This window comes from Narcine bancroftii, chromosome 2 (genome assembly GCF_036971445.1).
Source record: "Narcine bancroftii isolate sNarBan1 chromosome 2, sNarBan1.hap1, whole genome shotgun sequence".
Classification (NCBI taxonomy): domain Eukaryota; kingdom Metazoa; phylum Chordata; class Chondrichthyes; order Torpediniformes; family Narcinidae; genus Narcine; species Narcine bancroftii.
Genome location: NC_091470.1, coordinates 176,002,926 through 176,147,104, shown reverse-complemented (window position 1 = coordinate 176,147,104; position 144,179 = coordinate 176,002,926). Strand labels below are relative to the sequence as shown.

Below are 144,179 nucleotides of genomic sequence, written 5' to 3'. Positions count from 1 at the left end.
TTACAATTCGGTTATTGACCAGCTGGGTAAAACTACACCTTACACTTGAAAGATCAGTGTTACTGATCTAAAAGAAAAGTGAGGAGAGGGGGGGGGGGGGGATCAGTCACACTGACACTAGTAACCAAAGATCAGTAACACTGATCATGGTGAAAGATCAGTATTACTGATCTAAAAGAAAAGTGAGGATTGTGAGAGATGGGAAAATTGACCTAAAATTATGAACATGGAAGAAACTAAAGTTCATCAGTAAAATGGCTGAAACCAGTTCAAACAGGATAAGTTTGGGGCTTAGGATGCAGGAAAGCAGAGTCAGCACGATTAACATAAGAATCTTCTATCCTTTGTGACAAGACCATAGGACTAAGATAAGGAATGGTAAGGTACAATAGAATGTAGGAAGTTGAGGTAGTCTGGATCAGATAAGGGTCTCCTAGCCCTGGACAGAAGTACCAAGTCATACATTTCTAATTAGCTAACCATACACAGATTTATACATATGAAATTAGCCAACCCTAGATAGAATGAGTCAACTCTGCATATTAAGAGACTGTAGCCCAGAGAATCAGGAAGGTGTGAATAAGGACAATGACATGATGGGGCACCCACAGGATACCCCCTGGTCCTCCAAGTGTACTGAAACTGCACGTAGGCAGGAAGAATTACCTATGCCAAACCCATCCAGGGGACAGAAGAATGTAAGGGGGAGGGCATTCTGATACTGAAATTGACTGTATAAAAGTTGGGTGAGCCCCAGTATGTGTGTGTATTCCCAGGGTAAGGGGAAGCACCCAACTTTGCATTGTTGTAGTAATAAATGTTCTTTGTTCTCAATTTTTGTCTCGAGCAATTTCTTTAAAGGTACTTTAATTCCTAACAATTGTAATCATAACCCAAAATTTGTCAGACGTTCCAAAAATGTGAGAGAGAGCTGCAGGTTAGACCATAGGATATACAGAGGGCCATTCGACCCATTAAGTCTGTTCCTCCAATCATCCACTCAGCCCCACTCCTTTGCCTTCTCCCCATAACCCAGACTATTCAGTTACCTATCAATCTCTGCCTTAAATATACCCAATGACCTGGTGTGCACAGCAACCCCAGTAGCAAATTCCAGAGACTCACCACTCACTGGCAAAAGAAATTCCTCCCCATCTCTATTTTAAATGGGTGCCCTACAATCTTGAAGTTGTGCCCTCTTGTAGCAGACTCCCACAATGTGGGAAATAGCTTTGCCACATCTACTCTGTCCAGGCTTTCAAGAATTAAAATGCTTCTATGAGGTCCCACCAATTCTTTTGAACTCCAAGGAGTACAGTCTAAGAGCTGTCAAATGTTCCTCAGACGCATTGTTCTCTCAAAGTTCTGCAAGCGAGTGCGTGTACACACATTTTGCAACCAACGCACCAAGGAAATGAACCAGTGCACAAAAGGTGAATGACCTAAAATAATGTAGTAATTAATAATTATACTTACTGAAAATAATCTCTTAGCCAACTGTTTCTGTTAACTAGTTAGTCGGTTTTTCAAATACCACATTTGCAAATCACTAAATTATGTCACCTCACCTTTCCTGTTCTGGTTTGTACAAGCTGCAACACGGCTGCAGCCATGTTTGGTGGATAGTGTTCATATCGTAAAGTTTACGAAAATCTGTTTCATATTCTGTAGCTAACTAACTGAGTTTTTTTTTGGAAACAATATTGATTCATTATGTTGAATTCAAAAGAAGCAAAAGGTGTGAAGCGTAAATGAACTGCACGTTTGTTTAAAGTTGAATGGCTTAACAAAAACGCCGAAAGGTCATGAGGTCAACAAATTGAACAAAGTAGTTCAAAGAATAGAATAAAATCTTAACTAAATACAATTCTTCATAGAATATTTGTATCATATTCAAACATGCCAATTTGTTTTATTAGCCATGAGAGATAGGCTGGGGCAAAATTATCTCAAAACAATTTCAAGTTTACATTTTCATTCAATGCGCACAGACTTTAGTCACAGGTAAAACTTTGAATAACAGATTTTTGTGCACCCCAACTACTCAAAATTAGAGGGAACATTGCTCATTCTCTAGTCCCTCCATTCCAAGAATCATTCGTGTAAATCTTTTCTGAATCCTCTCCAATCTCAGCACATGCTTTCTAAACAAGGAGCTCAAAAGTGTACCATGTATTCCAAATGAGGCCTCACCAGTGCCTTATAAATCCTCAACATCACATCCCTGCTCTTGTAGCCTACTTCAAAAAAATAGTTTATTCATAAAAATATAAGAAATTAAAATGTCACATGGTTTTATATTCATAGTGTCAAAGCACAATCTCACTGATGTGGGCCTCTGAAATACTCACACCCTTTCAGTGTTTGTGGGCAATTAAACATGTCCTTTAGTGTATAATGGCAGTTAGACTGTCCACCTTCCCCGCAGCGTCCTCGCATTTGCTGTGCCAAGCCTCAGTGTCTCTCTACACACACTCCTGCAAGCCCAGAATGTGCCAGCATCCCTCACCAACAGAGAACATGGAACATTCCAACACAGGCCTTTCAGTCCAAGATATTGTGCTGGCCCATATAAACCTACTCAACAAACTAAACCTTTCCTATCTCGCACACATAACCTTCTATATTTCTTGCATCCATGTGCCTGTCTAAGAGTCTTTGAAATGCCCCAATTGTGCCAGCCTCCACCACCACCCCCAGCAATGTATTCCAGGCACCCACTACTCTGTAAAAAATCCTCACACCTGATGTCTCCCTAACCTTTCCCCCGCTCACCTTGTACAGATGGCCTCCGATGTTTGCTACTCTCACCACGGGAAAAAGATGCTGACTGTCCTGACCGCCTCTCATAAACTTTTAGACTTCTGTTGTCACCTTTCATCTGTCTTTGCTCCAAAGAGAAAAGCCTATTGCCCAAACAGACAAATTCTCCAAACCCAGGCAACATCCTGATAAATCTCCTCCGCCACCACTCCACAGCTTCCACTTCCTTCCTGTAAAGAGGTGACCAGAACTGAACACAAGTGAGATCTAACCTGAGTTTTATACAGCTGCAACATTCCCACACAGTTCTCCAACTCAATCCTCTGACGAGTGAAGGCCAGCATACCGTCTAAACAACCTAAACTTGGATTTGGATCCTGTGATCCCTCTGTTCTTGCAATTAACCATGTATTCTGCCTTCACATTTGACTTTCTAAGGAGGAAAAGTGGGAGATGCTGCCCTTCTCCTCAGCTTCCCTATCTCACTTACAACCAAAGAAGTGGGTGAACAGCATCATCCCAGATACTGTGACAATGGGCAGATCAATTATTGCCTCAGAGACAATACTGACAGAAGCTTTCCCGTTCATTGTGGATGTCACTATGGGGGTTCAGGGGGTGCAGACCACACCGGGTGACACATCAGAGGGGTTGACACCAAAATGACTGTCTATAAAATTTTTGTGCAGTGTTTCAGCAGAAATTTATTATGTTTTATAAAAAAAAATCCCTTTAGTTAGTTATAACAGCAAAAACATTTTTCAGAAGCACTGCTTGCATATATCAATATACCTACAAGGCAAAAACTCGATGCTAATTTACTTTTTGAACCTTCAGAGCTGTCATTATTACCCAATTACAATGACACTTCAAATCACGTGGTTTCGTCTGCAAGCACGTGTTGTTGTTTTCATTGCTGATGTGCGTATGATACTGTAATTTAAAGGTGTAATTTTAATTTTCCTAGTTGTTTACCTCACTACTATTGCCGTTACATTTAAAGATATATGGGAATTACATGTTAGCGAGTCATATTAGTGCAAAAAACATTACTAAGGATTCTGTATGGACTGGTATGGATGGTGGTCCATGGTACGGGGGGTGGGGGGGGATATGACACCATGAGTTACTGAACTGGGTGACGCTGATCCCTAGCGGTGCCACTGGGAGTACAATCAGAATGGAAAATGACAGTGGACCAGATACTTAGCAGCTTCTTGCCGAAGCTCTGCTTCCACCAATCATCAGCGAGCACAGGGCAAAGCCCTTCCTCCACCCAGCTTGATCTTCCTGTAATGTTGACAGGAAGTGAAGTCTTGTGTCTGAGCTCATGATAGGCTTTGCAGCTTGACTGGAAATGGGAGGAAGCAGAAGGTTGCTGATCATTGGTGGTTAACTCACCATGCTCAACGCCGAGGTAGAGGGAGGAGTTGGTGTCCAAGGTCCTTCATACGTTGTGATGGGGCTTGTGTTTCACTCTCACTCGAAGAAAATAAAAATATTTGGCAGTTTAACTCCCCCACAACTTGTACACATGTAATTGGGGATTTGAAATAACTCCATTCAGGGGACTGGCTGGAGGGGTACCAGGTTTGGGAACTTGGATTCGAGGAGGAGCTCTGATGCTGAGGGTTGGACCTGGAGCTCGGGTTGCCAATGGTTTGGAATGAAGTCCGTGCAGCCTCAAGAGGCTGCGAGAATGTTGGACACTATCCACGGACACTCAGTGGCTCTGAAGGGGCTCTCCTTGCTTCTCTTTCTCTGACTGTAAGGGGTGCCGTCAATTTCTGCTGAGGGCAAATCTTTGTCTCCCTGTGGTGATATGACCACTAGTCAACTGCAGGGGGTGATCCCTGTAACTGCAGAAGGACCACCTGGGAGCTGACCCCACTGGCCGGCTGTCAATCAGCCAACCCAAATATAAGCCTGAGCTGCCCCCCCCCCACCCTGCCCGAGCCATTCACTTGGGAGCCACCACAGCTGAAAAGGGTGTGTACAGACTTTTAGCAGAATAAAGCCTGTAGTGCAGTCTTTTGTGTTTTGTATCTGCTTGCTGCTACCACAGCACAGCACCCTGCCTGACCGCAGGCTAAATGAAATTTTATATAATATTACATCTGACAATAAAAGAATCTTGAATATTAATCTTGAAAGCTTCCTGATCATATCGGAGGTTTGCATCTGGAGATCAGGTTGTCGATGGTTTGAACTGACTCCTTACGGCTGCAAATTCTGCGGAAGCGCTGGAGGTGAATCCACTGACGCTGTGTTTCTGAAAGGACACTCTTTTGCTTCTCTTTCTCCTATTGTTAGGAGCACCGGGCAAAGCTTCCGGCAGACCAAAGTCGGGGTTCATCAAGTATATTATTATGTGACAATAAACGGAATCTTGAGATCACTTGCCACAAGGAATCAAGGTCAACAAGACATCTGCAGACACTGGGAAGCTGCAGCAGCACACAAGGTGTTCGAGGGACTCATCGGGTCTGGCAGTAATCCTGAGGGAGAGACGGTCAGTCAACAGGCCAGGAGCCCCACGTAAAAACTGATCTGAAAAAGTGTTCCTCCATCGATATGACTAAATAGATTTGGTCCAATGACATAGTTCTGCTCCCAGCAGCTTGCTGTGTACAGGTATATGATCCTTTATCTGGACATCTAAAATCCGGAAAGCTCCAAAATCTGGAAACTGGGGAGAGAGATGGCAGCGCGAGTTGGGCGGGTGAGAGGGAGAGACTGGCAGCGTGAGTTGGGCAGGCGAGGGTCCGGCAGTGCGGTCGGGCGGGCAAGGTGGGAGAGATCGGCAGTGCGAGTTGGGTGGGCAAGGGGTGGGGGAGAGACCGGAAACGCGAGTTGGATGGGTGACGGACCAGCAGCACGAGTTGGGTGGTCGAGGTGGGGGAGAGACTGGCAGCATGAGTTGGGTGGGCGAGGGGGTAAGAGACCGGCAGAGCGAGTCAGGGAGGAGACCAGCAGCGTGAATAGGGCAGTCGGGGGGGGGGTCAGCGCAAGTTTGGCGGGTGGGGGGGTAGACTGACAGCGCGAGTTGGGCGATCGAGGGGCGGGGAGACGAGAGCGCAATTGGAAGGGGATGGGGGTGGATACGGCAGCAGAATTCGGGTGGGTTTATATCTGGCTTTCCAAAATCTGGAAAAGTCCAAAATTCAGAACACACTGTCCCCCAATGGGGTTCCGGATAAAGGATTGTGTACCTGTACATTTTAATGGAGACCACACTTCATTGGACCACCAGGTTCAAGAACAGCTGCTAACTGTCCACGATCAGACTTCTCAACAACAAACTCAGTCAGGGACTCATTTAAGGACTCTTAATTTTCACTCCTAAATATTTATATTTTCTGTATTTGCATAGTCTGTTGTAAACATATTTTTCTTCTTGAGTACAGTTTACAGTTACCAATCATTAGTGATTGTGCTTGGCCTACAGGTGAAAGAATCTCAGAGTGCAGGTGATATGACAATAAATCTGAACTTTGAATGGAAATCCCAAGGATCTGAAGGTGAGACAGGGAGGGAGAGGAAAAGGATGTGGAGCCATCTTGTGGTCATTTCCAGCAAGGAAACATCATGACGGAAAGCAGTTAAAGGATGGGTAAAAGCACACAGAAGCGCTGGAGGAACTCAGCTGGTCTTGAAGCCTCCATAGAAGTAAAGATATATTATTGATGTTTCAGGCCGGAGCCCTTCTTCAAGATATTAAAAAGTGTCAGAATAAAGACTGAAGACTGGCAGTTGAAGAATGGGAACAGTGAGAAAACTGAAAATAAATGCCTTTGTGAAAAGACCCTCAAGGTTACTGTGTAGATTGAAAGGATAAACCCCCTCATGTAATTTTAGACTGGGGTTTGGCCAATTTCACATTTCGATTTGTGACGAGCCCTATTTCCTATTCCTAACACATCGAGAGTAAAGTCCCACCCACCGCTCATGTGCATTTTGTCATTCAAAGTAAACTGCCGCCTGGCGTAGAATAGTGGGCAGTGGATCCGCCAAGAGTTTGGCCTGGGTTCCCAAGAGGAAATTAGAACGCTGAACTTTCCTTCATGAGATCCATTGTGTTTAATGAAGTCCCAGTCTGGGTAGATGATGGGAGGTCCGCGGAAGGGGCAAGGCAGATTAATGAAATAACCATTTCCTGTCTGTGCTTACTTAAACTAAAAATACACTCTGCCTGATCTCAATGGCTGACACATCACATTCTCGTGAACAGATGTTACGCATTTTCTTACAATCTCATGCACTCTGCATCCCACAGTGCCATTGTTTCAAGTCACCACACTGTTTTAGGACTTGCAGCACAGAAAAAAAGCATTTTAAAGCAATTCTTACATCTCAGCAAGATGACATATTACACTCAATACTTGTGAATAGAGCAGTTTCGAATGGCCTTCATTGGTCATGGGATTGAGTTCAAGAACCGTAAGGTCATGTTCCAACTCTACAAATGTCTAGTGAGATCCCATTTGAAAAATTATGTCAGTTCTTTTCACTTCTTTTACAGGAAGGACATGTGTTGGGCACTACCAGTTGCCCCAATAATGACGGAGACAAAGACTGAGGGGAACGATAGGCTTTATTATACAAGAGACTGCTGGCCTGGGTCCAGGCTAGGGAAAATGAGGAGAGGGAGAGAGTGCTCGACCTTTATGGCCTGGGTCACATGCGGGAGACCAGGGAGGAGTCAAGGACAGATGTCACCAGAACGGCGAGCAAGCCAGTACACACAACCATAGCAGCACATTCACTCCCTCTTTTTAAAATAGAACCCACCAGGAACACACAGAGAACCGGGCGGGGTAGTGGGCAACAATAACAATAAAGGTTGATGGAAAACGGATGCTCCCTCCGACTAGAGGTTTAGTCGCAGGGGCGACCTCCTCTTTCTGCCGGACCGCTGAGGGGTCCATGCGACGCTCCTCCAAGATGGGGTTGTCGGGAGAGAGTCTGTGGTGCTGGCGGGGGTCTCCCTGGGCAATGGTGGGGGGAGGTCCGCTGCCTCGTGGGGGTAGATTCCTGGACATCTGGCAGCGAGGCAGGCGGCTCAGACTCCAGGGTGATGCTCTGGTGCAGCACAATCAGATCCACGGTGTGATCAGTGGCTGGCAAGGCAGTTTCAGGGTTTCCGGCCCTCGCCAGGTCTCATATCGGCACCGTGTCCTCGTGGCCATGCGGGTACCTCACAAATGCGTATTTGGGGTTGGCTTGTATGAGGTGCACCGCCTCAACCAGTGGGTCCATCGTATGGCCCCTCGTGTGCTTCTGAAGCAGAACCGGCCCTGGGGTTGCCAGCCAGGGAGGGATGGATGAACCATTCACTGATCTAGGGAAAGCAAATAGGTGCTCATGCGGGGTGGTGTTAGTAGCGGTGCATAGCAATGACCAGTTGGCATGGAGACCCTTGGGCAGAATGTCCTGCCAGTGGGACACTGGCATGTTTTTGAACCTGAGGGCCAGGAGCACTGCCTTCCAGGCTGTGCCATTCTCCCTTTCCAACTGGCCATTACCCCTCAGGTTATAGCTGGTGGTCCTGCTGGTGGATATGCCTCTGGCCAGGAAGTACTGTCACAGCTCCTCACTCATGAATGAGGTCCCCCAGTCACTATGAATATAGTCGGGGTACCCGAACAGGGTGAAGATGCTACACAGCGCCTTAATAGCCATTGCCAAGGTCATATCAGGGCAGGGGATAGCAAAGGGGAACCTGGTCCACTACCGTCAGGAAATAGGCGCTCCTATTTGAAGTTGGGAGGAGGCCCTTGAAGTCGACACTGAGTCGTTCAAAGGGGTGTGTGGCCTTAATGAGGTGTGCCTTTTCTGGCCGGAAGAACTGTGGCTTATACTCAGCGCAGATCTGGCATCGTTTGGTCATGGACCGGACATCTTCTATGGAGTACGGGAGGTTCCAAGTCTTAACAAAGTGGTACAGCCTCATGACTCCGGGATGGCACAGATTATTGTGCAGGGTCTGGAGACGGTCGAGATGCACACTGGCGCACGTCCCTCGGGATAGGGCGTCCGGGGGTTCATTGAGTTTATCCAGCTGATACAAGATATTATAATTATAGGTGGACAACTCAATCCTCCACCTCAGAATCTTGTCGTTTTTGATCTTACCCCGCTGTTTAGCACTGAACATGAAGGCCACTGCCCTCTGGTCAGTCAGCGGGGTAAACCTCTTACCGGTCAGGTAGTGCCACCAGTGGCACACTGCCTCAAAGTTCGGGACCGTGCAGGTGTTGGGAGAAAAATGTTACCAGCCTGTCTCCTTGGTTAAGTGTTGTGGCCAGTGCGAAGTCAGAGGCATCGCTCTCCACCTGGAAGGGGACAGATTCATCCATCGTGGCCTTAGCGATGTCTCCTAGGATCTGGTGAAATGCAGCCTGAGCTTTTGCTGCTAATGGAAAAGTAGTGGATTTAATTAGAGGGTGGGCCTCATTGGCGTAGTTGGGCACCCATTGTGCGCAGTAAGAAAACAGCCCCAGGCACCTCTTCAGCGCCTTCAGGGTGTTTGGGATTGGGAGCACCATGAGTGGACGCATGCGGTCAGGGTCTGGGATAATGACACCATGCGCCATGACACATCTGAGGAGGGCCAGGTGCTCTGCATTAAACACGCACTTGTCCTTGTTGAACGTCAAATTGAGGGACTTGGCCGAACGCAAGAAATTGGCGAGATTACCGTTGTGGTCCTGCTGGTCATGGTGACATTATCGAGATATGGGAACATTGCCGTCAGCTTGTGCTCCTCCACCATCCACTCCATTACCCTCTGAAAAGCAGAGACACCATTAGTTACACCAAAAGGCACCCACAGGTAGTGGAATAGTTTTTCGTCAGCCTCGAATCCCATGTAGATTTGATCACTCGTACGGAGGGGAAGTTGATGGTAAGCCGACTTGAGGTCAGTGGTCAAAAAAACTCTGTATTGCGCGACCTTATTGACCAAATCAGCTATCCAGGGGATAGTTGGGTGAAGCAGTTGATGGTTTAACTGTAGTCGATTACCATCTGGGACTTGCGCACCCCTCTAACCATGAGGACCTGCGCCCTCCAGGGACTGGCTATGATCCCCTCCACCAGGAATCGCTGAACCTCAGCCCGGATTAACTGCATATCCTCCGTGCTGTCACGTCTACTCTTTGTGGCAATCGGTTTTCAGTCTGGGGTGAGGTTTGCGAATAGTGACGGAGGAGCCACCAGTAAGGTATTGAGACCACAGGACGATGCCAGAAACCGGGTGCTTAGTTGGGGGTGGGCGTCCAAGAGCTGGGGGTTATGGATGATCAGCGATGGTTGGGGGCCTCCAAAAGCCATCATCACGCTCCTGAACTGACTCTGAAAGTCGAGGCCCAGGAGGATCGGTGCGCAGAGCTGGGGCAAATTCAACAGTACAAAGTCATTGTAACACTCCCCCCCAACCAACAGAGTCACCGCACAATACCCTCGGATATGTCTGGCATGACAGGAAGGGACATTCTGTGGGCCACGTCATGGTGAACAAAACTTTCAGTACTGCCGCTATCGAAAAGGCAGTTCGTCTTATGCCCATTCACCTCGATATGCATCATGGACTAAGATTGGGTGAGGGCTATCTTGGTTCAGTATTACCGATGCCAGGACAGGCATTTCTCCAACGTCGTCATCGGTGGGGAGGCCCGCCCAAAATGGCGACCTCCATGTTGACCACGCAGCACTCATTGGAGAAGAGAGAGGAAGTAGACTCGTGGTGGGTGGAAGTGACGTCATTGGCGCGATAGGCCGTGGTGTAGAGTTTGGGAGCGGTAGCTGATAAGATGGCGCCCCCCCTCACCACGTACGTGGTCAGCACTGGAAGCTCTCTGACACACATGCCGCAGTGCTCCCAGACAGGGGTCGGGACCTGCAGACCTTTTGGTAATGGCCCTTCTTCCCGCAGCCTGAGCACGTGGCTCCTCTCGCAGGGCAGAGGCATCTCGCGTGCCTAGCCTGAATTTGCATCTCGATGACGCAGATGGCATTATCGCAGCTGCGGTCGGGTCAGTAAACCCCGATGCTGGTTCCCAGGATGACGGCACTCATGGCGGAACGTACATGGGAGGCCCGCTTCTGCCCGCGATCGACACCACGTGGATCTGAGCCGAGTTTAAAGTCATGATCAGATTGATCACCTTTTTAAGCGGGAGTTGGTCCTCCTCAAGGAGTCATTGTCAGATATAATCCGACATCAATCCTGTTAGGAATTAAAGTACCTTTAAAGAAATTGCTCGAGACAAAAATTGAGAACAAAGAACATTTATTACTACAACAATGCAAAGTTGGGTGCTTCCCCTTACCCTGGGAATACACACACATACTGGGGCTCACCCAACTTTTATACAGTCAATTTCAGTATCAGAATGCCCTCCCCCTTACATTCTTCTGCCCCCTGGATGGGTTTGGCATAGGTAATTCTTCCTGCCTACGTGCAGTTTCAGTACACTTGGAGGACCAGGGGGTATCCTGTGGGTGCCCCATCATGTCATTGTCCTTATTCACACCTTCCTGATTCTCTGGGCTACAGTCTCTTAATATGCAGAGTTGACTCATTCTATCTAGGGTTGGCTAATTTCATATGTATAAATCTGTGTATGGTTAGCTAATTAGAAATGTATGACTTGGTACTTCTGTCCAGGGCTAGGAGACCCTTATCTGATCCAGACTACCTCAACTTCCTACATTCTATTGTACCTTACCATTCCTTATCTTAGTCCTATGGTCTTGTCACAAAGGATAGAAGATTCTTATGTTAATCGTGCTGACTCTGCTTTCCTGCATCCTAAGCCCCAAACTTATCCTGTTTGAACTGGTTTCAGCCATTTTACTGATGAACTTTAGTTTCTTCCATGTTCATAATTTTAGGTCAATTTTCCCATCTCTCACAATCCTCACTTTTCTTTTAGATCAGTAATACTGATCTTTCACCATGATCAGTGTTACTGATCTTTGGTTACTAGTGTCAGTGTGACTGATCCCCCCCCCCCTCTCCTCACTTTTCTTTTAGATCAGTAACACTGATCTTTCAAGTGTAAGGTGTAGTTTTACCCAGCTGGTCAATAACCGAATTGTAATGTCTGTGTAAAGTCTTTAGGTAGGGGAGCACCATGAAGGTCAGGGGAGTGAGTCCAGCTGCTTATTAGGGTTTGGAGTATCAGGCTCCAGTTCTCAGTAAAGAGTCTAGTCCATCCCATACGTTGAAATATTGAAGCAGTGTCTTTGAAGCACACGACCTTTGTAAGTGTTGTCCCGACGAAGTCTGTGAGAGGCGCTGCCTTCAGCAGCGAACGAGTAGCAGTCTATGAGAAGCGCTGCCTTCAGCAGCGAACGAGTAGCAGTCTATGAGAAGCGCTGCCTTCAGCAGCGAACGAGTAGCAGTAGTCAGGCGGTTCCGTTTGATTGTGGCTCGTATCTGATGTCCTCTTCAGCCCCGAACCCTAGGGCCACCGATCTCCGAAGGCTGTTTGGAGCCTGATATTAAAGTGTCAAGCAGCTCACGTTGTTGGAAACTGGTGCTCCCTTTCATGGGGTGATGAAAAGTGACCAAGCAGGGGGGGGATTGTTTCTTGTGATTTAACTGTGTGTTGCAGCTTGTCTGCTAACATTAGCATATATATCATTGAACTTGTGAGTTGCAGCCTGTCTGTGTACATTAGCATATGTATTAACTCTCTCTCTCTCTGTTACATGTACAATGCTGACTACCATTCTGTCTGTCTTTGTCCCACCATGTCCTTTGTGCTATCGCTTCAAAACTCCTGTCTTTAATACCTGTGTAGGCTATGATACAAATTAGATGTACTCCACTAAAGCTGTTTAATTCCCCTGGTCCGTATTGGGATCCCTTATATCCCATTATGATTATACATTAAATCTATGCCCTGTCTACATTCTAAAGGAGCTGAATTGTAACCTCTGCTGCCCCTATTCCAGGGGGGCTTAAAACATTAACGAACAATATTCCAAAGAAATTAGTAAACAACAATGAACAATACATGTAAAGCTCATTAAAAACAGCATTAAAATACAATAAGAACTGAATAAAGCACAATAAATGTAAAGCTCATTGAAAACTGCAATAAAATACAATAAGAACTGAATAAAACACAATAAATGTAAAGCTCATTGAAAACTGCAATAAAATACAATAAGAACTGAATAAAACACAATAAATGTAAAGCTCATTGAAAACTGCAATAAAATACAACAATAACTGAATAATCAAAAGACAAGTAAAATACAACAATAACTGAATAAACCATTAAAGAAACGAAAAAAAATGTTAAATTACGGCACTTTGTAACAATCTGACTTTCCCTTGTGTTAGTGTAAAAATTGTAAAATGAAACACAAACCATATTTGCATGGGTTTTGAATATGTTAGACCTTATTAAAATGCAGTTGGAGCTGCTTGTCTGTATGGGGCACAACCCTCCAATTTGTTAGAGTGAGTACATAACAGACATTGCAGCACAAGAGCCCCTGCAAGAGAACTTGAAACATATTCAACCTTTAGTTCTGCCTTAAGTAAAATGCCTTGTGCCACAGCTCACAGGAGCTGGCCTTATTTAAAACAGTCTGTAAAACAGGCACCAAAAAAAAGTTAAAAGATGTTCTTATGAAGATTGCACACACAATAATTTAAGTACAGGCTAGTTTCTATTATATTCCACTTAAAAGTTCTGCTGCATGAATCCTGGAGCTTGTGGAGTCATTATTGAATCAAGAAATATTGGTACCATGCCAATCTCATTCTAACATGCCAATTTCTCCAGTCCTTAAGTCAAGATGTACTGAATAGCATCTGGTACAAGATCTGTGAGTTCTTAATGATATTATTATTCTTATGCACCCAATTGTTCTGAACTATGCCACCAATTTAAATCATATTCCACCTATTGCAGTACTCACACACCACCATAGACCAGTTCGCAGGTTTATTTCTCCATTAAGCTGAATCCAGTTGCGCAGGATTTACCTCCGTGATTATTTACAATGTAACTTCCGCACTACCGGATTTAAATATAAACCTGATGAATGGGGGAAAATTATCATGAATTAAATAACAGCGGCAATACAGAGAAATTGTGCTGAGGCATTAATTTCACTCCGGAGGAAAATGCACCAGAGAAATGAATGATTAAACTTATAGGAATCCCCATAGGAATCCCCAGAGGTATCTTTATTCTCCAGAGGTGGGTGATCTTTAAACTCACGGACCTTGACTGCTGAATGTGTAGAAGAAATGTATTAAATGTGTTGATAGGGCTCCATACCTCTAACTGCAAGACAAGAGCCTGAAGCCTCAATTTCAAGTGCCACAGTGCACTTAAAGGGACATGCACACTCCCCCTTCAACTGGCTGATCCAGCCACTTTACACATCAGATCCTTTCTTTATCTCACATACACTTAAAGTTAAGATGTATAGAACTCACCCTATTTGCGCAAACATTTCTCCCTGCAAATGTTATAACATCACTATTCTCAGGTAGTCCCTGTGCAAAATCACATTTGAATACAATTTATTTCATAAATTGGAATTAACTGGTAGTTAAATTCGCTAATTCTTCAGTATTGAAAAATGATCCTTTATGACATTTAAATTTTAGCATGAATTTTAATCAATATTGGTCAGTGACTGAAGTGGGAAGTCGTGATTTATGAAATTATCTCTGGTCTCTACTCTCCCACTCCCTGCACTTCTCCCAACATTCAGGAGCTGGCACACAGTCCCTGCCTTTTCCATGTTACTCATCTACTATTACTTTAACTGCTTGCATCAAAATGTTAGCCTTTGCTTTCTGCTTATCCTCAGATGTCTGGACAAATGCTTTTTGTGTGATCTGTAGAAGCTGGGTTATTCCCTGCTCATGCCAATTTTCTGTCTTTTGTAATTTTCTCTTAATGTCTGGGGCTGAGTTGGTAACAAAACCTGTTAGTACCAATTGTTCCCCTGCTGGGGATTCTATGTCGAGACCCCCATATTGTATATATATATGGTCCCAAAAATTGGTCTAACTGTTCAGCACATCCCTGGGGATCTTCTATCAGGGAGGTCAGTTCTTTCTTAAAGTTACACACTTCAGTACTGGTCAGGGGCACATTTATGAAACCGAGACCCTCTCCCATGGGAACTTCCCACAGTGGTCTCATCCAATTGGTTTCTAGCTTATTAGGTCTGGGTTCCTGCTCCCTGGGAAATGAATCAAAGGGTTCTGCCCTTTCTTCCTGAAGAGTCTCACGCTGTTCTGAATTAAAGTTACCTCTCTCTCCTGCCAACAGAGGTGGTAATCGAGTGCTTTGTGAGCAAGTTATCATACCACTCCTGCTCTCTTCTCTCTTCTCTAGTGGTGGGGGAGGTGGGGAAGGTGCAGAAGGGTAGGTCATAGGAGGGGAAGGAAAGATAGGAGCCGGCATAGGAGGAACATAGGGTGCAGGGAGGGAATGTAACACATCCCAACCCTGTGATTCAGGGACAAGAGGTTCCTCCTCTCTCTTATCCCTGGATTCTTTCTCATTCAAAACCAGCTGTTCAATGGATCCCTTGAGCCAGCAGGCTGCATATTCCCTGCTCTCAACATTGTCTGGCTGGTTTTGATAGAGCCATAAGTTCAAAGCTTCACACATCCATTCATCCTCGGATCCGAATTTTGGCCAGTACACGGAGCTCCCTTTAACCGGGTATCCCACCCATTCATTACAACAATACCTGACCGTCGTCAGTTTGTCTTTACCGCGGGTCTTTCCTGTGCCCCACTCAGATAACATCATCCCAAGCGGGCTGTACGTAGCTATCTGGTGGTCACGTCCTGTGTCAGGACTCTCATCTCTACTGCCCGCTATTCCCATACTTAGGAACAAGTAAAATACTCTTACCGAGTTCTGGCAGTACTGCTCTAGCGCGCGTCCTTCCGCCGTTTGTTCTCAATGCCTCTTCTCGGATATCACTCGCTTCTTCCACTGACCAGCCACCCGTCGCCCGTGAGTCCAGCTGAATCAGCCGGGGTGCACCTACTCTCGTCGTCGGGGTACTCTGTCAGTGGAGGGAGTGTGATCCCGGACGAGCCCCCATTTGTTAGGAATTAAAGTACCTTTAAAGAAATTGCTCGAGACAAAAATTGAGAACAAAGAACATTTATTACTACAACAATGCAAAGTTGGGTGCTTCCCCTTACCCTGGGAATACACACACATACTGGGGCTCACCCAACTTTTATACAGTCAATTTCAGTATCAGAATGCCCTCCCCCTTACATTCTTCTGCCCCCTGGATGGGTTTGGCATAGGTAATTCTTCCTGCCTACGTGCAGTTTCAGTACACTTGGAGGACCAGGGGGTATCCTGTGGGTGCCCCATCATGTCATTGTCCTTATTCACACCTTCCTGATTCTCTGGGCTACAGTCTCTTAATATGCAGAGTTGACTCATTCTATCTAGGGTTGGCTAATTTCATATGTATAAATCTGTGTATGGTTAGCTAATTAGAAATGTATGACTTGGTACTTCTGTCCAGGGCTAGGAGACCCTTATCTGATCCAGACTACCTCAACTTCCTACATTCTATTGTACCTTACCATTCCTTATCTTAGTCCTATGGTCTTGTCACAAAGGATAGAAGATTCTTATGTTAATCGTGCTGACTCTGCTTTCCTGCATCCTAAGCCCCAAACTTATCCTGTTTGAACTGGTTTCAGCCATTTTACTGATGAACTTTAGTTTCTTCCATGTTCATAATTTTAGGTCAATTTTCCCATCTCTCACAATCCCGACACACAGGTGTCTCAGATCAGATCTTCCACGCACTAGATCAACAATATCATGGCCGTGGGGTCCCCCAGACAGTCTTTTCCCAGTGTGTCCAAGGAACGGACGAACGCTTCAACGGACTCACCAGGCTGTTGTTTTCAGGACGCCAGCAGGTAATGGGAGTAGACCTCGTTCACTTTCGGCTTGTGCAGCGCCCGCAGCTCAGCCTTCACCTTTTCATAGGTCACACTGCTTTGGATGGCCAGGAAGGCCCTCTGGCCTACTTGTGCCTGAGGGACTTTCAACTTCTTTTCATCTGAGTCGACCACCTCAGCGGTGGCGTCGAGGGAATTATTAAAGCAGTTCACCCACTGTTTGAAGAGTATCTATTCACCCGGGACTTGGGGATCTACCTCTAGCCGTTCGGGGCACAGCAACTTCTCCATTACCGGAGCCCTTCAAATTCTTGTATAATGATTTGTTGGGCACTACCAGTTGCCCCAATAATTATGGAGACAAAGACTGAGGGGAACGATAGGCTTTATTATACAAGAGACTGCTGGCCCGGGTCCAGGCTATGGAAAATGAGGAGAGGGAGAGAGGGCTCGACCTTTATGGCCTGAGTCACATGGGAGAGAGGGAGGAGTCAAGGACAGGATGTCACCAGGAGGGCGGGCCAGCCAGTACACACAACCATAGCACCAAAATGTGGAAGCTGAGTGCAGAGGAGGTTTACAAGGATGTTACCTGGAATGGAGAACATGTCCTATGAGGCAAAGTTAACAGAACTAGGGCTTTTCTTTTTGGAGCTAAGAAGGATTCCTTTATTGTCATGTAATAACACAAAACGTAGTATTACATGAAATTGCCTTCTGCTTGCTGGAACAGACAAAAAAGTTACCATTAGTGTTGTCTCTCACTCCTTACAGTACAAGAGAAAGGGAAGCAAAAGAGTGTCCCTTCAGAGTCACCCAGTGTCCATGGATTCACCTCCAGCATTCGCACAGCCTCCACAGCTGCAGTCTCCTCTTTGATCCATCGGCAACCCGAGCTCAAGACCTAAGTCTCTGGTATGATCAGAAACTCCTCAGCACAGGGGGGCGTGGCAAGATGGCGTAGAGGGCAGGCGTGCGGTCCCACCCTCCCTCAGCTAGTTTTTTAAGCATCTGTTTTTAAAGTTTATAAAGTTGTATTTTTACTTCTGGGAACATTAGTGGGTTATTATGGCTACTAATGAAAAATAAAACGAAAACTCAACTGCAGAAGAAACTACCTTTTAAAAGTGCTGAAGAATCGAGGCCTACCTGTTTAAATGAAGCCATGGACCTGACGTTTGGAACCTCCAAGGCGCAGAGGACTCCTGCCTGGCTAAGTATGATGCCGGCGCCGACCTTGCCTCCGCAAGATGTCGCCAGCTTGACGATGAGTTCAGCCGGTGCCAAACCACGCGTCTGAGATGTCAGACGTGCGGCCGACTCGGCTGAGAGAAGAGCATGGGCAGCCATCGGGTACGCTGGGGACGCGCAGAATAGTGTTGAAAGTTGCACCTGTGCAGTCTCTGGCCTTACCGGGCATGTGCAGTGCTTTAAGTGTCTGGGAACCGTTGGACTGCGTTTTTGCTGTGGTGGTGGGGGGTGGTGGAGGGGGCCCAAGCAGCGGCGTTCTGATGTGGTCAGGATGGCGTCATCAGGTGTACAGACCTGCAGCCGCCCCGGGAGGGGGCCAACAATGCTGGAAAAAGAAGCAGACTTACCTTTACTGAACAGCTTACAGGAACAATTGGAGGTGGAGACCAGTGAAGGTAGGCCTCAAAAAGTGGAACTGGAATCTGGAATGGAGTCTGTTTGTACAGCCCTAGAAGGGTTTGCTTATCAAATGGACAATATGTTTAAACAAATGACTCAAGGATTTTTAGAAGTGACAACCAAAATGATTACTATGTCTGAAGATGTGTCTGCAGTGAAGAGTGATGTTAATAAGTGTATTCAATCAGTGGATACAGTGCAAGAAAATTTAAAAAAATTGAAACTGGTTTTCTTGAATGTAAAAATCAAGTTGATCGTAACAGAGAAAGAATGGAAAAATGGAAGATTCCTTTGTGGATTGGGGAATTCAGAAGAAAGACATTGAAAAAAATGATTCATTGGAAAATCAAAGTCGGAGAAATAATGTGAAAATTGTTGGTCTCCCAGAAGATATTGAAGGGTCTGATCCAATAAAAAATGTTAATAACTGGATTCCCAAGGAGTTGGGCAAGGAGATTTTTTCAGAAGGCCTAGGATTGGAATGGGCACATGGAGCGTTACAAAAGAAACTGTTACTGGGACAACCACCACGGGCGATTTTAATTCGTTGTTTGAAATACCAGGACAGAGAAATGATATTACAGTTGGCAGTGCAGAAGGCACGACAAAGTCAATCTCCAATGATGGTCCAAAATAACAGAGTATTTTTCTATGCAGATTTGAGTCAGGAGATTATTAGGTGACATCGGGAATTTAACTCAGCTAAAGGAATATTGTGGCAGAAGGGTTACAAATTTGCTTTTCGTTACCCTGCAGTATTAAAAGCCTTTTATGGTCATTTTCAATCTCATTTTTTTGAAAATGAACACAATGCATTAATTTTTGCTAATTCACTCCAAGATTTGTGAGGATATGGAAGATCTTCGCCGCCGTCAACTAAAAAGAAGGAAAATGGAAATGGAAATGGAAATGGGAATGGGAAGAATGTAAAAAATGGGAAGAATGGAAAGAAATAAGTTTTAACACAAAGTCTTATTGGCATTGAAGATCTGGAACAATTATTGGGAATGGAGTCATTGGGTTGAATATACTTACAGTATTTGATTGTGTTGATGTGAATAATGTATTTCTGGTTTGGGGGGTGGTGGATAGCACTGAATCTTTGATAGCCATCCACCACTAATGGGGTTTACTACGCCCAGTTTTTTAGGGCGTTACTACCTTTGGGTAGTTTTTTTGGGGATAATTAATATTTCCTTTTTTTACATTTTCTTTAAATATCTAGGGGAGGGATAGTGATTTAAGTTATTATAAGGGGAGTGATATTTTGTAGTGAGAGATTATATTGTTAATTTGTAAGGATGTCTAATTTTAAATTTGCAACTTTTAATATTCAGGGGTTAAATAATCTGATTAAGCGAAAGAGAGTTTTGGCTTATATTAAGAAAATGAAAATTGACATTACCTTTTTCCAAGAAACTCATTTGACTGAAAAAGAACACTTGAAATTGAAGAGAGATTGGGTATTTTCTCCTTCATTCAATTCTAAAGCAAGAGGGGTTTAATTCATAATAATTTGCCTTTTGAATTACAAAATATGGAAGGAAATGTTGGATGGGTCTTAAGGGTGAGTTGTAAAGTTTTTGCTCTTTGCTCAATGTTTACGCACCTAATGTGGATGATGAGCATTTTATTTCTGATGCTTTTTTGTTGTTAAATCAAGTTAATGAAAATATCATAGTTGGCGGAGATTTTAATTGTGTTTTAGATCCTTTACTGGATAGATCTCCATAAAGTATAAAGAAATCAAAGATGGCGACACAAATTGGGGCTTTGATGAAGGACTTAAATTTGGTGGATATTTGGAGAAGGGTCAATCCTACGGAGAAGGATTTATCTTTTTATTCGTCCTGACATGATTCATTTTCCAGAATAGATTTTTTTTTAGTATTGGCACATTTACAAGGAAGAGTATTACAGGCGGAATATAAAAGTAGGATCTTTATTATTTTTCTCTTGCATAAGTTCAGAAGTGGTACGTTCATCTCATAGATGGAAATTTAATACAATGTTGTTGAAAAAAACCAGAATTTGTAACTTTTGTTAAGGGACAGATTACTTTGTTTTTGACTGAGAATGCTAATTCTGTATATAGTCGCTTTGTATTATGGGATGCATTAAAAGCTTGTTTAAGAGGGCAGATTATTAGTTATACTACTAAAGTTAAGAAACAGTATATGGCAGAGAGTTTGGAACTGGAGAAGCAAATTGCTGAATTGGAGAAGGAATTTCAGAAAGCTGTAACAGAAGATAAAAAAGTGGCTTTGGCTAATTTGAAATTACATAATAATACATTGCAAACTTATCAATTCGAGCATTTAATTAAGCAACGTTATTATGAGTTGGGTGAGAGGGCACATAAGGTAGTAGTGTGGCAGTTAAAGACAGAACAGGTATAATGCTGTTAAAAATAATTCAACAGCTACTTATAAACCTCAGGAAATCAATGACCAGTTTTATTCATTTTATAAAAAATTGTATACTTCTGAAGGGAAACAGGATATTGAATCTTACTTATCTAAATTAACGTTACCAGCATTGGAAGAGGAAAATGTTATGGAATTGGAAGCTCCGTTTACAGAATTTGAGATTAAGGAAGCTACATTGGAGATGCCAAATGGGAAGTTACAAGGGAATGACAGATTTTCTGTGGAATTTTATAAGATTTTTTAATGAAGATTTATTCTCTGTGTTTGAGGAGGTATTACAACAAGTAATTGAAGAGCATGAGTTGCCGGAATCTTGTTCTAGTGCTTTAATTACTGTGATTCCGAAAAAAGATAGACACTTGTTGAAAGTGTCTTCGTAGAGACCTATTTCTTTACTGAATGTAGATTATAAAATCATAGCAAATCGACTTGCCAAGTATTTACCTAAATTAATACATATTGATCAAACAGGTTTTATTAAGAATAGAAATGCTTCAGATAATATTCTTTGATTAATTACTTTGGTCAATGCATATCAACAGCAGCCCAACCATATCAATGCCGAAAAAGCTTTTGACAGGGTTAACCATATAACCATATACAGCACAGAACAGGCCAGTTTGGCCCTACTAGTCCATTCCAGAAAAAATCCCCATCCTCTTAGTCCCACTGACCAGCACCTGGTCCATACCCCTCCAATCCTCTCCCCTCCATGTAATTATCCAGTCTTTCCTTAAATGTAAATAACGGTCCTTGCTACAATCACCTCTGCCGGAAGCTTATTCCACATCCCAACCACCCTTTGGGTGAAGAAATTTCCCCTCATGTTCCCCTTATAATTTTCCCCTTTCATTCTCAAACCATGGCCTTTGGTTTGAATATCCCCCACTCTTAATTGAAAAAGCCTATCCATGTTGACTCTCTCTGTCCATTTTAAAATCTTGAACATCTGCATCAAATCCCCCCTCAATCTTCTATGCTCCAGAGAAAAAATCCCCAGGCTACTCAACCTTTCTCTGTAACTCAAACCCTGACATTCTGTCAACATTCTCGTGAACCTTCTCTGTACTCTCTCTATTTTGTTTATATCCTTCCTATAATTTGGTAACCAAAACGGCACACAGTATTCCAAATTTGGCCTCACCAATGCTTTGTACAATTTCATCATAACATCCCAACTCTTGAATTCAATACTCCAATTTATGAAGGCCAACATTCCAAATGCCTTCTTCACCACTCTTTCTACCTGAGTACCAAGTTTGAGGGTACTATTTACCATAACTTCTAAATCCCTTTGTTGCTCTGCACTCCTCAATTGTCTACCATTCAATGTATATGACCTATTTAAATTTGCCTTTCCAAAATGTAGCACTTCACATTTATCCGTATTAAATTCCATCAGCCATTTCTCAGCCCACTTCTCTAGCTTTCCTATATTTCTTTTTATGCTACGGTAATCTTCCTCACTGTCCACAATACCACCAATCTTTGTATCATCTGCAAACTTACTTATCCAATTCACCACCCTTTCTTCCAGATCGTTAATATATATAACAAACAATAGTGGACCCAGGACCAATCCCTGAGTAACTCCACTAGTCACCAGCCTCCAATTTGACAAACAATTTTCTACCACTACTCTCTAAATAGACAATATCCACAGCCTTCCCTTCATCAACCTTTTTTGTAACCCCCTCGAAAAACTCTATAAGGTTTGTTAAGCATGATCTACCCCTGACAAAACCATGCTGACTACTACCTATCAATCCCTGTTCTTCCAAATATTTGTAAATGCCATCCTTCAGAACACTTTCCATCAACTTACCCACCACAGACGTCAGACTCACAGGTCTATACTTTCCAAGCTTACATTTGGACCCTTTCTTAAACAGCAGGACAAAATGAGCCACTCTCCAATCCTCTGGCACTACCCCCGTGACCAGTGACATCCTAAATATCTCTGTTAATGGCCCCACTATCTGTACACTAGTCTCCCTGAGTATCCTTGGGAATACATTGTCCGGACCCGGAGATTTGTCCACCTTTATCTTTTTTAACATTGCCATCACTACTTCCTCAGTTATCCTTATATGATTCATAATCTCCCCATTATTTTTCTTTACTTCAACTGGTACAATATTTTTTTCCCTAGTGAATACCGAGGAAAATAAATCATTTTAAATTTCCCCCATCTCCTCTGATTTTTCACATAGCCTACCCTCCCTATCTACAAGGGGTCCAATTCTATCCCTCACTAATCTTTTACTTTTAATGTATCTATAGAAACCCTTTGGATTTATTCTTACTCTGCCTGCCAAAGCCTCTTTGTGCCTCTTTTTGGCCTTTCTAATTTCTTTCTTAAGGTTTTTTCTACACTCCTTGTAGTCCTCTTTCAATTTCTCAGCTCCCTGCTGTTTATACCTCTTGTACACCTCCCTCTTTCTCCTAACCAAATTACTAATATTCCTCGAAAACCAAGACTCCCTATGACTTCCAGCCTTTCCTTTGATCCTCACTGGGACATATCTACTCTGTATTCTCAAAATTTCTTCTTTGAATATTTTCCATTTTTCATTTACATCTTTTCCTGAAAAAATCATGTCCCACTCAATACTCCCCAAATCCATTTTTATTCCATTGCAATTTGTTTTTCTCCAATCCAGAACCTCAACTTTAGGCCCTTCTTTGCTCTTCCCTAAAACTACCCTAAAACTAATAGAGTTGTGATCACTAGACCCAATTTGTTCTCCAACATTAACCTCAGACACCTGACCTATCTCGTTCCCTAACAGGAGATCCAGTATTGCACCGTCCCAAGTTGGTTCCTCTACATCTTGATTAAGAAAACTATCTTGCACACATTTGACAAACTCTAGCCCATCCAGCCCTCTAACTGTATGGGTATCCCAATCAATGTGAGGGAAGTTAAAATCTCCCATGATCACTACCTTATGTTTATTACACATCTCCTTACAAATTTATTCTTCCAATTTTCTTGGCCCATTTGGTGGTCTATAATACACTCCTATTAGTGCCCTCATGCCTCCTCCACCCCTCAATTCCACCCAAACAGCCTCACTGGACAATCCCTCCAAACCATCCTGCCACCTCACGGTAATAGGAGAGCAGAGCAACTCCTCCCCCTTTTTTATCCCCTGTTCTATCACATCTAAAACATTTGTATTCTGGAATATTTAGTTGCCAGTCCTGACCTTCCTGTAACCAGGTCTCACTAATTGCCACAACATCATGATTCCAAGTGCCAATCCATTCTCTAAGCTCATCTACCTTGATCACTATGCTTCTTGCATTAAAGTACATGCATTTCAGAGAATGACCCTCACATATATTCCCTTTTCTACTTTTTACCTTAACCTCCAACCTCCATCCTTCCTTTGTTATGGGATTTTTTATTTAAGGTGTTGGAAAAGTTTAAATTTGGCCCGTTTTTTATTGGTTGGGTTAAAGCTTTATATATGAACCCGATTGCCAGGGTGGTGACAAATGGTCAAGTTTCATTACATTTTAAATTGACATGTTCAGCCCGAAAAGGGTGTTCATTGTCACCAGCCCTGTTTGCATTGGCTATTGAACCATTAGGGATGAAAGTTATGGATGAAGAGTATAAGATTAATCTATTTGCAGATGATGTCTTGATATATTTGACAAATCCAAGAGGGATGAAAGTTATGGATGAAGAGTATAAGATTAATCTATTTGCAGATGATGTCTTGATATATTTGACAAATCCAGAACAATCATTGCTGCATTTGCAGGAATGTTTATTACAATATGGAACATTATCTGGATACAAGGTTAATTGGGATAAGAGTGAAATTTTGCCAGTTGGAGAAGGAGATTATTCAAAATATATCATTACATTGAAAAGATCTGATAAAATTAAATATTTAGGAATAATCGTCAATGTTGATCATCAATCTTTATATAAGTTTAATTACATTCCTTTATTAAAAAAGATTAAAGCAGATTTAATTAAGTGGAAAGATCTCCCATTAACTTTAATTGGCTGAAATAATTGTATTAAGATGAATATTTTTCCTCAAATTCAAAATTTATTTCAGTGAATACCATATTCTCTTTCAAAAGGATTTTTCAGAATTTAAATAAAGCTAGGAGAGAATTTTTATGGAAAGGTAAATTATCGTGGGTAGTATTATATAAACTTACTTGAAAGTATGCGTTAGGTGGGCTTCAATTACCCCATTTTCAAAATTATTATGAAGCAGCCCAGTTGAAATTTATTAGTAGACTGATGGATTTGGACCAACCCCCGAGTTGGTCTAAAGTTGATATGGCTTGTATTTCTGAAGTTGAGGTGCATCAATTTATATTTTGATGGAATGTAAATTTGTTGCGGGAATATAATGTGCTGATATTAAAACATCTATTAAAGGTATGGTGCGCGCAGTACTGGCCCCACCCTTTACACCCATGGTTCGTGTGCCATGGCCAAGCAAGCTGGGACGTGGCAGTGAGGTCCTTGGGTCGTAGGTTTTATATCGGAGTGTCCTTCTCCTATGCAGGTTGCTTAACTGGGCTGAAGAGGCCTGCCTCCCCTTTTAGGTCAAACCATTTCTGGAGATCTACGACCGCTGTCCACAGTTATGGAGTGGTGCGCCCTGGAATCGAGCTGCATGCGTTTACTCCTGCTGCGGCCGAGTAAATGGGATGCAGCATTGGTTGAGGATCAGAAAAAAAAGTTCTAGTAGAAAATTTTTTAAGACTGGAGAGAACTCTGCAATGGAGTTCACAGTTGTTAGTGTTTAGACTATTGGTTTTTGAGGTGTGAAATACACTAAACAGTTCTCATTGAACACTCCTGGCCCAGGGCTTGGCTCCGAATCATGGGTCCTCTACTGGCATCACCTACGGCTCCTAGAATGCTTCCATCAGCGCTGTCTCTGCTCCATCCACAACATTCATTGGAATGACTTCATCACCAACATCGAAGTACTCGAGCTGGCAGAGTCCACAGGCATCGAATCCATGCTGCTGAAGACCCAACTGCGCTGGGTGGGTCACGTCTCCAGAATGGAGGACCATCGCCTTCCCAAGATTGTGTTATATGACGAGCTCTCCACTGGCCACCGAGACAGAGGTGCACCAAAGAAGAGGTACAAGGACTGCTTAAAGAAATCTCTTGGTGCCTGCCACATTGACCACCGCCAGTGAGCTGATATCGCCTCCAACCATGCATCTTGGCACCTCACAGTTCGGTGGGCAGCAACCTCCTTTGAAGAAGACCGCAGATCCCATCTCACTGACAAAAGACAAAGGAGGAAAAACCCAACACCCAACCCCAACCAACCAATTTTCCCTTGCCACCGCTGCAACCGTGCCTGCCTATCCCGCATCGGACTTGTCAGTCACCAACGAGACTGCAGCAGACGTGGACATACCCCTCCATAAATCTTTGTCCACGAAGCCAAGCCAAAGAAAGAAAGAAAGAAGAAAAGGTATGGATGAAAAAAAATAAGATTTTAGGATCAAAAGGTAAATTGTCAATTTTAACTCCATTATATAACAATCAGCTTATTCCTTTTGCAATGTTTAATAATCATTTAAAGAGTTGGGACTCTAAGGGTATAAAGATGTTACAGGATTGTTTTGTAGAAAGACAGTTTCTTTCTTTTAATCAATTGAAAGAGTGTTTTGATATTCCTGAAAATTCTTTGTTTGTTTATTATCAACTTTGAGCTTTGGTGAAAGATATGTATGGTAGAGAGATGATTTTACCTGTATTGACAGAATTCGAGTCTTTGATTTCTTCAATTTCTTCTATTTCTTATAAAGGGTTATATTTCTGTTATGTACCAAGTGTTACAGGACAATATAGATAAACCGGAATGGGAGAGTCTAAGCTTAAATGGGAAAATGATTTAGCTTTTGTTTTTCCTGAAGACTATTGGGTAGAAACGTGTCACGATAGTGTTACTAAATTGATGAATGTGCAGTCTGGAATGGTTAATTATAACTTTTTACATCAGTTGTATTTAACCCCAGAGAAATTGAAAAAATATGGTTTTAGTAACTCAGGCTTTTGTTTTAGATCTGGTGTAATGTACTGGTATTTTTTTACATGCTGTTTGGTCTTGTGTTCATGTACAAACATTTTGGCAAGGAATTAGGTTAACTTCGGAAAAACTATATGACATTAAGGTACCACTGAATCCATCTATTTTTTTAATGGGTTATATGATTCCTTTAAAGTGATTAGGGTTGGATAAATGTCAAATTGCATTTGTACACTTAGCATTGTCTGTAGCTTGAAAATGTGTAGCAAGTACATGGAAAGATAACAGTGATTAATATGATGGCAGAATGAATTGAAAGCTTGTATTGTTATGGAAAAAAAATTATATATAATCTGCATGAGAATTATTCCTTTTTGTTAATAAGTGGCTACCATATTTGGAATATATACATTTAGATGTATTTTGATTTATTATATATTCTTAGTTTCTGTTTATATATTTTTGGCTCTCCTTAAGAGAGCTGACTGATGGGGTGGGAGGATGGGTGGGGATTCTTAATTTTTTAATATTTTTTTTTCTCTTTTTTTAATATATGTACACTAATATAAAATTATCTTTATGGTATGTATGCTCTATTATTACTAATGACCTTTCAAATAAATAAAGTTTAAAAAAAAAGAAACTCCTCAGCACCTGAAGCCCTTCAGAAGCCCTTCTTGCCCTCAAGCTCCCTCTTAAATCCTGGTTCCCATGAGCCAGTATCCAGCAGCCCACAGCCCATACGGATCCCTGACCACGTTGCCCGCAGCCTTTAGGGTCCCTCAGCCACTGAGGCCCTCATTGGTCCACTATCGCGGTCAGCCTCCTATAGGGTTGTCTTCTCCGTTTCTCCTTCTCATTGGGTGGGGGTGTTCTCCCCATTTCTGGTGCCCATCCCAAATTCTTCAACCTTCATTGGCTGCTGCCCAGCACAGCGGCCAGCCTCTTGGGGCTCAGACATGTGGTTGCAGAACTTTTATTAAAAAACACCACCAGCTCCTCTAACAGACTATTTACCATATTTACAGAGCCACTGGACCAATTAATGAACCCTTCTATGCAGCACTGTGTCCTCCACGTCCTGCTCTCCTGCTCCACACAAAGAGCAGTGATGCCGTTACAACAGCCCCAGCAATTTTCCAAACCTGCAGACCTAATAGACGCATAGGTAGGGTGGACAGCCAGTACCTTCTTTCCCTAGGCAGAGAGAAGTCAACACCACATGACATGTATATAAAGTGAGGGGAGGAAAGTTTAGGAGAGATATCAGGGGTAGGTTTTTTTGCACAGAATAGTGGGTGTCTGGAATGCCTGGGGAGGTGGAGTTGGATCAATGGGGACATCTAAAAAAAATCTGAGGCAGCACACAGACGAATGTAAAATAATGGGTGTATATGGGTCAGCACCACATCATGGGCTGAAGGGACTGTAGTGTGATAGAATGTTCTTTGCCTTATCTACCCAAGGTGCGTCTGTCTTGATTTTATGCACTTCTAGAAAGTTCCCTATCAGCCTCCAACCTTTCAGTGAAAACAACTTAAGGGTATCATAGAAACATAGAAGATACGAGCAGGAGTAGGTCATTCGGCCCTTCAAGCCTGCTCCACCATTCAATGAGATCATGGCTGATCTTAAAGTTCAGTACCCTGTCCCCACCTTCTCTCCATAACCCCTAATTCCCTTATAATGAAGAAATATATCTAATTCCCTCTTAAATATATTTAATGAACCTGCCTCTACTGCCTTCTGTGGCAATGAATTCCACAGATTCACCACCCTCTGGGTAAAGAAATTCCTCCTCATCTCGGTCCTAAATGGTTTGCCTATTATCCTCGAACCATGGCCCTGGGTTCTGGACTCCCCCACCATTGGAAACATCCCTTCCGCATCCATTCTGTCCGGTCCTGCCAGAATTTTATATGTCTCTATGAGATCCCCTCTCAATCTTCTAAACTCCAGCGAGTACAATCCCAAATTATGCAATCTTTCCTCATAAGTTATTCCTGCCATTCCAGGTATCAGCCTGGTGAATCGCCTTTGCAAGAACATCCTTCCTTAGATAAGGCGACCAAAACTGCACACAATACTCCAGGTGTGGCCTCACCAAGGCTCTGTACAGCTGCAGTAAGGTATCCTTATTCCTATACTCAAACCCTCTTGATATGAAGGCCAACATACCATTTGCCTTTTTAACCGCCTGCTGTACCTGCATGCTCGCCTTCAGTGATTGGTGCACAAGAACGCCTAGATCTCTCTGCACTTCCCCATCTCCCAATCTATTGCCATTCAAATAGTAATCTGCCCTCTGGTTTGTATTAGCAAAGTGGATAACCTCACATTTATCCACATTGTAGTGCATTTGCCATGTATCTGCCCAGTCCCCCAATTTATCCAAATCACATTGGAGTTTCCTGACCCCCTCTTCAATGCACGCAACCCCTCCTAGCTTAGTGTCGTCTGCAAATTTGGAGATATTACATCCAATCCCCTCATCTAGATCATTAATGTAAATTGTGAACAGCTGGGGTCCCAGTACAGATCCCTATGGCACCCCACTGGTCACCACCTGCCACTCAGAAAATGAGCCATTTATCCCAACTCTCTGTCTTCTATCTGCCAGTCAGTTCTCAATCCACATCAATACCTTGCCCACAATCCCATGAGCCTTGATTTTGCATGCCAGTCGTCAATGTGGGACCTTATCGAAGGCCTTTTGGAAATCCAGGCACACCACATCCACTGGCTCTCCCCCATCTATTTTACCTGTCACCATCTCAAAGAATTCCAATAGATTTGTCAAGCATGATTTACCTTTGGTAAATCCATGTTGACTCTGTTCGATCCCTTCTCTGCTAGTCATATACTCTGCTATTATATCCTTAATAATGGATTCCATCATTTTGCCCACTACTGATGTAAGGCTCACCAGCCTATAATTCCCCACCTTTTCTCTACCCCCCTTTTTAAATAGTGGGGTAACATTAGCTACCCTCCAATTCATGGGTACTGATCCTGAGTCTATCGAGTTCTGGAAAATAATTCTTAAAGCATCTGCTATCTGAATGTCCACTTCTTTAAGTACCCTAGGATGTAGATCCCTTGGGATCTATCGGCCTTCAATCCCTTCAATTTCCCCAAGACCATGTCCTTAGAGTTACTGATTTCTTTCAGCTCCTCCCTTGCATTAGTCTCTATCTTTCCCAACATCCTTGGGAGATTATTTGTATCCTCTCTTGTGAAAATAGAACTAAAGTAAGAATTTAATTGGTCTGCCATTTCCTTTTTCCCCATTATATATTCCCCTGATTCTGACTGCAAGGGACCTACTCTGGATTTCACCAATCTTTTCCTCTTGACATATCTATAAAAGCTCTTGCAGTTGGTTTTTATGTTTGCCGCAAGCTTACTTTCGTAATTTATTTTTGCCCTCTTGATTAATCCCTTTGTTCTCCTTTGTTGCATCTTGGACTGTTCCCAGTCTTCGGATTTGGTACTTTTTTTGGCCAATTGATATGCTCTCACTTTGGACCTAATGCTGTCTCTAATTTCCTGTTATCCATGGTTGAGTCACCTTTTTTGGTTTATTTTTATGCCAAACCAGCATAAATGATTTCTGCAATTCTTCCATTAGATCTGTGAATGCTTTCCATTGTCTATCCACTGTCAACCGCCCCCCCCCCCACCCCCCCCATAAACACCACCAAATCAATCTTACTCAACTCCCGTCTCATACCATCATAATTCCCTTTATTTAAATTCAGGACCTTAGTCTTGGTTTTAATTTCTTCACTCTCCATGTCGAGTGAGAATTCGATCATATTGTGATCGCTCCTACCCAAAGGGCCTCGCACAACAAGATTGCTGATTATCCCCTTTTCATTGCATAATACACAGTCTAAAATGGCCTGCTCCCGAGTTGGTTCCGCGACATATTGGACTAGATAACCGTCCCGTAAACATTCAAGGAATTCCTCCTCCTCAGTATTTTTACTAATTTGGCTAGTCCAATCTATATGTAAATTAAAGTCTCCCATGATGACAGCTGTTCCCTTATTGCACGCTTCTCTAATTTCTCTTTTTATGCCTTCCCTCACCTCTACATTACTATTTGGAGGCCTATATACCACCCCCACTAACGTTTTACGCCCCTTGCTATTTCCTCAGTTCTCCCCATATAGATTCCACATCTTCCGAGTTCATATCCTTCCTGTCAATCATGTCAGTCCCTTCTTTCACCATCAATGCTACTCCACCACCTTTTCCTTCTTGCCGATCCCTCCTAAATATTGTATACCGTGGGATGTTGTTCCCAGGCTTGCCATCCTTGCAGCCATGTTTCTGTAATCCCAATCAAATTGTATTTGTTTGTCTCAATTTCCACAGCCAATTCATCTACCTTGTTCCGAATGCTTCTTGCATTAAGGTTTGCTTTTTTCACCCTCCTTGCTCTTTCTGATTTTTTTTAACTTTCGCTGCCTAATCTAACTTTTCCTATTTTATCTTTCCTGTCCTTTGCCCTATCATACAGGTTCCATCCAGGACTCGTACCCTCTAATCCAGGCAGCTTCCTGGCAAATCTCTTGGAATGCCAGAGTACTGCAGCGTGGAGACAGTCTTCCAAGCCAAGATCATCCACACACAACACCATCCCACCTGCTTCAGCCACACATGCCCTCGTTGGGCCCAGACCCCTCCAGTCTCCAACCTCCAAATGTTTCCCACAGGAAGCTGACATCCTTGCTCCCACCGCTGTGTCTGGCAGCTCGTTCCCTATGTCTACCACCCTCTGGGTAAAGAGCTGTCCCCTCATGCCACTTCAGAACCAAACTCCTTTTACCACTTGAATTGAATTGATTTGTTTTGCACCAAGATAGAATAAAAATGCCATTTTGTGTGCTATCCAGACAAGTCAGCTCATCCAATGTAGCAAAATGATAACAAATACTTGTTCCACAGTGTAGGGAACAGTGCTACAGTAGGTCAGATGGTGCAGGGGTAGAGGAAAGAACAATTAAAGACAGCACAAGGGCATCATCTTGTACCTACAAGAGGCCCAACCAAGCTCCAGATCACAGCAGGAAATAAACTGCACTTGAATCTGGAGGTGGGCATTTTCAAGCTCATGTATTTCCCCTCCAGTCCCTCCCCTACCCCCATTCCCACAACAAGAAGGAGGGAGTATTATGTGTGACTGGGGTGGGAAGGGTCTCTTAATATGTTCATTGCTTTCCTGAGACAGTGGTCGAAATTTGCCCAAGTTCCCGATGTCATCCCGAACTTTTGCAAACTCCTAACAAAGTAGATGCGCTGATGTGCTTTCTTCACGATGACATCAGTGTGTCAGCTCCAGGAAAGATCTTCTTGATGGTGACTCCCAGGAATTTATAGTTTTTCACCCTCTCCACCTCTGATTCCCCCAATTGTAAACCTCTGGTTTTCCTAAATTCCACAATTAACTCCTTGTTTTGGGTGACATTGAACGCAAGATTGTAGTTGGTGCACTGTTCAGCAATGTTTTCAAGACCCCTCTCATACAGCCCACTACTGTGATGTCATCAGCAAATTGTAAATGGTGTTGTTATACAGAAGTGCAATGTCCATTTGCACCATAATCCTTCCTTGCTACAGCTACACATGTACAACATATAAGACAGATAGCAACAAAAGAACACATTAACTCACCACAACAGGGGAAAACAGACAAAAAGAGAAATGTGCCGGGCCACTGAAATTCCACGCACATACACAAAGCCCCCTGACAATATTTAAAATTTAATCACACCCAAGTTGACACAAGGAATGTAAAAGGAAGAGGGAAAATGTAAATAATAATTATTCTTAGTTGGGTGGAGGTGTTAAAATGTGCTGAGTCAGTAGTGCAGACAGATCTATGGAGGACCTGGAGAAGTTCATAGTCAGGGTTAGTGTAGTTCAGGGAGGTTCAAGAGCTGTTGGATAAAAACTGTTCTTAAACATAGAGGTGCTGCTTCGACTTCTGTACCTTCTGCCTAAAGGTAATAGTGAGAAGGGGGTTGTGACCAGGGTAATTGGGGATGGTTTTTTATTATGTTGGGGGGCCTCCTTGGGGCAGCATCTCACATGGTTATGTTCAATGGATGAGAGGTTGGAGCCCATGATGGACCTGCCTGGGTTTGCTACCTTCTGCATTCCTGGACACTCCAATTCCCAAACAGAACAAAACACAACTCGTCAATACACTTTCTCCAGGGCAGCTGTAGGGATTTCACCAGGTATTCAATGACATGCTGGATCTCTTCAAACTCCTTAGAAAGTAGAATTACAGAGAAAGGTTAAACAGGTTAGGATTTATTCCTTGGAGCGCAGAAGAATGAGTGGAGATTTGATTGAGACAGCTCTCCACGAGAAGGCAGGGTGAGCCTGGAGAGTGCTTTTTCAACCAGTGGACATACAGGCCTAAAGGTAGGTTTTTGCTGATTGTGGTAAGCACTGTAAACCAATTCATCGGTTTCATAAAGGCAAAACATACTCCCCATATTACTTAAAACATTTATTTCCCACTTGTCCATGTTTGACTGCCATTGGCTTCTGAGTTCCCAGTTTGTTTGGCCTTGTGCTTGTGTGCAACACAATCTTTGTTATATTTTATGTAACTGACAGAGAGGAGATCGAAGGCAGTATGACCTGGTCAGGATCCTCTCAACTTTCTCACCCCAGTGCATCCAAGCCAAGGTCATCATACATCTAATTATCCTCAGACAGTGTTGAAAAAGTGGCCAGTAGTACTTTAATAAAGCATTTACTCAACCATGGAGGTCCATGCCCAAGACGTCAGTCCCTGTACTGGGCCTTGAGGTTCAGGGCTCCAGGAACCAGTGCAGGGAACCAGAGTGGGAGAACAACCCTGTGCTTCCCCCCCAATGAGAAGGAGAAGCTTGGAGACCATGACAGTGGTCTCCCATATGTCCACGAGTTGTCGCTGACTTGTAGGTGAAAGACTCACATGGCCTGCAGACGGTGACTTGTGGTCAAAGGACCCACACAGGTGGCAGACTGCAGGAGACTGGCTCATTGGAAACAAACATCGGAACCAGGATTCAAGAGTAAGCTGACGTCAAGAGGGGCTCCCGAAGGACCTCGGGCACTGAAGGGCCTCGGGCTCCGAAGGCTTCTTGATCGTGTTGGAAGTTTGGATCTGGAGCTCAGGTGGTCGAAGTTTTGAAGTGGAGAAGCTGTGAGAGAGCTGGAGGCAAATCCATGGAACTCAGTGACTCTGAAGGGACTCTCTTTTGCTTCACTTTCTCCTATTGTTTGAAAGGCGGGCCATGCTCAGGGCAACCCTTTGTCTTTAAAAGTTGATGAATTTTATTACATAACAATAAATGAATCTTGTTCAGTTTGTGCATTAACTCTGCCATGAGAATGGCTCCACTTGAGTGCTTGGACTGGATTGCAATCTGATGAAAAAAGCACTCTAGAAATAGATGTTCTTTCACAGCACCAGGAATTTACTGCATTAGCTGCCAGGAACAGATTTCTATAGATCTAACTTTCTGTTCCAGCAAGCTGTGAAAAGTTAAGATTCTTTAACATATATAGATCATGGAACATTCCAGCACAGTACAGTCCCTTCTGCTCATGATATGCTGACCCATAGAATCTAAACTTCCCATACCTCAAACCTCATAACCTTCTATTTTTCTGCATCCACGTGCCAGTCTAAGTGTATTTTAGATGTCCCCATTGTACCAATCTCTTCCACCACCCCGAGCAATGCATTCCAGGCACCCACAACTCTATGTAAAAACTTACCTTGGTGTCTCCCATAGAACATAGAAACATAGAATATCACAATACCACAAACAGGATCTTTGGCCCTTCTAGTCAGCGCTGAACTATTATTCTGCCTCATCCCTCTGATCTGCTCTCAGTCCATATCCCTCCAGACCCCTCCCATCAATGTACTTGCCCAAATTTTTCTGAAATGTTAAAATTGAGCCTGCATTCACCACTTCAGCTGGCAGCTCGTTCCACTCTCCCACCACTCTCTGTGTGAAAAGGTTCCCTCTAACGTTCCCACTAAAATTTTCCCCTTTCATCTTTAAGCCATGTCCTCTGGTTTGTGTATCACCTAATCTCAGTGGAAAAACATCACTTGCATTTACTCTATCTTCATAATTTTGTATACCTCTATCAAATCTCCCCTCATTCTTCTACACTCTAACCAATAAGTTCCTCACCTGTTTAACCTTTCTCTGTAACTCAGTTCCTGAAGTCCTGGCAACCTTCTAGTAAATCTTATCAACACTCTTTTCTATCTTATTGATATCTTTCCTGTAGTTAGGTGACCAAAACTGCACAAAATACTCCAGATTTGGCCTCACCAATGTCTTTTACAACACCATCCTGCTCTACCACTCTCCTCAGTGCCCTACTGTTTACTATATATGTTTTTACCTTGGTTTACCCTTCCAAAATGAAACACCTCACACTTGTCTGCATTAAATTCCATCTGCCATTTTTCAGCCCTTTTTTTCAGCTGGTCCAGATCCCTCTGCAACCTTTGAAAACCTTCTTCACTGTCCACAATCCCTCCAATCTTAGTGTCATATGCAAACTTGCTGATCCAATTCACCACATCTCATTGATACAGATGACAAACAACAATGGACCCCAGCACTGATCCTTGAGGCACACCACTAGTCACAGGCCTCCAGTCTGAGAGATAATCATACACTACCTCTCTGTGGCTTTTCCCATAAAGCTAATATCAAATCCAATTTGCTACCTCACCATTAATACCAAGCATCTGAACCTTCCAGACTAACATCCCATGTGAGACCTTGTAAAATGCCTTACTAGGGTCCATGAACGCAAAATCCATAGCCTTTCCTTCATCAACTTTCCTGGTAACCTCCTTGAAAAACTCTACAAGATTGGTTAAACATGACTTACCACGTACAAAGCCATGTTGACTATTCCCAATGAGTTCCTGGCTTTCCCAATAATTGTATATCTGATCTCTTAGAACACCTTCAAATAACTTCAATGGAAAAACATTAGCTACCCTCCAATCCTAATATCTCATTGCTTGTTTTCCTTCCTTCCCATGGCTCTGTGCCCATTTTCTGAGTAGATACTGATGCAAGAAAGCCCCATGTAAGATCAATCCCATCTCCTCTGGTTCCATACATTGTTGACCACACTGAGCTCCAAGGGGACCAATTTTGTCCCTTACTATCCTTCTGCTCTTATTATAATGAAGATACCCTCAGGATTTCCCTTTACATTGGGGGCAAAAGCAAACTCATGTCTTCTTTTAGCCTTCCTGACTTCCTTCTTGTCTTTTCCTTGCATGGTTTATCCTCCTCAAGTACCTCATTTGCTCCTTGTTTTTAGATCCACACTTTTTAGATCCTTTCCTATTTCTTTAAAATTGCTCTTTCTCCAGTTTAGAAGGACCTAGACCTATCCTTCTCCATAATTAACTTGAAACTAATGGGATTATGATCGCTGGACCCAAAATGTTCCCTTATACATACTTGTCCTGTCTCATTCCCCAATATGAAATCCAGTATTGCACTCTCTCCAATTAGTTTAGAAAACTTTTCTAAACACATTTGACAAACTCCAAGCTGTCCAGCCCTCTTACAGTATGAGAATCCCAATCAATATATGGAAAGTTAAAATCTCCTATGGTTGCATCCTTTCTTGCAGCTGTCCACTATCTCTCTACAGATTTGCTTTTCCAATTCTCATTGACTATTGGGTGGTCTATAATACAACCCCATGAGTGTGGTCATACCCTTCCTGTTCCTCAGCTCCACCCATATACCCTCAGTAGATGAGCCCTCTGGTCTATCCTGCCTGAACTCAGCTGTGATACTTTCCCTAATGAGCAATGTCACTTCATCCCTCCCGCTCAATTGTGTCTAAAACAAGAAAAACCCTTCCTACAACCGTTTCACTAATGGTCACCATGTCTTAATTCCATGTGCTAATCCACGCTCACAGCTCATCAGCTTTTCCTACAGTACTCCTTGCATTGAAGTAGATGCATCTACATACAACCCTTTCATTTCTGACTTTACATGTCATTATCACATCATCTTTTCCCTCCTCCACTCCTCTACCTTCTCTGGCATTATGGTTCTCATCCCCCTGCATATCTAGTTTAAACCCACCATAACAGCACAGGGAAACCTTCCCACAAGGATATTAGTCTCCCTCCAGTTCAGATGCAGAGGAACATGTTCCTTTCCTGGCTTCCATTCTCACTATCTATAAAATAGAAACTAAACTTTCCTCTACTCATCTTGTACAGATGACCTCTGGTGTTTGCTATTCTTGCCCTGGGAAAAAGGAGATAGCTGTCCACCCTATCTATGCCTCTCCTAATCTTGTAGACCTCTATTAAAGGTGCCTATCATCTTTTTTCACTCCAATAAAAAAAGCCTCAGCTCTGCTAACCTTGCATCATTAGACTCGTTCTCCAATCCAAGCAACATCCTGGTAAATCTCCTCTGCACTCTCTCCACAGCTTCCATATCCATCCTGTAATGAGGTGTCCAGAACTGAGCACAATATTCCAAGTGTGATCACAACAGAGTTTTATAGAGCTGTAACATTACCTTTTGACTCTTGAACTCAGATCCTGATGAATAAAGACCAGCATCCCAGAGGCCCCTGTCAACATGCACAGAAACCTTGAGAGATTTATGGATTTGGACCCCAAGGTCCTACACTGTTAAGAATCCCAAATTGTTAAGCATCCCAAGATCCTCCAACACTGTTAAGAATTATGCCATTAATCCTGCAGTCTTCCTTCACGTTTGACCCTCCAAAATGTATATCTTCTCATTTATCCAAATTGAACTCCATCTGCCTCTTTTCTGCCCAAATTTGTATCCAGTCTACATCCAGTTTTTCTAAGGTAGTTATTTCTCTTGACATATAAAAAGCTCAATACTATAAAACCAGCCAACATAAATAACGCTTTGGTGGATAATAACTGAGGAAACCCAATGCCTTTTAATCCACACATGTTGTGTTCTGGATTGACCATCTGAAAAGATGCTCAAACAAACTTCAATGTTTTCAACTCAAACTTCTAGAAACCAATGTTCCAGGCACTTTCCAAATGTGAAACCCTTTCCAGTCCCACAATATCTGGAGAAATTATTTGTGTCTTCAAACGTAGACACCGAAATGCACACATGATCAATGACCTCATGCTTTGTCATTCATTCATTTACCAGAATTAACATAGCAAATATGACACTCATTTATTTTCAGACAACAAAGTCATTCAGCACATTGGCCACTCACTTCAGTTCCGCTTCCCATTCCCACAGTGACATGTCCATCCATATGCTACTGTACTGCCAGAGGGCACATGCAACTTGGAGGAACGGCATCTGGTATCCCACCTGTGCTCTCTCCAACTCGATGATATCAATATCAGCTCCTTCAATTTCTGGTAACCACCCCCCCAATGCCCCCCCCCCCCCAGCTTTCTCCTATCTCTCTGGCACAATTCATCCTTCTCTCCATTATTTCCCCCTCGCTGGCCCATCACTCCCACCCTTCCTCTACCACTTCCTCTTATCACCTCGTACATTCTTTTATTCCCATTTTCTTCCACCTGCCAGCTGTATTCACCTATTCCAAAATACTTATTTCAAAATATTCATGTGTGCTTATTTTAAATTGTCTCATTGTGTATGTCCGTGATGACTAGGTGCTGTGTAATGTATGCGTCTGTGTGTGCACCATGGTCCAGTGAAACACTGTTTTGTAGGGATGGATATGTACATTCAAGTTTAAATTTAGACATACAGCACAGTAGCAGGTCCTTCCAGCCCATGGCCAGTGACCTCACAACCCCCCCCCCCCCATACAAAATACACCAATTAACCTCCAAACCTACTTTCTGGGAGGAAGCCAGAGCACCCAGATATCCAGACACAGGGAGAATTTCCAAACTCCTCACAGGAGCTCCGGGTTCGAACCCAGGTAGTTGACACTGCAACAGTGTTGCACTAACCGCTACGTTAACTGTGTCATCCTTAAACTTGATAAACATGATTCAGATGATAAGGAACTTGAACGATCACCTACCAGCCTGTTCCCTTCCTCCTCCCCCTCCCCACCATTTTATTCAGACCTGCCTGTTTCCTGCCATTCACTGCCTGAGCTGTTAAATATCGCTCACCTTCCATAGATGCTGCCTGACCTGCTGAGTTCCTCCAGCACCTTGTGTGTTGCCCCAGCACCCAGTTTCTGCAGTCTCCCTTGTAAACCAAACCAATTCAACAGACCCTCTGATAGAATTGCCCTGTCACTCTTCTGTGATCAAGTTTGGAGCATCGTATTCTCTATCCAATTAATAACCAATGAATCGTAGAACATTACAGCACAGAAACAGGCCTTTTGTCCCTTCTAATCTGCCTAGTTCCACTGACCTGCACCCAGTCCATATTCATCCATACCCTTCCCATCCATGTAACTGTCCAAATTTTTCTCAAATGTATAAATTTGAGCCCATATTCATCACTTCAGCTGTTCATTCTATATCCTGAGCACTGAGTGAAGAAATTCCCCCTGGTGTTCCCCATAAACTTCTCAATTTTCACCCTCCCAACACTCTCTGCTTGAAGAAGTTTCCCCTAATGTTCACTTTAAACATCTCACTTTAATCTGTGTCTTCTGGTTATATCTCACCTAACCTCACTGGAAAAAGCCTGCTTGTATTTTGTCCATCTGTACCCCTCTCTCAAATCTTCCCTCTTTCTTCTACACTCCAGGAAATAAAGTTCAAACCTGTTTAACCTTTCCCAATAACTCAGTTCCTCAATTTCTAGCAACATCCTAGGAAATCTTCTCTGCACTCTTTCAGAAAGACAGGTGACCAAAACTACACACAACACTCAAATTAGGCCTCGCCAATGTCATACACAATTTTACCATAACATCTCAACTCCTATACTCAATACAGGAAAATCCCCGCTACCAGAATTCAAGCAACTGGCAGCCTTATGCAACCAGCAAAAGATTAGCGGAAAATAAATAGGTAAAAAATACAAAAGTTTAAAACTGACACTCCATAGTAGTTAGTTTGCCAATCATACAACAACTCATACAACAACCAATTTCAAACAACTGGCAAATACACTTATCGGGTATTTAATAATCCCCATAGCTGACGGATACTGGGTTTTTTTTCTGCACTTTGATTTACAAAGGCCAATGTGTCAAAAGCTCTCTTTACCACCCTACCTTCCTGTGAACAAATTCTGGGGATCGTATTCTGAATGTTCCCTTTGGTTCCTTGTCATCATCTTCCAATAAAATAAATCATACATCTCTCTGCCATCATTGCCCAGAATGATGAGCTGAGAACTCGAACCCGAGAGCACCAAATGACATGATCTGATTGGTAGGGAACAGCCTTTCCCTTCGTCTTTGTGAAAGCAGTCAGAAAATCTTCCAAAACACACTCTGCTGGAGAACTCAGTGGGTCGAGCAATGTCAATGGGAGAAAAGAACAGTCCATGCGTCAGGCTAAAGGCCTTCATCAAGACAAGTGTAGCAGTCAGTTTGATGCTATTACAGCACCAGCGGCAAGGTTTTGAATCTTGCACTGTCTGTAAGGAGGTGGCACATTCTCCTCCTGTCTGCGTGAGTTTCCCCGAGGGCTCTGGTTTCATCCACACTCCAAAGGTATGGGGTTTGTAGGTTAATTAGTCACATGGGTGGAATTGGATGGCATGGGCTCATGGGCCAGAAGGTCCTGTAACCATGCTGCATTTCTAAGTGAAATGAAATGATTTTGAAAATGAGGCACAAAGCCTGAGTAAAGAGGACACTTTAAAGGACTTTTCTCATGCTTCTCTACTATATCCTTCAGTCTCTCCGTGGATGTTGCTTGACTCACCGAGTTCCTCCTCCAGAGTGTGTGCTTTGCTTCAGTTCTGCATCTGCTGTCTCCTGAAGCTGGACGAAAATGTATATTCCTCAAAGCTGTACAAAAATGATAAAAATTGTTCTTGCCATCCCCAAGCTGAGAAATTCATCCAACGAGGCCCCATCCCCAGTCTTTTAACCTCTTCCCCCCTTTGCCGCTGCCCTTCAAATGTAACTACCCAGTGAGGATTGGGATGTTAATCTTTGATCTGCAGATCCCCGTCAGATTGGTAGCTCTAAATATCCGAGGCTGGTTGTCTCCCATCTCTCCAAACTCCCTGTTGGAGAGGAGGTACCTATAACATCTGACCTTGTGCATGGGTTCATCAATACTTTTACCACCCCCTTCCTTGCTGACACTGTGCCAATCTCCCTTTGTTGTCAGAGATTCAACCAACTTGCCCTGAAGCGAGTCTCTATTTTTTAGACATACAGCACGGTAACAGACCATTTTGGCCCAGAAGTCCGGGCCACTCAATTTACACCCAATTAACCTATCCCCCAGCTATGTTTCAACTGCTGGGAGGATATCAGAGCCCCTGGGGAAAATGCACACAGACACAGGGAGATGGTACCATCTCCTTACAGACAGTGCGGAATTCAAACTCTGGTCCTGATCGCTGGTGCTGTAAAGACGTTGCGCTAACCACTAAGCCAACTGTCTCTTGTCCCTTCCTGTCCTGCTACTACCTATGCAAGGATGGACATTTAAAGATATTATGGGGACTCCAACTCATGATTAAACTTTGTCTGTTGTACGGTTGAAGGTCAATAATCCATTTTTCATTTGTGGGCCACAGTGCTGTTAAAAATGAGATAACGTTCAAATTTATTGTCAGAGAACATACATGACATCACACACAACCCTGAGATTCTTTTCCCTGTGGGCCAGGTAGAATTTCTACCTGTCAGTAGTGCAAAAAAAAAACTGTCCTCAAGAAAAGATACATATACAAAAAAGAGAAATGCAATACACAAGATAAATCTTAAATAACAAATAATGTACAAGGTAAGAGTCCTTAAATGAGTCCTTGATCGAGTTTGTCATTGAGGAGTCTGATGGTGGAGGGGTAGCAGCTGTTTCTGAACCTGGTGGTGTGGGTCATGTGGCACCGATACTCTTTCCTGATGGCAGCAGTGAGAACAGAGCATGTGCAGGGTGGTGTGGATCCTTGATGGTTACTGTTGCTCTCTGACAGCCGCGCAGGGGTGGCCAACCTTTCCATTTCTAATTTTCTATTTAGACATACAGCATGGTAATTGGTCATTTTTGCCCATGAGTACATACCGGGATGTAGGTTAATTGGGCAGCAGGGATTCGTGGGCCGAAATGGCCTGTTATCATCCTCTATGCCAAAATTAAAAGGTTGGCCATCCCTGACAGGTGGGGAGTTTTGCCTGTGGACTGTGTCCACTACCTTTTGAAATTCTTTGAGCCCCTATGATCCCAGTCAATGTCATCAATAGAGGAAAGGGAAACCCCAGTGATCTTCTCATTTCTTTTGTTGATCCCACACAATGATGCTCTGGATTCCTCCCACACCGCAGAAGTATGGAGTTGATGGGTGGATTGGTCACACGGGTGTATCTGGGTGGCACTGCCAACAGTAACAAGACTCATGGGGTTCAGTTTGACAATTCCAAGGACATCTGACAGAGTGGGGTTCTGTCGCTACCTCACTGGAAGCCTTGAGGAGAAGCCTTAATCTAGTAGCAATCTCTCCCACAAAACAAAGGAGCTGATTATCGATTTCAGGAACCAAAGAGGAATGCACGTCCATGTGTGTGCGAACAGTGCTGAGGTGGAGATGGAGATGACCATCAGGCCCTGAGGAGTTAACATCTCTGACATCTGTCCTGACCCAACCATGTCATTTACAACCATGAAAGCATACCACTCTACTTCCCAGAAACCTGAGGACATTCAATATTTCCCTAAAGTCTCTCACCGAACTTTATGAATACATCACAGAAAGTGTCTTTGATAACAAGCAAGTCTGCATGCTGTGCAATTTTAGTTCAAAACACAAATTTGCTGGAGAAACTGAGCAGGTCACGCACGTTCTTTATGGCAACATCTTGGGTCTGAGCCCTTCACTGGGGTATGGGGAGGTGGGAGAAGACCAGCTCTGCTAACCTTACTTCATAAGACTTGTTTCCCAATCCAGGCAACATCCTGGTAGATCTTCTCTGTACCCTCTCCAGAGTTTCTACATCCTTCCTATAAAGTGATGACCAGAACTGAACACAATATTCTTAGTGTGGTTCCACCAGAGATTTGTGGTTTTAACATGACCTCTCGACTCCTGAACTCAATCCCCATATTATTGAAGCCTAACATCCTACAGGCCTTCTTAACTATCCTATTAACCTGTGTGGTGACCTTGAGAGATGCATGAATTTGGACCCAAAGTTCCCTCTGTTCTTCCACAGTTAAATATCTGACTATTAACCCTGTACTCAGCCTTCAGATTTGTCTTTCCAAAATGTATCACCTCACACTTATCACAATTGAAATTTGTCTGCCACTTTTCTGCCCAACTTTGAATCCTGTCTATATCCTTTTGTAACACTATCCACAACACCATCCATAAACTTCTGACCCCTTCTTCCACTGCTTCATTTATAAAAGGAAGAAAGAGCTGGAATTGCAGAACAGATCCCTGCAGAATTCAACTAGGCAGAATATTTCCTGTCTATTCCTACTCTCTGCTTTCTCCACGCAAGCCAATACTGGATTCACACAGACAAGGTTTTAATGGATCCCATGGCTCATGATTTCTGAATGAGTCTCTCATGGGGGACCTTCTGAAATGCTTTACTAAAATCTACCACCCGACTTTCTTCTCTATCTTCTTCAAAGAATTCAATTAGGATCGTGAGGCATGGCCTTCCCCTCACAAAGCCACGCTGATTATCCCTGAGAAGACTGTACTTCCCTAAATGCTCATAAATCCTGTCCTTAAGAATCCTCTCTATTAGTATGCAAACCACTGATACGACTCACCAGTCTATAATTCTCAACATTCTCCCTCTTATCGTTTTTTAAACAAGGAAACTACATTTGCCATTCTCCAATCCTCCGGTAGCTCCCATGTGCCCAAGGAGGATGCAAATTACCCAAATATCTCTTCAGTGTCCCGAGGGCTACTTAAGGGCTTATAGACGACTCCCAGCACAGTGATTCCTCCCTTCCTATTTCTGACATCCACCCACACCGACTCAGTGGACACTCCCTCTACAACGTCCTCCCTTTCCACAGGCGTGATATTATTCCTGACCAGTAATGTACTCAACACCCTTCCCCTTTCTACCTCCCATCCTGTTCCTTTTACAACACCTAAACCCCAGCACCTGCATCAGCCAATCCTGTCCTTCTGCCAGCCAAGTTTCAGTAACTGTCACAACATCGTAGTTCCACATACTAATTCATGCTCTTTGGTTAATCTCCTTTATTCCTAATACTTCTTGCATTGAAATCAACAGAATTCAAACCATCCAACTGACTACATTCCCTCCCTGACATTCCTCACCAACCCACATGTGTATCATCCTCAAGATGATGGGGAGGCATGTTTTAATAGAAATCAATGTTAATGCTACCTGGTTGGAGGGTTCCCAGACGGAAGATGGGGTGTTGTTCCTCCAATTTACCGATGGTCTCAATCTGACAGTTCATGTGACCATGGAGACATATCAGCAAAGGTTTGGGATGGGTAATTGAAATGGTGGTCACTGGGAGAACCACGCCATTGTGGTGGACAGAGGTGTTATAATCCAAGGAGTTGTTCTCCAATTTGTGAGAAGTCTCAGTTTAGCAGATTATGAAGCCAGTGACAGGGCAGGCCTTGTTTGACAAATTTGCTGCAGTTCATTGAGGATATAATGGGTGTGACAGATAGAAGGGAACAGGTTGATGTTGTATATTTGGATTTCCAGAAGGCATTTGATAAGATGCAACTCAAGAGACTTAACAATAAGAACAGATGAATGGTGTCAGGGGAAGTATATTGTCATGGATTGAGGACTGGTTAACTGACAGAAGGCAGAGAGTCGGGATAAATGAGTGTTTTTCTGATTGGTAAACAGTGGAAAGTAGGGTGTTGCAGGGCCTGCAGCTGTTCACTATTGATGATTTGGAAGAGGGAACAGAGTAGCCAAGTTTGCAGATGATACTAAATTGAGTGGAAAAGAAAATCATACAGAGGATGTGAGGAGGCTGCAGAAGGATATAATTACTTCAGGTGAGTAGGCAAAGGCCTGGCAGATGGAGCCCAATGTTAGTAAATGCGAGGTCATCCATTTTGGTAGGGAAAATAGAAAAGTAGATTATTAGTTAAATGGTGAAAAACTGCAGCATGCTATAGCGCTGAAGGTCTTGGGAAGGCTTACGTGTGAATCGCATAAAGTTGGGTTGCAGGTACAGCAGGTTATTAAGAAGGCAAATGGAATGTTGGCCTTCATCGCTAGAGGAATTGAATTCAAGTGCAGGGAGGTCATGCTGTAACTGTACAAGGTACCGGTGAAGCCGTACCTGGAGCACTGTGTGCAGTCCTGGTCTCCGTACTTGAGGAAGGATATACTGAGGCAGTCCAGAGGGGGTTCACCAGGTTGATCCTGGAGATGAGGGGGTTGACCTACCAGGAGAGACTAAATCACCTGGAATTATACTCACTCAAATTCAGAAGAATGAGATCTCATTGAAACATATAAAATTGTGAAATGGATAGATAAGATAGAGGTAGGAGAATTGTTTACACTGGTGGGTGAGACCAGAACGAGGGGACACAGCCTCAAGATTCAGGGGAGTAGATTTAAGACGGAGATAAGGAAAAACTTTTTTTCCCAGAGAGTCGTGAATCTGTGGAATTCTCTACCTAGGGAAGCAGTTGAAGCTACTTCATTAAATTTATTTAAGGCTCAGTTAGATATATTTTTACATAAAAAAGGAATTAAGGGGTATGAGGAAAAGGCAGGTCGGTGGAGTTGAGTCAATGATCAGATCAGCCCTGATCTCATTGAATGGTGGAGCAGGTTTGACGGGCCGGATGGCTCCTATTTCTTATGTTGTCATGGGAATGAAGTGGGGAACTGAAATGGGTGGCCATTGAGAGGTGAAGATGCTCTGTGAAGCAATCTCCCAGTCAGTGTCCAGTCTCTCTGATGTAGAGGAGTGCCCAATGGGAGCACCAGATGCAGTTGCAGATTCACAAGTGAAATGTTGCTTCACTTGGAGGACTGGTTTGGCCCAGAATGGTGGTGAGGGAGGGGTAAGTGTGGGCGCAGGGGTAGGTGACAAAGGGGCAATTAATGAGAAGGGTGGAGTGGACTAGGGAATCACAGGGCGAATGGAGAGGGGAGGGGATGGGAGGATGTGCCTGGATCATGTAGTAGGTGGCCGATACTGCGGAGCATGACATGTTGGATGCAGTGGCTGGTGAGGTGGTAGGTCCCCCCTTTCCTTCCTAGCGATGCTGCGGAGTTTCCTCAGCACATTCGTGCAGCTGCACTCGAGCTGAGACTTTCTTGTTCAACGGCATGGTTAGTTTGCGAGGCAGAAGCCGCGGCAGAGCGGAAGGACTTTTATTCCAATGATCTGTGGGCGGAATAAAACAAAAGCAGCATTTTGAAAAGCAGCAAACTCAAACGGCAACTTGTCCAACTCCTGCAGATATTTCCGATTTGAACTGGTTCTGGGCCGAGTTTAACTGCCACATCCAATCTGATGGCTGGGCCCAGTTCTAACGTCACCGGCTCCAGCAGAGTGGACTAGAAGGGCAGGGTATCGGCAAAGAGTTTGTCGACGAGGACAGGCGGAGGCAGCAGATGTGCCAGCTTCAGGTAGAAGAGGCGCTGCAGTCCTTGGGTACAAAGGGTACAGAGTTCAGGGAGTTTTCCCAGGAGCCTGGACAGATAATTTGGCCTCATCTGCTCACTGGCAGTGGATGTGATGTGGTCTTTCAGACAAGTTATAATCTTGGTCTGCAGATCTTCAACCTTCTTGGGTTCCTTCAAGCCGTGGCGGTCTGAAACACAACAAGGTGGGAATGATGGTGAACTTATCGTCATACACATGGTGTGATGTACAGATGGACCAAAAACTCTTCCTTGTTGCTGCCCAACAGAGCCTTGCAAATATTGCATTCTGATCTGGTGGCAATGTTACAGGAAGGATGTAGATGCTTCAGAAAAGGTGCCCAGGAGATTGACCATGATGTTGACTGGATTGGAGAACATGACTTATGAAGCAATGTAACCAAGCCAGGGACATTTTACTGTGGAAAGTAAGAGGGCGAGATGGGGCAGAATTTGTCAGATGTGACCAAGAAGGATTCCTGACACAATATGTGGACCAGTCCTTTAGAGGAGAGGCCACATTGGATCTGGTCCTGGGGAATGAACCTGGTCAGGTGGTGGACATCTCAGTGGAGGAGCTTTTCATTGAGAGTGACCCCAACTCCCTGAGAGCTTTAGCATAATCAAGGAGAAAAGCAGACAAATGGCAAAGTCTTTAATTGGGGAATGGCTCATTTTGATGAGGCAGGAACAAGGTAGAGTAAATTAGATGTTCTTGGAAGAAAGCACAGAAATAACGTGAAGGACATTTAGGGACAACATGTGTGGGGTTCAGGATAGGTTTGTCTCATTGGGACAGGGAAAAGATGGTAGGAAAAAGGAGCCATGGATGACAGGACAGGTGAGGCAGCTAAGAGGAAGATGGAAGTATACATTAGATTTAGGAAGCAAGTAATAGGAAGGCTCAGAGAATTATATGGTTCAGGAAACAAGGTAGAAACTTTTAAAAAAGACTCGAGTAGTAGAAGGGGGCATGAGAAGGCCTTGGCAAGCAGGATCAAGGAAAAGCCCGAGGCATTCTCTGCTTAAGTAAAGACAGAAGAATGGTGATAGTGAAGATGGGAAAGGAGGGAACATGTGCCTGGAGATGGAAGTTGTGGAGTCCTAAATGCTTCAGTATTCACCAGAGAAAAGCACATCAATCAATGTGAGGTCAGAAAAGTATATGCTGGACCATGTTGAGATTAAAATAGGGGAAGTGCTGGGTCTTCTTAAAAACAGTCCCCTAGATTGCTATGGGAAGGAAGGGAAGAGATTGCTGGGACATTGGCGATGATCTTTGCATCCTCCTTGGCAACAGGGGAGTTTAAAGAGGGTAACAGGGAGAATCCAGGGAATTATAGACCAGTGAGTCTTGCATCAGTGGTGGGGAAACTATTGGAGAGGATTTTTAAGGACAGGATTTATGAGCTTTTAGAGAAGTACAGTCTTCTCAGAGATAATCAGCGTGGCTTCGTGAGGGGAAGGCTGTGCCTCAGAAGCCTAATTAAGCATTTTGAGGAGGTAACAAAAGAAATTGAAGATAGGGCAGTAGGTGTGGTCTATATAGATTTTAGTAAAGTATTTGACAAGGTCCCCCATGGGAGACTCATTCAGGAAGTCATGAGGCACGGGATCCATGGAACTTTGGCTATGTGGATTCAGGATTGGCTTGCCTGTAGAAAGCAGAGTAGTAATAAACAGAAAATATCCTGCCTGGCGGTCAGTAACTAGTGGAATTTTTAGGGATCTGTCCTGGGACCCCTGCACGTTGCGACATCTAGAACCACCTGGGAAAAGAAGTAGGCGGATGGGTCAGTAAGTTTGCAGATGACTTGAAGCTCAGAGAAGTTGTGGATAGTGTTGAAGGTAGTCATAGGTTACAACTAGATAGGGAGAGGATGCAGAGCTGGACAGAAAAAGGGGCAGATGGCGTTCAATCTGATTAAGTGTGAGGTAGATTAAACTGGAAGATAGATTACAGGGTTAATGGTAACAGAGTGGAAGAACAGATGAACTTTGGGGTCCAAATCCATCGATCTCTCAAGATCGTCATGTAGGTTGATAGGACAGTTAAGAAGGCCTATGGTATGCTGGACTTCATTAATCAGGGGATTAAGTTGGGGAGTTGTGAGGTAAAGCTGCAGCTCTATAAATCTCTGGTGAGACCATACTGTGTTTGATTCTGGTCACCTCATTACAGGAAGGATGTGGAAGCCATGGAGAGGGTGCAGAGGAGATTTACCAGGATGTTGACTGGATTGGAAAATATGTTTTATGAGGGCAAGGTTAGCAGAGCTGTGATTTCTCTCTTTGGAACAAAGAAAGGCGAAAGGTGACTTAATAGAGGTCTACAAGATTAAGAGAGGCATAGATAAGGTCAATAGCCAGCACCTTTTACCCCATGTTGGGAGTAGCAAAGACCAGAGAACATGTGGACAAAGTGAGGGAAGTAAAGTTTAGGGGAGAGATTTTTCTTTTTACACAGAGAGGTGTGGCTGCCTGGAATCCATTGCTGGTGGAGGCGAGAACAATAGAGACATTGAAAAGACTCATTGACAGGCACATGAATGCAAGACAAATAGAAGGTTAATGTGGGTGTGAGGTAGGGAAGGGTGAGATTGTTGTGTAGGTTTCCACAGGTCCCATGGGTTTCCATAATGTGGCACAAGCATTCACCCAGGGAATGTGCATTCAGAGACTTGCATTCCCACAGTAACCTATCCATCCAAGCTCCAGGCAACAGCATCTGACTGAGTCTCCCTGTCCTAGCTCCAAAAGTTTGGGTCTCTCTGAATTCCCACGAGCACTATACCATCACACCCCCTAGGCAGGAAGAGTGCTACTTGTACAGGGCAATGCAACATTGCTCATCCTGGGCACCTGACAACTGGAAACTGAATTGCTATCCAGACATTATAGATAGCACCATGGAGGCTGCCAATATCAATAATGTCATTATTTTGTTGGCTATGCTTTGTAATCAAATCAGGAGAGAGAGAGAGAGAGAGAGAGAGAGAGAGAGAGAGAGAGAGAGAGAGAGAGAGAGAGAGAGGATAATCAATTTGGAACATGGTACTGCGAGCACGTCCGGCCATGTTCTCACTGGGTTGGGCAGGCAGGCCTGCCTTCTGTACCTGTAGCCCCTCTCCATAAGATCCCCTAATAAAGGCCGAAAGCCCTTGTCTCCTCCCTCATATCTGCCTTGGACGTGAGCCAGCAGCATGTAGAGGCATGTCTGGGTCTTCTGATCACCAAAGACTTTGACTCTTGCCTCATGTCTGCAAGTGGTTAATGATCAGAATTTTAAAGTGTCATGGACAAGGCAATCTGACTGGAGAAGCTGGAGATCGATCCAAAAGAACCAGAGGCCTCCGTAAAGTTTGATATATGGTTACACTGTTTGAAGGCCTACCTGAGGCACCACGAAATCACCACTGATGGTGATCACTAGGATCTGCTCTCTGCAACTGTGGGCCACTGAGTGTACCAATTAATTTGTGACTGCACTGGATATGAAGAGGCAATGGCCCTACTCCAGCAGCAGTATGGAGCCCCAACGAACATGATGTATGCACACTTCCAGCTTGGATCCAGATGCTAGGATCTGGGTGAGTTGGTCGACCATTTCGTGAGGGCCATGCAGGAGCTGGGGCGAGACTGTGGGTGCCGGGACATGATGGCGGCGATCTACCAGGTGGAACTCATCCACGATAAGCTAGCTGCTGGATTCTGCTCCCATCAAATACACAAACGACACCTGGAGAAAGGTGATCGTTTCCTACAGGAAGTGGTGCAGATGGCCCGAGCGATGGAGGTGGCCCAAAAGAGTGCAGAGGCCTACTCAGTGGGGCATGTGGCCACCAGGTGGGGAGAATGGGCAGTGCCATCTGGGACTCGGGGCCCCGACTGTCGCTGACACAGCCGAGCACATGAGGTGCAACTATTGTGGCCAAAGCAAATACACACGAAAGTACTGCCTGGCCTGCTCGCAATGCTGGAGGAAAAGCGCTATGGCATGGTATGGCGTTCTAAGCCACTCTCTAGCAGTGCTGCATGCAGACCGTGACCCATGTCGCCATTGTGGGCCAACCCACTTTTGTTGTTTCCAGTTGCGGAGATCTGAAGTTCTGGGCCAGGGATGTGACAACATGGAGGGACGTCACATCTGGCTTCATTTTCGGACTCCACCACATGTGACCCATGGTAGTGGCCATTTTCACAATCGCCTGGGAGCCATCTTGGCGGCAGCTGACCCAATGACCTAGCAGTAGTGACTCAGACATTGAGTTGATGTTGGTTTCCATTGTGCTGGACCAGAGTAGACCACACCAGCTGTGATGATCGACGATGGACATCGAGGTAAACAGCCACACCACTGGCTGCCTGTTCGACACGGGAAGCACTGAGAGCTTCATACACCTGTGCTCGGCCAAAGATTATTCCCTGACTATCCCCAGCCAAGTGCAAGGTATCAATAGCCTCCTATCTGGAAATCTGCGGGAGATGCACCATGACTCTAACCATGGAGGGCACAAATATAAGAACTTCGGACTTGTTGCCCCACCGTTGTGCACCCATCATATTGGGGCTGAATTTCCAGTGCAGTTTGATGGGCCCCATACCCCCCCCCCCCCACTGCCATCAGTAATAACCAGTTCTGGGAGATCCCTCCCCTCCCCCCGGAGGTCCAATCACTCAGGCCATCCTCTCGGTCCCTCTGCTGTTCTAAAACCTCACCCTGGATAGCAAACCTGTGGCCACTAAGAGCAGGTGATACTGCCCCTGGGACAGGGAATTCATTAAGACGGAGGTGGAGCAATGGCTGGGGGAGGGCATAATAGAAGTGAGTAATAGTCCCTGGAGGGCACAAGTAGTGGTGGGGAAGAGTGGGGAGAACTGGGTGGTGATAGACTACAGTCAGACCATCAACCGGTTCACCTTATTGGAGTCCTACCCTTTTCCCCACATAGCTGATATGGTGAACGAGATCACCAAGTATAGGGTCTTCTCTACTACAGATCGCCAAATCAGCGCATCACCAAATCCCGATTTGCCCAAAACATGGCGTTTGAGGCCAATGGCCAACTCTACCATTTCCAAATTACCATTTAGCCTCATGAATGGGATCTCGGTGTTCCAAAGGGAAATGGACCCCATGGTGGATGACAATAAACTAAAGGCTAAGTATCCATATCTGGACAAAGTCACCATCTGTGGGCATGACCAGAAGGAACACAACAAGAACCTGCAGATGTTCCTGGCCACTGCAAAGGCCCTCAATCTCACATACAGTAAGAAAAGGTGTGTGTTTAGCACCAAGCAGCTGGCAGTCCTGGGGTATGTAGTGGAACATAGTGTCATCACCCCGACCCTGAGCACATGGCCCCTTCTGGAATGACTTTAAAAAGGTGCCTGGGGCTCTTCGCATATTATGCCCAATGGATCCCCAACTATGTAGACAAGGCCCAACCCATCATAAAAACCACAACCTTTCCCCCATCAGCAGAGGCCCATAAGGCTTTCAAGGGCATCAGAGATGAGAATGCCAAGGCAAGGTGCAATCTGTCCCATTCCAAGTGGAAAGTGATGTCTCTGACCTTGCTCTGGCCATCACACTGAACCAAGTAGGCAGGCCAGTGGCATTTTTTTCCTACACCCTACAAGGCCCTGAATGCAGGAACTCCACCATCGAGAAGGAGGCACAGGCTAGAGTGGAGGCCATGCACCATTGGAGGCACTACTTGGCTGGCAGACCATTCACCTGCTGATGGACCAGAGAGCTGTCGCTTTCATGTTTAACAATAAGCAGCGGGGTTAAATCAAAAAATGACAAGATCATGAGGTGGAGAATTGAGCATCCATCTACAGTTATGAGATCTTGTACTGACTGGACAAGCTCAATGAGCCACCCAATGCCCTGTCCAGGGGTACCTGCACCAGTGGACGTTGATCGCCTCCATGCCCTCCACAATAGCCTCTTCCACCCAGGGGTCACAAGGCTCTACCATTTTGTGAGGGCCCGTAACCTCTCCTACTCAGTGGAGGAAGTCAGGGACCTGACTTGCAAGCCACAGGGAGCTGAATTGCAAGCCGCAATTTTACAGACCAGAGAGAACCCAACTCATCAAGGCCATTTGCCCCTTCGAGCGTCTCAATGTGGACTTCAAGGGGCCCATCCCGCCCATGAATCAGAACATCTACTTCCAGAGCATCGTGGACGAGTACTTGTGTTTCCCATTTGCCATCGCCTGCCCTGACATGACCACATTCACGGTCATTAAAGCTCTCCACGCAGTATTCACTCTGTTCGGAGACCCCAGTTATGTTCATAGCAACCAGTGATCGGCCTTCATGAGTGAGGAGTTGTGGCAATAATTCCTTTCCAGGGGCTTAGCTATGAGCAGAACCACCAGCTACAACCCACGTGGGAATGGGGAGGTGGAGAGGAGAATGGTACAATCTGGAGGGCAGTACTTTTGGCCCTCATTGAAAGGGATGCCCATTTCCCACTGGCAATAGATCCTTGCAGAAGTGCTGCATGGTACCAGGTCCCTATTTTACACAGCAGCTAACGCAACGGCACATGAAAAATCGTTCTCCTTCCCTAGAAGGTCAGCATCAGGAACTACGTTGTTGGTCTAGCTGACAACCCCAGGGCTGGTACTTCTCTGGAAGCATATTAGAAGGCACAAGGCAGACCCACTGGTCGAGGAAGTGCACCTCCTGCATGCGATCCACCAGTATGTGCTGGTAAGGCACCTGGAGGGACGGAACGATACAGTATCCATCTGTGACCTGGCACAAGCGGGGGCCCCAGCACGGGAGGTGAACCCAATAGCCCCGGGCAGTGACCAGTTGGCTCCAGGGATCACCCTGACAGGTAAAGTAGTGATCCCACCTCCAACATGACCCGCCGAGTGTTACCCCCCCACACTGGAGAGTGCCCCCGCCGTCCCCACCCCCCACTGTTACAATAAATTCCCCACCCTCTACAGACCCAGTATACACAGACACTGTTCAGCCCTCCAACACCCAGCTGAGTGAACAAGCCATCGTTCCGCTGGGGCCAACGATACAGCCAGCAGTACCTCAGAAATCACAGAGCCGAATAACCGCCGGAGCAGCTGAACCTTTGAGCTGTATGGACTACAAGACCTGTGCCGATGGACAGGTCCAAAAAAGGAGGGGTGAATGTAGTGGAACATGGTACTGCAGGTATATCCCAGCATGTCCACACTGGGCTGGGCAGGCTGGCCCACCTTCTGTACCTGCAAACCCTCCCCATAAGATCCTCTGAGAGTCCTATTCTCCTCCCTCACACCTGCCTTGGACATGGGCCAGCAGCATGTAGAGGGACGTCCAGGTCTCCTGATCAATAAAGTCTTTGACTATGTGCTTCATGTCTGCGAGTGGTCAGTGATCATGCCACAAGGTTTGAACAGGCTAACATGGTGAAAAAACTCAATAGGTCACCCAGCATTCACAGGAAGCAAAGGGTCATCAACGTTTCATGCCTGAGCCCTTCATCAATGTGTGAGCAAGCAGGGGGAGGTAGGAGGGGGTAGGGGTAGGATCAAGGAAGGAGAGGAGGGAGGAAGAGGCAAGCAGGGGTGAGAAGGGAAAGGAGGAGCATGGGGATGAGACGAGAGGAGGGTATAAAGAGCTGGGGAGGAGAGAGGAAGGAAGAAAAGATATGGGGAGGAGAGGAGAGGAGTGAAGAAAGGACAGGCTAAATAGATATGGGTGGGAGGGCATAAGAGAAAAATGCTGGGAAGTGCTATGGGAAGGGGTGGGGAATGATGAAAGGAGACAGAGGGATAAGGAAAGAGAGACTTGGGGGCTGAGGTTTTTAATAGAAACTGGAGAAGTCGATGTTTATGCTGTCTGACTGGAAAGTGGCCAGACGGAATATTTAGTGCTGTTCTTTCAATTTGCGGGTAGCCTGAGGGTTTGGTCGTGCACGAGGTCATGGATAGAGATGTCATTAGGTGCAGAATAAGATTGTCGAATCACTGGGAGGTCCTTGTCAGTATAGCTACAGAGGAAAAATCTATCTGCAATATCTATAACCCTTATCATTTTAATTACCTCAATCAAATCTCCCTTCATTACAAGGAATAAATTCCTAACCTGTTTAACCGTTCCCTGTAACTCAGTTTCTCAAGTACCAGCAACATCCTAGTAATTCTTCTCTGCCCTCTTATTGATATCTTTCCTGTACTTAGTGACCAAAACTGCACACAATTTGGCCTCTCCAACAGCTTATACAATTTTATCATAACATCTCAACTCGGGTACTCTATACTTTAATTTGTGAAGACCAGTGTGTCAAAAGCTATTTTTATGACCCTATCCACCTGTGAGACCACTTCCTGGGAATTATGTACCTGTATCTCCAAATCCCTCTGTTCGACTGCTCTCCTCAGTGCCTTACCCTTTACTGTGTGTGACCTACCTTGGTTTGTCTTTCCAAAATGTATCACCTCACAATTATCTGCTTTAAATTCTATCTGCCATTTTGCAGCCCAATTTTCCAGCTGGTTCAGATCCTCCTGGAAGCTTTCAAAGTTCCTCCTTGATCTCTCGGGTCTTCATATCATCTGCAAACTTGCTGATTTAATTTACCACATCATCTACATAATTGACATAGATCATACATGTCAAACTCTGGCCCGCGGGCCAAATTTGGCCCGCGATATAATTATATTTGGCCCGCAAGATCATATTAAATATATATTAGAGTTGGCCCGCTGGCCGCCGCGCCAGTATAGCGCATGCACACTGAAGGTGAAAATGAAGACGCCGGTGGTGTGGAGGGATCTCAGAGTCCCGAATCCCGGGGATCGGAGCGCCGCACTCAGCCCGCCCGGCTCCCGGACACACAGACGCGGCTAGAGTTGGGGACCATCCCCGCCGGGTCTGCGCTTCAGCGGCGACGCTGGACCGAACGTCTCGTTGCCGATGCCTTCCCCCTCGCTCCGTGCGCGGCGGACCCTGCCTCCCGCTCCTTTTGTTGGAGACGAGCCCGGCGCCGTGAGATTGCAGTTTAATCCCTCTCCAACCATGGGAGGGGGGTGGGAGCAACGCGCTCTTCTCAGCCAATTCCTCCACCGCCCTGGATGCCGGCGTTTCAATGGGGGGTTCGGGTGCCCTCGTCAGGTGACCGACCTGTTGGTCCAAGACAAGGGGAGTGCGTACAAACTCCACACAGACAGCACTTGAACTCGGGTGAACGTGGAGCTGCGACCCCACATTCCGCATCAGGACTGTGTGCAAGATTGGGAGCAGTGAGATGGAAGCTTATTTTGATCCTGTGATTTAAGCCTTTCTTGGGGTGGGGGGGGTCCTTCTCTGACCACTTGCCTAACAATTAACCTAATCAGATGTGGAGTTACCACAATACAACAGTTCTCAACCTTTTTCTTTCCACTCGCGTTCCTGTGCCATTGGTGCTCTGTGATTAGTAAGGGATTGCTTAAGGTGGTCTGTGGGTGGAAAGAAAAAGTTTGAAGACCACTGCTTTAATCATCCCTCATTGACTCGTCATGTGCACGGTTTCAGATCTCCAAAGGAAATGGGCCAACGACAATGAAAGAGTTTATCCAAAACTATTATTAAACATTTATTTTAATAAGAAAAAGTTTAACATTACATATGTTGAAAGAAGAGAAAACATGCAGATGCTGTTGAAAATTTTCAATAAATATTTAGTTCGGCCCTCGACTTAGTCCAAGTTTTTAATTTTGGCCCTCCGTGAATTTAAGTTTGACACCCCTGGTATAGATGATAAACAACAATGGACCCAACACTGATCCTTGAGGCACATCACTCATCACAGAGAGGCAACCACACACCAGCATCCTCTGGCTTCTCCCATATCGTCAATGCCAAATAGAATGTACTACCTCGTCCTGAATACCAAGTGACCGAACCTTCTTGACCAATCTTCCATGGAGGACATTATGAGGCATGCTAACACCCTCTAATAATTTACCCACACCTTTCATCAGGCTCACGGCACTACAATTTCCTGGATCATTTTTAGAACCTTTTTTGAACAATGGACAACATAAGCTATCCTCCAATCCTCTGATAAGGTCATTTTAAATATATCAGCCAGGGTAACTGCAATTTATACATACACCTCCTTCAAGATCTAAGGGAATATATTGTCAAGCCCTTGGGATTTATCCACCATTATGTGCCACAAGATAACAAGCCCCTCCTCATTTTGAAAATTTTATTTTTCAATTTTTATAAAACAAACATAGTATCATAGCTGAAAAAACAATCCTTTTTAACATATTTAGACTTTCATTTAGTGTTTAGTGGGATTAAATGACACTGCGTACCAGCTGAGTTTCTCCTGCACCTTGTGGATTGCTGACGGATTACCTGCTGGCTACCCCTCGACAACAGTGGTCCTTTGGGATTTCTGCGTGAACGGATACTCAGTGGAGAGAACTGCAGGGGACGAGAGATGAAGCGAACCCACCTGCTTGGAGGGGCAAAAGGAATGAGGAGCTGGGAGGTGAGATGTGGCCCACCTGTTATGACCACCAGCGTAGCCAGGCACGAGAACGTGGACACATCGATCTTCATCCGTTGTAGTGCGATGGAGAAGCTGACGATAGAATCAATCCACTCGCCAAAAGCACGCAAGCACTGCTGGCGATGGAGGACGACACCGTTGCAGAAGATAAGCTTGCCTTCTCTGGGGTTGGATCTGCAAACAAGAGACACTTTGAAAGCGATGCAACCTGCAAACGTGCTGGAGATACTCAGCAGGTCACAGAGCAACTACAGGAAGCATTTCGGGCCTGAGCCCTTCATCAAGGTGTGGGCAAAAAGCAGACAGGTGTCTCAATATAAGAGGTGGGGGAGGGGGGATAAAGATGGGGTGGGGGGGGAGTCATGCAAACTCCTTAAAGACAGTGATGGATTTGTACCAAGGTCTCTGGTGCTGTGATGGGTGCCATGGCTCTAGCTCAATGCTGTTACAGCTCCAGCGATCTGGGTTCAAATCCGGGCGCTGTCTGTAAGGAGTTTGTACATTCTTCCTGTGTCTGTGTGGACTTTCCCCGGGGGCTCCAGTTTCCTGTCACCGCTCCAAAATGTATGGATTGTAGATTAATTGGAATATTTTGGCAGCAGGGGTTCGTGGGCTGGAAGGGCCTGTTACTGTGTTGTGTAACTAAATTTAAAATTTTTAAAAAAATATTAAAATAGTATTACTGGACAAAGACTGACAGGTTATCGGAAATGTGCACAGCCATTTTACAGAGTGCAGGATCACAGTGTAAAATTAGCAGCAAGGAACAGCAGGAGGAAAGCCCTGTGGCAGGGTTCATTCAGGATGCTGACGGCTGCGGGGAAGAAATTGTTGGTGCATGCTTTCAGGCTCTTTGGCCTTCTCCCCAGCAGGAGGAGAGAGGAGGGAGTGTGCCCGTGGGGCATGATGGGTTCTTCAGTGTGTTGGATCCCTTTCAATGGGCACCAGGGGATGGAGGCTGTGGAGGGGACAATTTTACTTCCATATCAACAGGAGCACAATAAGGAGTGTCCTGTCTGGATGCAAAATCATCAATGGGGACTCCCTTTCCTCAACTGACGGCATTCACTTGGAGCTTCAGAGAATTATGGAGGAGCTTCTCCATCCAGTACACAATATCTGTGACCCACTACCATCAGGAAGGAGGTACAGGAGCATCAAAAGCAGCACTGCCAGGCTGGGAAATAACTTCTTCCCACAGGCTGTGAGATTGATGAATGGTGTCCTGTAACTAAGTCAATCATCCCAAAATATTTAAATAGGTATTTTAAATAATATCTATATGTATATATGTGATTAATCCTTTCCCATTCTTCACTGAAATCTCGTCCAGTGAAATGAGCAACACAAAAACTTGCTCCGAAATTCCGAAAGTTATGCAGAGTCCACAAAGGGTCAGCAACGTTTTGGGCCTGAGCTCTTCGTCACGGAGAGAGCAGAAAGCAGGAAGGCACCTGAATAAAACAGTGGGGTGTGGAGAAGGGAGGAGAGAGGGAAGGGTGGAGGAGGAGAGGAGGAGAGGGAGGAAAGGGGAGGTGGAGGTGCACAGGCCCCAAGGTCATAGGTGGGTGTGGGTGTGAGGGGAAAAGAGAAGCTGAGGTAATGGGGAAGCGGGTACTTCACTTAATGGAGGTGGAGAGCTGGAGGAAAGAGACAGAAGGAGAGGGAAAGAGAGAGTCGGAGGAAGGAGTTAATGGAAACTGGAGAAATGGCAACATGGTAAATTAATGAAACGCTGTTATAGCGCCAGCAAGCTGGGATCGAATCTGGCGCTGTCTGTAAGGAGTTTGTACGTTCTCCCTGCGCCTGCGTGGGTTTCCTTCAGATGCTCTGGTTTCCTCCCACCCTTCGAAACGTACATGGGTTGTAGAATAATTGCAGTATTTGGGCAGCATGGGCTTGAGGGCCGGAAGGGTCTGTTACCGTGCCTTCTGTTTAAATGAAATGATCAGCCATTGTTAATGTCGCCTGGTTGGAGAGGGCCCAGATGCAATATTAGGTGTTGTTCCTCCAATCTGCAAGTGGCCTTGGTTTGACAGTGCAAGAGGCCACGGATGGGAGAAGTTACACTGATGTGGCCCACGGACAGAATGAAGCTCAGCTTTTCCCACACGGTCTCCAGTCAGACAAAAAGCAGAAAGAATTTGCAGGGACTGAAGACTGAAATAAAAACCAGAGAATGTGGAACTGTCCGTGGAGCAAGCTCGCATTTCACGCGCAGTGACAACTCGGTTGGCAGCGTTCCCTCTTGTGCAGCCAACAGAGGCCTTCCTGGGTACAACTGGACTGCAGCATTTCCTGCTACTCCCACAATGTTCACATGCCCATAGAGGTGTCAGCGGGTGCAGAATGCTTTGGGACAAGCAGAGGCTGTGAAAGGTGTAAGAGAGAGGCAAGGTGTTCATGGGCACTCAGGAGAAGGACCAGATATAGAATGGCATGAATTCAACGCCATTAACCAACCTCCGATTTCCGTGAAGCCCCTTCCCCAAATCTCTCCTTTTCTACATCCATTCCTCCAGCTACCTACCCCATCCCTCTCCATTCAGAGAGCTACCGCTTTCCCAGATCAGTTCTTAGCTTCTCTCTTCTACCCTATGCCTCATATTCACCTATGACCTACCTATTGGTCTATCCTCTTCCTCCCTCCTCTCCTCCTCCCCTGCCCCTTCCACCCTCCTCTCCTCCCCTGCTCCTTCTCTCCTACCTCCCTCCTCTCCTTCTCCTGCCCCTTCCCTCCTCTCTTCCCTCTGCCCCTTCCTTCCTCCTCTCCTCCCTCTGCCCCTTCCTCCCTCCCTCTTACCTCCTCCTTCTCCTCTGCTGCCCCTGCCTCCCTCTCCCTCCCTCCTTCTTTCCCATCCAACATTTTATTCACCTGCCTCCTTTTTGACGAAGCACTCAGACCTGAAATGTCCACTTCCCGTGGAGGCCATGGGTTTTTCCAGAACCTTTGTGTCTTCCTTGACATACTGAACGGTTTGTGGGACTGGACCCAGGAGGGGGATAGAGCAACAATTGGGGGTGTGATGCCCTGGTATCAGGGACTGCTGTGTTCAGGTACCCACCTGTAGGCCAGCCTAAGGATAAAGAGCTCCAGAAAGGCCGACTCCAGTAGCAGATCTTGATCCTCCTTGGGGAAACCACAGAACCCCGGGATCTGCTCTGCCCACTGGCGTATAATTTCCATCGATCCTGCCAGCAACTCGTAAAACTGTTGCACCTCGGCTGCTTCGTCCTCCTCCAACGAGTATGTGCTGGGTTCCTGAAACTGGACAAATCAAGAGGAGAACTTCAGTGGTAGCCCAGCTGTGAATTCTTTGAGGATGTAACTATGCCCATTGATGAAGGTGGAGAAGTGCATGGAGGGTATAAGGATTTCAGTAAAGCATTTGATAAAGTTCCATATACAAGGCTCATTCAGAAAGTAAGGAGGCATGGAATCCAAGAAGCCTTGGTTTGTGGTTTTACAAGCTCCCATTTTAATAAAATGGGATTATCACTGTAAGGGATAGTATAAACAGGAGGGTCTGAATGGTCACAATAACATTCGCAAGAACCAAGCACAACGCAAGTCATAGCCCAGTGATAATTCAATACATTGGAAGAAGTGAAGGAAGGTTTGTCACAGTCTGTTCCAGTTTCAATACATTTGCAAAGTGCCGTGAACTGGGATTCACCGGTAGGATGTTGTGCTGATGGCTGGCCCCACCTCCCGGCTCCACCCACATCTGCTCACATATAACCTTGGTTTCCTGCCTAAACCCAGAACCCTTATGAAGACTACTGTAAGATCCTACCCTCAGTTATAAGCTAATAAAAGCGTTTGTTCTCCCTCCAGTCGTGAGAGCTTTTATTCGCGCTACACAAAGTCACTTTGATTTTGCAAGGGGAGAACCATTCTGACTGCTGGAGAGAAACAGCTTTTTGAAGCAGTTCTTATGGCCAGCCATTTCCGTGGAATCAGCGCAAAGCCTGCTCTGTGAATGACTGGGCCTTTTCGGAGGATTGACCTGTGCCAGGAGGGAGCAAAGTGCTTCATTTTGATTGTGACCAACAGCGAACAGTTCCAGAGTCTTGGAAGCTTTGTGGAGCCCACCCAGTTCGAGTCTCGCCTACATAAGGACCAGGAAGGATATGACCACAGCTCATGTGGATGGATATTTCTTCAAAGGCAACACAAGAAGAATTTGTGTATCTGTAGCAGCGACAACTCGCGTCTTCCCATCAGTTCATCATTAATTCTGGGCATCAAATTTCAAAGGCCTGCTTTATAGGACAGGTTGGTTTTCTCATCTTGGAGGTCGGAGGATGAAGGGTGACAAGATGATGAGAGGCATTGATCATATGGATGACCAGAGGCTTTTCCCAGGAACATGAGGGACATTGTTTTAAGGTGCTTGCATGTATGTACAGGGGATATAAGAGAGAGGGGTGTGTGCATGAAATACGGTGTTAGTAATGGTGGTGGAAGCAGATCCAATGAGATCTTTTAACAGGTCATTCAATAGGTACATGAATCTGAGAAAAAATGGTGGTTTATGCAGTAGGGAAATTCTAGGTAGGTTATTGGGTTAGCACAACATTGTGGGCTGAAGGGCCCCTACTGTGCAGTAGATTTCTGCACAGCAGAACAACTCTGACATTTATGACATCCACAACAAGAAAGAACAAAAAGATCCAACATCATTCATACGTTGCAGATTCAGAGTCTTTGTAAAGAAAGTCACAAAATTCAACCAGGTATTCCTCGAAACTTGAATTTTTCTTGCAGTTGGAAAATGAAATATACAAAGGTGCTCAGTAGGAGCATCTTTAGGAAGTAAGTGGCAACAAATGTTTTGGGCCTGAGGCCTTCATCAAGGTGTGAGCAGAAACCAGGCAGGTACCTGAGTGAAAAGGTGATGGGGAGGAGGGAGAGGAGGGAGGAAGCAGCAGGGGGAGGAACGAAGGCTCACAGGTAAGAGTCCACAGAGTTGTGAACTCGGCCAGCGGCATCACGGGCACCAACAAGAGTTGGTGTCTCAAGAAAGCAGCCTCTATCCTCAACGACCCCACCATCCATTTCTACCATCAGGAGGGAGGTCCAGGACCCTAAAGCTGAACATCTAACAATACAGAAACAGCTTCTTCCCCTCTGCCATCAGATTTCTGAAAGGACACTACCTTTTTGCAGTAATTAATTACATTTTTAAAATGTAAATGATAGGATTAATATTTGCACCCGTAATGAATATTTTCACCTGTCATGCTGCCGTAAAACAACAAACTTCACGACATGTTCATGCCAATAAATACTGATTCTAATTCTAATGTAGGTGGGATAGAAGAGAGCAAAGGTGTGGGGAGTGGGACGAAAGGAGACTGAGGGAAAGGGAAAAAGGAAACTAGTTAAAAAAGTTCCCCCTTAAACCTTTCCTCTTTCACCCTTAACCCATGTCCTCTGGTTTGTATCCCACATATCCCACAAGTGGCCAACACCAACTTGCATATACTCCATCGATACATGTCATCATTTTGTAAACCTCTATCAAATCTCCCCTCATTCTTCTATGCTCCAGGGAATAAAGTTCTCATCTGTTTAACCTTTCCCTGTAACTCGGTTCCTTAACTCCGGGTAACATCCTAATAAATGATATTTCACTCTTTCAATGTTACTGATGTCTTTCCTGTAGCTAGGTGACCAAAACTGCACTCAATACTCCAAATATGGCCTCACCAACATCTAATGTTCCAGTTAAATGTAGCCCATATCCTCTGATTTGTATTTGTATCTCACCAAACTTCAGTGGGAAAAGCCTGCTTGCATTTACTCTATCTCTACTCATTGTAATTTTGTACACCTCCATCAAATCTCCCCTCATTCTTCTATGCTGCCCTGATGGTCCCCACTGCCCTGACGGACCTGCTGCCTCGCCTGCCCAGCCAGTCCCCACTGACAGCTCCCACTGCCCAGCTGGCCCCCTGCTGCCCCAACAGTCCCCGCTGCTCCACCTGGCCCCGCTGTCCCGACTGCCCCGAGGGCTCCCCACTGCCCCTGACTTAGAGGGAGAGGGGTGAGTGGGGAGATGGGTCGTGGGCTGACGCCATCATCACCCCGTCCCTAAACTCCCGTTTAACGCGGCTATACATTCAGATCGATTGACAGAGGGCTGCGCTGTGGAAATTATCCCTCTCAGAAAGGGGTTGGAATATACGCTCAGAGACCGCCTCCTCACATTCAGGTGATTATGTGTTTTGGCAGAGTTTCTACATCTCTTGGGCTATCTGAAATGGTCTCTAGAGTCAAGTGCAAATTTGCTGATCCAGTTGACCACATTATCATCCTGATCACAGACAACAATGTTCCCAAAACTGATCCCTGAGGAACTTCACTAGACACAGTGCTCCAGTCTGAGAAACAGTCATCCACCACTACTCTCGGGCCTTCTCCTGACCAGTCATTGGCAAATCCTGTTTTCTACCTCACCACGAATACTGAGCTTTTGAACGTTTCTGATTAATCTTGTCAAAGTCCATGTAGACAACATCCACAGCCTTTCCTTCATCAACTTTCCTGATAGCATGCTGGTAAAATTCTATCAGATTGGTTAAACATGACCTCCCATGCACAAAGCCATGTTGACTATCTCAAATCAATCCCTGGTTATCCAAATACTTGTATATTCAATCTCTTAGACCACCTTCCTGTAGTGCGCTGAGCAACTGCATGAGAAAACGGGCTGAACCATTGCAACACGCGGCCAGTCCAAGATGGCGCAGGCTCCCCTTCACTGCCAAGAAGCACACGCTTTGTGTCAGGTGCGGGCTGAGGAACCAGCTGGCCAGAGAGTGACACCGCAACGTGATGACGTCACCTCCGGAAGTCGGAAGGTATGTCATCGGATGTGGGCGGGCCAGTGGGCACACACGGCAAATTCAAACCAGGAGAGTCCTGGTTTTACACTCACCTTGTGTGGACGTCTCATTATTCGGTAGCTCTGCTGCAGCAGACCCTACAGTGATGACCCTGACGGTTCCAATGTTTTGGAACCAGCATCGATCGCATGAAAATCCAGCGACTGGCTGAATCGACAGTCTCAGTGGGCGTACATCTCTCGCCTTTCAGGGCAAGCCAACCCAGGAATTGGCTGCAGCTGGCTGAGACAACGTTCCACATCAAGAGAATCGTTTCAGAGAACACCAAATTCTGACACATCGTCAGCGCCCTGGACACCGCCACAGCTGCCAAAGTAAGTCCTTTCATAGAAAACCCAAGTATGTGCAGTTCCGACAATTCCCCCTTGACATTCTAGAGCTCAGCCGGCACGAGCAGGCCATCCACATCCTCAATGTGCAGGGCCTGGGTGACAGAAACCCCTTTGATGGGCACACAGACTGTTTCCTGTTCGAGGCCCTATTCCTCTCGAAACTACCAGTACATGTATCCTTGGCGGTTTCAGACATTGATTTCAGGCCCCACACCTCATAGCCAAGGAGGCAGACAGGCTGTTCCGCACCCCACAGCAGAGCTCCCTCTACATGCAACCAATCTAAGTGATTGGCTCCGCCACCCCGCCCAGCCCACCAACGGTAGCTGCGGCACAGCGGCAATGCGAAGTGCGCACAGAGCAGAACAGCAAGTACTGTTCCTACCACTGCCGATGGGGCAAGAATGCCCAGCAGTGCATCCCCCGTGCTCGTACCCCACCACCAAAACCAACAGGGCAATGGGAAACAGACAGGCCAGCCGCTGATAGTAACCTCAGAAAGCGCTACTCTACCTCAGAAACCAGAGGACCGAGAAGGATTTCCTCGTTGACACAGACGTGGAGATTAGCCTCAACCCACCCCTATACTTTGAGGCGAGAAACACCAAAGGCCCTCCCCTGCAAGCAGCCAACGGGTCCCAGCTATGGCACCTGCCTAGTCACGTTTCAGAAACTGTATTTCAGTGGGATTGCATCATCACGGTCGTAGGACAGGTGCTTCTCGGATCGGATTTCCTTCGGACTTACGAACTGCTGGTGGATGTGACCAGATGCCGGTTAGTAAACGGCACAACATTCCAGTCTTTCCCCCTCACCCAATGAAGTCGCTCTTTCCTGTCACTAGGAATCCACACCCTGGACCAAGATGAGTACACCTCCCTACTGGCCAAATACCCAGCTCCATTGGCACTGAACTTCCATGACTCCAAACCGCCACATGGCATGGAGCACCACATAGAGACCGCTAGACCCAGGTGCATGCACAAGCCCAGCGTCTCCTGCCAGTCAAGCTCCAACAAGCCAAGGCCGAGTTTGCCACCATGGAGGAGATGGGAATCGTCAACCATTCCAACAGCCCGTGGGCCTCCCCGCTCCACATGATGCAGAGGAGCTCCGGCAGGTGATATCCATGCAGCAACTACTAGCATCTAAATGAGGTGATGGTCCCGGACAGGTACCCCATCCCGCATGTCCAGGATTTCACCATGAGGCTACAGGGCTGCAGAGTATTCTCCAAGGTGAACCTTCTGATGCGGTACCACTAAATCCTGGTACACCCCAGCGATGTCCAGAATATGGCCATCATCACACCTTTCGGCCTCTTTGAATTCCTAAGAATGCCTTTTGAACTCAAAATGCAGCCCGGACATTCTAATGGTCAATAGACTTCCTGGGAAACCACATCACCCTAGAGGGCACCACTCTGCTACCCGACAAGGTGGAGGCCATCCAAAACTTCCCTTAGCTGAACATGACCAAAGGATGACAGGAGTTCCTGGGGATGGTCAACTTCTACCATCGTTTCCTCCCGGGAGTAGCCACCCACATGCAGCCCTTGTTCTCCCTCATCAAACTCGGTGACAAGATGCCACTATGGACGCTGGAGGCTTTCCACACCACCAGGTCAGCATTGGCCAAGGTCACAGCACTGGCACACCCCGATCTCACCTCCCTCCTGGTCCTCACAATGGACGCTTAAGACAGAGTGGTGGGTGTGGTGCTAGAACAATGGGTCGATGAGAACTGGCGACCCCTCGCCTTCTTCAGTAAACATCTCTGAACGCCAGAGCTCAAATACAGTGCATTCTACCGCGAACTGCTGGCCTTGTACCTGGCGGTACGACACTTCCGCTACATGCTAGAGGGAAGAGAGTTCACCGCCTACACAGACCACAAACAGTTGACCTTACGTGCTGAGCAAGGTCTTGGACCCATGGTCAGCAAGACAACAGCACCTCACCTACATTTTAGAATTCACCACGGATATCCGCCACGTTGCCAGTAAGGCCAATGTAGTAGCCAACGCGCTGTCCCGGCCCACTGTCGCCACAACCTGTGGAGGGCTCATCATCCAGCTTGTCAAGGACCAGAGCAGACGTCCAGGCGTACCAGACGGCAATCACCAGCCTGAAGGTCAGAGACTTCTGCCCCGCACCAGAAGGCTGACCTTACTGTGCAACATCTCCACCGGGTCCCTGAGGCTGACCCTACCCACAACCTGGCGACGGCGGGTTTTTGACCAGATCCACGGTTTGTCTCACCCATCCATAAGGTCGATGGTCCACCTGCTCTAAGACAGTGTAATAATGTAATGATGGGGGGGGGGAAGACATATTATACTGACCGCTTAATATTGGCTATGGCTGTAGAGATACTTAACCCTACTGGTATAACAGATGGGGATGCTTTCCCACTGGTCAGTTTAGAGGTGGTTCTAGTCTGTTAATAAAATTGATATGCCATAGACATGGACCAGACGTATTGTACCAATACAGGGCTTTTATTAACAGACTAGAACCACCTCTTACCATCCCAGGGGACCTACATTTCAACCCCACCCCCCCCGACCCACATTTCAACCCCCCCCCCTCCCCGACCCACAGACCACTGCTTTAGATGTCCTGCACAGGCTGAAAGAGCAAGCGGATGGATGATTCCCCACCCCCCCTCCCCCTTGTCAGGCACCTCCTAGCCACCAGAAAGCAGCCACCCAGTCAGTCAAGCACCGAGTACCAGCAGGCCCTCTGGAACCTATGCAGAGCATGCGACCGTAAGCCCATGTCGGCAGCCCAGAATGCTGAGGACCTCATCTGGGATGCGTACGACCCTGCTATTCACTCCGGGTACATAAGACCAAGATTCTTGGAACAAAAGGTATGATATACAGAGGGTGATTGAGCTGACAGAGACAGCTCCCAGTTTGCCAATCCAAACCATCTGTAAAGCCTAGCAGCGCCACGTGCGGACAGTCGCCACTCTGGACAGCGCATTCAGTGCCATCTCCCCTACGAACCAGCGACACCATGTGCAAGTCATGGGGTCTACCATCTTGGACAGGACTGCAAACGCCATCATCTTTGGCATACGACACCACAAAGAAAGAGTGTTGGTGGCCATCTTGAGATCGAGGGTGGCCATCTCGGGATCGTGAGCACCCATCAGACTCAGACAGTGAGTCTATACAGGCCTCCATCTCCCTGAACCAAGAGGCACCACACAAACTCACCAGGCCCATGATAGACATCCAGGTAAACAGGCACATTACCAACTGTTTATTCGATAGCGGGAGTACAGAAAGTTTATTCACCCTGATATCACTAAATGTCTATCCCTTAAAGTATGACCCACCAAACACAAGATATTACTCACATCCAAATCGCACATGTAGTGACCCTGACTGTTGGAGGCAGTTTACAAGCATTTCAGGTGACTCTGTGCCCCCTTGCTACTGGGGCTGGACTTCCAGTGTCAACTTCAGAAAATGACTTTGATTTATGAATATCTAATTTAGGTGTTTTTCTTTGGAGTAATTTATACATTTCTGAAATAAATTTATTTGTATCTCCTTTAGTAATCAATATTTCTAATTCAGTCTGTCCAGATAATCTTACATTTTGACCTAATTTATCAATTAAAAACACTTTAACTTGATAATAACAAAAAAAAAGTATTATTTGGGACATTAAATTTTTCCTTCTTTCATTGAAAAGAAAAAAAATATTCTATTGTTTTAATCCCCATTTGATTCTAAATCTTCAAAAATTGATTATTAACAGTGAAAGGGAAAAGTTTATTTTGATATAAAGGCATTTTACATAAAATCAAACCTTTCCCATCTATCTCATAATCTATTTTATTCCTTAATTCAATTAAGTGTGTCAATATAGGTGGATCCTTCGTACCTATTAATAATTTTGAATTCCATTTCTAAATTGAGATTGAGATGGGAAATTGATTTAGATGGGAAGATAGAGGAAAATGTTTGGAAAAAGTTAAGTAAAAATATGACCAAAATCATTAATGTAAGATACAGATTAGAACAATCTACATCAATTATATTTAACCCCTCAAAAATTAAAAAGATTTAATTCATCTTTATCAGATTTATGTTTTAGATGTGGTTGAGAGATAGGTTCATTTTATCATTCTATTTGGCAATGTTCTAAGGTTTTGGATACAAGTTAAAATATTTTTGGAGAAAATATTAAAGGTAAAATTCTTGGATCCGATGTTATTTTTATTGGGTAATATTAAAATGGTTAGTCTTAAAGTAAGAATAACTACGCATCAAATTGAATTTTTACCATTAGCTTTATCTATTTCTAGGTGTAGGCTTAGAAATGCAGAGATGGCATACTGAGTTACAACCGTGTATTCCACTTGAAAAAATAACATAGTTTATGTAATAAATATCATTTCTTTTTGAAAATATGGAGCCCATATCTACAATGCGTTAGTCTGAATATTTAGAACTCTCAATAACTCATCCTGGTGGAGATTTTTTGCTCCACAGTGGTTGATTTGAAGTTGCATATCTATTTTTGATAATCTCCTTTTCTTCTTTCTTTCTTAGGGGTTAGGGGTTGCATGGCAGTGGGGGAGGGTCAAAAATACCATGTATTGTTTTACTATATAATTAAGTATCAATTGATAAATGCAATTGTGGTTTAAAATATTTTAAATTAAAAAAATTTAAAAAAGAAAGTCACATTGAAATTCAATGGCCCCGCCAACCCACCTCACCATTTGCAACAAACAATTCTTAGATGGCCCTCTGCGTGTGACCTGTGGCCTCCCGATCCTTAAGGTTGAATCCTTCGCACCACAGTTTGCCAACCTCACTCCCAACTGCAAGCCGGTGACCACCAAGGACAGATGGTACTGAGCGGCAGACAAGGCGTTCATTAAGTCAGAGGTGCAGCGCTTGTTGGGTGAGGGCATCATCAAGGCCTTGGAGAGCCCAGTTGGTTGTAGTTAAGATGGGGAAAAGAATAGAATGATCAAAGACTACAGCCAGACCATCAACCATTACATGCAGCTTGATTGATACTTACCCACTTCCCTGTATATCCGATATGGTCAACCACATTGCACAATATCAGGTATTCTCCATGATTGAACTGAAGTTGGCCTATCACCAGCTCCTGATCTGCCCGGAGGTCCACCAGTATACTGCATTTGAGATGGATGGCCACCTCTATCACTTCCTCTGAATCCGTTTCGGCATCACCATCAGTCTCCCAGCAGGAGGTGGATCACTATGAGCTACAGGCCACTTTCCCGTACCTAGATAATGTGACCGTCTGTGACCATGATCTACAAGATCACAATGCAAATCTCCGTAATTCCTTCAGGCAGCAGAACTCCTGAACCTTACCTATAACAAGGAGAAATGTGTGTTCTGGGCTGCAGGACTAGCCATCCTCAGCTGTGTGGTCAAGAATGGTATCATTGGGCCCGACCCTAACCGTGTCCGTTGCTGGAGTTACCCCTCCCACATACCCTCAAAGCTCTGAAGAGATGCCTCGTTCTTCTCATATTACACACAATGGGTCCCCAACTATATGGACGATTTGCCCATTAGGCAAAGCCACCATGTTTCCCCTGCCGGCAGAGGCTAAGCGGCATTAGGCCATATCAAGGACAACATTGCCAAGGCAACCATGCATGCTATAGATGAGTCCACACTGTTTCAAGTGGAGAGCGGTGTGTCCGGCTTTGCCCTGACTGCCACACTCAACCAAATGGGCAGACCTGTCGCCTTTTCCTCAGGCACCCTCGAGGGCCCTGAAATCCGCCATTCTTCAGTCGAGAAGGAGGCCCAGGCCATCATGGAGGCTGTACGCCACTGGAGGCACTACCTTGCTGGAAAATTATTCACTTTCCTCATGTTTAATAATAAGCAGAGGGGCAAAATCAAGAACTGTCCACTTACATCCTCTACCGGCCTGGCAAACTCAACGAACCCCCCTGACACTCTAACCCAGTGTTCAAATAGACAGCCTGTAGACTCTCCACAATGACCTTTCCACTCCAGAATTATTTAGTTTTTCCATTTTATCAAATCTCGGGACCTACCGTGTTCTGTTGACGAAGTCCGGACAATGACCAAAAACTGCCAGGTCTGCACCAAATGCAAACTGCAATTCAACCACAGCGATTCTGATCAAAGCTTCCCGCCCCTTCGAGTGCCTCAGCATTGATTTCAAGGGGCCTCTCCCCTCCTCCAATCGGAATATCTACTTCCTTACAATCATCGACAAATACTCCCACTTCCAATTGTTAGGTCTGCTTTGTTCATGAATGAGTGAGTCAGACACCAGACTGAGTCGAAATCAAGGTTCTTTGTTCTTTATTACCGGATTGTAACACTTACAACTAACAGTGTTAGTTGGAGAAGGCGCATTCTGCCGTTATCAGCAAGTGGTGTTTTTTTTATACCTCAGGACACGCACTTAGTAAATTATCATACCATTACATTGTCCAACTGAATGGGCAACTAAGTTGCCCATTCAGAGCCAGCTCTTCAGCGCTTGACGTCCTGCTTTGCGGAAACTGCCAAAATGTTTGGCCTGGAAGTCAGCCTGAAGAAAACTGAGGTCCTCCATCAGCCAGCTCCCCACCATGACTACCAGCCCCCCCACATCTCCATCGGGCACACAAAACTCAAAACGGTCAACCAGTTTACCTATCTCGGCTGCACCATTTCATCAGATGCAAGGATCGACAATGAGATAGACAACAGACTCGCCAAGGCAAATAGCGCCTTTGGAAGACTACACAAAAGAGTCTGGAAAAACAACCAACTGAAAAACCTCACAAAGATAAGCGTATACAGAGCCGTTGTCATACCCACACTCCTGTTCGGCTCCGAATCATGGGTCCTCTACCGGCACCACCTACGGCTCCTAGAACGCTTCCACCAGCGTTGTCTCCGCTCCATCCTCAACATCCATTGGAGCGCTCACACCACTAACGTCGAGGTACTCGAGATGGCAGAGGTCGACAGCATCGAGTCCACGCTGCTGAAGATCCAGCTGCGCTGGATGGGTCACGTCTCCAGAATGGAGGACCATCGCCTTCCCAAGATCGTATTATATGGCGAGCTCTCCACTGGCCACCGTGACAGAGGTGCACCAAAGAAAAGGTACAAGGACTGCCTAAAGAAATCTCTTGGTGCCTGCCACATTGACCACCGCCAGTGGGCTGATAACGCCTCAAACCGTGCATCTTGGCGCCTCACAGTTTGGCGGGCAGCAGCCTCCTTTGAAGAAGACCGCAGAGCCCACCTCACTGACAAAAGGCAAAGGAGGAAAAACCCAACACCCAACCCCAACCAACCAATTTTCCCTTGCAACCGCTGCAATCGTGTCTGCCTGTCCCGCATCGGACTGGTCAGCCACAAACGAGCCTGCAGCTGACGTGGACTTTTTTACCCCCTCCATAAATCTTCGTCCGCGAAGCCAAGCCAAAGAAAGACATTGTCCAATGAATTAGCTGTTGCTATCCTTCTCTGTTAGTCTGCTGCACATCAGCTTGTTATTGCCAAACTTATCTTGAGCGTACAAGGTCACACCTCCATCCTGTTACTCCTTAGTACTGGGTGACTCCTTCTCCGGTCCCAACTCATGATGTTTTTACCTTACACCTTTCGCCATCCCATGCCCGAACATGACCACGGCCACAGTTATCAAGGCCCTTCACAATATCTTCACACTCTTTGGGGTCCCCAGTTTCATCCACAGCGACCAAGGGACTTCATTCATGAGTGATGAACTGGGGAAGAACATGCTGGCCAGGGGCATTGCCATGAGCAGGATCACCCGTTACAACCCTAGAGGGAATGGGCAAGTGGAAAGGGAGAACGCCATGATCTGGAAGACCATCCTCCTGGCACTGAGGTCATGGGGCTCCCTGTCTCCCAATGGTAAGAAATCCTCCTAGACGTACTGCACTCTGTCCGGTCACTTTTATGTATGGCCACTAACAACACGCATCACAAACGAATGTTTGCTTTCCCTAGGAAGTCTGCATCAGGGACTACACTACTCACCTGGCTGACTTCCCCTGGACCAATCCTACTTCGGAAGCACACCAGGCAATCTAAGACTGATCCACTGGTTGAGAGGTCCACTTTCTCCATGCTAACCCCCAGTGTTCCCACGTTGTCTTCTCTGATGGGCTCGAGGACATGGTCTCGATCTGGGATCCGAGTCCCCCTCCGATCACCACTGATCACCAACAGACACTTCTCCCACTGCTACTTTAGGGATCCCTGAGCTTGCAGCTGACCACTCTCCACCCTTGGCTACTCCTGTTACCCATGATGCACCAGCACCACACTCCCTTACTCCCTCACTTGTTTCCCCCCCACCATGAACTGTAACTGATGATGACAGGCCAACCCCACAAGCTGCTCAGGACAGTACGGCAGCGCCACAACCATTACCACATCATTCGCTGTTACTTAATCTGTAAAATACATACATGTATATTTGTTTAATTTTTGATTTTTCTCACCCCGCAGGACTCTTCTTAAAAAGGAGGGATGAATGAGGTAAACCATGGTTATGCTGCTGCCAGCTGGATGCGCCTCCCTCGACCGATCCCACCCATAGCCTTTGCCCGCTCCCCATTCCAGTCTGCCTCGATCAGTCAATGAGGTTCCAGTCTATAGTTAATAAAAACCTGTCAGTTCCACAACTCCAGGCTTTTGTGATTATTGACGGAGCATCAGTGATGCTACCTGTAAATTGGAAGAACACCTTATATTCCATCTGGGCACTCTCCAACCAGACGTCATTAAGATCGACTTCTCCAATTTCCATTAAACTCTTCCTGCTGAGTCTCTCTCATTCCCTATTCCCTTTCCTCCTGTCCTCCCCACCCCCTTCCCTCACCATTCACCAAAATCCCCTCCTCTCACTTCTTAGCTTCTTACCCATATCCACATATGACCTCTTACCTGGACTCCTCCCCTCCCCTGTCCCTTCCTCCCTCCTGTCCTCTCCTCCCCCTGCCCCTTCCTCCCTCCTGCCCTCCCCCTGCCCCTTCCTCCCTCCTGTCCTCTGCTCCCCCACCATTTTATTGAGGCGCCTGCTCACATTATGATGAAGGGTTCAGGGCTGAAATGTTGCTGACCCTTTATTCCTGTTGTCTCTGTGTGGCCTTCCCCACCATGTTATGTGTCCCAGACCATTTCGCTCATCCAAGTGTTTGTGTGATTTACCGGCTGGTATCACGTCTCCTTCTCCCCAACACAACCTCTCAACGGTCTTGTTTTCCCTGAGAGTTACCTTTGAATAGTCGAGATTGGACATGGGTGGGTTGGACTCAATGTGTGCCCTCATCAGTGCTGTGAGGAGACTAACTGGAGCACTTGAGGTCGTGGCTTCTGGAACATTCTTTGGCTTGGACGGAAGGCGACCTCTTCGACCTTTCAGGCTGTCCGTGCGGACCACTGGAAGAAAAAAAATGATGAGATGATTTTTCAAGCTTCTTCAGAAAAGGAGTCCCTATCATGGAGTCACAACATCTCCTCACCAGCCAGGAAGGCCCAGCGGCACCTACCCTTCCTGAGGCGGCAGAGGCCAAAGCTACCGGCCCCCGTCCCGACAGCGTTTTACAGGAGGACAATCCACAGTGACCTGTCTGGCTGCATCATTCTGTGGGTCAGTAAATGCAACCAGAGGTCAGTCCAGAGGAACATCAAATGGCTGAGAAGATCACTGGGGTATCCCTTTTCTCTATTGACAAGATTGACTGGGAGCACTGCCAAAATAAGGCTCAAAGAATCGCAAAACATAGTGGATACAGCCCAGGATCTCACAGGCAAAATTCTCCCCACCATCGAGAACATCTACAGGAGCCATCATCAAGGATCCACACGCTCTGTCCTCACTGCTGCCATCAGGAATGAGATATCGGTGCCACAAGACTCGCCCCACCAGGTTCAGGAACTACCCCTCCTCCATCAGACTCTTCAACAACAAACTCAATCAGAAACTCATTTAAGGACTCTTACTTGCACATTATTTATTAATAAATATTTTTAAATTTTGTAATCAGTTGTTTACATTTCTCTCATTTTTCTACAGATCTTTTACTGGAGTGGTTTTTAGATATCAATATTGGAGCAAGAATAAGCTGTTCTGCCCATTGAGTCTGTTCCACTGTTTAAACCTGAGCTGATTCTATAGCACGATGGACTGTGGAAATGACCAGCTGAATGTACAAGGAAAAAAAGAAAGAATAAATATGACCCTTTTGTAAAGGTCTGGCAGCCATACTTGGACCACATAGGGGCCCAGATACAGTAATAAAAAAGATCAAAAACGGGTATAAAAGTATCTATTATATATACAAAAATGTAGTTTCCCCAACTGTACTTTATAAAACTTAAAATATATGTAACTCTGATGGTGAATGGATCTGTATGTATGGGAAGCGGAGGGTGGGGGGGTGGTAGGGAGGGACTGTTGTGGTTTTTTGGCTGTGTTTGTGAGGAAAAAGTTTAATATTTTGTATATTTAAAATTTTTCTATGTTTAATTTTTGTTAAACAAATAATGAGCTGATCCATTTCCCCGCTCTGCCTGACTTCCTGGCCTTCTCCCCATAACTTTTGATGCCCTGGCTAATCCAGAACTTATCAGTCTCTGCCCAATGACCCGGCCTCCACAACCACCTGCAACAAAAAATTCCACACATTGAACACCCTCTGGCTGAAGAAATTCCTCTGCATTTCTGTTCTAAGGGAACGCTCTTCAATCCTGAAGTTGTGCCCTCTTGTCCTCAATTTTTTTTCACTATGGGAAACAACCTTTCTACGTTTACTCTGAAACATTTTGAATATTGAAAGGCGTGGACAATGAGATCCCCTCTTATTCTCCTAAATTTCGATGAATACAGGCCAAGAGTTGTCAAACACTCCTCATACAACAGCCCTTTCATTCCTAGGACCATCCTTGTGAACCCTCTCTAATGTCAGCACACCCTTTTTAAAATGAGGAGCCCAAAACCGCTCACAATATTCCATGAGAGGTCTCACCAGGCCCGTAGAAACCTTCAACATCACATCCCTGCTCTTGTATTCTGTTCCTCTTGAAATGAACTCCAGCACCGGATTTACCCACAGGTTTACCCCCAAGTGATCCTGCGCAAGGTCTCCTATATCTCTTTGCATCTGGGGATGTTCAATTTTCTCCCCATTTAGAAAATAATCAACTCTTTTATTTTTTCCACCAAAGTGCATGACTGTACACTTTCCGACATTGTAATTCACATTGCACTTCTCTGCCCGTTTCTCATAATGCAAGTCCTTCTTCAGCCTTTGTGTTTCCTCAACACTACCTTCGTATTATCTACTAACTTGGCCAACATGAAAAGAAGTGGCCCCAACACCGACCCCTGTGGGTCACCACTAGCAACTGGCAGCCAATCCAAATATGATCCCTGTGTTCTGACTCTCTGCTTCCTGCCAATCAGCCCATGCTTCACCCTTGCTTGTATGTTTCCCGTTATAGAATACTTGTTAAGTAGCCTCGTGTGCACCTTTTGAAAATCGACATACACAACATCTGCTGCATCTCCCTTATCCAGCCTGCTTGTCACTTCTTCAAAGAATTCCAACAGATTTGTCAAGCAAGATGTTCCCTTAAGGCTTTGACCCCTCTTGTCACGTCCACAAGTACTCCATAACCTCACCTTTGAGATTCAACTCCAATATTTTCCAAACCACTGATGTAAGGCTAGCTTTTCTATAACTTCCTTTCTGCTGCCTCCCTCCTTTCTTCTAGAACATCCCAGAATCTATTGATTTCTGAAAGATCATTATCAATACCTCCACAATCTCTACCACTACTTCTTTCAGAACCTAAGCGTGCAACCCATCGGGCCCAGGAGATTTATCCTCCCTCACACCATTCAGCTTTCTGAGCACCTTCTCCCTTGAAAGCCAGTCCTCTTCTTTGACGAGGCCGTCTTCCAAAGCTTGCCAGCTTGTCCCCCTGGAAATAAAGTCTGAGTCTCTCCTCTCTCTCTCACCCCCTCCAACTCTGAGAGCAAAGCCTCTCTTATTCTGCTCTCTGCCTGCAAACATCACATGACCTTCCAGACGGTAAATGCTCTTCTCCAGACAGAGCCTGTTGTTACATTTGATGCTTTTTTTTCAAATAACAGTCCATCAAGAGACTCTGTGCCCTCTTGCAAAACCTGCAATTTTTGTGTGGGACCTGCTCTAAAAAAAACCTTTCCCGATTTATCTCCCAAACACATCTATATACTCTGGCACAACCTGCATCATGTCAGTTGGCAGCTCGTTCCACACCCCCACCACTCTCTGTGTGAAGAAGATCCACCTCATGTTCCCCCTAAAATGTTCCTTTTTCACCCTTTAGCCATATTTCCACACTCCCACCACTCTCTCCTTGAAGAAGTATCCCCTAATGCTCACTTTAACCTAATTTATCTGGTTTTTAATCTCTGCACGCAGCATCTTTCAGCTGCTCCCGTCGGGAAAGAGATACAGGAGGATCAGAGCCAGCACCACCAGGCTGAGGAACAGCTTCTTCCCACGGGCAGTGAGGACACCTTCTTGCATTTACTCTATCGAAACCTCTCCTAACTTTGTAAACCTCTATCAAATCTCCCCTCATTCTCCAGTGCTCCAGGGAATAAAGTCCATGCCTATTTTCCTTTCCTCAAATCCACGCACCATCCTTGTAAATCTTCTCTGCTTGCTTTCAATCTTATTGATATATTTCCTGCAGTTAGGTGACCAAAACTGCACACAATACTCCAAAATTGGCTTCACCAATGTCTTGTAAAACTTCACCTTAACATCCCAACTTCGATACTGAGTGCTATGATTTATGAAGGCCAATGTGCCAAAAACTCTCTCTATGACCCCATGTACCAGTGACGCCACTCTCAGAGAATATTGTATTGGTATTCCCAGATCACTCCTCAGTACCCTGCCATTTACCATGTATGTCCTATCTTGTTTTTCAAGACAAGTCGTTTATTGTCATCTCATTGTTCAAGTACAACCTGACGAAACAGTTTTCTCCGGTCCTCAGCGCAGACACTCAACCAGACATAACACACATATAGTCCTGTTGCTTGTCCTTTGATCCATTTCTCTGCTTAAAAATCTTCCAAAATGCTACACCTCGCACTAGTCTGCCTTAAATACAGGTAATTGGAACTATTACGTTACTCATTAGGAGGGGAGACAAACTTACAGTCATACATGTGAGATGACCCCCCCATCTATGCTTGCTGCAGAGAACAAGGTGGCTTTGTTGTGGATGGGCCAGGAAGCCAGACCGTCTGTAAATCTGTCCATGAGTGGGATCTGAGTCCGATTATGAAACACACCTCTCGTTAATACTCAATCACAGGCTTCAAAACGAAGGGGCGGGGGGGACTGTTGGACACTAACCTTTGTGCAGACAGTCCATGAATTTTGGAGTTTAATGGGAAAGTCTGCAGACTCCATGGTCGAACGCAAGACACAAACACGATGGAGAAACTAAGCAGGTTACTCAGCATCTACGGGAAGGACAGGGTCCCAGAGGTTTTGGGGCCAGGCTCTTCGCCAAGGAATGAGCAGAAAACAGGAGCTCAGCAGCATAGGCGAGAGGTCACAGGTGGATACAGGTGGAGTGTAGGAGAAAAAAGTGGGGTGGCTCAGTTACCTTTGTGGTTAGTGCAATGGTGTTACAGTACCAGTAACCAGGGTTGAATCCAGCGCTGTCTGCAGGGAGTTTCAACGTTCTCCTGTGTCTGTGCGGGTTTCACTCCAGTTCCCTCTCATCATTCCAAAACGTATAGGGTTTGCAGTTTAATGAGCGTATTTGTGAGGTTCAGGCTGGTGGCTGGAAGGACCTGTTACCGTTATTGTTTTTAATTAAAGAAGCTGAGAAGTGATAGGGGAATGGGTAGCTTTCTGCATGGGGAGGGAAGGGGGTGGGGAGCTGGGGGAAGGGAGGAAGAGGGAAAGGGAGATGTATTACAGTGTTAATGCAGTCTGGATGGAGAGGGCCCAGGCAGAATACAAGGTGTTGCTGCTCCAGTTCGCGGGTGGCCTTGATTTGGCAGTGCATGAGGGGATGGACAGACATGTCGGTGTGGGAAGTGGGGGGTGGAACTGGAACAGTTGGCCACTGGGAAGTCCCCGTTATTGCAGAGGGCAGAGTACCCTTTGCACCCTTCCCAAATCGCAGTCTGCTCTGTGTCCCAGCAAGTTATGGACCATTCAAAATGCTTACCATTTTTGACCTGAGGGTTTGAGGGGGGAGTGGAGGTTGGGATAGGGGGAGAATGTTAGAAGCCGAATGGTTGAATTAAACACATGACTACAGGAAACATGAGAGAATTTTGCTTTTGTTTAATTCCAGTTCTGTGTTGTGCTATTATGGAAGCCCGTGTTAAAGTGCCAATCTATCGACACAGTAACTGAATCCAAACACAACCACTGCAGCTGGGAACTTAAATACAATTCAGCCAGTGATTAGAATTGGAGAGAAGGCTGACCACAACGTTCCATATAATGACTGTTCTGTTACTGTGTTTAACCACTATTTCCCAGCCTCCAACTCACCGTCACTGCAGTCACTCAGTGACCCTCTGGGGGGGAATACAATTGAATCTAGTCCCTGCAGCAATGCATCGTACAGATCAATCCGATCAACCACCTAGATTTGACACAAACGACAAATACACAACCAGCCCAGACCGGGTAAGATGCTCCTCACTAAATCCTGAGAACGCAAGGCAAAATTCATTCCACAGACATCACCCAATTAGCTTGATTAAACTGTCAGCAAGGGATCAAAAGACTCCTTGATCGACGCATTGACACATAGATGTAAAGACTTTGTCCGGAGATGCAGTGGAGACGTTCAACACCATGAAGAAAACTCTCGCTGACGTCACTGTGCTTGTCCATCAGAGGCCCAATGCCCTACTCTCACTCACCATGGTTGTCTCTGTCAAGGCCATGGGATCTATTTTTAGAGCAACAGGTCAACGGCAGGTTGGACCCTCTGGCATTTTTTTGTCAAAACTATCTCCCACTCATATGAGGTGGAGTCCATTCAGCCAAGAATGTCCACCTCACCATCAATCATTTCCACCATCTGTTGGAAGGTCGTCCCTTCACCATTTTACAGACACCAACCGCTCACATAAAACCTCTTGCACGAGCATGCAGAACTATTAACCACTTGGACTTTGTCCTGCAATTCTCCAGTCACATCAGACACATCCAAGGAAAAGGGAGCCCCATTGCCGATGCTATATCGAAACTGGAAGCTGTTCATGTGACTACAATCATTTATTTTAATGCAATGCCTCAGGCCCAGCATGTTGATCCAAATCTCATCCAGTCCTGCCAGGTGACACAGCCAAAGACTTGCACATCAGTGACAGAGGTGAGACAAGAGAGTGTGACATGTCCACCTGCCCATAGCCATGCATCGCAAAGTCTTCAGCATGCTCCACAACCTCTCCTATCTGGCCAAGAAAGCGACGATCAAGCTGGTTACTGAACGTTTCACCTGGCCACGCACCATGTGAGACATCAGGCTATGGGCGAAGACCTGCTTGCCATGTCAATGGTTCAAGGTCTGCAGATGCACCAAAACCCCACTCGGAGTTTTCCCAGTCCCAGATTCCTGTTTTTTGAGCAGGTCCACCATGATCTAGTCAGTCCACCTCCACCATCGAGACGTTACACTTATTTACTTACTACAAGTTGGCAAGATGCCGTCCCAGTCACCAATATCTTCATGAAACAGTCACCAAGGCTTTCGTTGCCCGATGGGTTCTGGCCTTCGGTGTCCCAGGTACGATTACTATGGACCGAGTACCACAGTTTGATTCACTACTCTTCTGAGCACTTCCCGACATTTTGGGTACTAATCGGATTTGTCAATGGCTTACCATCTACAATGAAAACAGTGTTGACACTGGGGTAGATGCATCACAATGGAGGGACCAGTTGCCCATGGTCCTACTTGGCATTCGTACGGCGATAAAACCAAATCTAGGATATCTAGTATCTGAAATGGTCTATGGCGCCATTCTGACACTTCCCGAGGAATTTGTTGAACCAGCTCCTATGGCCAGACCACATGATCCTGCCAATGGCATTGATGGATTACAGCAAACAATACAGTTACTAAGGTCAACGGTGACCAGCAAGCAGCTCCAACTGTCTACATGCCAGCCAACTTACAACGGTGCACACAATACCATTCACCGAGCTCTTCAGCAAGACAGCTCTGACCACGTCATCCAACCCCAACCCAAACATTTCATAATTCATTGGGATGGAAAAACTGACACCACCTCTGTTGACTGGTTAAAGTCAGTATATGTCAGAATCAGCCCGCAACGCCACCCACCGAACCGGCAAAGTCACAAGACCCCAGCTCTTCCTGTCGAAGACCGCCCAGATACACACCTCAGTACCAAACAAGATCAGGCCGAATGATCAACCCACCAGACTGATATGTGGCAGGGCAAAGCCAGACCCTCACTATCCTGCCTAAGTCAGAGGCTGGGGGGGGGGGGTGGTGTAGGAGGGGGATGTCACGGCTTCAAGTCTATGCAGGGTTTGTGTAAATCCTCTTACCACTAGTGGACTCAGAGAGGTCACGCTCAGGTGTTGAGACAAGCCTGTAGAAGTTAGCCAATCGAGAACAAGGACAACTTCAATGTCAGGTGCCAGATGCAGCCAATGGCTGAGGTGGGTTTTGATTAGTTAGTTCAGACAATAAAAGAGGGTGCCTAAAAAACTAAGGACACATCTTGTCTTGTTCAACTTAACATCACGGGTTCGGCATCTCTACAACTTCTTCCCACAGGTGGTGAGATTGATGAACAGTACCCTGTAACTGAGTGAACCATTCCAAATACAGGTATCAATGATTTAGATAATAAAATGAATGGATTTTTGGCCAAGTTTGCAGATGTTATGGAGGTAGGTGGAGGAGCAGTTAATGTTTAGGGAACAGGGAGGCTGCAGAGGACTTAAGACAGATTAAGAAAATGGGCAGAGAAGAGGTAAATGAAATACAAATATCAGAAAGTGTACATTCATGCAATTGGTATAAAAAATAAATGGGCACAATTTTTAAAATGTGGAGTAATGTGAAATTACCAAATGCAAAGGGACCTGGGAGACTTTGTGCAGGACAACTTGAAGGTAAAACTTATGTTGAGTTGGTGGAGACGAAGGCAAATGAAATGCTGGTGTTCATTTCAAAGCAAATAGAATACAAGAGTAGGATGTGATGTTGAAGCTTTATAAGACACTGGTGAGGCCTCACCTGGAGTATTCTGAACTGATTTTGGCTTAAGAAAAGGTGTGCTGACGTTGGAGAGGGTTCAAACAAGGTTCACATTGATGATTCCAGGAATAAAAGTGTTCGCATATGAGGAGTGTTTGACAGCTCTTTGCCTGTATTTGTTGGAATGTTGGAGAGTGAGGATGGGGATCTCACTGAAACATTTTAGATGTGGAAGGGCATGGAGGGAGTAAATATAGGAAGGTTTTTTTCTTACGATGGGAGAGTCCAGGACAAGAGGGCACAACTTCAGAGTTAAAGGCTGTCCGTTCAGAACAGAGATGAAGAGGAATTTCTTCAGCCAGAAATCTGTGGAATCTGTGGCCAATGGTCGTGAAGGCCGGGTCATTGGGTGAATTTGAGGAAGAGATTGATAGGGTTCTTTATTAGTTAAGGCATCAAAGGTTATTGGGAGAAGGGTGGGTAGTAGGTCTGAATGGGAAAAGGGATCAGTTCATGGGGGAGGCTCAATGGGCTGAATGACCTATTTCTGCTCCATATATCATTTGTTGCAATCCAACCCTTATTTCAATCCTCATTGCCACTGACTTTGTGGCCTGATGCTTGGAGTATCTTTATCTCTGAACACCACTGTGTAGAAAATGGCCAGATCGATAACTGAGGGAAGAGGTTCTAAATTAAAAAACCTCATCAAAAACAGCAAAAGTTGAAAAGGAGGGTAGATTTTGAAACTGCTCCTTCTACATTGTGAAAAGATCGATGGAGAATATTGCATTCTGGAAGGAAAACTGAAGATAGGCCATGTATGGTCGGGCACTGAGGAGTGCAGTAGAACAGAGGGATGTGGGAATACAGATACATAGTTCCCTGAAAGTGGGGTCACAGGTGGACAGGGATGGAAAGAGAGCATTTGGAACTTTGGGCTTCTTAAATCTGAGCATAGGAGTTAAGATGTTATGGTGAAGTTGTAGCAATGACGAGGCCAAATTTAGAGTATTGTGTGGTTTTGGTCACCTGACTTATAGGAAAGATATCAAAAGGATTGAAAGATTCTAGAAAAGATTGACCGCTGGGACCTGAGGATCTTGAGGGATAGATTAAACAGGTTAGGATTTTATTACCTGGAATGAAGAAAAATAAGGAGAGATTTGATAAAGGTACATAGAATTCCGATGGGTATAGATGGAGTAAATGCAGGTTGACTTTTTCCACTGATACAAACCAGAGGATAGGGTTTCCGGGTGAAAGGAGGAACACTAGGGGAATTTCTTCACACAGAGAATGATGGGGGTATGGAATGAGCTGCCAGCTGAAGTGGTGAATGCAGGTTCAATTTTAACATTTGAGGAAAATTTGGACGTACATTGATGGGAGGGGTACAGAGAGCTATGGACTGGATGCAGGTCAGTGAGACCAGGCAAAATACTAGTTCAGCACAGATTAGAGGAGCTGAAGGGCCTTTGCTGCCATGCTCTGTGCTTCTGAAGAAGTGCTATAAATAGGAAACGTGCCTTATTTGAATACGTTTTGATAATACAACTAAATTCATTGCAGACAGAATGTATTCATGTGGCATGTAAGCATAGCGGTCAGCATAATGCTGTCACAGTGCCAGTGACCTGGGTTCGAGCCCACCGCTATCTGTACGGAGTTTGCACATTTCTTTCCATGTCAGCGTGGGTTTTCCCCATGTTCCAAAGGTGTATGGGATTAGTGGGTCAATTGGTGAGATTGATTTACTAGGATGGAACAGACTCATTGGCTGGAAGGGCCTGTGTCTCAAAATTAAAGTTAAAAAATTAAAATGTATATATCCAGAATTATTCAAATGCTCACCTTCCTTCACCATGCCCACTGCAAGACACTTCTGAAATCGGCAAAACTGACATCGGTTCCGTCTTCGTTTATCCACAGGACAGTCTTTAGTGGCCAGGCAAACGTACTTGGCATTTTTCTGAACAGAGCGCTGCGGAAATGAATGGAAATCACGTGTGAGGACAGAATCTCCCCACAGAGCCTCCAGCGGACTGATGTGTCAGGTCACACACCACACGACCTGCTGGAGGAACAGGGTCAAGCAGCATCAGTGGGAGAAAGTAAATGGGCGACAGTTCCCTTGAACAAGTGTATTCCTGCCCCCAGCAGATTGCATTGAGCTTCCGAGTCCAGCCTCTGTGTGACAACAATGGGATGCACCGCCAGATTTTCCAACAGTCAGCGATCGGCACACAGGAGGGAGATTGAAAACTTGGCAGAATGGTGCACTAACAACCTCACACTTAATGTCACCAAAACCAAGGACCTGATTGAAGTCTTCAAGAATGGAAAACAATCCAGTGATCAATGGGGGATTCAGAGGTGGAGAGGGTGAGTACATTTAAAAATCCGAGCAGTCACTATCTGGGAGGACCTCTCATGGACCCAATATACTAATGTCATCATGAAGAAAAGATGTCAGGGCCTCTACTTCCTCAGAAGTTTGGTATGACATTGGAAACGTGGCAAACTTCAACTGATTAGTTTAAATTTAAAAAAAAAATTTTTACATTTACAGTCTGGGAACAGGCTATTTACACAAACAGACTGGGTACAGGCCATTTTCATTCAGACCGGGTAAAGGCCATTTTCACATATAGCCTGGGTACAGGTCATTTTCATATACAGACCGGTAACAGGACATTTACACATACAGCCTGGATGCAGGCCATTTTCACATTCAGACCGGTAACAGGCCATTTACACACACAGCCCGGATACAGGCCATTTACACAAACAGACTGGGTACAGGACATTTACATAAGCAGACCGGGTACAGGACATTTTCACATACAGACTGGGTACAGGGCAATTTAACATACAGCTCAGGTACAGGGCATTTACACAAACAGACTGGGTACAGACCATTTTCACATTCAGCCTGGGAACAAGTCATTTACTCATACGTCCCGGGTACAGGCTATTTACACATACAGACCGGTAACAGGCCATTTACACATACAGTCTGGTTTCAGGCTATTTAAGCCCATGATCCCATGGTGCCAAATTGCACCTAATTGACCTGTAAACCCCGGTACGTTTTAAAGGTTGGGAGGAAACCGGAGCTCCCAGGAAAAACACATGCAGATACAGGGAGAATGTACAAACTTCTTATAGACAGCGCAGGTTTGAAACCCTAGTCCTGATCGCTAGTGCTGTAAAGACGTTGCGGTAGCCGCTACACCAACCGTGCCATTGTAGAATGTGTGCTGACTAGTTGCATCATGGCCTTATATGGGGGCACCAATACCTCTAAGTGGAAAGCCATGCAAACGGCCGAAATATCGACATAGGACACTGCTGACGGAGAGCAAATGTAATCATCAAGGATCCACACCACCCAGAGCACGCCCTGTTCATGCTGCTGCCATCAGGAAAGAGGTATCGGTGACACAGGACTCGTACCACCAGGTTCAGGAACAGCTACTACTCCTCTGCCATCAGACTCCTCAATGACAAACTCAATCAGGGACACATTTAAGGACTCTTGCTTTGCATATTATTTATTAGTGACTTTTCGGTATTGCACTGTCAATTTGTTTACATTTCTCTCTTTTGGATAGGTATACTTCTTCTTACAGTGTACGGTTACCAGTAAGTAGAAATTCTGCCTGGCCCTCAGGAAAAAGAATCTCAGGTTTGGATGTGATGTCCTGAATGGGCTCAGACAATAAATCAGAACTTTGGATCGAATTTCCGAGCCCACATCCCTACCTCCAAGGTTGAAAGTCTCAGTTGAAACTGTGTCCTCTGTAACAAGCCTGTCTCAGTGAACGTCACAATTCAGACAGGTTTAAGCTCCCAGCAGCCAACTGTTTCAACTCCCCCACCCATCCCAACACTGACATGTCAGTCCTCAGCCTCATTCATTGTTCGGGGGAGGTCAAATGTAAACACAATCCTCCTGGACAGCCATATAGCCAAAGGCACATAGATTGGTCTGTTTTGGAACTGGTTCCACTGTTTCAGCTACACTCTTATTTTTTTCTTAAATCTTCCCCCACACACTCCAGTGTGATCTACCTGTGCCTCATCTCCCCAATACCATGTTACTTAGCCCCTCCCTAACTTCTTTTCCACTTTCCCCACACCCACCTTGATATCAACCCTTCCTACTTTGGTCTCGAGAGAATCCCATCCTGAATCAGACCCTGCTGAGGACTCACCTGGAGTACAGGGTACCATTTTGGGCGCCTTACTGAAGAAAAGATGTGCTCGGATTAGAGAGGGTTCAAAGAAGATTCACAATAACGATTCCAGGAATGATGGGATTTACAAACATGGTGCCAGGAACTGAGGAACTGAGTTATAGGGAAAGAATAAACAGGTTAGGACTTTATGTCCTGGAGTGTTGGAGAATGAGAGGAGATTTGATAAAGGTGTACAAAAATATGAGGAGTTTCAACAGAGTAAACGCAGCAGGCTTTTCCAAGACGACATGGGTTAAAGTGAGATGCTTAAAGGAATATTAAAAGGGAAGTGACTCACAGAGAGAGAGAGGTGGGGGTGTGAAATGAATGGCCAGCTGAAATGGTGAATGCAGGCTCAATTTTGACATTTAAGAAAAATTAGGCCAGGTGCATCGATGGGAAGGGTCTGAAGGGATATGGACTGGGTATAGGTCACTGGGACTAGGGAAAATAATAGTCCAGCACAGACTAGAAGGGCCAAAGGAGCTATTTTTTGTTGCAATTTATAGTTTATACTATCTATATATCTATCTTTCTTTATTTTCATCACCGAATAAACAGATTCCAACCATTGAAAGCCCTGCTCAAGTCGTCACCTTTATTTGTTGTTCATTCTATAACTACTGATGTAATGCACAGTAAAGACAAAATGGCGTTTCTCCAGGACCATGGAGCCTATTTACATATTTAACTCTGCCCAATTAACCTACAAGCTTTTTAAATTTTGGAGGGTGGTGTAAACCAGAGCACCTGGAGGAAACCCAGGCAGACGCGGGGAGAAAGTGCAAACTCCTGGCCAACAGTGGTTGTCGCCGGTGCTGTAATGGAGTGGAGTTAACCGCTACACTAACCAAGCTGCCCCATATTCTATTTCCTTCTACACAAGTCAATCCCAGCTCCTCAAATCTGTCCCTTTCTGAAAGACACCACAAGGTTCACATCCATGGCGCAGCCTGGCAATGCATGGGTGCTGAGTCATGGCCGAACGTACAGTCGAATGAGGAGCATTATGTAAAGGTATTTATCCAGTTTGAACTTTGTGAATAATTCCCACACAAGCACCATACAGTTCTCCGACAAACTGCAGCAGTGATATTGTTCGAAGCAAGTGGACTATTCATGGGACGTCCGAACATTTGATGAAACAGCTGCCTTGAATCCATCTGCCCACTCCCTCTTGCTCTCCCAAGACACAATGTCACAGCTGTGTGGAATATCTGTGTTGACAACATTACATGATAAAAAACAGATTTGTTCTTGACAATATACCAGGAAAATTCAGCATTTAAAGGTCATAAAACCATAGAACTATTGAACATTGCAGTACAGAAAACAGGCCCTTCAGCCCTTCTAATCTGTGCTGAACTATAATTATCCCTAGTCCCACAAACCTACACCCAGTTCATAACCCTTCATGCCCCTCCATCCACCTACCTGTCCACATTTTCCTTAATGTTTAAATAGAGGAATTTACAAATCTCTTTCGTACTTATCTGTTCTTGAGTACAGTTTTTTGCCCAGCTGCTAGGCCCACAGGTAAAAGAATCTCAGGGTTGTGTGTACTCGGACAATAGATCTGAACTTAGAACCTTCAACACTTCAGCTGGCAGCTCATTCCACACTCCCACCAATCTCAGTGTTGCAGTGCATAATGAAGAACGAGAAAATGATCAGACATAGTTCATTAAAAGTCGTTTACAAGGTCACCCGCAGCTTTTGAAACCCCCACGCGTTCTGAATGACGTCATCACGTGATATCATAGATCTCTCAGAACCTCCCGAGCCGGTTCGATTATGTCTCCAGTGAGCAGCTACATGCCCCCACCCCTCCCCACCCCAGAACTGGTGATAGAAGAGTGGCCCAAAGTCTATATCCTTGAGTTTCAAGCTCGTAACGGCAGTTCTATAGCCGGGAGTTTGTCGTCCTGATGCTGAGTTTTGGCCAGTAGTCTACACCCAACGAGAGGGAATGCACTGCTTGAACGAAGGAGCAGGACAGGGCCACATTATTCTTACTGGAGATATGTTTAATCCTGGTTGAAAACTCAGATACGTAGGATAGGTGGCATTGCTGGCGGGCTGACCAGGGATATGATACCTTCGCAAAGGTGAACATTAGTGCAGGTGGTCGGTAAAAACTGAAGTCCATGCCTTCCAAAAAAATAATGGAAGTGTCTAACCACTAGGTACAGCGCCAGCAGTTCCCTATTGAATGTGCTGTATTTCATTTCTGGAGGGTGGAGGTGCCTATTGAAAAATGCTAGAGCCTTCCATTGTCCATTGGTGTACTATTCCAAGAGCCCGCCTACTGACACGTCAGATATGTTTATGATCAAAGCGATTGGTGCATCCATTTGAGGTCTGCTCGTGCTACTATTGTCTCCTTTGTCCACTCGATTTCTTTGGCATCACTGGATGTGAGGTCGAAGAGCTTTAAGAGGCAGGGGATGAGTGAGGGAAGATGGAGCAGGGGAGAGGGGCAAGGGGAAGTGAGGAGAGGAGGGAGGATGGAGCTGGGGAGGGAGGAGATTAGGTCAACAGGCAAGAGGTCAGAGGTGGAAGGGTAGAATAGAAAGAAACTGAGAAGTGATAGGAAGGGATAATTCTCTGAGTGGAGAAGGTAGGGAAGGGGTGGGGAGCTGGAAGAAAAGAGACAGAGATATGTGGGGAGGGGTTTAACAGAAACTGGAGAAGTTGATGTTAATGCCTTGGAGAGTGGCCAGATGGATTATTGGGTGTTCTCCAATTTGCATGTAGCCTCAGTTTGGCGGTAATGCCATGAATAAAGATGGGGTGTGGAATAGAAATGGGTGGCCTCTGGGAGGTCCCCATCTTTACAGCTGATAGACTGAAGGTGCTCAACAAAATGATCTCCAGTCTGAGTCCAGTATAGAGGAGACCACATCAAACGCATCAGATACAGTAGATGATGTCCACCGATTCACAAATAAAGTGCTGGTTCTCTTGGAAGGGCTATTTGGGGCTTGGAAAGGTGGTGAGCGCAAGGGCTTCCTGCAGTCACGGGTGATTCGCGGGAATGGACGTGTCCTTGCAGGACATGGAGGGGAAGACATGTCTGGTGGTGGGATAAGGAGGCAGAAATTACAGATAATATCTTGTTTGCGGAGGCTGTTGAAATGGCAGGGAAGGGCAAGGGGAATCCTGTCCTTGTGTCTTGGGGAGGAGGGGCCAGAGCAGATATGTGGGAGATAGCAGAGATATGGGTGAGGGCCAAGTTGATGACAATAGAGGAGACGACACTTTATTTGAAGAAGGAGAACATCTCAGATGTTCCAAAATGCAAGACCACATCCAAGGAAGTGGATGTGATAGAGGTGGAGGAATTGAGAGAAAGGAATATGATCCATGGAGGAGAAATTCAGATAATGTATCTGATATTCCATCTGTCAGCCATGCAAGTTGACACCAGAGAGGGTGATGGCCTATCATATCCCAGCCAGATCTCTGCAAGAGCTATCCAATTAATATCAGTGTCCTGTTTCTTCCCCATGGCTCCATTCAAGTGGATATCCAATTCTGTTTTGAAAGTTCAATGTTATCAATTATCTTTGCAAGCCACATGCCACAAATTTGAGTGGCGTTTTAAGTAGAGTCTGTTCTGAGTCCTAGAAAAGTTGTCTCCCTTACCACTAACATCCCACTCAGTACCTAACCCTGTGACCTCAAGAAATGCTACACTCACACATCCTCCTTCATCACCATTAGAGCCTCAAACAGACCTTCCAAGTGAAGTATTGCTTCTCGTGAACCTGCAGGAGTCATCGACTTTGTAGTCTCCTCTACATCAGAGAGACTGGATGCAGACTTTGTCGAGCACCTTTGCTCTGTCCATTGCTGAAACGGGACCTCCCAGTGGCCACCCATTTCAATCCCCTACATGATTCCCACACAAACATGTCTATCCATGGTCTCATGCTCTGCCAAACCAAGGCCATCCACAAATTGGAGGAACATAATCTCATGTTGCACCTGGGCACTCTCTAACCAGATGGCAATAACATCAACTTCTGTTAAACCCCTCCCCGAGTCTCACACTCTTTCCCTATTCCTCCAACTCCTCACCCTCCTCTCCATTGAGATATCTGCCCCCTTACCTCATCACTTCTCAGAAGTGTTCTTTTACCCTCACATCTGTATCCACATATGACCTCTTACCTCTCCTTTTCTCCCTCCTCTCCCCTTCCTCCCCCCCTGCCCATTCCCTCCACCCCTTCCCTCCTCCCCCTCCGCCCCTCCCTCCCGCCGCCCCTCCCTCCCTCCCGCCGCCCCTCCCTCCCTCCCGCCGCCCCTCCCTCCCTCCCGCCGCCCCTCCCTCCCTCCCGCCGCCCCTCCCTCCCTCCCGCCGCCCCTCCCTCCCTCCCGCCGCCCCTCCCTCCCTCCCGCCGCCCCTCCCTCCCTCCCGCCGCCCCTCCCTCCCTCCTCCCCTGCCCCTCCCTCCCTCCTCCCCTGCCCCTCCCTCCCTCCTCCCCTGCCCCTCCCTCCCTCCTCCCCTGCCCCTCCCTCCCTCCTCCCTCTGCCCCTTCCTCCCTCCTCCCTCTGCCCCTTCCTCCCTCCTCTCCTCCCTCTGCCCCTTCCTCCCTCCTCTCCTCCCTCTGCCCCTTCCTCCCTCCTCTCCTCCCTCTGCCCCTTCCTCCCTCCTCTCCTCCCTCTGCCCCTTCCTCCCTCCTCTCCTCCCTCTGCCCCTTCCTCCCTCCTCTCCTCCCTCTGCCCCTTCCTCCCTCCTCTCCTCCCTCTGCCCCTTCCTCCCTCCTCTCCTCCCTCTGCCCCTTCCTCCCTCCTCTCCTCCCTCTGCCCCTTCCTCCCTCCTCTCCTCCCTCTGCCCCTTCCTCCCTCCTCTCCTCCCTCTGCCCCTTCCTCCCTCCTCTCCTCCCTCTGCCCCTTCCTCCCTCCTCTCCTCCCTCTGTCCCTTCCTCCCTCCTCTCTTTTCTTCCCTCTGCCCCTTCCTCCCTCCTCTCCTTTCCCCCCTCTGCCACTTCCTCCCTCCCGCCCTTTTTATTTAGGCTCCAACCCAAAACATTATTGAGCCTTTACTTCCTGCATATGCTGTGTGACCCGCTGAGTTTCTCCAGAACGTTTAGAGTGTTGCCAGCCTGACGTTCCTCCTTCCACTGATGTGGGTCTGGTTTGTAGATTGCCTCAAGAGGCTTTTCAGTAACAATGGAACACTTACATCTCTGTCCCAAATTTGTGAGTTAAACTGTGATTTCAAAACTGATCAGTGACAAAATTTTAATTTTCAATGTTTCCAAAACAAACCTGATATCACATCTGTAAAAACAATTCTTTTTAACGTAATTACACTTTATTTTAGTATAATTTACTTCTCAGATACAAACCTTACAATTTCCTTTCCTAGCCCCCAGAAGTTTGAAAATTAAACAACTAAAGTGATTAAGTAACAAGCAGATAAAGGTAAAAAGAAAAAGAAAACTTCAGCGTCCCCGCTCATCCCTCTAATCGACCTCCACTTCTTGAGGAACTTCATTGCTGTAGTCCTTACGTATTTTGTTTGCTTTTTCAAACTGTCGGCTGTTGTTATCGCTGTGCACCAAAGTGCTCTAGATAAGGTTGCCATATTTTGGCAAAAGTATCATATTTATTTATTAAATTATGTTATTTTCTCAAGGCCACACAGTTGTGGATCTCCGTGGACCATCGAGTGATGAGCGGGGGGGGGGGGGGGGAGTCGGACTTCCATTGATTTTAATGTATTATTTTGCTACTGACAGGGCAATATCTACAAATTTCATATGGAATTTAGTTAATGTTCTGCCCACATCCTTTGGGTTCCCAATCAATACAGCCCTGGATCCAGCGGGAAGTCTGTTCCCATAATGGTAGTTAATTATTGAATAATTCCAACTGTTATGAGCCCAGAGGACCCCAAAACCAAGCAGCAATAGATATTCACCAAGAGACATGGTTACTTAAACAAAAGTTGCTTTTAATTATGAACACAGGATCAAACTTTATCTTATTACTATTAACTTAACCTAACAACCCCCTTCTAATTCTCAGCGGATGTGTATTTAATGTGTGTGTAAGTTCAGCAAGGTTCTTAAATTCACAGTCCAATCTCACTTCTCATTCCTCCAAGTTCATTGGTTGCAGGCAATTCTTATACTGTGCACAGAATTTAATGTTTATCACTTTCATCAGGCTTTGGTGCTTGAAAGGTAAATGGTTACTGCCCAGGAAGGTTCTTGTCTGTTTTCAGAGAGAGATTTGTTTTTCCTGGACATAAACTGATCCCTTTTCATCAGCTACATCAATGTCTTCTGAAGAAACCTGGCCCATCAGGGTACTCCAGATGATAACCTCTTTCTTTCAGGTCACCACAGAGCTCCTTTTCTGTTTCCCTTATTTCAAGTGAAACATTATACAGCCAGTCATCTCCTCTTACATGAGCCACAAAGGCTTTGACCAGGTTGAACTAAACACTCACAATCCATCTTTAAAATGGGGGTTTCCAAAAGTTTGCCAGCTTGTCCTATTCCAGTCCCAGGTGTTGCTGCTGAACTGTAGCACTGCAGAATTGAATTCTCTCTCTCACACACACACACACACACACACACACACACACACACACACACACACACACACACACACACACACACACACACACACACACACACACACACAGACACACAGAGAAAAAGCTGTGACTCTCACTCTGCTTGACCCTCTTAGAACAGGAAACTGCACTCAGACAGCCTGTGGCTCTGACAAGTTCTTTCATCTGTTGTTTTTCAAAACAACAATCCATTAGTGAAGTCCCTTGGGTATTCTTCAAAGTTTTTGCAAAGACTTTCAGAGCCAGACTGACTAATTTGAGCAGAGCTGCAGTATTTTAAATGAGATCTGTCCTGGTGTTTGCATGTGACCTACACTAAACAAATCCTCCCACACTTTATCTCCAAAATCATATCTATATACACAATATAAAACAACATATTCTGTCACACAACCAAAAGGGTCTCACCTTCACAGAGGTCCATGTGGAATGTATAAAGGTACCAATTTCTAACCCACACCTGAAGCACATTTCCGAATCTCTGATTTTCCTTTATGTAACTTTTATAGTGTGAAATATAATTGGTGTAGAAATTATATTGTCTGGCGTTGATCACTGATGTTACACTTTCCCTACACAAATCTGACCAACGCTCTTCTTCGATGATCATTCCCAAGTCCAACTCCCACCTCTCCCTCCATCGTTGCAGGCCCAGCTTTGGGCTCTCACTTTGAAGTACAAAGTACATTCTGGGTAAACATTTGGGAGCCTCCCAGTCGAAGTAGCCCTTCCACTTCATTCCCTTCAGGTGGGGTCATGGTCAGGCCCCATTTTTCCTCTCAGGAAGGATCTTAACTGTAGAAAATAGTGAAAGGTTCCATTAGGAAAATCATATTTATCCTTCAGTTGTTCGAAGGACATGAGCTGTCTATTCTCGTAGCAGTCCTCAATAGTTTGCATCCCCTTTTGGTGCCAAATATCCAGAATTTTGTTGTCTAAATTCATACGCGTCAGTTTGTTACATATTAAGGGCGTTTTTGGCAAAATTACAATCTCTTTACTGATACAATCATTAATTTCCTTCCAGATATTTACCAGATGCTTTAGGATGGGGTTGTCAGTTCTTTTATTTATTAATTTGGTATTTGTTTTGTAAATTAAATTTTTTGCTATTCCCTCTCCAATTCTATGTAATCTTATGTTAACCCATTTTGGTGGTTCACCTTCTTCAAATAAAGATGCAAAGAGCCTTGACTGGGCTGCCAAGTAATATTTCCTAAAATCAGGTCATCGTAGCACCCAATTTATAATCCCACATCAATTTTTCCCCACAGAGTGCCTGGAGACTTTGTCATTCCACAGGAAGGTTCTTATGCTGTGATTTAATATTTTAAAAATGTTTTGGGGTAGATAAATAGGAATAGATTGAAATAAACATCTCGGCCACTCCTTCATTTTGAAGCAACTTACCCTCCCCATCAAAGTGATGGACAGGCTTCTCCATCTGCTTAAATCATCTGCAACTTTTCAACAATAGGGGGATAGTTGAATTCGTACAAGTTTCCCAAATCTCAATCTGTTGTTATCCAAGGTATATAAAACTACCTGATTGCCACTTGAAACAGCTCCTGTTTATATCTTTCATTATCTGAATCAGTCAAGGGCATAATCCTACTTTTTTTCCAAATCCAGAGATTATGCTGTAATCTTCCAGGGTGGCCTGTAATTTGGGCAATGATTTGGCTGGTTCCATCAAGTATAATTAGCAAATAGATTTATTTTTTGTTCAGTTTGGCCCACATTGAATCCCATGAAATTTTAATCTTGAGGCAAAATACACATCTTGCAAAGTCATATGGAATAGAACATTCTAGTACAGTACAGGCCCTTCAGCTGGTGCCAATCTATATAAACCTACTAACAGACTAAACCTTTCCTACCTCATATCCATAACTCTTCATTTCTCCTGTATCCATGAGCTTGTCTAAGAGTTTTTTTTTTTAAAATGTCCGTAATGTACCAACCTCCACCACCATCCCTGGCAATGCATTCCATACTCTCTGTGTATAATACCTGCCACTCAATCCTCCCCTCCCCTTCCCTTGTACAGATGTCCTCTGGTGTTTGCTACTTCTGCCCTGGGAAAAGGTTGTTGATTCTTCACCTTATCCATGCCTCTCCTAAATTTGTAGGCCTCTATTGAGTCACCTCTCATCATTTGCTCCAAAGAGAAATGCCCTAGTTCTGCCAACCTTGCCTCATAAAACACGTTCTGCAATTCAGGGAACACCTTGGTAAATCTTTTCTGCACCCTATCCAATAGCTTCCACATCCTTCATGTAATGGGGTGGAAAAAACTGTTCACTGACCAGAGATTAAAAGAGTCTGGCCATTCCAATGCGGCCTGGTTAATGTAGTGGTTAATGCAACGCTGTTACAATGCCAGTGAGCAGGATCAGAGTTCAAATCCTGTGCTGTCTGTAATGACTTTGTATATTCTCCCTGTGTCTGAGTTGTCTTTCCCTGGGCTTCCCACCATTTAAAATGCATTAGGGGTTGTAGGTCAATTGGTGTAATTGGGCAGTACAGGCTTGTGAGTGGAAAGGCCCAGTTACCGAGCTGTATATCTAAATTTTAAATAAAATTAAAATCAACCCCGGTCATTGCTTCGCTTTTGTACTCGTGATGAAATACCTTGAAGAAACCTTTACATCCCTCGCAGGTCCGAACACCATAATGTTGGCACGAAGCATTATCTCCACACACAGCGCACTGGCCTTCACTGGGAGGAGAGTTCTGAGTTGGTGGAGAGGGGTTGTCCATGACAATTGGACTGTCCAAGATGCCCGCCCCCTGGTCCGTGGGGTAAGGAGCAAATGTCATTGGGCCGAGGCCGGTGAGATCATAGGACGTGGAGTCGACCAACTGGTGCACCGTACTCGGCCCGTGGCAACTTGCCTCAATCCTCATTTGGCAACGTGGCCCCGGGAACTCGGGCGGCAACTGCTTGAAGGAAAAGAACGAAAGCTGGGGAACATTTTTTTGTTGATGTGACAAATGATCCATTTCGCTGCATTGGAACGAGTGATGAGGGAAGGATTCATCCCAAATGGACCCTTGCTGCATCGGGAAAGCAGGGGCTGAAGTGGACGGAACCGAGCACGAGGCACTGTAGTAGTGAGGAGATCCACACGGAAGTGCCACCTCGTCCCAATGCATGTTGATGGTGCCCACCATCTGCCCATCCTCCACTTTAAATGGAGGCTGCTGGTTGGTGACCATCAGCTGGCACAAGCAGTTATCAAAGTCCCCACTGTTACTGTCAATGAAAGTGTTGAAACTGGGGAGGGAGGTGGTGGCGGTAATCTCCGTGGCGGTGAGGTCCATTCCAAACTTGACAAATTCTGAATTCAGCAGGTCAGAGCTGTGATCCCCGTGCGGTCCTCCACACTGTGGCAACATCCCGCACTGAGCTTCAAGGCAAGGCATCTCTGAAAACAAAACATAGCAAACCCTCGTCATCCCGCCACTTCAGATTGCCTTTCTACACGAACGTGACTCCCGAAGTAAAATCGCACGGCTGTCAGAATCTCACTGGAAAAGTGGGGCGGCACGATTAGTGTAACGGTTTGTGTGACGCTATTTCAGAACCAGCGAGTCGGGTTCGAATCCACCGCTGTCTGGAAGGAACCACTGAATGCTACAGCACAGATGTAGGCCCTTCGACCCTTCTAGTCTGTGCCAAACTATTATTCTGCCTCACCCCACTGACGAGCAGCCAGACCAGATCCCTCTCATCTATGTACCAGTCCAATTTTTTTTTTTAATGTTAAAATTGAGCTCTAAATTCACCACTGCAGCTGGCAGCTCGTTCCACCATCTCACCACTCTGTGTGTGAACTGGTCACTAATTTTCCCCCCCTTAACCCATGTGCTCTGCTTTATATCTCACCTAATCTCATTGCAAAAAAAAACTGCTTGCATTTGGTCTCTCTCTACCCCTCAATTTTATCTCTACCAAATCTCCCCTTCATCTTCTACGGTCGAGGGAATAAAGTCCTAACCTGTTTAATCTTTCCTTGTAACTCAGTTCCAAAAGTCCAGGCGACATCCTAGTAAATCTTCTCCGTGCTCTTTCTATTTTATTGATATCTTTCCTTTAGTTAGGTGACCAAAACTGCACACAATACTCCAAATCTGGCCTCATCAATATCGTGTACAACTTTACCATAACATCCCAACTCCTGTACTCAATACTTTGATTTATGAAAGCCAATATGCCAAAAACTCTCTTTATGACCCTATCAACCGGTTTCAGGGAATTATGTATTTGTGTAACCAGAATCCTCTGTTCTATCATACTCCTCATGGCCCTACCATTTATGTCCTACCTTGGTTTGTCCTTCCAAAATTTAACACCTCACATTTGTCTGCATTAAATTCCATCTGCCATATTCTGGCCTATTTTTCCAGTTGGTCCAGATCCCTCTGAAAGCTTTGAAAGCCTTCTTCGCTGTCTATTACACCTCTAATCGTGTGATCACGCTGATCCAATTTACCATGCTAGATCATAGTGTGGTAAATTGGATCAGCAAGATCACATGATTGGAGGTGCAATGGACATTACTGTGTCCGTAGCAACACCTAGTTCTCGGTGTCCTCCATTTTAACAGCATTTGCTACATCGTGGCGTGACCGAGTGTCTGGTGGTATAACTGGATGGGTGCGCTGGGCTCGTTAGCCTTGGTTGGCAGCCAGCCTAAAAGAAGGAAAACTCCAATTGCAAACCTGGGCAGAAGGGGCTCATTAGCCTCGTCAGGCCATCCATCTGAGAGAAGGACACTCCGACCTTACGCCTACGACCCAAGGACCTGGCTGTCACCGCCCCAGTTTTCTGGATCGTGGCAGATAAACCCTGGGTGTAAAGGATGGGGCCAGTATTGCACACACTGCACTCCACCTAAAAAATCCACTATGCAGGCTCGAAGGATGTGCCCATGTCCACAATCCTTCCTGTATCTTTGCTCGTGAAGCCAAGCCAAGAGATTGAGGTAATATTACAGCTCCATAAAACTCTTATTAGTCCACACAGAATATTGTGTTTAGTCCTGGTCGCCTCATGACAAGAACGATGTGGAAGCTATGGAGATGGTGCACAGGAGATTTACCAGGATGTCAAACAGATTGAAGAACATGTTTTATGAGGGCAAGGTTAGCAAAGCTGGTGCTTTTCAAGGATGCATGGATTGGGTGGACGGCCAGTGCCTTTTTCCTGTGGCAAGTGCAGCAAACACCAGAGGACATCTGTACAAGATGAGAGGAGGAAAGGTTAGGGAGACGTCAGGGGTAAGTTGATTGCACAGGGATTAGTGGGGCCTGGAATGCCTTGCCAAGGGGTGGGTGGTGGAGGCTGGTACAGTAGGGACATCAAAAAAAAAAACTGAGATAGTTGTGGGTTCCAGAAATGGGGTGCCAGGAAGAGTGTTAGAAGCAGTTACAACTGTACCATTTAAGAGTTTTCCAGACAGACACATGGTCATGGAGGGAATGGAGTGATCTGAACCATGTGCAGGCTATCGAGTTGTGGTTTAGTTTTGGCATCATGTTCAGCTCAGACAAGTGGGCCAAAGGGCCTGTTCCTCAGCTGTGTCATTTCATGCTCTAAAGCAGCCTTAATTTTGAAATTAAAGAATAAATTGGACAGATATTGGATGGGAGGGGGATATGGAGCGATATCGGATGGGTGCAGGCATGGGAATAGACAGAAATATAGATTGCCACAGGCTAGAAGGGCTGAAGGGCCTGTTTCTGTGCTGGTGTTCTATGGTTCTGTGGCTCCACTGTTCCCTGGTGTTACACAGTGACAGACCCATCCATTGTGATATGGTGGCAGCCTGTCCCCCCCACCAGTACTGTATTATACAGTAATCAAATAGCCCATCCCCACCAATACTGTACCTGGGTGTTATACAGTAACAGAACCCTTACCTACCAGTACATTTTAGAAGAATTTGGATTGCTTCATGGATGGAAGAGGCATGGAGGGCAATGGACTGGGTGTAGGTCAGTGAGGATAGGTTAAAAAAAATGGTTCGGCACAGATGAGAAGGACCAGAGAGGCCTGTTTCTGTGCTGTAAACTGCTATGGTTCTACTATACCCCATTGTTATACAGTGACAGACATGTCCCCATCTGTACTGTACCCCAGAGTTATACAGAGTGACAGACCCATCCCTATTTGTACTGTACTCAAGTGTTATATAGTAACAAACCCATCCCAATTCTACCCAGTGCTATACAGTAACAGACATGTCCCCACCAGTACTGTATCCCAATGTTAAACTGTGAATGACCTGCCCCACCATAACTCTACCCCAATGTTACACAGACCCATCCCAACCAGTACTGATCCCCAGTATTAAACAATGACAGACCCCTCCCCACCTGTACTATACTCCGGTGTTATAGTGACCAATCCGTCCCCACCAGTACTGTACCCCAGTGTTATAGTGACAGACCATGCCCACCAGTAGTGTACACCAGTGTTATAAAATTACAGACTTGTCCCCATCAGTACTGAACCCTATTGTTGCACAATTACAGAACCATCCCCCTCAGCACTGTACCCCACCAATGTCCCACCAGTACTCTACCACAGTGTTATAACATGACGCAGCCATTCATACCGGTAGTGTACCCCAGTATTATAGTGACAGATCCATCCCCACCAGAACTACACCCCAGTATTATACAGTGACAGGTCTGTCCCTACCAGTACTGTACCCTGGTGTTATACAGTGACAGACCCACACCCCACCAGTACTGAACCCCAGTGTTAAACAGTGACCAACCTGTCCTCACCAGTACTGCAGTCCAGTGTTACATAGGTTTCAAATCCAGATTGATTGGTAAAGTATGTACATGACATCACATACAACCCTAATATTCAATAAGGAGTGGTATTGAAAGTTTTAAAGATCTTTTTATTCAAGATCATTTTGTCTCTCTGGAACAATTGACAGTAAAATTTAAATTACCCAATACTCATTTAGAATAGATAATTGCAAGTCATGCATTTTGTTCAGACCAAACTCTGATTTTCCATTAATTCCTGAAACAAACATTCTTGACGTTTTTTTGATTTACAGATTTCCCACTGAAGCTCAATTTCAATTATTTAAAACAATTTGATGGATTTACAAATTTCCTTGCTAGTTGAGATCAAGAATAATGGGAACTTGATCTGGATTTATCACTTTCAGATGAGGATTGGGACACAACACTTAATTTGATTAACGAGTCCTCCTGTGCACAACATTGTTTGTTGCAATTGAAATTGACAGAGTACATATATCTAAAGTCAAATCGTCTTGATTTTATCTTGATATTGATCCATTATGTGATATGTGTAAAACCCTTGAGGCTTCATTGATCCATATGTTTTGGGCTTGCCCTAGTCTAGAAACATTTTGTAAAGAAAATTTCGAACTCTAGCAGGGATTTTTAAAGTCAAATTAGAACCAGGCCCTTTAATCGCTCTATTTTGTTTTTCTCAAGAAAAATATATATTATTGACTCCATCTCAGAAGAGAATTTTAGCTTTTACCTTCTCGAACGCTAGACAGGCAATTCCGATGGAATAGGAAGGCAACACTCCACCTACTTATACTCAATGGTTACATGATATCATGTCCTATGTTCGTAAAAAAAAAATCAGATACAACATTAAACATATAAAGTTTAATTTTCATAAAATGTGGGGTCCATTCCTGAATCACTATCACAATTTAAAGATTTAAGGTGTTTGGATGCTCTGGTTTCTGGAGGTCACTGTTCAATTCGTATGTTCATTATTTATATCAGTTAACTTTCGTTAGATAAAGAACTGTAAACAGATAACAAATGTGAACAAACTGACTGTGCAATACAGAGAAAATTGAAAAAAAAATCAATAAATGCACGTCAGAGTCCTTAAATGAATCCCTGATTGAGTTTGTCATTGAGGAGTCTGATGGTGGAGGGGAAGCAGCTGTTCCTGAACCTGATGGTGCGAGTCTTGTGGCACCGATACCTCTTTCTTGATGGCAGCAGCGAGAACAGAACGTGTGCTAGGTGGTTTGGATCCTTGATGATTGCCACTGCTCTCGGAAGTCAGCATTCTCTCTAGATGTGCTCAACAGTGGGAAATGTTTTGCCTGTTATGTCCTGGGTTGTGTCCACTACCTTTTTGAGGGTTTTACACTCAGAGATATTAGTGCCCCAATACCAGGCAAAGATGTAGCCAGTCAGTACACTTTCCACCGCACACCTGTAGAAATTTGCCAGGGTTTCTGGTGTCAAACCAAACCACAACCTCCTGAGGAAGTAAAAATGCTGACATGCTTTCTTCATTATGACATTAGTGTGTTGGGTCAAGGAAATATCCTCAGAGGGGGGGTGTGGCAAAATGGCGTAGGGAGTAGAGGTGAGATTCCACCACTCCCCAGTTGAATAATTAATATTCTAACAATTTAAAAAATTCAGGTATTATGTGTTTTTATAAGATTTTAAAGAATTTTGACAGTCATAATGAAAGCTACTAAAACCTCAAACTTCAAAAAAGGCACAGTTTAAAAGAGCAGAAAGTGCAGAGGAGTTGAGGCCTACCTCGTTGAAGGATTCCCCAGAGATCGATTTTTGAACAGCTTAAGATCCAAATACCAGGTAATTTTAACTCCAGCACTCTCGACGCAAGATGGCACCGCCGCTGGCCGTCTGTCTGAGGAGAGTCGTGCTCGTGATTCAGAACACGCTCTCGGGGACACAGGGCCTTCTGGTGAGCGGAGGCCCGATACCCTATCGAAGTCTTGAGCACGTCAGACAAACTTCCAACGTGCTGAGCCCGACGGCGGAAATGTCGGACCTCCGTCGTGGGGCCCAGTTAGTACTGGGCACATGTGCGAAGATTTGCGCAGCGCACAGTGTCGGAACGGGTCCCAACGACAAGGCCGATCCTCTCCCGACGGTCCGAACATGTCGGGCCTGTGGGAGAGGGAATGCTGACCCGGAGTCGGGAGGCCCGGGCAGCAGCATCTGCCTTACCCACTGATGAAGGGGAAGAAGATGAGATAGAAGAACATTCTGAAGAAGAACTGGAACAGATATTGAAAGCTGCCAGACTTATTAAAGGTAGGCCTCAAATCTTGTAAAAACTTCCAGAAGTAAATCTCCCAAGTTTACAAACTTTTAAAATAGTATAGGTGGAAGAAGATTGTCTGTTTCAGAGGAGTTTATGCGACGTATGGATAATATGGCTGGTCAAATTACTCAAGGTTTTCAAGAAAGCAAGCTCCAATTTACTGAATTAAGAGGTGAAGTGGGATCGATTAAGCAAGATGTAGTTAAATGTTTAAGAGAAGTGGATGTGGTCCAGGGGGAATTTAAGGATATCAAGTGAGCATTTCGTGATTGTTCCGATACTGTAGATCGATATAATGAATGAATAGACTATTTGGAACACTGTTTAACAGATTGGAATGTTCAGAAGTGTGAATTTTTGCAGAAGATCGACTTGTTGGAAAACCAAAGTAGACATAATAATGTTAAAATAGTGGGTTTGCCAGAAGATTTTGAAGGAACGGATCCGGTGAAGTTTTTTCGGAAATGGATTCCTGAAGTGTTGGGAAAATATGCTTTTCCAGAAGGATTGGAACTGGAGAGAGCACATAGAGCATTATGAAGAAAAGTTTTCTCTGATCAATCCCTACGGGCAGTTCTTATTTGTTGTTTAAGGTATCAAGATCGTGAGTTAATTTTACGATTGGCAGTTCAGAAAGCTCGGCAGAATCATGCTGATTCAGGGTCGTAGGGTTTTTTTTATAAATGCAGACTTAAGTCAAGATGTGATACGACGTCGGAAGGAGTTTAATCCAGCAAAGACTTTGTTATGGAAGAAGAGTTATCGGTTTGCTTTTAGGTACCCTGCTGTGCTAAAGGTGTTTCACGGAGATTTTCAGGCCAAGTTTTTTTGATGATGAGGTTGAAGGTCTGTCTTTCGCAAATTCTTTGCCAAATAATTCTCATAGTTTTGAGTTACAGAAACAATCAAAACCAAATGGTTCTCTGAAACGTAATGGCAATGGGAACGAGAGTAGCAAGAGAAATGGTTGAGATCAACATTTGATCCGGAAAGGAGAAGAGGATTTATCTACTGTTGCAATTGGTGTTCAGGATCAATCTGGTGGAGTTGTGAGGGGAGTGGATTGAATTAATATTGTTATTTAGGTGAAATATTGAGATATATGAATATCAGATTGGGTGGGGGGTGGATGGCACTATAGCTTCTGAAGTCATCTGCCTCTAGTGGTTTAGACCACACCCAGTCAATAGAGGGAGGTACTACTTTTGTGATTTTGTTTCTTTTTTTTAGGGGGTCTTAAAGAGGGGGAAGGAGGGGGAGTGGTCTTTTTTCCTCCCTTTTCTCCTCTTTTTTTTGGTTTTGTTGTTTTTTTTCTTAATGGTTTATTTGTATTTTATTTAGATTAAGGTTAAAGGGTGAGGGGGGAGGGTTTTTTCTTTTACCAGAGCTTTAGTGTGTTTGTGGGATGGTTGTATTAAAAGTTATTTGTTAAGATAAAATGAGTAAATTGAATTTTGTGACATTTAATGTTAAAGGGATGAATCATCCAATAAAGAGGAAGCGGGGGTTGGATTACATTAAGAAGGTGAAGGTGGATATTGCTTTTCTACAAGAGGCGCATCTGACAGAAAAGGAAATTTTGAAATTGAAGAGAGACTGAGTTGGACATGTTTTGGCATCTTCTTTTAATTCTAAGGCCAGGGGAGTGGTGATTTTGGTACATAACAGGGTACTTTTTTTATTTTGGAATCTGGTTTTGAAAACGCTGGAAGAATTTTGAAGGTGAATTGTAAATTGCTTTCCGAAACTTGGACTTTAATGAATTTGTATGCACCAAATGAAGATGATGTACAATTTGTAACTGATGCTTTTTTTAAAATTTGAACCAATCAAATGAGAATATAATGTTAGGAGGGGACTTTAACTGCTGTTTGGATCCACTGCTGGATAAATCTCCAAAAATTGTTAAGAAAACTAAGATGGCTAAAAGGGTGATAGAAGCGATGGAGGTATTAAATTTGGTTGATATATGGCGACATATTCATCCAACCAAGAAGGATTATTCATTTTATTCTGCTCATCATGATTCATTTTCTAGAATAGATCTTTTTCTGGTTTCAGCTCATCTACAGGGAAGGGTTGATATGCAGAATATAAAAGTAGAATATTGTCAGATCATTCTTTATTGTTGATTTCTTGTGAGGTTGCTGAGAAAATTGAAATAACTTGTTGGAGGTTTAATAAGATGTTACTTAGACAACCTGAATTTGTTTTGTTTTTGAGAGATGAGGTTAAACTTTTTCTGGAAATAAATGAGGGATCAGTACAAAGTAAATTTACATTGTGGGATGCTTTGAAAGTATACTTGAGAGGTCAAATTATTAGTTAAATAGCTGAGGTGAAAAAGCAATATACAGTGGAACTTTTGGAGTTCGAGAAAGAGATTGCAGATTTAGAGAAAAAGTTACAGGAAAATGCAATGGAAGATAATAAGATACAGTTATCTGATTTGAAACTTCATCATAATACGAAGCAAACAATTATGAGAGATTGCTTTTGAGATCAAAACAGTGGTATTATGAATTAGGGGAAAAGCACATAAAGTATTGGCATGGCAGTTGAAAACTGAACAAACCTAGAACAATTAATGCAATACATGGAAATTTAGGTGTCACAGGAGATTAATGAAGAATTCCGTGCCTTTTACCAAGATTTGTATACACATATATAATCATATAACAATTTCAGTACAGAAATAGGCCAATTTGGCCCTTCTAGTCTGCACTGATCCAAGTACCCTCCTCTAATCCCACTTACCAGCACTCTGCCATATCCCTCCATTCCCCCTCCCATCCATAGACTTATCTAACTCTTTCTTAAATGACAAAATCGACTCTGCCTCCACCACCTTTCCCTGAAGTCCATTCCACACAGTAACCATTCTCTGAGTAAAGAAGTTCCCCCTCAAGTTACTCCTAAACCTTGACACATTTTTGTCTAAATTGAATTTATCTTCTTTGGAGGAGGAAGATGTAAAATTGTTATACTTCATTTACGGATTTTGACTTAAAAGAGGCATTACAATCTATACCGATTGGTAAATCACCTGGTGAGGATGGATTTACGGTAGAATTTTATAAAGAATTTCATGATTTGTTGTTTCCAGTGTACATGGATGTATTGAAGGAGGTTACTGTTTTTACTGGGTTGTTTCCTGAATCATTTTCAAAATCATTGAACAGTTATACCAAAGAAAGATAGAGACCCATTGAAAGTTGGTTCTTATAGGCCTATATCTTTATTGAATGTAGACTATAAGATTGTAGCAAAAGTTTTAGCAAATAGATTGGGTATTTTTTTACCAAAATTGGTGCATGTGGATCATGCAGGGTTTATTAAAAATAGATATTCAGTTGATAATATTACTAGATTACTTACAATAATTACTTACAATAATCAAGACAGCAACTTAATCAACCAATGATATTAGCATTAGACGCTGAGAAAGCTTTTGATCGAGTCAAGTGGAAATTCTTATTTAAAGTGCTGGAGAGATTTAAATTTCAACTGTCTTTAATTGGCTGAGTTAGGCATTATATATGAAACCTTCCACACAGGTGGTGACAAATGGTCAGATTTCTCAAGTATTTACTTTTTATAGGTCAACTCGACAGGGCTGTCCATTATCACCAGCCTTATTTGCATTAGTTATAAAACCTTTAGTCCAGGCAATTAGACAAAATACAAATATTCAAGGTACTACGATTGGGCAACAAGAGTATAAAATTAATTTATTTGCAGATGATGTGTTGATATATTTATCTAAACCTAAGAATTCTTTACAAGATTTGTAAAGAATGTCAGGGTATAAAGTAAATTGGGATAAAAGTGAGATATTACCTGTATCTGATGAGGATTATTCAGATGGTATGCAAATTACTAAATTTAAATGGTCAGAGAAGATTAAATATTTAGGTGTAATTATTGACAAGGAGTTTAAGAATTTGTACAGTTTAAATTATTTATCTTTGTTAAACAAGATTAAGTCTGACTTAAATCAATGGAAGGATCTACCATTGATATTAATTGGTCAGGTAAATTGTGTTAAAATGAATATATATATCCACGCATTTGTTCCAATCAATTCTGTATACGGTACCATGGAAATTTTTTTAAAGTATTAAATAAAGTAATATGTTCTTTTTTTATGGAAAGGTAAATTATCTTGAGTATCAACGCAAAGGTTGACGTGGTCATATGATTTGGGAGGCCTTCAATTACCACATTTTCAAAATTATTATCAGGCAGCACAGTTGAAATTTATTAGTAGAATGATATTGATCAAAATCTGATGTGGGCTTATGTGGAAATGGATCAGATTAAAGAAAGATCAATACATAATTTTATATATAAATGGAATTTATTGCTTTTACAAACATACAAGTTACCTGTTTTAACTCATTTATTTAAAGTATGAAGTAAATGGAACAAACTTACAGGTTTGAAAGAAGTATGTTCAATTAAAACTCCGTTAGATCAAAATCAGTTGATACCTTTTTTCTATGCACAATCCTCATTTGAAGGAATGGGGTTTAAAGGACAAATCCTTTTGAAGATTGTTTTGAGGCAGGTTCATTTCTTTCATTTGATAGGCTTAGGGAGAAGTTTGGGATATCATAAAATACATTATTTGCCTATTATCAAGTATGTGATTTTTTTAATGAATAGTTTGATATTACCAATAGAATTAAAGTTTGAAATATTGTTTATGGATAAAGGAAAGAAAGGGTTTGTTTCTGAAATGTATTCGATGTTACAGTCAAAAATGAAGAAAGTAGGCGCATTGAGAAAAAGAGATAAATGGGAACAGGAGTTATCTACTATTTCTGAGGAAGAATGATCAGATTTATGTTTGCATAGTGTCACAAAATCAGTTAATGTGCATTATAGTTTAGTCAATTATAATTTTTTACATCAGTTATATTTAACTCCTGAAAAGTTAAAGAGGTATGGTTTTAGAGATTCTGATCTGTGTTTTCGGTGTGGAGATCAGATAGGTACTTTTGTTCATTCTGTGTGGAATTCTACAAAGGTTAAACCCTTTTGGGAAAAGATTATAAAATTTTTGCGAGATTTATTTCAAATAGATTTACATGTGGATCTATGGTTGTGTTTATTAGGATATATGAATCCATTAACAACGCGTTTGGATAAATCTTGGATTGCATTTATTCAATTGAGCTTGGCAGTAGCTAGGAAGTGTAGTGCGGTAACTTGGAGAAATGATGCAGAGTTGAGTATACAGAGGTGGCATAATGTTTATACTTAGAGAAAATTACATATAATTTGAGAAATAATTATTCTTTTTTTGAAAAAATGTGGACTCCATATTTGAAATTAAACGCAAATATTTTTGTTTGATTTGTTGAAATGATGTATTGTAACCTAACCCACTTTATTTGTTTGTTTCAATACTTTTCTTTGTGTATGTTAAGGACTGGGGAGGGGCGGGGGAGGGATAGTAAGGGGTGGGATAGTGGGTTGGAGGCTAGGGTGTATAGGGGGTAATTTAGGTTTTTTTTATTTGTATACATTATGCTTATATTTTGTAAAATTTTAAATAAATTTAAAAAAAAGGAAATATCCTCAGAGATAATGACTTCCAAAGACTTAAATTTCCTCACCCTTGCCACCTCTGATCCACCAATGATCAGTGGATCGTAGACGTCTGGCTTCCTCTCCTGAAGTCAAACCTTGATTTTGGTGACATTGAGGGCAAGCTTGTTGTTGGTGCACCATTCAGCCAAGTTTTCAATATCTACCCTGTACACTGACTCATCACCTTTCTTCATACAACCCACTACTGTGGTATCATCAGCAAATTTTTAGATGGTGTTGCTGCCCTACCAGAACTTTACCAAAGAGTTATACTGTGACAGGCCCATCTCCACCAGTACTGTACACTGGTGTTACAGGGACAGACCCTACCCACCAGTACTGTACCCATTATTACAGTGACAGAACTGAGTGAACTGAGATTCACTGGTGGTGTGTTATACTAATGGCTGGTTCCGCCCATATACAAACCTTGGTTTCCTGCCTAAACTCTGAGACCTTCTAGACTATTGCAAGACCTTACCCTCAATTATGCTAATAAAAGTGTTTGTTCTCCCTCCAGTTGTGAGAACTTTTATTCGTGCTACAATTTTATTAACATTCCCTAAATGATGGAAGTGCTGCTCAAGCCAGGTTTGCTGCTGTTAGACCCTCTGTCCCCCAACGCGGCTGAGGAGTTCACACACTGGCTAGACTGCTTCCAGGCCTACCTGAATGTGATCAAAGATGTCTTCCACACTGATGAACTCAGGAAGTTCGCACTCCTTTCAAGGGTAGGAATGAAAGGATATGCAGTCATCAGGGACTGCACTACTTATGACGCTGCCATCAAGGCGGTGAAGGAAGAACGATGTCCGAGTGAGGCACCGACTCGCTCTACATCGCCAATGGCCATGAGAGACAATCGATGATTACCTGTTGGATCTGTGGACAATTGCCAAGAAGTGCAAGTATGAAACCACAATGGGCAATGTTTGGGAGGAAGAACAGATCCAAGACTCTCTTGTCTGATGGTCCACTCAAGATACGCGAGGGAGTGACTGCTTGAGTTGGGTAAGAAGGACCTGGCCAGCCACGTTGAACTGGCCAAGTTTCTGGAACAGGCCAAGCTTGAGTCCAATGACCTCAAAGCTAACAAACTCACTCACCCCAGAAAGCCCTACCAAGGACCAACAGTTTCCACTACCCCTCCCCTAATGGCAGCCACCTCCCATGCTAGGGAGCACTCCGCATTAGGGAGTACTGCTTTTGTGGTAAGAGTCAACATCCTTGCTCCCGATGCCCAGGAAGAGACTTGGTATGTTCCAGCTGTGGCAAGAGGGATCACTGGGCGAGGGTTTGCCACACAAAGGAGAGCCCGGGGAAGTCCACGGCCTGCACAGCTCCTGGATCTGATTCTAGCCCCAAGCCGCCTGCCCCGAATTCACCTGAACCCAATTGTTGTGCTACACACTGAAAGAGGGTGGCAGTTAGAAAATGGAATGAGAAGACTTGGTGGCCATCTTGCCATGACTCAAATTCAAATTCAGCACTCTCATTGCCAGAGGAGGAAGGAGAGCAGCCATCTTGCCACACCACGAGGTCAACGCCATCTTACCCGCGGGTTACTCGGGCCATTTGAGTGGGGAATAGAGTCTTTGGGATCCTCGCCTCCATGGTTCTAGATCAGGACAGCAACTCCATAGTGACTGTGAAGGTAAAGGGATATTCCACTAAATGCCTAAATGGCACAGGCTCTACTGAAAGCTTCATAGACTCATGGACTGTATGAGAATACAACCTGAAGGTTTATCCTTCCAATTACCGTATATTCTTCATGTCTCATTTGCATTCTACCCACATTCATGAACATTGTATAGTACATTTGTCATTTGAAAGGGGGGCATTTTATAAAATACACCTGTATGTACTTAACGATTTGTGTACTCTGAATTTCTTGTGTCACCTTAAAAGCGTGACTTTGGAATATTCTGGTCCCTTCCCTCCCTTAACAGTTTGGAACGAAGGGCCTCTAAAGTCGGAACCCACATGCAGCCTTTCCACACTAAATATTGGCCCCCCCTCTTCCCAAATCTGCCCCCAGACTGCAAACTTATTGCTACCAAGAACAGCAGGTACAGCACAGCAGACTGAGACTTCATAAAGGCTGAGACACAACGTCAACTTAATGGAGGTATCATTGAACCTAGCACCAGCCCGTGGAGAGTGCAAGTGGTGGTAGTAAAAGGGGAAAACAAGTCCAGGCTTACAATTGACTATAACCGAACTATTAATCGCTTCACACTCCTGGACGCATATCCTCTCCCTACCTCCCTCTCTCCCTCGAATTTTGGACATGGTGAATGATATTGGGTATTGGGTCTATTTGACCATCGACCTGAAAGCTGCTTGTCACCAGCTGCCAATCCATTCCGAGGACCGTCCACATATGTCATTTGAGGCTAATGGTCATTTCTATCAATTCCAGAGGGTCTCTTTTGATATTACTAATGGGGTTTCTATCTTCCAGAGGCAGAAGGACAGAATGGTAGATGAATGTGGGTTGAAGGCTACCTTCCTCTACCTCGAAAACGTCAGCATCTGTGGCCACATCGTGGAGGGTCAGGATGCTAATCTTCAGAGTTTTCTCCATGCGGTGAAAGCCCTGAACCTTACTTATAATTCTGACAAGTGCATGTTCAGGACTAAACATCTGGCTATCCTTGGCTATATGGTGGAGTATGGCATAATTGACCCCAATCCCAATAGGATGCACCCCCTGTTAGAACTTCCCACTCCCAGGACCACAAAGGCTTTGAGGAGCTGCCTGGAGTTTTGCTCAAATTATACCCAGTAGATCCCTCAATACGCTGAAAAGGTTTGCCCTCTCTTAAAAGCCAATAATTTCCCAGTCTCGGCTGAAGCCCAAATGGCTTTTAACTACCTCCAGAACCACATCGTGAAAGTCGCCATACAGTGGATGAGAATGTACCTTTCCAGGTGGAAAGCGACGCTTCAGACTCTCAACCAGCAGGCAGGCCGGTTGCATTTTTTCCCCCCTTGGACATTTCAAGGCCACGAGCTCCAGAACCCATTAGTGGAAAAGGAGGCTCAAGGCATTGTAGAAGCTGTGAGGCACTGGAGACACTACCTAACTGGTAGGAAATTTACACTCCTCACTGACCGGTGGGTTCAGTCGCAATCATGTTCAATAATATCAAGAGGGGAAAATCAAGAATGACAACACTGCTCGGAGGAGGATCGAGCTCTCCACCTAAAATTATGACATGGCCTATCAGCCAGGAGCCCTGAATGACCCTCCAGATACCTTATCCAGAGGAAGCTGTGCCTTTGCACACACCAGCCAACTGCAGTCTCTGCATAATGAGCTCTGCCATCCAGGGGTTACCCGCATGGCTCATTTTGTCAAGGTGCGCAGGGACGTCAGGGAAATTACCAGGTCTTGCCAGGTCTGCGTGGAGTGCAAGCCGCACTTCTATTGACCCGCAAAGGTGCACCTAATCAAGTTATCCAGGTTCTTTGAACGGCTCAGTGTCGATTTTAAAGGACCTCTCCCCTCCACGAACAGGAACGCTTTCTTCCTCTGATCATTGATGAGGACTCCTGCTTCCCATTCACCTTCCATGTCCAGACTCCACCACTTCGTCAGTCATAAAGGCCATAGATTCCATTTTTGCTCTATTCGGGTATCCCAGATATAATCATAGTGACCGGAGTTCATCTTTTACATCAGTACCTGCTGGCAAGGGGCATCACATCCAGCAGGACTATGAGCTACAACCCCTGGGGGAACGGGCAGGTTGCAAAGGAAAATGCTAGAGTCTGGAAGGCTGTCCCCGATAAGATAGTGGAAGGCTGGCCCCGAAGTCAAGAAGCCTTCCAGACTCATGCTGGCAGGAAGTCCTTCCTTTGGTGCTTCATTCCATCTAGTCATTCCATCTGGTCACTACTATGTACCGTGACCAATGCTACTCCTTATGACCTCCTATTCAATTTTGAAAGAAGGTCGGCATCGGGAATGACACTCCCAACCTGGCTCACCCTCCTGGTCCAGTCCTTCTCAGGAAGCACGCGAGGAGAAGCAAGACCGACCCCCTGGTGGAAAGTGTGAAACTGCTCCACGCCAACCCCAAGTCTGCCTATGTGGAGTACCCGGATGGCAGGGAGGACACTATCTCCATCAGGGACCTGACACCTGGCACCCTAGAGCTCATTCTCGCCACCCCCTGCCAGGGCCTCGGGGGATCCGGCTCAGGAGGAAATAGCATCCCCCCTCCAACATGGAGCTGGAGACCCAGCCCACCTCTCCTCCCCTTCAAGGGGACCAGGAGACCCAAGGAGTCCAAGGCCCTCCAGTGCTGAGGCACTCCACCAGGATCTCTAGACCCCCAAATAGCTTAAGTTTGTAAATAACAGTATAATTTTTTCTCTTCTGAATCAATGTTCTCTGTCTTCATCTACAAATTCTAAATTTTTCAGGAAGGGGTGAATGCAGTGCACTGAGATTCTCTGGTGGAGTGTTGTACTGAAGACTGGCTCCACCCCCATCTACCCATATATAACCCTGGTTTCCCACCTAAACCCTGAGCCCTTCTGAAGACCAATGCAAAGCCCTACCCTCCATTATGCTAATAAAAGTGCGTGCTCTCCCTCCAGTCGTGAGAGCTTTTAGTCGCGCTACAGGGAGCACCAATACCCCTGAACATAAAGCCCTGCATAAGATAGTGGATGCAGCCCAGGACATCACAGGCAAAGCCCTCCCCACTATTGAGAACATCTACAGGGAACACTGCCTTTGGAAAGCTGCAGCAATCATCAAGGACCCACACTACCCAGCATGGTCTGTTCTCGCTGCTAGCATCAAGAAAGAGGTATCGGTGCCAAAAGACTCACAGTAACAGCTGCTACCCCTCCACCATCAGACTCCTCAGCGACAAACTCCATCAGAGACTCATTCAAGGACTCTTAATTGTGCACTTTCTGATTTTTTTATTCTCTCTATTGCACAGTTTATTTAAATTCATTATCTGTTTACAATTCTTTATTTGTTTACAATTCTTTATTTGTTTACAATTCTTTATTTGTTTACATGTGTACACTATGTACAGTTACTTTTTGCAATACCACTAAGTGGTAATTTTGCCTCGCCTGCAGGAAAAGGAATTTCAGGTTTGAATATAATGTCATATATGTATTCACATTTCATATCAGAGAGAAAGACCCTTCCCCACCAGTACTATACCCAAGTGTTATACAGTGACAGACCTGTCCCCAGCAGTGCTGAACCCCAGAGTTGTACAATAACACTCATCCCCACCAGTACTGTATCCCAGTGTTATAGTTACAGTCCCATCCCACCAGTACTGTACCCATGTGGTATACAATGGCAGGCCCATTCCCACCAGTGCTGTACCCCATTGTTACATAGTGTCAAACCAGTCCCCACCAATACTGTACCTAGTTTCAAACAGCAACAGACTCATCTCCAACATATCTGTCCCCCGGTGTCACACAGTGACAGTCCCATCCCAACCAGTACTGTACCCCAGTGTTACACAGTGACAGACCTGTCCCCACCAGGACTGTCTCCCAGTGTAGTGTTATACAATGACAGTCCCATCCCAACCAGTACTGTACCCCAGTACAAGTACACAATCCTTTATCTGGAACCCTTGGGGGACAGTGTGTTCCAAATTTCGGGTTTTTCTGGATTTCGGAAAGCCAGATTTAAGCCCACCCGAATTGTGCTGCGGTATCCACTCCAACCTCCTTCCAGTCGCACTGCTGTCTTCCTCCTCCCTCACCAGCCTGACTCACACTGCCAGTTTCCCCCACCACCCCCCCGCCCAACTTGTGTTGCCGTCTCTCCCCCTCGCCCACCCGACCTACGCTGCTGCTTTCTCCCTTTGCCCGCCTGACTTGTGCTGCTGGTCTCTCTCCCCACGCCGGATTTTGGAGCTTTCCGGATTTTAGATGTCCGGATAAAGGATAGTACACCAGTGTTACAAAGTGACAGTCTCATCCTCACCAGTACTGTACCCTAATATTACACATCCCGACCAGTAGTGTACCCCAGTGTTAGACAGTGATAAACCTGCTCCCATCAGTTCTGTACCCCAGTGTGACACACTGACAGACCAGTCCTCAGCAGTACTGTACTCCAGTGATGGACGCATACCCACAAGTACTGAATCCTGGTATACAGTGAAAGATCCATCCGCACCAATACTATACAGACCTGTCCCCACCAGTGGTATACCCTTGTGTAATATAGCGACAGACCAGTTCCCACTAATATTTTACCCCAATGTTGTACAAAAATAGACGGCCCCACCAGTACTGTGCACCTGGTGTTATACAGCGACAAACCCATCTCCCCCAATACTGTAGCCCAGTGTTATACAGCAATAGACCCATCCACACCAGAACTGTACACCAGTGTTATACAGTGACAGAATTATCCTCACCTGTACTGGACTCCGGTGTTGACCCCTTCCCACCTATAACATCATGATCAGCACAGATATGCAGGCCCAAGGGCCTGTTCCTCTGGCAGTGTTCCATATTCCAGATTTCTTTAGAAATCCATGGACTCACAGGAAGAATTAGTAAAGAAATCAGCCAGTTTGAAGATTGACCTCAGGTCACTGGAGCTGCAAGTGACATGCTCTGGATGCAGGGGATGGATCGACGGTGGCTTCGTTAAGAATATTAGCCCTTGTCTTTAACTAACAATATCATAGCCCCGCACTTCATATTTTAAGGAAGCATCTCCTTCATTGGAGTCTTTTGGATCATATCTCGAGAAAGAAATGTAGATTTTAAATAATTAAATGTTTTCTTTCAAACCAAAATCTTTCAGTTACTCCCTCTACTTCTCAGTCTCCCTTCTACCTTGAATGCAACTTGAGGAGAAGTGTACAAGTTATTCTAGTGTATGATCGTCAGCTCTGTGAGGAAAAACCCAACCATTCAGCTCATATTTCCAATTTTGTGTACAAACCGGCCCAGTTTGTACCGCCGCGTGGCGGGTCAGCCATTAGAAGAGGGCGCCGTCGGGGGTCCTCCTTACCCCATGGTTTCAGCCGAGCATGCGCCTCAAGCAGCCATTATGGCATTACCGCTCATGTGGTAGCAGAGGTCACGCTGCCCTTAAAGGGGCGCTCGCGGGATTTGAATAAAACAGTCATTGAGAGCATCCAAGGTGGTGGTTGTGAGTTCCTTTGCTGTAGCTCCCACTACATTGGTGACCCCGACGAGCCCAGACGCTTTTCTGATCTCCCAACATGGATCCAGCCGAGATCTACACCGTCACTGTGAAACTGCACCCCTTCTGGTCTCATCGCCTGCGTACATGGTTTGGACAGGCGGAGGCACAGTTTCGCCTAAGGAACATCTCCGCAGATGCCACAATGTTTTACCACGTCGTGAGTGTGCTAGACGAGGAGATGGCAGCCAGGGTGGACAATCTCATCCACAACCCACCAGCTGATGGTAAATACCCTGCCCTCAAAAATCTCTTTCTGGGCACCTTCAGTCTCTCCCCACAACAGCGTGCCTCCAGACTCCTGCATCTAGATGGGCTGGGAGACCAAACGCCATCATCCCTCATAGATGAGATACTGAAACTGGCAGAAGATCACAAGCCCTGTTTCTTGTTCAGCCAGATCTCCCTGGAGCAGATGCCTGAGGGCATTCAGCTTTTGCTGGTGGATGAAGACTTCAGTGACCCATGGCGAGTCGCAGCCCGAGCGGACGTCCTCTGGTGCATCAAGAGAGAGAACGAAGCCGCCCTCAGCCAGGTCACCCGTCCAAGAACCAGCCGGTCACAGCGCCCCCCCCCTCTAAGCTCAAGCCAGAGGAGCACCACCCCACTTGATGCTTCTATCATCAACTGAGGGGGGGCACAAGCTCGCAAGCGCAGGCAACCCTGTACCTACCAGGGAAATGACTTAGCCAGCTGCTGTTGATGGCTGTGATGGATGGCCATGTGAACAGTCTCATACACATGACTAATTAATTCCACCGGCTGGAGTTTCCTTGTGGACACTGAAGCGGAACTGAGCGTCTTGCCCCCGACTGCCCTCAAGACCCGCACTCAACCTCATGCTCCCACCCTGCAGGCAGCCAACGGTTCTACCATCAAAACTTTCGACACCCGCAGGGCGCAGATCCAGATTGGGAAAGATAAATTCCGCTGGAAGTTCATGCTGGCCTCAGTGGGTACCGTGCTCTTGGGGGCCGACTTCCACGGATGCCTGCAAGCCTGAAATAACCGCCATCTCCACTTTCAAGGATGAGTATTCCAGCATACTCAACGAATTCCCCTCCATCCTGCAACTGCAGTTCACCACTGCCTTGCCCCAGCACGGGGTCTACAACAATATCTGCACACCAAGGCTCGATGACTTCCACCTGAGAAGCTGTAGTTAGCCAAGGAGGAGTTCTCTCACCTGCAGGAGTTAGGTATCGTCCGCCGCTCTGACAGCCCATGAGCATCCCCTCTTCATCTGGTCCCCAAATCTTCCGGAGGCTGGTGATCCTGCGGGGATTATCGGCACGTGAACGAAATGAAGGACAGGTACCCAATCCCTCACATCCAGGACTTTACAGCCAACTTCCACGCTGCCCAGGTCTTCTTGAAAGTCAACCTGGTTCAGCGTTATCATCAAATCCCAGTCCACCCAGATGACATCGGTAAGACGGCGATCATCACCCTGTTCGAATTGTTGCGCATGCCCTTCGGACTTATAAACGCGGCCCAGACATTTCAGTCCCTCATGGATGCAGTGGGCAAGGACCTGGACTTTATGTTTATATACCTTGATGACATCCTGATCGCCAGTCGCAACCTTGAGGAGCACAAGGCCCATCTCCGCACACTGTTTGTCCGCCTGGTGGAATTCGGCCTCTCAGTCAACGTGGCCAAGTGCCAGTTGGGCAAGCAGATGCTGCAGTTCCTGGGACACACCATCTTGGCAGTAGGAGCCGCCGGCAGTTTCCCGAACCAACCACACTCAAGGACCTGCAAGAATTCGTAGGGATGCTGAACCTTTATCATGGGTTCATCCCCGGCGCCGCCTGCATCATGCGGCCTCTGTCCTCACTGATCGCCTCTGAAGACAAAGTCCTGGTTTGATCTGAAAAGGCAGAGAGCACTTTCATGGCCACAAAAGACGCAGAGGCCAGTGCCACCTTATTAGTTCACCCACGCCCGGAGGCACACACTGCGCTCTCAGTAGATGCCTCAGCCACGGCCATTGGGACTGTGCCGGAGCAATGTGCTGGAGCATCCGCTGGCCTTCTTTAGCAGGCACCTTTGACCGCCGGAGCTCAAGTACAGCACCTTCAACTGGGAGCTCCTGGCCATCCGACACTTCCGGTACTTCCTGGAGGGGGCCTTTCACGGTGTTCACTGACCACAAGCTTCTCAGGCATGCCCTCGCGATGGCCAAGGATCCGTGGTCGGCCCACCAGCAGCGCCATCTCTCCTATGTGTCGGAGTTCACCACTGACATCTGACACAGGGCAGGTAGAGAATGTCGTGGCAGACGCGCTTTCCCAACTAGCAATCAACACCCTCGCCCCGGCCTCAACTATACCCAGCTGGCGCAGGCGCAGAGGGAAGACATGGAGACGCAAGCCCTCTGTACCGCCATTTCAGCGCTCCACCTCCAGGACACTCGGTTGTCGAACAGCCTGGACACGTTGCTCTGCGACATCTCCACCAGTTCACCGCGCCTGGTAGTTCCGCCGCAGTTGAGATCGCAGGCCTTCAATGTGGTCCATGATCTAGCACACCCCTCGGTGAAGGCATCGGGGCATATGGTGGCAGAGCGGTTCGTGTGGCTTGGGCTCAAGAAAGAAGTAGCTGAGATGGCGAGGAGCTGCACTCAGTGCCAGGCTTCCACCAGCATACGCAGGCCCTGATTCAGAAGTTCAACCCAGCAGTCAAAAGGTTCCAACACATTCTTTTTTACATTGTAGGCCTCCTGCTGGTGTCCAGGGAGGCGCGGTACCTACTTACGGAGGTCGACCGGACTATGAGATAGCCAGAAGCCATTCCCATCAAGGAAGCTTCCGCCGAGACATGCACCAGGAGTTTGGTCGCCCACTGGATCACCAGGTTCGGAGTACTGGAGCACATCACCAGCGACAGGGACACCCAGCTCACCTCCGCCCTCTGGACTCAATTGGTGAACTGACTGGGGGTTAAACTCCACCATACCACGGCTTATCACCTGCAAGCAAATGGCCTGGAGGACAGATTTCATCACCACCGAAGTCGGTCCCCACAGGTCCCGGTTGGGCAGACAAACTACCCTGGGGCCTCCTCAGCATCAGAACAGCACCCAAGGAGGATCTACAGGCATCCTCTACTCTCACTGCCCAGTGAGTTCTTCAGCCTGGAATCCACTCTACGACTGTGCACCCAAACCTATTGGCGGACCTAGAGAAGCAAGCCCACCTTGCTAGCCCCCCGCCTCCTACGCATCACAGCACTCAACCAGCCTGTCTTCCCAAAGAGCTGGATTCGGCAGAATTCATTTTCGTCCTGTGCGGACCGCACACTGCACCTTTGCAGCGTCCTTACGAGGGACCATTCAAAGTCCTCCAGAGGTCCAGCGAGACTTTTACATTAGATATTGAGAGCAAAAATGAACTGTTCACAGTAGACCACCTAAAGGCAGCACACTTGGATCTCTCACAACCGGTTCAAATGGTTAAGCCCAAGCGTTGAGGCCGTCCGCCCAAACATAAGCCGGTTCGGGGGGGGTGGGGGGGTTGTGTGGCAGCGCACTCTCTCGTGGCAAATGAGCCCTGTTTGTACTGCCGCATGGTGGGGCAGCCATGAGAAGAGGGCGTGATTGGGGGTCCTCCTTACCCCGTGGTTCCAGCCGAGCACGCGCCTCAGGCAGCCGTTATGACATCACCGCTCACGCGGTGGCTGAGCTCATGCTGCCCTTAAAGGGGCGCGCGCGGGATTTGAATAAAAAGTCATTGAGAGCATCCAAGGTGGTGGCTGAGAGTTTCTTCACTGTAGCTCCCGCTACAAGCATTCAGATTCTGAAAGACCAAATGTCTGGGCTGGAATCTTCACATTCCAAAACTTCAGGCATATAGAACATGGAACTTTTTGAATAGAATGATTTTATTCTCTCCATTAATGTTGTTGTGAAAAGAAGGAGGCAGCCTCAGTCACTGGGCCAGAGAAATGTGCCAAACTGCCTTGCATCTTTATCTTCTCAGATTGGTCCTGCCAATCTCCCAGTGAGATAGAACATGCATCTCAGCACAGTACAGGCCTTTCAGCCCACAATGTTGTGCAGATCTACATAAACCTTCTCAACAACCTCAACCTTTCCTCCCTCACACCCATAATAACATCTATCTTGGATATATGTGTCTTTTAAATGTCCTGTTTATACCAGCCTCAACCACCACCCCCATCAATGCATTCCAGGCACCCACTAATCTCTGCTGTCAAACGTTTACCCCTGACATTTGCCCTAAACTTTCCATCCCTCACTTTGTACAGCTGTCCTCTGAAGTTTGCTAAAAGGTGCTGACTGCCCACCCTATTCATGACTCTCATCATCCTATAGACATCTATCAAGTCACAACTCAACCTTCATAGCTCCAAAGAGAAAAGGCCCAGCTCTGCTAATTTTGCCTGATAAGACAAGTTTTCCAATCCAGGCAACACCCTGGTAAATATCCTCTGCACCCTATCCACAGCTTCCACATCCATAGGACTGAAGATTTATAGCGTTACAACATTACCTCATGACTCATGAACTTAATCCTTTGACTAAAGAAAGCCAGAGTATTATAAGCCTTCATAACTACCCTATCATACCGTCTGGTGACCTTGCGAGATCTATGGATTAGGACCACACTGTCCCAATGTTTGCTACAACAACATTCTACACTTTCCACAACACCTCCAACCTTTTGTGCCACCCGAAAACTTACCCTGGCCCATCCTTCTACTTCTTCGTCCAGGTCATATTTCAAAATCACCAACAGGGATCCCAGAATACATTCCATTTACTGGTGCTTTCTGCAGGCAAGCCAATTCTGAATCCAGCAGGATTCAGGATCCCATGGATCCTTTGCCTTATGATTTTCTGAAGAAGCCTACCATGTCAATCGCCTTATGAAAATCGCAAGATCTACTGCCCTAACTTCATCAATTTCTTTTGATACTTTCTCTAAAATATCAATACGGCTCATGATGCACAACCTTCCCCTCACAAAGCCATGTTGACCATCCCTGAGAAGTCTACCTCTCAGATTCCTCAAAAATCCTGGCCAAAAGGATCTTCTCCAACAGGTTGCCCACCACTGATGCCAGACTCACTGCTCTACAATTTCCACGGTTCTCCCTATTACTGCTTTTTTTTTAAATTCAAGGGGACATTTGCCAGGCTCCAATTCTCTGGTACCTCCCCTGTGGCCAGGGAGATCACCTTTCTTGAAACAGGCAGCACGATCGACTGTGAGGAGACATATGTATAGGAACAATCACCCTCCCCCCCCACCGCCCCCCACCACCCTGCTGTAGCAAATACTGTAGGGTCCTGGGAAGTGTTGATGAACATTGGTTGGACCCCAAGTGGAATATGGGGTGCCCATCTGGCCGATACACCATGGAAAGAATGTGATGAATCCAGAGAGGGTGTGGAAAAGATGCTGACAAGACTGGAGGGCTTGAAATAACGAGACACTGGATAGGCTTGGACTGTTCTCCCTGGAGTGAGGGAGGCTGAAGGGTGATCTTCCAGAGGTTTCATTTTATTCTAATTTAGACAGGCCCTTCTGGCTCACGAGCTCGTGCCATCAAGATACCTCAATTGACCGACAAACCCAATATTTTTTGAACGGTGGGAGGAAACTGGAGCACCTGGAGAAAACCCATGCAGACACGGGGAGATCGAACAAGCTCCTTTCAGACAGTGCTGGATTCGACCCATGCTCTCTTATCTATTCTTTGGCTTGGCTTTGCGGACGAAGATTAATGGAAGGGTAATGTCCACGTCAGCTGCAGGCTCGTTTGCGGCTGACAAGTCCGATGCGGGACAGGCAGACACGGTTGCAGCGGTTGCAAGGGAAAATTGGTTGGTTGGGGTTGGGTGTTGGGTTTTTTCTCCTTTGTCTTTTGTCAGTGAGGTGGGCTCTGCAGTCTTCTTCAAAGGAGGTTGCTGCCCGCCGAACTGTGAGGCGCCAAGATGCACGGTTTGAGGCGATATCAGCCCACTGGCGGTGGTCAATGTGTCTTGTAGTGTCACATTAACCACCAAGCTAACTGTACCAGCCACAGTTTTTAAAATAAATAGGGGCAGGGATGCAATGAATGGTCACAGTCTTTATCTCCACCCTCGGCGAGTCTAAAATGAGGGCATAGATTTAAGGGGAGAGATTTCAAGTGGGCCTGAGGGACAACTTTTTCCAGACTGATGGTGCTGGGTCTGTGGAATGAGCTGCCAGAAGAAGAGGTAGAAGGAGGAAAAGTCACAATGTCTAAAAGACATGTGGACGGATCCATGGATTGGCAAGTTTTTGACAGATGTGGACTAAAAGCAGGCAGGAGGGTCTAACTCAGGGTGGTCACAGTATGGAGGTGTAGAATGCAAGATCCTGCATCTGTTCTGTACAACCCTGTGACTGTCAGCCATCGGGCATAGCAGCATCAAAAACAAATGCAATGGGCCAGAATTTGCAATGTGTTCCATGTCAATGAGGGATTCCCGCACCCTTTCAGATCAAAGACACCTCTCTGCCCAGTGGATTGTTGCATGTGTAAACTGATAATGCCACTGGCTTGTGGTGACGTGTCCCATTCCTTCCTCAACACAGAGACTGGGCAACTAACACATGAAAAACGACGAGAACATGGCGAGAAGTTTGGATTTGTGGCAAATTCTCAAGCAACACACTTCCGATTCGATTTTTAAAGGATTCAGTGCTTTTAAATCAAGTTGTGTTTTACAGTCAAATAAACATTTTTTTTAAAATAGATATCACTGCTATACCAGCCACACGATCAAAGAGGCAATGGGCATCACATTATTAGCTACAAACGGCACCAGTTAATCCGCTTTAGATTTACACTGGTCAGCAACATTCCCCGAGGCCAGAGGCATTTTGCACACATCTACCCTGGATTTCATCATTAATCCATCGTTCCTTTCATACAGATTTGACTCTGGTTGACAGTCACTGCCTTGGCACAGAAGCAGCACTTGGCTAAGATATTCGACATCAACCAGGGACCTATTACTGTCCTGGGGAGAAATTGCTGGAAGAAAAAAATTGCCACTCAGGTTCTGCACAAGACTGGGTCTAAAAATAAGACCAGAGCTGCATCACGGGTTTCACCACTGCCCCACAGCTGTTTCATAAACAATCTAACCAAAAATATCTTCTCCCACCCCCCCCCCCTCCCTCCCTCCCTCCCTTACCCCACTAAGGCCATGTTCTGGTCCCCTCATTACAGGAAGGGGGTGGAGAGCGTACAGAGAGATCTATTACCAGGCGTTGGCGGGATTGGAGAAGGTCTCTGATGAGGAAGGTTAACAGAGCTAGGACCTTTCCCTACAGAGTGAGGATGAGAGAAAGAGTTCAGGTGGACTGTTTCTTCCTGGGGCTCGAGTAGCACCACCTGTCCAAGGTGAGGGAGGGAGGGAAGTTCAGGGAGAAGTGAGCAATAAGACGGGTTTCTCCCCACAGAGAGTAGTGGGTGCCTGGAAAGCATTGCCTGGTGGTGCTGGAACAATTGGGGCATTTAAAATAATCTGGGCTGAAAGAAAACTCGAGAGGCTGTGAGATAGGGAAGGTGTTGAGTGGGTTCACAGAGGTCAGCACCGCATTTGTGGGCCGAAGGGCTGGAAGGTGCAACCTTCTCTTGGAACAGTCGGGCACGGAGTTCAGTGTCGCGCTGCTCAATAGAAAGGTCCGAGTGTCGGTCCGTCTCGGCTCTCACTGCCCAGCCGACCCCTCCTGTTATTCGCCGGCCGGCCCCAGCGCCGCGATCTGCAGCGCTTCTCCAGCAACGTCCGGCCCCGCCGCCCAGCCGGACTCGGCGCGGAACAGGTGCAGTTGCAGTCGGCCCTGGAGAGAACAAGTGACCCTCGGGCGAACTCGTCCTGTTTCAGGGTTCGGACCCGTCCGGATGGAGGAGAGTTGCATTGACCTAGCGCCCAGGGGTGGTGTCGGCCACACTTACCTGGTCGCAAGAGGACGCTGGATCTTTCGGGGGCTTGAAGAACCGGATCAACATAAGGTCCGGATGCGCCTTTCAATCCCAGAGCTCGCCGGCGGGAGCGGGACCAGCTGGGTCCCCGCTCTCATGGACAAGGGTCCGGCGGCTCGGGAATCACCCGCTCAAGTTCACGGGCATGAACGGGCCCTGACGTCACGGAGGCCACACGTCCATTGGCCAGCTCGCCAGACTCAAGCCAATGACAGGCGGCGGGGGTTGGCCGGCGGGGCCACTCGGTGACGCGGCGGAGTCCCAGTGACGCACTGGAGGAGTTCCCATGTCGTCGGCGGCGGGGAGGAGGGCGAAGGGGGAGGGGGAGGGGGAGGGGAGGGGAGGGGGAGGTGTGGGTGGATGGAGTAGGGGTGGAAAGGGGAGGGGCAGTCGGGAGAGGGGAAGGGGAGGGGCAGTCGGGAGAGGGGAAGGGAGTGGGAGGGAGGAAGTTTGGGGAAGGAGGAGTGGGAGGGAGGAAGGGAGAGGCAATGGGTGGAGGGAGGGTGTGGAAGTGGATGGAGTAGGGGTGAAGAGGGGAGTGGGAGGGAGCAAGGGGAGGGGTGGAGGGAGGGAGAGAGTGGAAGGGGAGAGTGGGTAGAAGGGGAGGAGGTGGAGGGGTGGGGTTGGAAAGGGGTCTCCACCCAGACAGTATTACAGAATGATCACTAGATTAGAATTCAAAAGGCACCTCCAGAGAACATTCTGGAATAGTAAGACCCTTTGGCCCATGATGTGCTGCTGGAATGTGCTGAACATCTAACATCAACATCTGTGATTCTGCAAATTCCATTTACTCAACATCTCACCCTTCTCTTCTTCATACCCTTTCTTGCATCCATGTTCCTGTCCAAGAGTCTTTTAAATGTCCTTCACCACAACCCCTGGCAACACATTCCAGACACTCACCTCTCTCTCTGTAGGAATCTTGCCCCTGATGTCTCCCCTCAACTGTCTTCCCCTCATTTGGTGCAGATGTCTTCTGGTGGTTGGTACTCCCTCCCTGGGGAAAAGGTGCTGACTGTCTCCCATATCTATGCTTCTCAGAACCTTGTAGACCATTATTAACTCACCTTCTGTCCTTCTTCACTCCAACTCTGCTAATCCTGCCTTATAAGACCTATTTTCCAATCCAAGTAATGTTCTGATAAATCTTCTCTGAACCCTCCATAGCTTCTACATGCTTCTTGTAATGAAGTGACCAGAACTGAACACATGTTGTCCATGCAATTTTATAAGGCTGCAACATTTCTTCTCAACTCTTGAACTCAGTCCCCTGACTAATGAAGGCTAAGCATATCTTCAACATTTGTAACTACCTGTGTTACGAGCTCAGAGGACCACAAAACCCAGCAGCAATAGATATTCACCAAGACAAATGGTTACTTAAACAAAAGTTACTTTTAATTATCTTTAAACATGAAAACAGGATCAAACTTTAACTTATCTCCATTGACTTAACTAACCTAACTTTACCCCCTTCTAATTCTAAGTGCATATGTGTGTAATGTGTGTGTAAGTTTAGAAAAGTTATTTGATTCACAGTTCAATCTCACTTCTTATTCCTCCAAGTCCACTGGTTGCAGGCAATTCTTATATTGTACTCAGAATTCAGGCTTTGATGCTTGAAAGGTAAATGGTTACTGCTCAGGAAGGTTCTTGTCAGTTTTCAGAGAGAGATTTGTTGTTTGCTGGACACCCACAACTGATTCCTTTTAATCAGCCACTTCAGTGCCTTGCTGAAGGAACTTGCCCCCTCAGGGTTCTCCAGATGATAACCTCTTTCTATCAGGTCACCACAGAGTTCCTTTTTGTTTCTCATTTCAAGTGAAACATTAGGCAGCCAGTCCTCTCCTCCTGTATGAACTATAAGGGCTTTGACCAGGCTGAACTAAGCACTCACAACCTGTCTTCCAAATGGGGTTTTTCCACAAGCTTGCCAGCTTGGCCTGTTCCAGTCTCAGTTGTTGCTGCTCACTGTAAAACTGAAGAACTGATTTCTCCCTTTCTCTCAGAGAAAAGCCTGTTTGACACTCTCTCTGCTTGCAAAAAAAAAAAACGTCAACAGCAAACTGCACTCAGACAGCCTATGGCTCTGAACCTACTCCTCCAAGTTCTTCCATCACTTGCTTTTCAAAACAACAATCTATTAGTGAAGTCTCCTGGGCACTCTCCAAAGTTTTTACAAAGGCACTCTGACTAAGGCCAAACTAACTAACTTGAGCAGAGCTCCATTATTTTAAATGAAATATGACCTGAATTGTTTGTATGTGACCTACACTGAACAAAACCTGTCCCAATTTATCTCCCAAAAACATTTCTATAATCTGTCACACCTGTCAATGTGTGCAGCAACCATAGCATGTGCATCTTGTCTGAAATCGCAGAAAATAATGCAAACAATTTAAGGAAGGGTGTCACTTTGGCCAGAATACCCATCTGTAAAGCTGCCTATTCTACCCCAATGCTGCTGTTGTATAGCCACCTGAAAGTGGAGAACCTGGCCAGGAGGAGCACTAACCTAACCCTCCTCCTGTAGGTATATTCTCCAGCTTGGAGAATCCCCCGTTGCATCTGAAAGCAACAGTGGGACTACGGCCACAGACCACTGGAGCCAGCGTTTGCTCAGACACGGCTGTCCTTCAGCCAGCATGTTCAGGTGACAGAATGGTGTCTTCTCCGCGGCCACCTGAACATCCCAGCTACACTCCCCCAGCCGCATCTGCCAGCACATTATCTGCGTCCAAGCACCTGCAAGTGGCTTAAATTCACCAAAAATCCTGACATTTGCCTTGCACTTCTAGCCCTTTGCAGGAAATAAAATGGAGTGTATGTTGTACACAGAATATGAAACCGTGAAGTACAGAAAAAGACCCTTCTGCCTGCTCATTCTGTTCTACTATATGCTCCGTCAAAACCTGCTTCTTCCACCACTCCTGGCAGCCACCACTATGTGTAAAACAATTTGCCTTGAACATCCCCTTCAACTTCCATCCTCCACTTAAAATGCATACCTCCATGCAGACGACACAAAGATAGGAGATGTTGTGGGCAGTGAGGGAGGCTTTCAAAATTTACTGGAACTGGACCAGATGCTAAATGGCAGATGGAATTCAATGCCGATGTGTGAGGTGTTGAATTTTGGAAGGACAAACCAAGGTAGGACACATATTGTAAATAGTAGGACATGAAGGAGTGCTGCTTTCAGTGTCCATGTTGTATTCTACGTATGTGCAATATTACAAAAGGTTCAAGGTTCCATTACTATCATGTAACACTACACTTCGAATGTAACATGCATGAAATTCTTTCACTTTCTCCACTGTCCAGCACTCCTCACAGAGATGAGGCCCCAGCAAGGAACAAACTCGTGACCTCTGGCTTAAAAAAACAGTGCTCTAACCACTGAGCTTTTGGACCTTCTCACTAGAGAGACTGGCACATTAATACCAACTGAAGGAGGGCTGCAGTGAGAATGTTGACTGCTCAGGGAAACATTTAGATTGCTGGGAAGACAAGCAGAGCAGTCCTTCCAATAGCCCAAGATGGCAGGGTATGTGCTTGGCAGTGCACCATGAGGGGTTGCAGAATCCATGGGTTCAGCAGTCCAGTGCAGGGCATCAGATTTGTGGTCAAACTTCCTCCCCCATAGAGTAGGAGAAGCATGGGAGACAATCCCACAGGATGGTGACCTCAGCAGTGGAGCAGTGAGGAGCTCAAGGCTGAAGGACCCACACATGCTTTGAACTGTTGACGACTTGCGGCCCTAGGTCCCACACCAGGACCCACACATGCTTTGAACTGTTGACGACTTGCGGCCCTAGGTCCCACACCAGGCCGCAGGCAGCCGGAGACCGGTTTATCATCAGCACATATTGGGACAGAGTCTGGGGCGCTGAAGGCTTCCTGATCATTCTGGATGTTGGGATCTGGATCTCAGGTGGCTGACGGTTTGAACTAGTGTGGCTGCAGATGCATGGGAACAATGGAGGCGAATCCACGGGCACTCGTTGTCTCTGAATGGGGTCCCTTTTGCTTCTCTTTCTTGCAGTGATTGGGGTGCCTTGGTATATCCTGTATATTACATTTTTATTGTATTCTTATATGACAATAAAAGGAACCTTTGGACCTTTAAACTTCACAGAAGTTCATTATTATTATTATTGCATTGTGGAAGCTGGAGGTGTAGACATTCCCATGCCACCCGACGCTTCGGAAGAGGTGGGAAACGTGATAGAAATGTACATTCTTCACTTTTTTTTGTTATCCTGCCCCCCTTGAAGCATCTCCTTGCAGAGTTCTTGTACGACAGGCTGGTGAATACTCTTCCCCCCTCCCCCCGCCTCACTAACACTGGAGTTTGCTCTCCAATAATATGAACAGCCCCTTCGGCCCTTTTAGTATGTGAGAACTTATTTTTCTGCCTCATTCCACTGGGCTGCACCCAGCCCATTTCCCTCCACACCCTTCCCATCCACGTACCTGGCCGGATTTTCTTCATTCTCAAATTGGAGCCCACTTTCACCACTTCAGCTGGCAGCTCATTACCAGTGTGTGTGTGAAGACATTTCTCCTCATGTTCTCTTTCAACATTTTCCCCTTGCTCAACAACAAACCCAATCCAGACACATTTAAGGACACTTTCTCTGCACATTATTTATTTGTGAATAGACAGGGCTGGAAAGAGAGCTTTAAGGTACATAAGAATACTGGGTATCAGAATCAGGCTTATTGTCATGAGTTGGTGCGTCACAAAATGCTACAAATTACATTTCCTTAACTTTCTTTTTCTTTCTCTTTGGCTTGGCTTCGCGGACGAAGATTTATGGAGGGGTAATGTCCACGTCAGCTGCAGGCTCGTTTGTGGCTGACAAGTCCGATGCGGGACAGGCAGACGCGGTTGCAGGGGAAAATTGGTGGGTTGGGGTTGGGTGTTGGGTTTTTCCTCCTTTGTCTTTTGTCAGTGAGGTGGGCTCTGCGGTCTTCTTCAAAGGAGGTTGCTGCCCGCCGAACTGTGAGGCGCCAAGATGCACGGTTTGAGGCGTTATCAGCCCACTGCCGGTGGTCAATGGGGCAGACACCAAGAGATTTCTTTAGGCAGTCCTTGTACCTTTTCTTTGGTGCACCTCTGTCACGGTGGCCAGTGGAGAGCTCGCCATATAACACGATCTTGGGAAGGCGATGGTCCTCCATTCTGGAGACGTGACCCATCCAGCGCAGCTGGATCTTCAGCAGCGTGGACTCGATGCTGTCGACCTCTGCCATCTCGAGTACTTCGACGTTAGGGATGAGAGCGCTCCAATGGATGTTGAGGATGGAGCGGAGACAACGCTGGTGGAAGCGTTCTAGGAGCCGTAGGTGGTGCCGGTAGAGGACCCATGATTCGGAGCCGAACAGGAGTGTGGGTATGACAACGGCTCTGTATACGCTTATCTTTGTGAGGTTTTTCAGTTGGTTGTTTTTCCAGACCAGGGTATTCCCACAAACAGGACCTTCTGGCCAGGGCACTGCACCTTATCAATGTTAATTGCCCAGAGGATTAGAATTAAATCCTGTCTTTGATCTATTTGATTGGTTCCTCTCCAAAGCTTAATGTGTTGCCGCAGGATATCATCTATATAATGGGCAATTGACCCCTCTGGGGGAAGTTGATTGGGTGTTAATTGTGGGAGATTAGCTGTGGCAACTGGTATGTGCTTTGTCTCATGTCCCATTTAAATGCAAATTGGTTTTGTCAGTCTGAATTTAGAATGTACGTCGATGCGTGTGCACTTTATAGGAAAATATTTTTTACACAATTTATCATTTACTGCATGTTATACGCATGTGCACATTATATGAGTGGAAAAAGAGTAATTCCTTAGTTTTGCTAATATTAAGTGCAAAGTTATTGTTGTAACATTGTCTAACCAGCTGATCCAACTCAATCCTGGATGCTTCCTCTTGTATATGATATAAGAAAGTTGTACAAGACATTGATGAGGCCAAATTTGGAATCTTGTGAGCAGTTTCATCACCAAACCAGAGGAAAGATTACAGTAAGATTGAAAGAGTGCACAGAACATTGATGAGGATGTTGCCATGGCTTAAGGAACTGAGTTAAAGGGAAAGGTTAAACAGATTAGAACTATTTCTTACACCATAGCCAAATGAGGGGAAATTTAATAGAAGTATACAAAATTATGATGAGTACATGTAGGCTTTTTCCACTGATGGTAGTTGATATACAAACCAGAGGCCAGAGGTTAAGGGTGAAAGTGAAAATGTTTAAAGCAAATATTCAGGGGAATTACTTCACATCTAGAGAGAGTGTGGAAAAAGCTGAAGTGGTGAACGTGGGTTCAATTTTAACATTTAAGTAAAATTTGGACTGGTACATGGATGGGTATGGAAGGATATGGTCCAGGTGCAGGTTATTGGGACAAAGCAGAATAATACTTCAGATTAGAAGGTCTAAAGGGCCTGTTTTTTTGTGCTGTATTGTTCTACCATTTCATGGCCCTGAGGCCTTCCTGATGAGGATGGGCATGTAAACAGATTGCAGATCCATGTTGATGATGGATCCAAAAAATCAGAATTCTTCAAAGAGGTGGGGAGCATGAGAGGTGTCCCGTATGTGAGTGGGAATCACAGAAACGCTGGCTGGTTTCACTGCTGTGTGACATTCAACTCCTGTATTCACCATTACAATTGGGGCATCATTCATTGTAAAATTGTCTGGGACATTGGTTTGCAATGTAAGATGTTTAAGAAATCAACATGAACTCATGAAGGCAACTCACACACTCGCACGCACAGAGATGCAAACACACACACACACACACACACACACACACACACACACACACACACACACACACACACACACACACACACACACACACACACACACACACACACACACACACACACACACACACACACCCACATCACCCCACATTCTTACGTGCAATTACAATCTCTCCAAAGACACATTGGACAAGATTGTAAAAGGGCGACTTTCACTGTAATTTTGCTGCGGGATTGATTCATGTTGTTTGCAAACTAAGGATCGAAGGGGCTGACAAATAATTTTATTCTCTCACCTCTCATCCCTCCACCTTTAAAGTATGGCTCCTTTAAAATGTAGAACATTCCACCCACGATGATCTGTTGACCCATACTCGACAAACTAAACCTTTCCAACCCAAAGCCATCTTTTTGCATCCATGTGCCTGTCTCAGTCTTTTAAATATCTTTATTGTTCCAGCTTCCACAACTACCCCTGGCAAGTGCCCACTACTCACCGTGTCCCCTGGACATCTCTCCTAAACTTTCCTCCCCTCACCTTCTCCAGGCGTTTTCTGGCCATGGGCTAAAAGGTGCTGATTGTTCACTCTATCCATGTAAATGTAACGAGAGCTCATAAACCAGGAACTCTCTCCATATATGTGGGAGCATTGAACACTTCCATTTGAAGCACAGAAGGTTGAGAGGAGACTTAGTAGAGGTCAACAAGATTCTGAAAGGCAGGGATTTTTTTCCCAGGATGGGAGACATGAGGGGTACGTTCTTTTAGACAGATAGGTGTGGAGGCCTGAATGCCTTGCCAGGGATGAAACGTTGGGGGAATTTAAGAGATTCTTAGACAGGCACATGGATGAAAGGAAAATAGAGGGTTACAAGGTAGGAATTTGGTAGGATATGGGGCACCCCCTCATCGAGGGTCAAAGGGCCTGTATTGTGCTGTAAGGTTCTGTTTTAACACTGGAAATATGATATTGAAATGTGCACAGCTCCTGTGATCAAATTGAAAGCTTACAGAAGGGCAGTCTGGGCGGAGATCGTGCTCACCACTTTCCATGGTAGACCCGTTTCCAGAATGCAGATTAAATGCATCCCTCACGACAAAGCACAAAGAATCTGCAGAGTAATTAAATCGATGTTTACATCTTTTCTTCACACCACAGTAGTCTCTCTGTTTGATGGAACAGTGGATTAAGCAGTGCCAGGCCATCGCTAGCTGAATGCAGTAGAACTGGATTGCCACACGGCCCTGTATTGTGCAGGAATACTACACGCTCTTTGTGTGGTTGCCAAAAAATGGATCTTTGTGCAGCAAACCTCGCTCAGAAGTACGTCAATTCAGGATTCCACTGAGGGTGATGGAATTCCCTTTGCTTTCATCATTCAAATCAAAATAGAATCCTCAAGAGAATTCACCCTGAAAATTATCTGGATTTATACCAGGTCTGGGGCATAGATACCAAGGAAACATTAAACATCCCAGCCCAGGACAGGCCATTTAGTCCATCAGGTTATGTGAGATACTCCATATACCAAGCCTTCTCTACCTCACACCCAGAACCCTCCATTTTTCTTGCCTCCATGTGTCTGTTGAAGAGTTTTTTTTACAAGCCCAAAGGACCCCAAAACCCAGCAGCAATAGACATTCACCAAGACAAGTAGTTCCTTAAACAAAATTAAATCTTAATTTAAAGATTTTAAATTAAAGATAATTAAATCTTTAAACATGAAAACTGAATCAAGCTAACGTATCTCTATACTTAACTAATCCAAATTAACCCCCGTCTAATTCTAAGCACATGTGTATAATATGTAATGTGTAAATTTAAGAAAAGTTCTTTGGTTCACAGTCCAATCTCACTTCTCCTTCTTCCAAGTTCTCTGGTTGCAGGCAATTCTTACACTGTTCACAGAATTTAACATGTATAAAGTTCACCAGGCTTTGGTGCTCTAAAGGTAGATGGGTTTGCAGAGAGAGGCTTGCCCCATCAGGGATCTCCAGATGGTAACCTCTTTCTTTCAGGCACTCACAGAGTTCCTTTCTGTTCCACTTATTCCAAGAGAAACACTTCCAGCCATCCGCCGCTCTTGAGCTTTCTGTTTCCAACCAGCTTCTCCTGGTTTTGCACTGTTCAGCAGCTTTGAGTTTCACACTCACATTGGCTGAGAGAGCTTGTTGAACTTGTCTTCTCTCTCTGTCTGTCTCTGTCTCTTTCTCTTCTCTCTCTCTCTCTCTCTCTCTCTCTCTCTCTCTCTCTCTCTCTCTCTCTCTCTCTCTCTCTCTCTCTCTGTCTCTCTCCAACTGCCGACTGCCAGAAATCCTATGTGACTCTTTCACTTGCAAAAACCCCCACCTTCTTCAACAAACCACAGGAGTTTTCCCTCTTAGTCAAGCTGTTGTCTTAGGTAAACAAAACCCAGGAGTGACCTTTTAGTGAGCACTCTGTAGGTACGTGCAAACAGCCAGTTTGTCTCCTCCAAGACATGGTCTATTCATTTCATGATTTTATTTCAATTAGCACCTACTTGTGGAATGTGCATATCATTCTCCAAAGATTTTCTACAATGTTACTGAATATGAATACTTAGTATTTCAAGATCTGTTTTAAAATGTGTGTTTGTATGTAACCCACTCTAATCTTACCAAATTCCTCCCAATATTTATCCATTACAATATCTCTATTGTACCATTTTCCACCACAACCTCTGGAAATGCATTCCAGACATCCAATATTTTTTTGAAAAAACAACTTATCCCCAAATATTCCTCCCTTTACTTTGTGCAGATGTCCTCAGGTGTAGGCTACTCCTAGCCTGTGGAGAGTCTAACTTATCTATACCTCTCAGAATCTTGTAGACCTCTATTAAGTTGCCTCTCATCCTGCAACACCCCAAAGAGAAAAATACTAGCTTGGCAAACCTTGCTTTTTAATATACTTTCTTCAATCCAGGAAAAATCCTGGTAAATCTCCTCAGTACCCTTTACACAGCTTCCACATCCTTCCTGTAATGAGGTGACCAGTACTGAACATGATATTCCAAGTGTAGTCTGGCCAGAGGTTTGTAGAGCTGCAACATAATCTCATGGCACTTGAACTCAATCCCCTGACTAATGAAGGCCAACATACCAGAGTTCTTCTTAACTACCCTATAAATCTAGGTGGCAACATTAACAGATCTATGGATTTCAATCTGAAGGTCTGTCTGTTCTTCCACACTGTTAAGACTCCTTCCATGTTGTTAAGAACTACTAACTTGTCCTCCCACTTTCCAAACTCGACGAAAGAGTCTTTGATCTGGACCTTTAACCATGTTTCTCTCTCTATACAAGGTGCCTGACCTATCAAGTGTTTACAGCGTTCACTATATTCAATTGGTTGATACTGAGGCTTCCAGGATCATTTGATGATGAACTTCATTCGAATATTTATTTCCTTATTTATATTTTTTGCCGATTATTTCATCATTTTGGCCAAATGAGAGCTATAATGTTCAACATCAGGGAGATGTTGCTGGTCCTGATGCCAATGGCCCGGTACAGACTTTAAACTGCCTGCTGAGACAGAGCTTTTATTAAATGGTGCATCCACAGAGGGTCTGTGCCCAAGATGGGGCATCGCCTGTGCTGGAAAACATCGCATGAGGGGTTTCAGACTCCAAGGAGCAGCAGATGGGCACAGGGCACCAGAAATGGTGAACACCCCCCCCCCCACCCCATTGGGAAGGAGATGGCCCTGCAGGACAGTGACCACAACAAGGGGCTGAGTGGTGGAAGAAGCCACACAGGCTGTGTGAGACCAGATCATGGGAAACAGGTATTGACACTGGGATTTGAGGGCAAGAAAGGGTCCTGAAGGGGCTTAGGGAGTTGTAGTCTTCCTGATCGTATCAGCGGTTTGAATCAGTTTGAATCTCCAGTTGCCAATAGTTTGAACTGGAGTCTGTGCAGCTGTGGGGGCTCTGGAGGTGAATCCACCAACAGTCAGTGTCTTCGATGGGACTCTTGTTTGCTTCTCCTATTGTGGGGTATGGGGCAATGCTCGTGGCAACTCTTTGTTTGCCTGATGGCAGGTAAAAATTAAAGTACATTACAATTTTTACTGTATCATTACATTACAATTAAAGGAACCTTGAACCTTTTTGAACCTTTGACCTATTGTTCATAAGAGGCTTACTTGGGACTGCTCCACCTTGTTGAAGGTGGAATGCAAATACTTGTTGAAGTCACACAATGATCTGTCTCAGGTCAAAACAATGCTGGAGAAACTCAGCATGTCAAACATTATATATAACCAAAGATTCTACAGCAATTATAGAACAGAGTACATCGAACAATACAGCACTTTGGCCTTCATATATTACTTTACTTTGGCTTGGCTTCGCGGACGAAGATTTATGGAGGGGGTAAAAAGTCCACGTCAGCTGCAGGCTCGTTTGTGGCTGACCAGTCCGATGCGGGACAGGCAGACACGATTGCAGCGGTTGCAACGGAAAATTGGTTGGTTGGGGTTGGGTGTTGGGTTTTTCCTCCTTTGCCTTTTGTCAGTGAGGTGGGCTCTGCGGTCTTCTTCAAAGGAGGCTGCTGCCCGCCAAACTGTGAGGCGCCAAGATGCACGGTTTGAGGCGTTATCAGCCCACTGGCGGTGGTCAATGTGGCAGGCACCAAGAGATTTCTTTAGGCAGTCCTTGTACCTTTTCTTTGGTGCACCTCTGTCACGGTGGCCAGTGGAGAGCTCGCCATATATATATTCCTTCCTAAAAAGATGACTTAACTCTCCCTCCCCTATAACCCTCTATTTTACTTTAATTTCTGTGTCTGTCTACCTCTGAAATGCCCCCAATGTTTTAGCCTTCACCTCCACAACTCTGTGTAAAAAAAAAACTTACCACTGAGGTCTCTTCTAAACTTCCCTCCCTTAACTTTCTACTTATGTCCTCGGGTGGTATAGCAAAAGAGTTTCTCCAGTATTGTGTTTTTACTTAGACCACAGTGTCTCCAGATCTTCGTGTTTTACTTGTGATCTATCTCGGAGTCAGTGAATTTCAAACATTGCCAACTTTGTCAGCACTTCTACCAACGGAACACTGCAATGGTCACTTCCAAGTGGAGTGAGAATACTGCTTGCAAATGAAACTCCCAGCCAGTACAAAACATTCGATATGGCTTGCACCTGGGTATTACATAACTAATTGCGCCTAAAAGGGTTGCCTTAGAAAGTATTTATAGCTCAACATGATTTTGTAAGGACATCCAAGTTTTCCACTACATGGGATCTTGCCAGAGAAAAGCAATCTACAGTATAATATTGGGCAGTGTGGAGATGGTAGATGAAATTACAGTTTGCCTTTCACACATCAGGCAGCTGATAAATTGTCAGTGTGCTTGTGTGAAGATCACTTTATAACCCTGGCATGGGCTTCAATATTTGATGTGTGTTCCAGTGGCCCAGCTGTGAGTACCCATCCATCTGTACATTTATGGAGAGGTAACTATTTACTATTTACAGGCAACTGAACATCGAAATTATTGCAGTCCTCTGTGCATTTTGACATCTGGATGAAAGTTTCTCTGTGTTGTGCCTAAATTGTGCCCCAAAAACATCAGTAATGAAATATTGGAGCAATGTACAGTATTTATCATTATTTTGCTTTTGAGTATGACACAGGAGCTGAAATAGGCTATTCAACCCATCGAGTCTGCCCCACCATTCAAACATGAACTGATCCACTGCCTGGCCTTCTTCCCATAACCTTGATCCCCGGACTAATCAAGAATCTGTCAACTTCTGCCTTAAATACACCTGATAACCTGGCGTCCACAACCGCCTGCACAAATTCCACAGGTTTACCTCCCTCTGGCTAAAGAAATTCCTTCACATATCTGTTCTAAGTTGTGAAGTTCTAAGTCCTGAAGTTGTGCCCTCTTGTCTGAAACTTTCCCTCCATGGGAAACAACCTTTCTACGTCTACTCTCTCCAGGCCTTTCAACATTTAAAATGTTTCAATAAAATCCCCTTTCATTCTCTTAAATTCCAATGAATACAGGCCAAGAGTTGTCAAACACTCCTCACTCCTTTTCACTGCTGGAATCATCCCAGTGAACGTCCCACATTAGCACATCCTTTCTTAAATGAGGAGCCCTAAACTGCTCACAATGCTCCAAGTGAGATCCCAGGAATGCCTTATAAACCCTCAACATCACATCCCTGCTCTAGCATTCTATTCATGTTGAAATGAATGCCAGCATGGCATTTGCCTTCTTCAGCAAACATTACTATCAGTCAGATGGTGTTGTTAGAAACAGAAGTACCTTCACAGAAATTGCTCAGACAAAAATTGAAAACAAAGAACATTTATTATACAACAATGCAAAGTTGGGTGCTTCCTCTTACTCTGGGAATACACACACACACTGGGGCTCACCCAACTTTTATACAGTTGATTTCAGTATAGGAATACCCTCCCCCTTACATTCTTCTGTCTCCTGGATGAGTTTGGCATTAGGCAATCCTGTCTGCCTACGTGCTGTTTCTGTGAACTTGGAGGACCAGGGGGTATCCTGTCGGTGTCCCATCATGTCATTGTCCTTATTCACACCTTCCTGACTCTCAGGACTGACTAACTTCTTACATGCAGAACTTGCTAATTCTGTCTAAAAGGCTAGAAGACCCTTATCTTATTCAGACTAACTTTGCTTCCTACATTCTAATATCTATTCTTATCCTATTCATACTGGCTTTATTCATTACACATATATCTATACTAGTTTCTCATCTTCATATTTTTATATCAGTTTTACTCATCTCTCACAGTGTCATAGCCTGTGAAATAATTTGGTGTGTGTGCTTTACAACATATGGATTTAACAGCAGCAGTTACTTCTATTCATCAAAAGTCAAAGAATGGGGCATTAACCGTTTCGGTTGGGAACAAGGCAGCCGAGGAGGGAGACTGAACTTGGAGCTCAGAATCACCACTGAGTCGGACAGGAGGCCCTGCAGCTATGGAGCTAACAGGGTCACAAGAGGTGAATCCATGGACACTGCATGTCTCCTTCTCTCATTAGAGGGGGGTGCCACACCAGTGGCATGTCTTCATGGAGCAAACACATTTTGTGTATTTATGTATCTTGAAACTGGAACACTGGAATTTGCTCTTCAATATTGTAAATTGACTTTAAACCATAGAACCTTACAGCACAGAAGCAGGCCCCTTGGCCCTGTTGTCTGTCCCAAATTATTTTTCCACCTAGTCCCACTGATCTGCACCCAGTCCATAGTCCTCCATACCTCCCCTGTCCAGTGACCTCTCTAAATGTTTCTTAAATGTCAAAAAAGAGCCAACATTCACCACTTTGGCTGGCAGCTCATTCCACACTAATATATCATTTATTGGAATCAGAAATATCAAAATCTGAATTTATTATCATAAACTTCTTGTGAATTTTGTCAGCAGCGTTACAGCACAAATATTGCTGTAAATTACATTCCTAAATAATTAAATAATGCAAAAAAAAAGGAGTAAGTGAGGTCATGTCTGTGGTTCATTGTCCATTCGGGAATCTGATGGCGGAGGGGAAGAAGTTGTCCTTGTGCCTCTGGATGCTCATCTTAAAACTTTTACCCTGCTCAACAACAAACTCATTCAGAGACTCATTTAAGAACACTTACTTTGTATTGGAATATTTTTTTTCTGTGTTGCACAATCTGTTTGTTTTCATTTGTTTGCATTTCTCTCTTTTATTTTCATTTTTTTTTTCCTGAGTACAGTTTACAGTTAGCAATAGGTGGTAGATCTGCCTGGCCCTCGGATAAAGAACATCTGCTATGTTCTCTGACAATAAATATGAACTTTGTGGTCTTAATAGTGCCATCAAGCACTTTGATAAATTCAAACTATTCATTGATGGTCAATAAATAATGATGTGAACTGCATTTTCAAACACTTTTAAAATTATTGGAAGGAATTGATAGTTATATTTCTCTCTCCCCTCTGCCCCCCAAATACCTATAGACACCTTTCAACTTTGAATGTGCATGCATATTCTTGCCCCTTCTTGATGCAGATACATTATTGTCCCTGACACTACATGATATAATGATGCCCTGGCACTCGTTCCACACTTTAGGGCACAGTTCAGGTTACATTCCCACCTGTGAATGATCTATACTGAATTTACTGCTGCCTGCTCTATCAAATGCTTCAAACATTCAACAATGAAAATTATTTTTCAGTTTAAGAGAAACATTTATTATTTGCATTCTCTTCTTGCTGACACAAAGATCGGAGGTATAGTGGAGGTGCAGGTGATCAGGATGTGGCCGAGGAGAGCAACAGTAGCACTGTAAGACTGCTTTGAGACCACAGATTGGAGTTATTTTGGGAGATGACCACTTTCAACAGGCATGTAAATATAGCGGAGCACACGAGCTCATTGGCTGGCTACATCAGCAATTGCATTGAGGATGTCACCAAGATCAAATGTTTCACAAGCAGGGGTAACCAGAAACCATGGGTGGTTGCAGAGGTCCAGACTGTCTCAGAGCTTGTGATGCTGCCTTCAGGAAAGGGTGAAAGACGCGCTAAGATCAGCCAGGGCTGAACTCCCCTATTCAATCCAGAAGGCAAAGCAGGGGTACATACAAGATCCTCACAGACTGCTGTGCAACACCGACCGGCGACATTAGGCGCATGTGGAAACAGATCAAGACTATAACAGATCGCAAGGCAACCTTGCACAATAAAGACCATGACGCCTCCCTTCCGGACACGCTGAACATCCTCTATTCACAGTTTGATGAGAAGAACAACATGATGCCAAAGAAAACTCTGTGAACCCACTGAACCTGATATTCTTCCTAACACAACAATTGTTGTGCAGGGTTCAAAGAGTTTCACCCGGATACACATGGTGTCTTAACCATGTGGGAATGGAAGACCGTACTAACAAATGTGTGTGTGTGGATGGGTGTCCTGTCGGGTGGATGTGTGGACGCAGCAGGAGGTGACCCACAGATAGGGAAGGGAGCCTGGGGTCGGATTATAAAATCCCTGGGTTGACTGATGACCATTAGGGGTTCAGCCATGCCATGCCAGATGATTGGACCCCCACAGAGAGAAGATCGGGCACTACATGGTCTCCCACCTGGAGTTACCTGAGTTTCCCGAGGCTGAGGGGATTTGTGGGGAGCCCTCTAGTTACTGATAACCCTACTTAGGTGGTAGCGGGCTGTCAAGTCCAAGTTGAATAATCAGTGTGCACAGGAAGGTAGGGAGATAGAATCCCTGCAGCATCCCTATCTATTGGGCACTGCAGGAGGCCGTGCAGATGGTCCAAGGGCAAGTGACCAACCTAGAAATTAAAATCATGGAGGCAGCTTCTAAGCTGATTGAAACACACCATCTGCAGGCAGCTCGCTGGTCTGGCTCACAGCTTGACCCAAGGAAAGTCTGATCCATTGTCCAGTGGGGAGGGGGGGGAGGGAGGGGATCGTTGTGTTTGGAGGATGGGTATGTGTGATGGCCATGAGGAAACTGAGTCCCAAAACACATGTCCTCCCCATTTGCCTGAACCTTTACAAGGCTTAGCAGTGACCACACGGTCCCAGGACTGCCACGAGGGAACCCTGCCAACCCTCCAGAAGGAGGAGGTAACCGAAAATGGGGGACCTCGGAAGGGCACATATGTGGTCACAGTGAGATAATGCCGGTACTACTCTGCTAAGGACCAACCGGGTGGGGGACAAATATCACCAGTGGCCAGGTGAACACCTAGCCATGCCAATGCTTCAGTTGGAAGATGAGGAGGTCCCCAATTCCCTTCCCTCTCATTGAGAAATAAGCACCTTGGGCAGTCTGTCTGACCAACAGACAATTGCTAATGCCTTGCAAGCACTGCCAGAAGGGTTGATGATAACGCCACACTGTAGGAACAGGTGGTGACTGCGGCCTGGGTCAGGGTCTGCTCTCCTAGAATGGGGCTGATGACCGGCCACAAGTGGCACACTGTGGGCATTGTGATGCAGGTTGATAGGGAGCGGACACTGATCATGGGTATCTACAGGGATGCCCTTGAGCACCACCTCCCAGGGAGCATAAAGGTGACTGGCCTCTTGGTGGGCTATTTGGTCACCACCACATGCCCCGACCTTAGAGGGATGGTCTTACCCCCTCATGGGACTGGCAACCAGAAAGTGGTCCGGGAATCCATTACTCTCCTGGAGGGATCGGAGTACGTGCGGCAGAGAGGCTCCACTCAAGTTTTCAAGGCTCAGGCAAAGTTTGGTGATGTCACCCTGCTAGTGACTCACGGAGACATGTATTCACTCTGGGGAGAGCACCTGAGGGGGAGGGGTGTGTGTGGGGGTATCTCCATCGGGATGGAGCTTCCCATGTGCTGCCCAGTCTGACCTGGACTAGCCTCCCTTCTGCTCCTCCTCCACCGGAGATGGTCCCTGACTAATCTATTTTTTGAGCTCTCCCAACCCCCCACATGAGAAGACTACTCTTCAAGCTGTTCTTCTTCTTGGTCTAGAAAATGCTCATCTCAACAGACTGCTGAGATCTCATCAGTGATTTCAGCCAGCACCGTTCCAAAAACCGGCAAGAAACACTTGTCTTTTATGCAAAGAACTCTCAGCGAGACAGGCAATTGCTGTTGCCACGCAAACCCGAACCTCAACATTGGACATCCGATTGCGTATTGTGGATTTATTCTATTTGTACTCCACATAATTTTGTTCACCTCTATCAAATCCGCTCATTCTTTTACACTCCAGGGAAATAAAGTCCTAACCTGTTTATCAGTTCCCTGTAATTTGGTTCTTCAAGTCCTGGCAACATCCTCGAAAATCTTCTCTGCACACTTTCTATCTTACTGATATCTTTCCTGTAGTTTTGTCACCAAAACTGCACACAATTCTCCAAATTTGACTTCACCAATTCTAGGAGAGCAGACCCTGGCCCAGGCCGCAGTCACCACCTGTTCCCACAGTGTGGCGTTATCATCAACCCTTCTGGCAGTGCCTGGAAGGCATTAGCAATTGTGCATATTCAAGGTGCAAAGTTTGTAATGGGCCTTTTTTGTTTTTCTCATTTTTAATCACCCTGAGCTCTCGTAATAATGCCATTACACACACTCGTGGTATTGGAGTTACATTCACTATTTCAAAGTTGCAGGTCACAGGCCAAACACTAGAAAGAACTGTATATGTTTTGTTTGACTTGACCATGACAGCATCACCCCAGCCTTCCCATTAGCAGAAACAAACACCTCATGGGAGGTGATGCATTTATTTACAATCACAATTTGGCTAACTTTTAGTCCCAACTCCTCCTAGCTATCATTGCAGGGACCCGTTTAAAGAGAACAGAATCAGGAATGGTATCTTGGTGTCAGACGATAGCTCAGTTGAGCACTGGCACATCTCAGGGCTGTGTGCTGAGCCCACTGCTGTTCAGGCTACTGATCCAGATTCATCTTCATCTCATGAAGTTTGCAGGTGATGCAACAATAATTGGCTCTGCAACAATGATGAATCACGCTGCAGAGAAGAAGTAAGAACCTAAGAGTTAATGTGGACAAGACATAGGAAATGATCGTGGACTTCAGGAGGACCAGGAACGGCCATCTTACACATCAACAACTCTCTAGTCAATCAGTCACTTAACCACTTTGGATCAGAAGTCAATCCACAGGACTATAAGAGCGGCAGAGACAATCACTGGAGTCTCCCTCACTCACATTGATGTGATCTATCAGATTGTTGTTGAAAGAGGGCGCACAAAATCATTGAGGATCTCTTCCACTCTGCACACAACACCTTCTAGCTGATCCAGTCGGAAGGAGATACAGGGGTATCAGAGCCAGCATCACCAGGCTGAGGAACAGCTTCTTCCCATGAGCAGTGAGAACGCTGAACAACCAAAGGAACTGCTCACACTGACCCTCCCAGACTCTCATATTTACGAAACAATATTCATTTTTTAATTTGTATATATGAATACCTGTACTGCATCTGTGTTGTTTGCCTGTATGTGTGCTATGTCTGGTTTGTGTCTGCATGTTTTGCACTGAGGACCGGAGAACACTATTTTGTTGGGTTGTACTTGTGCAATCAGATAACAAAAAAACTTGAATTGATTGGACAGAGAGGATAGCTTTCGAAGCTGGCAGAGAGATCAGCACCAGCTGGAAAAAAAATGAGCTGCAAAATAGCAGATGGAATTTAATGCAAACAAGTGTGAGGTGATCCACTTTGGAAGTACCATCGAAGGTAGGACATACACTGAATACAGGTACAGAATTCCCTGACAAGTAAATGGAGTCTCAAAGAGAACTTTTGGCATATTGGTCTTCATAAATCAAAGTATTGAATAAAGGATTTGGGATGTTATGGTAACATTCATAAGACATTGGTGAGGTCCAATTTGGAGAATTGTGTGCAGTTTTGGTCACCAAACTACAGGAAAGATATCAATAAGATATAAAGTGTGCAGAGAAGATTTTCGAGGATGTTGCCAGGACTTGAAGAACCAAATTACAGGGAACTGATAAACAGGTTAGGACTTTATTTCCCTGGAGTGTAAAAGAATGAGGGGGATTTGATAGAGGTGTACAAAATTATGTGGGGTACAAATAGAATAAATCCAAGTAGGCTTTCACCACTTAGGGCACGTGAGATACAAACCAGAGGACATGTGTTAGGGCTGAAGGGGGGGGGGGGGCGGGGGGGTGGAAGATTAGGAGGAAAATTTGGCAAACTACTTCATGCAGAGTTTAATGGGAATGTGGAATGAGCTGTCAGGTGAAATGGTGAAAATTGAGCCCACATTCACCATCTCAGCTTGCAGCTTGATCCACACCCCCACCATTCTCTGTGTGAAGAGGTTTCCCCTCCAAATTTCCCCCTAAACGTTTTCCCTTTCACTCTCAACCCATCTCCTCTGGTTTGTAACTCACCTACCCTCAGTCGAAAAAAAGCCTACCTACATTTACTCTATCTATCCCCCTCATAATTTTAAAAACCTCTATCAAACCTCTACTCATTCTTCTATGCTCCAGAGAATAAAGCCCTAACCTCTTTAAGTTTTCCCTGTTTCTCAGTTCTTGAAGTCCAGGCAAATCTTCTCTGTACTCTTTCTTGATATATTTCCTGTAGTTAGGTGACCAAAACTGTGCACAATATTCCAAATTTGGCCCCACCAATATCTTGTCCAGCTTTACCATTACATCCCAGCTTCTGTACACAATACTTTGATTTATGAAGGCCAAAATGCCAAAAGTTCTCTTTATAAACTTATCCACCTGTAACGGCACTTTCAGGGAGTTATGCATCTATAATTCCCAGATCCCTCTATTTTACCGCACTCCTCAGTTTGTAAACAGTACATCCTTTCTTGACTTGTCCTTCCAAAATTTAGCACCTCATTCTTGACTGCATTCAATTCCATCTGCCATTTTTTCAGTCCATTTTTCCAGCTGGTCTAGATTGTTCTGCCAGCTTTGAAAACCTTCACTGTCCACAACGCCACCAATCTTAGTGTCTTCTGCAAATTTGCTGATCCAATTTACCACATTATCATCCAGATCACTGATATAGATGTCCAACATTAAAGGTCCCACCACCCATCCCTGAGGCATGTCACTAGTCACAGGTCTCCGGTCTGAAAAGCAATCATCCACCACTACCCTTCAGCTTCTCTCATCCAGCCATTGCCAAATCCAATTCATTACTTCACCATGAATACATAGCGTCTGAACCTTCCAGACTAACATCCCAAGCGGGACCTTGTCAAGGGCTTCATTGAAGAGTTGCTGTGCTCCTATGTTTCTATTCTTGACCGGGGCATGGGTGGGCAAGTGATACTCCAAATCTGCAGACATTCCTGTTGCATGTAGATTGTGGCCTCCTTGTCTGTCTAGAACATTGTGAATTGTGGATGGTCATATGACCCCCCACTACATTTAATGCAGCCTACCAGGACAGGTTTTTGGAAGTCGCATCAACTGCCAATCAAGGTTGGACTCTGGCCACCCATTAGGGCACAACTTCCTGTTGGCCCATTTAAATAATTCATTGTCATCACTGGCCACACGCCCAGCTTAGAACAGTATAAAACATCGATACATATCACATTTCTTTCACTCTGCCTCTTGGTCCAATTCCCGGACATCATTCCACGCCAGATCATTGTGGAAGTAGCTGGAGGAGTCATGGGTAAGGTGTGCTCCGCACTTACTTTGAGCCATAGTATTGCAATAGATCAGTGTTTGAGGAGAGCTGGTACAGGGAATTGGGAGTGTGTTTGAAAGCCCCTGTCTGTGAAGTGTGTGCAGGTGTGGGATGTGTCGCGATAAGGCGGCCACTGGTATTGGTGTCCAACCTGGGTCTGATGTGAATGTTTATATCGTTGTTTGGTAGTAGAGTAATTAAGTATTGTTTGACATCTTCCCTGTTTGTCTTTCATGTATTCAATAAAGTGTCCAGACTCGTCTTTCTGTGAACCCACTGAACCTGATACACAACAGAAGTGTAGTGAATGGTGAGAAGGACAGAAAGTATCTGTCCTGGAATGGGGCTGACTTGGGCAGACTAGCGGCAGATAGAGTTGAGTGCAAAGAGCGGTGAAGTGAGAGCCTTTGACAGAAGGAAGATGGAGAAAGATTCTGGAATCAATGACATGGTCAGAAGGTGTGATGAAACAAGGTGGACATGGTCGTTGGACCTTGATTGTGGTTGGGGCTTGTGGGAGTGTGGTTGGGAAAAGTGTTCAGGATCCCACAATTTGGAGAGATGGAGGGAGAGGGGCACAGAGCAGAGAGGCGTGGAGGTGATGGGGAACTTGGATGAACAGTGGCTCAACTATACCTGGTACACTGGTCACAGGACATCAGGAAGAATGCAGAGGGTCCCAGAGAAGGAGTGGAATGAT

At 45.3% G+C, this 144,179-nt stretch overlaps 1 protein-coding gene across 1 annotated transcript; it reads right to left on the bottom strand.

The window, feature by feature from the left end:
• Positions 1 to 41,560: 41,560 nt before the first annotated feature.
• LOC138754631 (nuclear receptor subfamily 4 group A member 1-like) lies at positions 41,561 to 122,645 on the bottom strand. The gene is made up of 7 exons (XM_069919180.1): positions 122,436 to 122,645; positions 95,167 to 95,963; positions 83,548 to 83,677; positions 73,691 to 73,854; positions 60,213 to 60,415; positions 57,143 to 57,321; positions 41,561 to 46,783 (listed from the first exon to the last, which is right to left on the bottom strand). Exons 2-7 carry the CDS (start codon positions 95,959 to 95,961, stop codon positions 46,527 to 46,529), a joined length of 1,728 nt encoding a protein of 575 aa, XP_069775281.1. The 5' UTR covers positions 95,962 to 95,963; positions 122,436 to 122,645; the 3' UTR covers positions 41,561 to 46,526.
• Positions 122,646 to 144,179: the final 21,534 nt, after the last annotated feature.

What these genes read in the sequence shown, in the direction of transcription:
- LOC138754631 (XM_069919180.1), bottom strand. Translation starts at nt 95,961, where the DNA reads ATGCCTTGCCTTGAAGCTCAGTGCGGGATGTTGCCACAGTGTGGAGGA. An exon ending in CCAATCTCGACTATTCAAAG is followed by an intron (nt 60,416 to 73,690) that starts GTAACTCTCAGG and finishes TGATTTGTCCAG; the next exon opens with TTTCAGGAACCCAGCACATA. An exon ending in TACGCTGGTGGTCATAACAG is followed by an intron (nt 46,784 to 57,142) that starts GTGGGCCACATC and finishes GTTGTGTTTCAG; the next exon opens with ACCGCCACGGCTTGAAGGAA.